Source organism: Abramis brama, assembly GCF_963993115.1.
Source record: "Abramis brama genome assembly, chromosome: 4".
NCBI classification, from domain to species: Eukaryota; Metazoa; Chordata; class Actinopteri; order Cypriniformes; family Leuciscidae; genus Abramis; species Abramis brama.
In genome coordinates this window covers 29,802,866-29,947,044 of record NC_139966.1, presented here as the reverse complement: position 1 = coordinate 29,947,044, position 144,179 = coordinate 29,802,866, and the positions used below count along the sequence as shown (strand labels likewise).

The window sequence follows — 144,179 nt, the reverse complement described above, 5'->3', positions numbered from 1 at the left end:
CGAGATCCTGAACGGTGACGAGCACGTCGGAGCTGTTGTGCTGCACGCGGGAACGAACAACCTCAGGCTGCGGCAGATGGAGGTTCTGAAGAAGGACTACAGGAGCCTGATTGAGACAATGATCACCGTGTCTGGACCGCTTCCCATTTACCGACTAGGACAAGAAAGGTTCGGTAGATTATTTGCTCTAAATTAATGGTTAAGGTCATGGTGTAATGAACAGAGACTGCCCTTTGTAAATAATTGGAATCTTTTCTGGGAGCGACCTAGGCTCTTCCGTGCTGATGGCCTTCACCCCAGCAGAATCGGAGCGGCTCTTCTGTCGGACAACATCTCCAAGACGCTACACACCATATGACTAGTAAGTCAAAGTCCAAATCACACTCTTTGTTGTCCCAACTTAATTGATATAAGTACCAGTGTAGAACATTATAGAAACTGTGTCTATTCCTCGTTTAGTTAGGTCAAACAATAAATCCACAGTGGGATCTATGAAAAATCGAATTGTGATTAAACCATAAAATCTAAATATTATTGCTTCAGAAACACAACTGTAATTACTGTAATGCTTTATTAGCTGGTTGTCCTGCATCCTCAATAAACAAGCTACAGTTAGTCCAAAATGCAGCTGCTAGAGTTCTCACTAGGTCAAGGAAATATGATCATATATCACCGGTTTTATCATCACTACACTGGTTACCTATTAAAGGGTTAGTTCGCCCATTTAAGACATGAAGTTGTATGCAATCCTTACCAGCACTATAGTGCATACACACTGACCCTCTCTGTGGTCACCTCCCTGGTCAGAGTTCTGGCCGCTGGAAGTATTTCAAGAAGGTAGTCCCGTTTAGTTTCCGGGGCCTCAAAACTGTGCATTTCTATGTGAAAAAATTATATGCGTTTCAAAGCTTGATTAAGTTACATCACAAAAAACACGCCAGACAAAATTCATACCTTAGTTTTTAATCTGCACTATTTGCTTTCCATTTCTATCAATCCGCGCTGCTGTCAACGTCAACAGTGCCATTTCATTTGATAAAACTATCGTCATTCATTCGTTTAATATACACATAGAAACTGTAATGTCTTTTTTTTTTTTAAAACACCATTTCTAAAAGTAAATTTGTATTTGTGCCTATAATTTTTCTTTTTTGGGGGGGGGGGAATTGTCAGCTAATAGCTCTTAACTGGCTGAGTTAGATGGTGATTAACACTAAACAGTAGAAAATCAGTCCAGTCTCCCCAGCTGTAAATGTTATTGGCTGTTAAAGTCTTGTGTTGCTTATAATAAATTGACATGTTGATAACACCTAATATTTCATAATGCTCTCAATTACATGTTGATGCATACTGTATGCATTAGTGAGTGTGGTGGTGCTTATTTTTTTTATTATTACAGTATACTTACTACAAAAATCTAGACTACACCACTGCCTACAATCCATTGCGCTCTTTAAGATCACTAAATTTGAGGCTTCTGGTCATCCCTAGAATATCTAAGTCTACTAAAGGAGGGAGGGTGTTTTCACATTTAGCTCCTAAACTCTGGAATGGCCTTCCTGATATTGTTCGAGGCTCAGACTTGCTGTCCCAGTTTAACCCTTGTATGGTGTTCGGGTCTGTTGTACCCGTTTTCATTTTTTATCAAAAGAAAAATGATACAATTAATTATTTTTAACTGAGACTCATTGGCCTTGGCTCATTTTCTGTGAGGAATATATATCAGAACACATTTTCAATGAAAACACACTGTTCAAACCCAAAAATGCAGCAGGTCCACCAGAACCATGAATACTGGCTGAGTAACAAAAATATGAACACCACACAAGGGTTAAAACTAGATTAAAGATGCATCTCTTTAGCCAAGCGTTCACATAATGCATCTCATACCTTTTATACTACAGTTAAATTAGACCAAATGCATTAATATTATGAAAAGCAGCTATGCTAATTATTTCCCATCTGCTTTTTTGTTATAGACTATGTCAGCTCCAGTTTGTATCCAGCCTCTCATGGAAACTTCAAATGCCCCAACACCTGTGAAGAGACGACTCGATGCCGGCGATATGTTATGCACTAAATTTATACATTTCTGAAATGCATTTTATGTAAAACTGCTTTGAAACAATATGTATTGTGAAAAGCGCTATACAAATAAATTTGAAATGAACATCCTTACTGTAAACCGTACCACTAGGATAACTGTATACTACTTTCATGTCATTTACCATTTATAATACACTACGTCTATACCACTTTTTTTTGCACTTCTGGTTAGACACTAACTGCATTGAATTGTCTCTGTACTCGTACTCTACACATTGACAATAAAGATAAATCTAATGTAATCTAAAGGTGTCTTGACATCTCCCTTATCAATATTCACTGTGAAGGCTGACTGAATATGTATCATTACGAAGTTCTAAACCATAAGTAATAAAACCACGTGACATTTCTGTCAAAGTATGTCTACTTGAAGTGTCTACTGTGTGTTTTGATAATAAATATTCAATAATTTCGTTAATAAATATTTATTTATTGAAACAGAAAAACAATTTTAAAGTAATACAATTTTATTTTTTTTAATCCTGATCCCCTCTCTAGCTACATTCGTCGAGGGGAAGAAAAGTGAGAGGCCATGGGGTGGATGGCTAGGGTGATACATGAATGGCACGGATGGGAGAAAGAAGGGTGGGGGGAGAAAGAAGGGGGGGGGGAGAAAGAAGGGTGGGGGGAGAAAGAGCAGTGACTATTGAACAGTGTTATGTCTACCAATGTGAACATGTATTAAACTAAAGACAAAAGGCACATACACAACCCCAAAACTATTTAACAATCTTCAACTGTTTCAAGTTAAAAACATGCTGAGAGGTTTAATCCAGCATCACCCCTACTGGATTAAGACTCTCAAACCTTCAGCTAAATTATTTAAAAAAATATCATTACCCCTAGGTGATAAATGAACTTTGTCCCTTAGAAACAGTTGAGGCTTGTTAAATACAATTTGAGGGTGATGCACTATACCCCCCTGCATTCCCAAGACAAAGGTAGCCATGACACTGTTCACCCATTTACGGGACTTGTCAATTTTCCCCGGAAGGCCCGATCTCCACCGACGTCTCTGGGTGATGTCAGACAGCACAATGGTCATCTGAGGGAAACGCCGATAGAGATGTTGCAGATCCTGCTTCATCGCTGCGACGAGATCGATGCTCTTCCTGCATCCCAAGTCGTTCCCGCCGCAGTGAATCAGCAGGACATCCGGGGCTGCTCTTTCTCTGAGGGACCGGTAGAAGAAAGGAAGGAGTCCGTGCCATCGAAGTCCACCCCAGCCAAACCAGTAAACCTTGGCCGCTAGGCCAAGATTGGCCCCGATGGTCTCTCTGGCCCTCTCTTCCCCACGACGAATGTAGCTACTCCCGATGATCCAAATCACTGGACCTGTTAATAGCATACAGCAATCACAATTAAAACACTGTTTTGTCAGTATGAGTAAACAGATTTTAACACACAAGTAACTTGTTTCTGGCCATTGATTTATTTATATCCGAACAAAATAGAAAAAAAGTATATGCAAATATACAATAAAACACAAATTAATTGCTCTTATCTGTTCATTGAAATAATAATAACAATATAGGTATTACACAAGGTAAATTTATTATTTTATTCTCTCTTACAGTGTTGCTTTCCATATTTTATACTATATATTCTAAATGATACTATATTAATATGGCTTACCTTTGTTGGTAGCGTAGTTAGCCATGGTTTGTTTGTTTTTTCTTTCTTCTTTTTCTGGGGTTAGAAAAATTTGTATTTTTACCTATGAGGAAAGAAAAATGAAAAGGGCAACCATTAGTTATGGTGACATTCGTTATTGTCCATTTATCTATATGTTATTTAACAGGCCAAAGCAGACGCTTTTGTCCAACCGATTTACTGAATAACTTTTTTATATAACTGATTCGTCCATTTCTCTTGCGATGTGCAGATAACAGTAAACGCCATTTTGTGGTTATATTCGGCGCCCATTAACGTTACGTTATACAACATCATGTGCATCAAAAATTAAATTATATTTAAAATATTCGATCCCTGGGCGGTTAAATAACTATTGGGTATGAATTCATATCAGTTCTTGAACATAATTTTACATAACTTCTTAATAGTATGCATTAACTTATACTGGCGTTACATTTTAAAATACTATACAAAATAATTAATCAGAAAACTTACTCCTGCTCGTATGAATTCATATCAGTTCTTGAACATAATTTTGCATAACTTCTTAATAGTATGCATTAACTTATACTGGCGTTACATTTTAAAATACTATACAAAATAATTAATCAGAAAACTTACTCCTGCTCGTATGAATTCATATCAGTTCTTGAACATAATTTTACATAACTTCTTAATAGTATGCATTAACTTATACTGGCGTTACATTATAAAATACTATACAAAATAATTAATCAGAATACTTACTCCTGCTCACTCACGCCAAAGAACTCCCCGCTCAAGTTTGCCGTCTCTGCAAGATTAATGATGGCAGTTTGCATGCACAGCTACTAGAAGATTTACATCTGGCAGACAGGTTGCTGACGTCATCAAGCTTAGTTTGAGTCTGCGCGTCAGAAACGGAAGTGCTAAAAAATCGCTGAAAATGGGCTTCACTTGTCTCTATTGAGTTCCAATGGGGTCGCTGTGTCCATTTCTTTTACTGTCTATGGAGAGCACTGGCACTGCCGCCAGACTTAGGTAAAGTTGGTTTTATATTCGCACATTCGCACTTTCACGTCTCAATAACAAGCGCAATAAAGCACATTTTTGCTAAATAAAAGCAGCTACATGATCTTTAGGACAAAGATGGTGAACTACAACACTCTCCACAATCAATCAAAACGGGCAAATATTGTTTTAATGGCATACAAAGTTGCGACTGTTCACTGAACATTCAATGTGTGTGGTAAAGAAGATTAGGGACCGTCTAAAAAGGTCTATTTTTTTCCATTGTGTGCAAACAGACAACTACATTTTTGCAAAGTACAGATGTACCAGCAAATCTCTCTCACATTATGTGTTCTAATGCTATTGATTGCACTTTAGCAACAATAAAAAATGCATTATAATGAGGAAACCTGCTTCACTTTACATAATGTACATAAATATTTTTAGAATAAAATTACATTAATTCACCAAAGGGATTTTTTACTATCCGAAGGTTGTAGCATGTTCCTAGTGACCACACTGACTTGCTACAGGTGAAATTTTGACAAAAAGTCCCTTACTGTACATACAGTTGACAAATATGTTTTTTTTTTAAATTACTGTAATTCACCCTAAGTATTTGTTCGTGTTCCAAAGGCTGTAGTGTTTTCCTACAGACCACACTGACCTACTACAGGTGAAATTTGGACAAAAAGTCCCTTACTGTACGTACAGTTGACAAATTATGTTTTTTTTTTAAATTACTGTAATTCACCCTAAGTATTTTTTCGTGTTCCAAAGGCTGTAGTGCTTTCCTAGTGACCACACCGACTTACTACAGGTGAAATTTTGACAACAGTGTACAATTATCAAATATGTTTATGTAATGAGCATATTATTACATATGTTTATTACATGTTTATGAAATAAACTGTAAATCACCTATAGAGTTTTTTATATATATCCCAAAGGTTGTAGTACTTTCCTACAGACCAGACTGACTTACTACAGGTGAAATTTTGACTATAACTCCCTTACTGTACGTACAATTATCAAATAAGTTTATGAAAAAATTACTGTAATTCACCTAAAGTATTTTTTCCTGTTCCAAAGGCTGTAGTGCTTTCCTAGTGACCAGACTGAGTTACTACACATTAATTTTTGACAATACCTCCTTTACTGTACGTACAATAATCAAATATGTTTATGAAAAAATGACTGTTATTCCCCTAAAGTATTTTTTCCTGTTCCAAAGGCTGTAGTGCTTCCCTAGTGATCAGACTGACTTACTACAGGTGGAATTTTGACAATATCTCCTTTACGGTACGTACAATAAACAAATAAGTTTAAGAAAAAATTACAGTAATTCCCCTAAAGTATTTTTTTCATGTTCAAAAGGCTGTAGTGCTTTCCTAGTGACCAGACTGACTTACTCCAGGTGGAATTTTGACAATACCTCCTTTACTGTACGTACAATAAACAAATAAGTTTAAGAAAAAATTACTGTAATTCACCTAAAGTATTTTTTCCTGTTCCAAAGGCTGTAGTGCTTTCCTAGTGACCACACTGACTTACTACAGGTGGAATTTTGACAATATCTCCTTAACTGTACGTACAATAAACAAATAAGTTTAAGAAAAACTTACAGTAATTCCCCTAAAGTATTTTTTCATGTTCCAAAGGCTGTAGTGCTTCCCTAGTGATCAGACTGACATACTACAGGTGGAATTTTGACAATACCTCCCTTACTGTACGTACAATAAACAAATACATTTAAGAAAAAATTACAGTAATTCCCCTAAAGTATTTTTTCCTGTTCCAAAGGCTGTAGTGCTTTCCTAGTGACCACACTGACTTACTACAGGTGGAATTTTGACAATATCTCCTTTACTGTATGTACAATAATCAAATATGTTTATAAAAAATTTACTGTAATTCACCTAAAGTATTTTTTCCTGTTCCAAAGGCTGTAGTGCTTTCCTAGTGACCAGACTGAGTTACTACACATGCATTTTTGACAATACCTCCTTTACTGTACGTACAATAATCAAATATGTTTATGAAAAAATGACTGTTATTCCCCTAAAGTATTTTTTCCTGTTCCAAAGGCTGTAGTGCTTCCCTAGTGATCAGACTGACTTACTACAGGTGGAATTTTGACAATACCTCATTTACTGTACGTACAATAAACTCTTATTTTTATTTATATGTGTTATTAATTTGTACATAATTGATTTCAGTAGCCCTATGATTCTATAGCATGTGATCTATCATTGCTGTGATAATCAGAAGAATTTTTAAAACATTGTGTACAAAAACGGTTTGAACAGCTGCATCTTTTAGACACACAAAGACATCAAGAATCAGCGTATGAATTAGAGGTGGGCAGATCGATCCTAAAATATCGATACTTCGATACTGACGTGGTATCGAAAAGGATCGATACTCACATAAAAATATCGATCCATATGTGTGTGTTTTTTTTTACCAGTAATTTTTATTAATTTAGCACGCAATTCTATGCGTAAAATAAGCTTCTAAGTGGAAAAATAAGCGAATGTTAGCGGATAATTGTGTAGGATAGAACTTTTTCTCAGTCATCTGGATACAAGACGAAACCAATCAATCACAGAGAGCGTTCGTTGCTGGTGCTTCACTGAGCTCACAGGCATGTTTGGGAAACGAAGCCTTGCTTGATGACAGAGAAACAATTGGGAGTTATTTTGCAATAAACAAAGCAAAAGTGTATATAACGGTTCAAAATGTTGAGGACAGTAAGATTTTTTTAAATGAAATTAATATTTTTATTCAACAAGGATCGATGCATTAAATTAATCAAAAGTGACAGTCAAGGGTTTTTCACTGTTAAAAAAAATCTACTTCATATAAATGCAAATAAAAATATGAAACTGTTTTCAACATTGATAATAATAAGAAATGTTTTCTGAGCTGTAAATCAGCATATTAAAATTAATTATCATCATAACTGGAGTAATGATGCCGAAAATTACGCTTTGATCAATTGAATAAATTACTGTTTAGTATGACATAGAAAACAGATAGCCTATGTTAAATTGTAATATTACAGTTTTTACTGTATTTTTGATCAAATAAATGCAGAAGTGAATTAAAAATCTTACAGACCCCAAACTTTTGAACAGTAGGCTAGTGTACAATAGTACTTTTACTATAATTAGGGTAGTTTTGTAAAAGTCACTGACTAATAATTACAGGCGAGTTGAGAGCACAAATCACAAAATATTTAGTAGTAATGAAAACGTTTTCAGATTTAGCATATTAATGATGCATTCACCTCATAAATCATGACACACTGCTCTAGCACAGGAAAGTGCATACAAGTTCAAGTGCATGCTTTTAAAATTAAAAAGTATTGGTATCGGTATCGATATCGGCGATACTGGCCCTGTATTTACTTGGTATCGGATCGATACCAAAATTTGGAGTATCGCCCACCTCTAGTATGAATCTCAACAATGGTGATGATAAAAGTGCAGTGCACTTGATGGAGCCTCCAATCAAAACTCATCAGTATCTCCCAGCATGCATTGCAGCAGGAATACATTATGCTGAATTGCCTTAGTATTTTCTTTTATCATTATATCTGCTTTTATTTTTGATGTTGTTTTGTTGCAGCTTTTTAGTAGCTTGTTTTGTGATGATCAGAGTTTTATCTGATTATTGTGTTGATTGTAGGGCTGGGCGATTTAAATCGCGATATTGTTATGCGCATCTCGTCAGTAAAGCCGGTTCCTTGATTAGTAGTAAATCACCATCACCTGCTTTCAGATGGAGCGGCATTTAGGGCTGAGGAGATAATTAAGTGATTAATTTAGTGATGATTGAGCATTATTGAAGACACCTGATGTTAACAAGCAGAATCACTGAAGAAGAAAATCACAAATTGTAAGTTACCATTAAGGTGATGGGTGTTTGCTTTAGTTGGGCTCTAGACCATTATCTGTTTACTTTAATATTTACTGTTTTTTGTCTGCTGTTATTGATTTATAACAGTTAAATGAACAAAGTAAAATGTTATCTTATAGTGTTGGTTATGTTTTGACATAATCATGCTGTGATCTGAAAAAGGAAACTTATTGAGATAGTTTGGTTTAACTTGTTAGCAGCAGTTTAGTGATTTTTCAGCCTATGATTATCAGTACTTATAATTCTAAATATTTAATAAACATTGTTCTGATCAAAAGACATTCAGATAAATTCATTTAAAACACAGACATCAATAATCAGCCTGTGAATCTCAACAATGGTGACAATAATAAAGCATGTTGCAGTGGCTGCCACCAATCACAACTCATTAATGGCTCCCATCATGCATTGCGGTATGAATAAATTATGATCTGAATTGTCTATGTAATTTACTTTTCCTAATTTAATATTCTGCTCCTCACCATTGTTGAGATGCATAGACTGAATCTTGACATCTGTGTGTGCCTAAAAGAATGATTTTTTTTTTTAAACAACTTTTAAGAAATCCTTTATATTATATCAAAAATTCTGGCCATTTATGCAGATTCACTAACCAACGACATAAATCGAAGTCAGAAAGAAGGATTTTAATGAGCTCAGTGATCAAGTTCAAATGATGATTGTCATAACATAACCAACACCATCAGATCACTTTTTTCTTTGTTCAACTGGTGATTTTAATTCAGAAACAACAGACAAACAAAATCTAAAGTTAATAATATGGGTCAAGAGTCCAACTAAAGCAACCATTGATCGTCATAACGGTAACTTACAATTTGTGATTTTCTCCTTCAGTGATTCTGCTTGTTAACATCAGGTGTCTTCAATAATGTTCAATCATCACTAAATTAATCACTTAATTATCTCATTAACTTAAACACTCTTGAGTGTGGACTCATACACTCCCAGGAGTGTTAATTTAACACTGGAGTTTTTGCTGTGTACAAAGAGCCGTAGTTAACTGACAAGCTGAGCCATATCGCATTAATTATCGCTGGCGATACGTCCGCGATATTAATGCGATATGGCTCAGCTTGTCAGTTAACTACGGCTCTTTGTAGTAAATGCCGCTCCATCTGAAAGCAGGTGAAGGCGATTTACTACTAATCAAGGAACCGGCTTTACTGACGAGATGCGCATGACAATATCGCGATTTAAATCGCCCAGCCCTAGTTGATTGTCACCGTTGTTGAGATTCATACGCTGAATCTTGATGTCTGTGCTGGTTTAAATCAAGCAGTAGTTCAAAACCTTTTTTCTACACCATGTATTTTTTAAAGTTCTTCAGATTATCTGTTGCTCACTTACAGATATATTATACTCAATAATATTAAATATTTATTTTTAATATTATAATTAATATTATCACTTGCTCAAAGTGAGAGATAAGACTCTTTATGAGATCAGTGAATCTGGCAACAATATGACGAGTATCTCATCATCACCTGATCACATTTTCTCTCTGATTTTCATGCCATAACGTTTGTGTTATATAACCACACAGTTAAGGCAGTCAGAGTAAATCTAAAGCTAAAAAGTCAGAGAGCCCAACTAAAGCAAACACTCATCTCCATAATGGTAACTTCAAACTTTATTATTTTCAATAAAACATCAACGTCTAAACCTCTGGTAATTCTCAATAATTAGATTACAGGAAACCACAGCTGGCAGGTTTTTATTTTTTATATAAAAGTTCAGTTCAATGTTCAATGCCATAAAACCTAAAATATTACTACCGTATTTTTTACGGTAAAGCACTTGCAAGCTGCTAGTTTTTTACCGTAAACTTTAGTTCAGTGCCGTAAAAGCAAAAAAAATTCTACCGTATTTTTTACGGTAAAGTACTGGCAACCACAGCTGCCAGTTTTTTTCCGTAATATTTAGATCACTGCCGTAAAACCTAAAATATTACTACCGTATTTTTTACGGTAAATCGCTTTCAACCAGCTGCCAGTTTTTTACCGTAAACTTTAGTTCAATGCCGTAAAACATAAATATTTATACCGTATTTTTACGGTAAAGTACTGTCAACCAGCTGGCAGTTTTTCACCGTAATTTTTAGTTCGATGATGTAAAACTTTGTAAAATTAGTAAACATTTGCTACCGTATTTTTTACGGTAAGGTATGGTAAATGCAACGGTAAGTTTTTTTTTTACAGTGTACTTCCAAAATCCGTACATTTAACAGTATATTAATGTAAAATTACATGAAATGTCCCGTGAGAGCTATTACAGTTTTTCGCTGTATATAGTAAGGGTACATACCGTTAAGGAATTAACTTTGTTTTTTCGTTGATTTTTTACAGTTTTTTACTGTTAAGATTACGAACATTTTTAACAGTGCAGACTGACTTACTCCAGGTGGAATTTTGACAATACCTCCTTTACTGTACGTACAATAAACAAATAAGTTTAAGAAAAAATTACAGTAATTCACCTAAAGTATTTTTTCCTGTTCCAAAGGCTGTAGTGCTTTCCTAGTGACCACACTGACTTACTACAGGTGGAATTTTGACAATATCTCCTTTACTGTACGTACAATAAACAAATAAGTTTAAGAAAAACTTACAGTAATTCCCCTAAAGTATTTTTTCATGTTCCAAAGGCTGTAGTGCTTCCCTAGTGATCAGACTGACATACTACAGGTGGAATTTTGACAATACCTCTTTTACTGTACGTACAATAAACAAATAAGTTTAAGAAAAAATTACAGTAATTCCCCTAAAGTATTTTTTCCTGTTCCAAAGGCTGTAGTGCTTTCCTAGTGACCAGACTGACTTACTCCAGGTGGAATTTTGACAATACCTCCTTTACTGTACGTACAATAAACAAATACGTTTAAGAAAAAATTACAGTAATTCACCTAAAGTATTTTTTCCTGTTCCAAAGGCTGTAGTGCTTTCCTAATGACCAGACTGACTTTCTACAGGTGAAATTTTGACAATACCTCCTTTACTGTACGTACAATAATCAAATATGTTTATAAAAAATTTACTGTAATTCACCTAAAGTATTTTTTCCTGTTCCAAAGGCTGTAGTGCTTTCCTAGTGACCAGACTGAGTTACTACACATGAATTTTTGACAATACCTCCTTTACTGTACGTACAATAAACAAATAAGTTCAAGAAAAAATTACAGTAATTCCCCTAAAGTATTTTTTCATGTTCCAAAGGCTGTAGTGCTTTCCTAGTGACCACACTGACTTACTCCAGGTGGAATTTTGACAATACCTCCCTTACTGTACGTTCAGTATACAAATATTAATTAAAAATAAATTACAGTAATTCACCTATAGTGTTTTTTAGATATTCCAAAGGTTGTAGTGCTTTCATAGTGATCAGACTGACTTACTACTTGTTAAATACTGCCAATACCTTACTGTAAGTATAGTACAAACATATTATTATTAAAAAGTTACTGTAATTTCTCCTTTTTTCATGTTCCAAAGGTTATAGTATGTTCCCAGTGATCGCTCTACTCAATTAACTTTGATAAATGTATTAGGTAAAAGTATGTATTCGAACTGCTGTTCCTTGTACAACACAATTCTTTCATTGATTAAAAATAGCAGATATTTTAGGTTAATAATATTTTCAATGTTATAAATAAGCAACGCCCTTATTGTAATTATTCAAGTTACGTTTTTGTTATGAAGTCCTGAAGAAGTGGATTCTGGAACACACTGCTGCTTCAATGTATATCTAATGAGTGATTATAATCAAGGTATTAATCAATAGTTTTCCTTCTATATATCAAATGAGTTGAATGACTTCTCTAGGCTTATGAGATTTTACTTTGTTATATAAATTATCAGTGTGATTATCGAAAATGTTATTTCATGTATCATTTAAATATAAGTCTGTATTTGATATCTGAGGTGTAACGTAAGGGTCTGGCCCATGCCCGGAATGCAGTAACAGTGCTTGCTCATTTAGGCTGGCTTCCAGAGATGAAATATGGACTTCTTTAACAGGTGTCACTACATCCATCTGCTTTTCTAGGCTACCCTGATAGCAATGGTCTCAGGAGTCATTGAAACCTATAGCTGAGAGACCATTTCTTAGTTAAAGTCTTTACTTTACAGTTAGATTTAAAGTATCCTCTCCTTGAGATAAATGACATGTTATATTAATGTTTTGAGAAGACTCTCCTCCTCACCAAATCCAATCTTGAAGAAACTGTGTCTGTGTGTGTTAGTATTCTTGGTTACATGTTAAGGAACAAGTGGAAATATAGCTGCAAGCAGCGATACGGGGCCAAGCCCCTGAAGCAGCAGTAAGAGCAGTAATAGTAAAAACAGCAGAAATTGAAGAAAAAAGAGCTGGTTTAGAAGTATAGGTGAAAATGAACTCATAATGAACAGAAGTTCAGATGAGAATGAACATATAATGAAGAAGATATATATATTAATCCAAAAGGAAGAAAGATTAATACAACGTTGAATAATAAAGGAATCGACATGACACAACATTACACACAATTGTTTTTAAATCATCCCACGCGGGGCTCGAACCCATATCTCTGGGTCAGATACCTGTCACTCATATCATTGCGCCACTGGGAAGTTGCGTCTTTGGCAAGATGAAGAAGGTCCAGTAGTTCAAGTGAGAAGCAATTCAAAATGAATAATTTTTGTATAAATTTACTGCATGCTGTATTTATTGAGTTCGCTCACATATAGACACCATGTCTGGAACAGAAGCAACTTTTACACCACAATACCTCTTGCGGTCTGGGAATGAGCCACACAGGATTCAAACCCACAACCGGAATGGTTCAGGGCTCGTGGCATGTGGTTTAGCAGCTTGCACCACTCAGAAGACGCTGTCTTACCAAGCTGCCAAGGAGAGGCTTAAGTGTAAGAATGAGCACACAAAGGCATGTTAACCAGATTAGTTAAGTTAGCAAGTTAAGTTAGCTTAATGCTAATGTAGTTTATGGTTATCCTGATAGCTGAAGAGCCACATTAGAAAGAATGGCATCAGGTTAGCATGCTAACCAATTAGCATGCTAAGCTAACTTCCATAAGGCAACAAATACAGGTCAAATTTGGAGAAATGTATATCAGGAACGATAGCAAAAATAAAAAATCTGTTCAGTCACTTCAGTGTGGCTTGGTCCAAAGATCATCTGAGCCAATTTTTGTAAAAATTGAACAAAATTTGAATGAGGAGTAGCACAAAAAAATTAACACTGTACTTTTCAAAATGGCCACTACTGTAATCGGCAGAGTCTTAATATAAGATATATGACAAAGCTTAGACCTTGGTGAAGGGTATAATTGCTGTGATTTTTGTAAATGTAAGGGGAAGCGGCCTACTTTTGATCACTGGTTCTGATTCTTGACTTCTGCCTGATGAAACTGCAAACATTCTTCAGTAAAATTTCCTTTAATTTATTATAATTCTGACTCTTGTCTTAAATTGAGTGCACTTCTAACTCCTGGTCCTAATAAATCATATCTGGTCCTTGGGTCTTTAACTGTAAGTCCCAAAATACAGATATACAGTGGTAATCCATATTGAAACAAGGACAATAAAGCAGAAGTTTCAGCAGATATTCTTTTGATGTTCCACTGTTTAAGGTACACAGTGAGCACAACCATTGGGCATCTTTTTTCAGGTAGCTTGTCTGGTGATAGTCCAATGCAGCATACATTGGGTACCATCTTTGGCACTGTTCACGTTGGTAAACATGACAAGGATTAATTATGTAACAAACCACTAACAGTTATAGTTATGTGTGTTAACCAATTACATAATGCAATGAATAAATATTGAATAAAATGTTCAATTGCTTAAATATTTTTGTTTACCCAAAGTAGTCCTGACTGGAAACATTTGAAAAAATTGTATTCAAACACACACATTTGTTTTACTTAAACTTTTATGTCACTTCTCTAAAAGAAAATATAGTAAAGTAAAAAGTACTTGACAAAACAATCAGTTAAAGGGTTTATGATAATATAAGAACAACTTAAACCAAGAGAGGATCAACAACAGCAAAATTTTAAAGAGGTGATATTGAAATTTTACTCTAACCACAAGGAATTAATTAAAACTTTTATGTATAATCTCAGTGGAACAATTAGAAAGATAATAGAAATAAAACAGTGCACTGTACAGTATCTTGAATGCCTCCATGATCTTGCTGTTCGTTATCTGTCAGATTTGCTGCACCAATGCATACAGGTTCAGTCACTACTGTTAATAATAATGTAGCCCCTATTAATGTACTACAACCTTAAACAAACAAAACCCCCTTTAGTGAATTACAGTTATTATATATATTATTATGTAAAACAGTATTATTAGGTATTGTCAAAATTTCACCTGGAGTAAGTCAGTGTGGTCACTAGGAAAGCACTACAATCTTTGGAATATATATATAAAAAACACTATAGGTGAATTACAGTTTATTACATAAGCATATGTAATAAACACATGTAATAATGTTTATTACATAAAAATATTTGATAATTGTACAGTAAAGGAGGTATTGTCAAAATTTCACCTGTAGTAAGTCGGTGTGGTCACTAGGAAAGCACTACACCCTTTGGAACACGAAAAAATACTTAGGGTGAATTACAGTAATTTAAAAAAAAACATATTTGTCAACTGTACATACAGTAAGGGACTTTTTGTCAAAATTTCACCTGTAGTAAGTCAGCCTGGTCTGTAGGAAAGCACTACAGCCTTTGGAACAGGAAAAAATACTTTAGGGGAATTGCTGTAATTTTTTCTTTAACTTATTTGTTTATTGTACGTACAGTAAAGGAGGTATTGTCAAAATTCCACCTGGAGTAAGTCAGTGTGGTCACTAGGAAAGCACTACAGCCTTTGGAACATGAAAAAATACTTTAGGGGAATTACTGTAATTTTTTCTTAAACGTATTTGTTTATTGTACGTACAGTAAAGGAGGTATTGTCAAAATTCCACCTGTAGTAAGTCGGTCTGATCACTAGGAAAGCACTACAGCCTTTGGAACATGAAAAAATACTTTAGGGGAATTACTGTAATTTTTTCTTGAACTTATTTGTTTATTGTACGTACAGTAAAGGAGGTATTGTCAAAATTCTACCTGTAGTAAGTCAGTGTGGTCACTAGGAAAGCACTACAGCCTTTGGAACATGAAAAAATACTTTAGGGGAATTACTGTAATTTTTTCTTAAACTTATTTGTTTATTGTACGTACAGTAAAGGAGGTATTGTCAAAATTCCACCTGTAGTAAGTCAGTGTGGTCACTAGGAAAGCACTACAGCCTTTGGAACATGAAAAAATACTTTAGGGGAATTACTGTAATTTTTTCTTAAATGTATTTGTTTATTGTACGTACAGTAAAGGAGGTATTGTCAAAATTCCACCTGTAGTAAGTCAGTGTGGTCACTAGGAAAGCACTACAGCCTTTGGAACATGAAAAAATACTTTAGGGGAATTACTGTAATTTTTTCTTAAACTTATTTGTTTATTGTATGTACAGTAAAGGAGGTATTGTCAAAATTCCACCTGTAGTAAGTCAGTGTGGTCACTAGGAAAGCACTACAGCCTTTGGAACATGAAAAAATATTTTAGGGGAATTACTGTAATTTTTTCTTAAATGTATTTGTTTATTGTACGTACAGTAAAGGAGGTATTGTCAAAATTCCACCTGTAGTAAGTCAGTGTGGTCACTAGGAAAGCACTACAGCCTTTGGAACATGAAAAAATACTTTAGGGGAATTACTGTAATTTTTTCTTAAATGTATTTGTTTATTGTACGTACAGTAAAGGAGGTATTGTCAAAATTCCACCTGTAGTAAGTCGGTCTGATCACTAGGAAAGCACTACAGCCTTTGGAACATGAAAAAATACTTTAGGGGAATTACTGTAATTTTTTCTTGAACTTATTTGTTTATTGTACGTACAGTAAAGGAGGTATTGTCAAAATTCCACCTGTAGCAAGTCAGTGTGGTCACTAGGAAAGCACTACGGCCTTTGGAACATGAAAAAATACTTTAGGGGAATTACTGTAATTTTTTCTTAAACTTATTTGTTTATTGTACGTACAGTAAGGGAGTTATTGTCCAAATTTCACCTGGAGTAAGTCAGTCAGGTCACTAGGAAAGCACTACAGCCTTTAAAACAGGAAAAAATAGTTTAGGGGAATTACAGTAATTTTTTTGGAAACGTATTTGTTTATTGTACGTACAGCAAGGGAGTTATTGTCCAAATTTCACCTGGAGTAAGTCAGTGTGGTCACTAGGAAAGCACTACAGCCTTTGAAACAGGAAAAAATAGTTTAGGGGAATTACAGTAATTTTTTTGGAAACGTATTTGTTTATTGTACGTACAGTAAGGGAGTTATTGTCCAAATTTCACCTGGAGTAAGTCAGTGTGGTCACAAGGAAAGCACTACAGCCTTTGAAACAGGAAAAAATAGTTTAGGGGAATTACAGTAATTTTTTCTTGGACTTATTTGTTTATTGTACGTACAGTAAGGGAGTTATTGTCCAAATTTCACCTGGAGTAAGTCAGTGTGGTCACTAGGAAAGCACTACAGCCTTTGAAACAGGAAAAAATACTTTAGGGGAATTACTGTAATTTTTTCTTAAACTTATTTGTTTATTGTACGTACAGTAAGGGAGTTATTGTCCAAATTTCACCTGTAGTAAGTCAGTGTGGTCACTAGGAAAGCACTACAGCCTTTGGAACAGGAAAAAATACTTTAGGGGAATTACTGTAATTTTTTCTTAAACTTATTTGTTTATTGAACGTACAGTAAGGGAGGTATTGTCAAAATTCCACCTGTAGTAAGTCGGTCTGATCACTAGGGAAGCACTACAGCCTTTGGAACATGGAAAAATACTTTAGGGGAATTACTGTAATTTTTTCTTGAACTTATTTGTTTATTGTACGTACAGTAAAGGAGGTATTGTCAAAATTCCACCTGTAGTAAGTCAGTGTGGTCACTAGGAAAGCACTACAGCCTTTGGAACATGAAAAAATACTTTAGGGGAATTACTGTAATTTTTTCTTGAACTTATTTGTTTATTGTACGTACAGTAAAGGAGGTATTGTCAAAATTCCACCTGTAGTAAGTCGGTCTGATCACTAGGAAAGCACTACGGCCTTTGGAACATGAAAAAATACTTTAGGGGAATTACTGTAATTTTTTATTAAACTTATTTGTTTATTGTACGTACAGTAAGGGAGTTATTGTCCAAATTTCACCTGGAGTAAGTCAGTGTGGTCACTAGGAAAGCACTACAGCCTTTGAAACAGGAAAAAATAGTTTAGGGGAATTACAGTAATTTTTTCTTGGACTTATTTGTTTATTGTACGTACAGTAAGGGAGTTATTGTCCAAATTTCACCTGGAGTAAGTCAGTCAGGTCACTAGGAAAGCACTACAGCCTTTAAAACAGGAAAAAATAGTTTATGGGAATTACAGTAATTTTTTTGGAAATGTATTTGTTTATTGTACGTACAGCAAGGGAGTTATTGTCCAAATTTCACCTGGAGTAAGTCAGTGTGGTCACTAGGAAAGCACTACAGCCTTTGAAACAGGAAAAAATAGTTTAGGGGAATTACAGTAATTTTTTTGGAAACGTATTTGTTTATTGTACGTACAGTAAGGGAGTTATTGTCCAAATTTCACCTGGAGTAAGTCAGTGTGGTCACTAGGAAAGCACTACAGCCTTTGGAACATGAAAAAATACTTTAGGGGAATTACTGTAATTTTTTCTTGAACTTATTTGTTTATTGTACGTACAGTAAAGGAGGTATTGTCAAAATTCCACCTGTAGTAAGTCGGTCTGATCACTAGGAAAGCACTACGGCCTTTGGAACATGAAAAAATACTTTAGGGGAATTACTGTAATTTTTTATTAAACTTATTTGTTTATTGTACGTACAGTAAGGGAGTTATTGTCCAAATTTCACCTGGAGTAAGTCAGTGTGGTCACTAGGAAAGCACTACAGCCTTTGAAACAGGAAAAAATAGTTTAGGGGAATTACAGTAATTTTTTCTTGGACTTATTTGTTTATTGTACGTACAGTAAGGGAGTTATTGTCCAAATTTCACCTGGAGTAAGTCAGTGTGGTCACTAGGAAAGCACTACAGCCTTTGAAACAGGAAAAAATAGTTTAGGGGAATTACAGTAATTTTTTCTTGGACTTATTTGTTTATTGTACGTACAGTAAGGGAGTTATTGTCCAAATTTCACCTGGAGTAAGTCAGTCAGGTCACTAGGAAAGCACTACAGCCTTTAAAACAGGAAAAAATAGTTTAGGGGAATTACAGTAATTTTTTTGGAAATGTATTTGTTTATTGTACGTACAGCAAGGGAGTTATTGTCCAAATTTCACCTGGAGTAAGTCAGTGTGGTCACTAGGAAAGCACTACAGCCTTTGAAACAGGAAAAAATAGTTTAGGGGAATTACAGTAATTTTTTTGGAAACGTATTTGTTTATTGTACGTACAGTAAGGGAGTTATTGTCCAAATTTCACCTGTAGTAAGTCAGTGTGGTCACTAGGAAAGCACTACAGCCTTTGGAACAGGAAAAAATACTTTAGGGGAATTACTGTAATTTTTTCTTAAACTTATTTGTTTATTGAACGTACAGTAAGGGAGGTATTGTCAAAATTCCACCTGTAGTAAGTCGGTCTGATCACTAGGGAAGCACTACAGCCTTTGGAACATGGAAAAATACTTTAGGGGAATTACTGTAATTTTTTCTTGAACTTATTTGTTTATTGTACGTACAGTAAAGGAGGTATTGTCAAAATTCCACCTGTAGTAAGTCAGTGTGGTCACTAGGAAAGCACTACGGCCTTTGGAACATGAAAAAATACTTTAGAGGAATTACTGTAATTTTTTCTTAAACTTATTTGTTTATTGTACGTACAGTAAGGGAGTTATTGTCCAAATTTCACCTGGAGTAAGTCAGTGTGGTCACTAGGAAAGCACTACAGCCTTTGAAACAGGAAAAAATTGTTTAGGGGAATTACAGTAATTTTTTCTTGGACTTATTTGTTTATTGTACGTACAGTAAGGGAGTTATTGTCCAAATTTCACCTGGAGTAAGTCAGTGTGGTCACTAGGAAAGCACTACAGCCTTTGAAACAGGAAAAAATAGTTTAGGGGAATTACAGTATTTTTTTCTTGGACTTATTTGTTTATTGTACGTACAGTAAGGGAGTTATTGTCCAAATTTCACCTGGAGTAAGTCAGTGTGGTCACTAGGAAAGCACTACAGCCTTTGAAACAGGAAAAAATAGTTTAGGGGAATTACAGTAATTTTTTCTTGGACTTATTTGTTTATTGTACATACAGTAAGGGAGTTATTGTCCAAATTTCACCTGGAGTAAGTCAGTCAGGTCACTAGGAAAGCACTACAGCCTTTAAAACAGGAAAAAATAGTTTAGGGGAATTACAGTAATTTTTTTGGAAACGTATTTGTTTATTGTACGTACAGCAAGGGAGTTATTGTCCAAATTTCACCTGGAGTAAGTCAGTGTGGTCACTAGGAAAGCACTACAGCCTTTGAAACAGGAAAAAATAGTTTAGGGGAATTACAGTAATTTTTTTGGAAACGTATTTGTTTATTGTACGTACAGTAAGGGAGTTATTGTCCAAATTTCACCTGGAGTAAGTCAGTCAGGTCACTAGGAAAGCACTACAGCCTTTAAAACAGGAAAAAATAGTTTATGGGAATTACAGTAATTTTTTTGGAAATGTATTTGTTTATTGTACGTACAGCAAGGGAGTTATTGTCCAAATTTCACCTGGAGTAAGTCAGTGTGGTCACTAGGAAAGCACTACAGCCTTTGAAACAGGAAAAAATAGTTTAGGGGAATTACAGTAATTTTTTTGGAAACGTATTTGTTTATTGTACGTACAGTAAGGGAGTTATTGTCCAAATTTCACCTGGAGTAAGTCAGTGTGGTCACTAGGAAAGCACTACAGCCTTTGGAACATGAAAAAATACTTTAGGGGAATTACTGTAATTTTTTCTTGAACTTATTTGTTTATTGTACGTACAGTAAAGGAGGTATTGTCAAAATTCCACCTGTAGTAAGTCGGTCTGATCACTAGGAAAGCACTACGGCCTTTGGAACATGAAAAAATACTTTAGGGGAATTACTGTAATTTTTTATTAAACTTATTTGTTTATTGTACGTACAGTAAGGGAGTTATTGTCCAAATTTCACCTGGAGTAAGTCAGTGTGGTCACTAGGAAAGCACTACAGCCTTTGAAACAGGAAAAAATAGTTTAGGGGAATTACAGTAATTTTTTCTTGGACTTATTTGTTTATTGTACGTACAGTAAGGGAGTTATTGTCCAAATTTCACCTGGAGTAAGTCAGTGTGGTCACTAGGAAAGCACTACAGCCTTTGAAACAGGAAAAAATAGTTTAGGGGAATTACAGTAATTTTTTCTTGGACTTATTTGTTTATTGTACGTACAGTAAGGGAGTTATTGTCCAAATTTCACCTGGAGTAAGTCAGTCAGGTCACTAGGAAAGCACTACAGCCTTTAAAACAGGAAAAAATAGTTTAGGGGAATTACAGTAATTTTTTTGGAAATGTATTTGTTTATTGTACGTACAGCAAGGGAGTTATTGTCCAAATTTCACCTGGAGTAAGTCAGTGTGGTCACTAGGAAAGCACTACAGCCTGTGAAACAGGAAAAAATAGTTTAGGGGAATTACAGTAATTTTTTTGGAAACGTATTTGTTTATTGTACGTACAGTAAGGGAGTTATTGTCCAAATTTCACCTGGAGTAAGTCAGTGTGGTCACTAGGAAAGCACTACAGCCTTTGGAACATGAAAAAATACTTTAGGGGAATTACTGTAATTTTTTCTTGAACTTATTTGTTTATTGTACGTACAGTAAAGGAGGTATTGTCAAAATTCCACCTGTAGCAAGTCAGTGTGGTCACTAGGAAAGCACTACGGCCTTTGGAACATGAAAAAATACTTTAGGGGAATTACTGTAATTTTTTCTTAAACTTATTTGTTTATTGTACGTACAGTAAGGGAGTTATTGTCCAAATTTCACCTGGAGTAACTCAGTGTGGTCACTAGGAAAGCACTACAGCCTTTGAAACAGGAAAAAATACTTTAGGGGAATTACAGTAATTTTTTCTTGGACTTATTTGTTTATTGTACGTACAGTAAGGGAGTTATTGTCCAAATTTCACCTGTAGTAAGTCAGTGTGGTCACTAGGAAAGCACTACAGCCTTTGGAACAGGAAAAAATACTTTAGGGGAATTACTGTAATTTTTTCTTAAACTTATTTGTTTATTGAACGTACAGTAAGGGAGGTATTGTCAAAATTCCACCTGTAGTAAGTCGGTCTGATCACTAGGGAAGCACTACAGCCTTTGGAACATGGAAAAATACTTTAGGGGAATTACTGTAATTTTTTCTTGAACTTATTTGTTTATTGTACGTACAGTAAAGGAGGTATTGTCAAAATTCCACCTGTAGTAAGTCAGTGTGGTCACTAGGAAAGCACTACGGCCTTTGGAACATGAAAAAATACTTTAGAGGAATTACTGTAATTTTTTCTTAAACTTATTTGTTTATTGTACGTACAGTAAGGGAGTTATTGTCCAAATTTCACCTGGAGTAAGTCAGTGTGGTCACTAGGAAAGCACTACAGCCTTTGAAACAGGAAAAAATTGTTTAGGGGAATTACAGTAATTTTTTCTTGGACTTATTTGTTTATTGTACGTACAGTAAGGGAGTTATTGTCCAAATTTCACCTGGAGTAAGTCAGTGTGGTCACTAGGAAAGCACTACAGCCTTTGAAACAGGAAAAAATAGTTTAGGGGAATTACAGTAATTTTTTTGGAAACGTATTTGTTTATTGTACGTACAGTAAGGGAGTTATTGTCCAAATTTCACCTGGAGTAAGTCAGTCAGGTCACTAGGAAAGCACTACAGCCTTTAAAACAGGAAAAAATAGTTTATGGGAATTACAGTAATTTTTTTGGAAATGTATTTGTTTATTGTACGTACAGCAAGGGAGTTATTGTCCAAATTTCACCTGGAGTAAGTCAGTGTGGTCACTAGGAAAGCACTACAGCCTTTGAAACAGGAAAAAATAGTTTAGGGGAATTACAGTAATTTTTTTGGAAACGTATTTGTTTATTGTACGTACAGTAAGGGAGTTATTGTCCAAATTTCACCTGGAGTAAGTCAGTGTGGTCACTAGGAAAGCACTACAGCCTTTGGAACATGAAAAAATACTTTAGGGGAATTACTGTAATTTTTTCTTGAACTTATTTGTTTATTGTACGTACAGTAAAGGAGGTATTGTCAAAATTCCACCTGTAGTAAGTCGGTCTGATCACTAGGAAAGCACTACGGCCTTTGGAACATGAAAAAATACTTTAGGGGAATTACTGTAATTTTTTATTAAACTTATTTGTTTATTGTACGTACAGTAAGGGAGTTATTGTCCAAATTTCACCTGGAGTAAGTCAGTGTGGTCACTAGGAAAGCACTACAGCCTTTGAAACAGGAAAAAATAGTTTAGGGGAATTACAGTAATTTTTTCTTGGACTTATTTGTTTATTGTACGTACAGTAAGGGAGTTATTGTCCAAATTTCACCTGGAGTAAGTCAGTGTGGTCACTAGGAAAGCACTACAGCCTTTGAAACAGGAAAAAATAGTTTAGGGGAATTACAGTAATTTTTTCTTGGACTTATTTGTTTATTGTACGTACAGTAAGGGAGTTATTGTCCAAATTTCACCTGGAGTAAGTCAGTCAGGTCACTAGGAAAGCACTACAGCCTTTAAAACAGGAAAAAATAGTTTAGGGGAATTACAGTAATTTTTTTGGAAACGTATTTGTTTATTGTACGTACAGCAAGGGAGTTATTGTCCAAATTTCACCTGGAGTAAGTCAGTGTGGTCACTAGGAAAGCACTACAGCCTTTGAAACAGGAAAAAATAGTTTAGGGGAATTACAGTAATTTTTTTGGAAACGTATTTGTTTATTGTACGTACAGTAAGGGAGTTATTGTCCAAATTTCACCTGGAGTAAGTCAGTGTGGTCACAAGGAAAGCACTACAGCCTTTGAAACAGGAAAAAATAGTTTAGGGGAATTACAGTAATTTTTTCTTGGACTTATTTGTTTATTGTACGTACAGTAAGGGAGTTATTGTCCAAATTTCACCTGGAGTAAGTCAGTGTGGTCACTAGGAAAGCACTACAGCCTTTGAAACAGGAAAAAATACTTTAGGGGAATTACTGTAATTTTTTCTTAAACTTATTTGTTTATTGTACGTACAGTAAGGGAGTTATTGTCCAAATTTCACCTGGAGTAAGTCAGTGTGGTCACTAGGAAAGCACTACAGCCTTTGAAACAGGAAAAAATAGTTTAGGGGAATTACAGTAATTTTTTCTTGGACTTATTTGTTTATTGTACGTACAGTAAGGGAGTTATTGTCCAAATTTCACCTGGAGTAAGTCAGTCAGGTCACTAGGAAAGCACTACAGCCTTTAAAACAGGAAAAAATAGTTTATGGGAATTACAGTAATTTTTTTGGAAATGTATTTGTTTATTGTACGTACAGCAAGGGAGTTATTGTCCAAATTTCACCTGGAGTAAGTCAGCCTGGTCTGTAGGAAAGCACTACAGCCTTTGGAACAGGAAAAAATACTTTAGGGGAATTGCTGTAATTTTTTCTTTAACTTATTTGTTTATTGTACGTACAGTAAAGGAGGTATTGTCAAAATTCCACCTGGAGTAAGTCAGTGTGGTCACTAGGAAAGCACTACAGCCTTTGGAACATGAAAAAATACTTTAGGGGAATTACTGTAATTTTTTCTTAAACGTATTTGTTTATTGTACGTACAGTAAAGGAGGTATTGTCAAAATTCCACCTGTAGTAAGTCGGTCTGATCACTAGGAAAGCACTACAGCCTTTGGAACATGAAAAAATACTTTAGGGGAATTACTGTAATTTTTTCTTGAACTTATTTGTTTATTGTACGTACAGTAAAGGAGGTATTGTCAAAATTCTACCTGTAGTAAGTCAGTGTGGTCACTAGGAAAGCACTACAGCCTTTGGAACATGAAAAAATACTTTAGGGGAATTACTGTAATTTTTTCTTAAACTTATTTGTTTATTGTACGTACAGTAAAGGAGGTATTGTCAAAATTCCACCTGTAGTAAGTCAGTGTGGTCACTAGGAAAGCACTACAGCCTTTGGAACAGGAAAAAATACTTTAGGGGAATTACTGTAATTTTTTCTTAAACTTATTTGTTTATTGAACGTACAGTAAGGGAGGTATTGTCAAAATTCCACCTGTAGTAAGTCGGTCTGATCACTAGGGAAGCACTACAGCCTTTGGAACATGGAAAAATACTTTAGGGGAATTACTGTAATTTTTTCTTGAACTTATTTGTTTATTGTACGTACAGTAAAGGAGGTATTGTCAAAATTCCACCTGTAGTAAGTCAGTGTGGTCACTAGGAAAGCACTACGGCCTTTGGAACATGAAAAAATACTTTAGAGGAATTACTGTAATTTTTTCTTAAACTTATTTGTTTATTGTACGTACAGTAAGGGAGTTATTGTCCAAATTTCACCTGGAGTAAGTCAGTGTGGTCACTAGGAAAGCACTACAGCCTTTGAAACAGGAAAAAATTGTTTAGGGGAATTACAGTAATTTTTTCTTGGACTTATTTGTTTATTGTACGTACAGTAAGGGAGTTATTGTCCAAATTTCACCTGGAGTAAGTCAGTGTGGTCACTAGGAAAGCACTACAGCCTTTGAAACAGGAAAAAATAGTTTAGGGGAATTACAGTAATTTTTTCTTGGACTTATTTGTTTATTGTACGTACAGTAAGGGAGTTATTGTCCAAATTTCACCTGGAGTAAGTCAGTGTGGTCACTAGGAAAGCACTACAGCCTTTGAAACAGGAAAAAATAGTTTAGGGGAATTACAGTAATTTTTTCTTGGACTTATTTGTTTATTGTACGTACAGTAAGGGAGTTATTGTCCAAATTTCACCTGGAGTAAGTCAGTCAGGTCACTAGGAAAGCACTACAGCCTTTAAAACAGGAAAAAATAGTTTAGGGGAATTACAGTAATTTTTTTGGAAACGTATTTGTTTATTGTACGTACAGCAAGGGAGTTATTGTCCAAATTTCACCTGGAGTAAGTCAGTGTGGTCACTAGGAAAGCACTACAGCCTTTGAAACAGGAAAAAATAGTTTAGGGGAATTACAGTAATTTTTTCTTGGACTTCTTTGTTTATTGTACGTACAGTAAGGGAGTTATTGTCCAAATTTCACCTGGAGTAAGTCAGTCAGGTCACTAGGAAAGCACTACAGCCTTTAAAACAGGAAAAAATAGTTTATGGGAATTACAGTAATTTTTTTGGAAATGTATTTGTTTATTGTACGTACAGCAAGGGAGTTATTGTCCAAATTTCACCTGGAGTAAGTCAGCCTGGTCTGTAGGAAAGCACTACAGCCTTTGGAACAGGAAAAAATACTTTAGGGGAATTGCTGTAATTTTTTCTTTAACTTATTTGTTTATTGTACGTACAGTAAAGGAGGTATTGTCAAAATTCCACCTGGAGTAAGTCAGTGTGGTCACTAGGAAAGCACTACAGCCTTTGGAACATGAAAAAATACTTTAGGGGAATTACTGTAATTTTTTCTTAAACGTATTTGTTTATTGTACGTACAGTAAAGGAGGTATTGTCAAAATTCCACCTGTAGTAAGTCGGTCTGATCACTAGGAAAGCACTACAGCCTTTGGAACATGAAAAAATACTTTAGGGGAATTACTGTAATTTTTTCTTGAACTTATTTGTTTATTGTACGTACAGTAAAGGAGGTATTGTCAAAATTCTACCTGTAGTAAGTCAGTGTGGTCACTAGGAAAGCACTACAGCCTTTGGAACATGAAAAAATACTTTAGGGGAATTACTGTAATTTTTTCTTAAACTTATTTGTTTATTGTACGTACAGTAAAGGAGGTATTGTCAAAATTCCACCTGTAGTAAGTCAGTGTGGTCACTAGGAAAGCACTACAGCCTTTGGAACAGGAAAAAATACTTTAGGGGAATTACTGTAATTTTTTCTTAAACTTATTTGTTTATTGAACGTACAGTAAGGGAGGTATTGTCAAAATTCCACCTGTAGTAAGTCGGTCTGATCACTAGGGAAGCACTACAGCCTTTGGAACATGGAAAAATACTTTAGGGGAATTACTGTAATTTTTTCTTGAACTTATTTGTTTATTGTACGTACAGTAAAGGAGGTATTGTCAAAATTCCACCTGTAGTAAGTCAGTGTGGTCACTAGGAAAGCACTACGGCCTTTGGAACATGAAAAAATACTTTAGAGGAATTACTGTAATTTTTTCTTAAACTTATTTGTTTATTGTACGTACAGTAAGGGAGTTATTGTCCAAATTTCACCTGGAGTAAGTCAGTGTGGTCACTAGGAAAGCACTACAGCCTTTGAAACAGGAAAAAATTGTTTAGGGGAATTACAGTAATTTTTTCTTGGACTTATTTGTTTATTGTACGTACAGTAAGGGAGTTATTGTCCAAATTTCACCTGGAGTAAGTCAGTGTGGTCACTAGGAAAGCACTACAGCCTTTGAAACAGGAAAAAATAGTTTAGGGGAATTACAGTAATTTTTTCTTGGACTTATTTGTTTATTGTACGTACAGTAAGGGAGTTATTGTCCAAATTTCACCTGGAGTAAGTCAGTGTGGTCACTAGGAAAGCACTACAGCCTTTGAAACAGGAAAAAATAGTTTAGGGGAATTACAGTAATTTTTTCTTGGACTTATTTGTTTATTGTACGTACAGTAAGGGAGTTATTGTCCAAATTTCACCTGGAGTAAGTCAGTCAGGTCACTAGGAAAGCACTACAGCCTTTAAAACAGGAAAAAATAGTTTAGGGGAATTACAGTAATTTTTTTGGAAACGTATTTGTTTATTGTACGTACAGCAAGGGAGTTATTGTCCAAATTTCACCTGGAGTAAGTCAGTGTGGTCACTAGGAAAGCACTACAGCCTTTGAAACAGGAAAAAATAGTTTAGGGGAATTACAGTAATTTTTTTGGAAACGTATTTGTTTATTGTACGTACAGTAAGGGAGTTATTGTCCAAATTTCACCTGGAGTAAGTCAGTCAGGTCACTAGGAAAGCACTACAGCCTTTAAAACAGGAAAAAATAGTTTATGGGAATTACAGTAATTTTTTTGGAAATGTATTTGTTTATTGTACGTACAGCAAGGGAGTTATTGTCCAAATTTCACCTGGAGTAAGTCAGTGTGGTCACTAGGAAAGCACTACAGCCTTTGAAACAGGAAAAAATAGTTTAGGGGAATTACAGTAATTTTTTTGGAAACGTATTTGTTTATTGTACGTACAGTAAGGGAGTTATTGTCCAAATTTCACCTGGAGTAAGTCAGTGTGGTCACTAGGAAAGCACTACAGCCTTTGGAACATGAAAAAATACTTTAGGGGAATTACTGTAATTTTTTCTTGAACTTATTTGTTTATTGTACGTACAGTAAAGGAGGTATTGTCAAAATTCCACCTGTAGTAAGTCGGTCTGATCACTAGGAAAGCACTACGGCCTTTGGAACATGAAAAAATACTTTAGGGGAATTACTGTAATTTTTTATTAAACTTATTTGTTTATTGTACGTACAGTAAGGGAGTTATTGTCCAAATTTCACCTGGAGTAAGTCAGTGTGGTCACTAGGAAAGCACTACAGCCTTTGAAACAGGAAAAAATAGTTTAGGGGAATTACAGTAATTTTTTCTTGGACTTATTTGTTTATTGTACGTACAGTAAGGGAGTTATTGTCCAAATTTCACCTGGAGTAAGTCAGTGTGGTCACTAGGAAAGCACTACAGCCTTTGAAACAGGAAAAAATAGTTTAGGGGAATTACAGTAATTTTTTCTTGGACTTATTTGTTTATTGTACGTACAGTAAGGGAGTTATTGTCCAAATTTCACCTGGAGTAAGTCAGTCAGGTCACTAGGAAAGCACTACAGCCTTTAAAACAGGAAAAAATAGTTTAGGGGAATTACAGTAATTTTTTTGGAAATGTATTTGTTTATTGTACGTACAGCAAGGGAGTTATTGTCCAAATTTCACCTGGAGTAAGTCAGTGTGGTCACTAGGAAAGCACTACAGCCTGTGAAACAGGAAAAAATAGTTTAGGGGAATTACAGTAATTTTTTTGGAAACGTATTTGTTTATTGTACGTACAGTAAGGGAGTTATTGTCCAAATTTCACCTGGAGTAAGTCAGTGTGGTCACTAGGAAAGCACTACAGCCTTTGGAACATGAAAAAATACTTTAGGGGAATTACTGTAATTTTTTCTTGAACTTATTTGTTTATTGTACGTACAGTAAAGGAGGTATTGTCAAAATTCCACCTGTAGCAAGTCAGTGTGGTCACTAGGAAAGCACTACGGCCTTTGGAACATGAAAAAATACTTTAGGGGAATTACTGTAATTTTTTCTTAAACTTATTTGTTTATTGTACGTACAGTAAGGGAGTTATTGTCCAAATTTCACCTGGAGTAAGTCAGTGTGGTCACTAGGAAAGCACTACAGCCTTTGAAACAGGAAAAAATTGTTTAGGGGAATTACAGTAATTTTTTCTTGGACTTATTTGTTTATTGTACGTACAGTAAGGGAGTTATTGTCCAAATTTCACCTGGAGTAAGTCAGTGTGGTCACTAGGAAAGCACTACAGCCTTTGAAACAGGAAAAAATAGTTTAGGGGAATTACAGTATTTTTTTCTTGGACTTATTTGTTTATTGTACGTACAGTAAGGGAGTTATTGTCCAAATTTCACCTGGAGTAAGTCAGTGTGGTCACTAGGAAAGCACTACAGCCTTTGAAACAGGAAAAAATAGTTTAGGGGAATTACAGTAATTTTTTCTTGGACTTATTTGTTTATTGTACATACAGTAAGGGAGTTATTGTCCAAATTTCACCTGGAGTAAGTCAGTCAGGTCACTAGGAAAGCACTACAGCCTTTAAAACAGGAAAAAATAGTTTAGGGGAATTACAGTAATTTTTTTGGAAACGTATTTGTTTATTGTACGTACAGCAAGGGAGTTATTGTCCAAATTTCACCTGGAGTAAGTCAGTGTGGTCACTAGGAAAGCACTACAGCCTTTGAAACAGGAAAAAATAGTTTAGGGGAATTACAGTAATTTTTTTGGAAACGTATTTGTTTATTGTACGTACAGTAAGGGAGTTATTGTCCAAATTTCACCTGGAGTAAGTCAGTCAGGTCACTAGGAAAGCACTACAGCCTTTAAAACAGGAAAAAATAGTTTATGGGAATTACAGTAATTTTTTTGGAAATGTATTTGTTTATTGTACGTACAGCAAGGGAGTTATTGTCCAAATTTCACCTGGAGTAAGTCAGTGTGGTCACTAGGAAAGCACTACAGCCTTTGAAACAGGAAAAAATAGTTTAGGGGAATTACAGTAATTTTTTTGGAAACGTATTTGTTTATTGTACGTACAGTAAGGGAGTTATTGTCCAAATTTCACCTGGAGTAAGTCAGTGTGGTCACTAGGAAAGCACTACAGCCTTTGGAACATGAAAAAATACTTTAGGGGAATTACTGTAATTTTTTCTTGAACTTATTTGTTTATTGTACGTACAGTAAAGGAGGTATTGTCAAAATTCCACCTGTAGTAAGTCGGTCTGATCACTAGGAAAGCACTACGGCCTTTGGAACATGAAAAAATACTTTAGGGGAATTACTGTAATTTTTTATTAAACTTATTTGTTTATTGTACGTACAGTAAGGGAGTTATTGTCCAAATTTCACCTGGAGTAAGTCAGTGTGGTCACTAGGAAAGCACTACAGCCTTTGAAACAGGAAAAAATAGTTTAGGGGAATTACAGTAATTTTTTCTTGGACTTATTTGTTTATTGTACGTACAGTAAGGGAGTTATTGTCCAAATTTCACCTGGAGTAAGTCAGTGTGGTCACTAGGAAAGCACTACAGCCTTTGAAACAGGAAAAAATAGTTTAGGGGAATTACAGTAATTTTTTCTTGGACTTATTTGTTTATTGTACGTACAGTAAGGGAGTTATTGTCCAAATTTCACCTGGAGTAAGTCAGTCAGGTCACTAGGAAAGCACTACAGCCTTTAAAACAGGAAAAAATAGTTTAGGGGAATTACAGTAATTTTTTTGGAAATGTATTTGTTTATTGTACGTACAGCAAGGGAGTTATTGTCCAAATTTCACCTGGAGTAAGTCAGTGTGGTCACTAGGAAAGCACTACAGCCTGTGAAACAGGAAAAAATAGTTTAGGGGAATTACAGTAATTTTTTTGGAAACGTATTTGTTTATTGTACGTACAGTAAGGGAGTTATTGTCCAAATTTCACCTGGAGTAAGTCAGTGTGGTCACTAGGAAAGCACTACAGCCTTTGGAACATGAAAAAATACTTTAGGGGAATTACTGTAATTTTTTCTTGAACTTATTTGTTTATTGTACGTACAGTAAAGGAGGTATTGTCAAAATTCCACCTGTAGCAAGTCAGTGTGGTCACTAGGAAAGCACTACGGCCTTTGGAACATGAAAAAATACTTTAGGGGAATTACTGTAATTTTTTCTTAAACTTATTTGTTTATTGTACGTACAGTAAGGGAGTTATTGTCCAAATTTCACCTGGAGTAACTCAGTGTGGTCACTAGGAAAGCACTACAGCCTTTGAAACAGGAAAAAATACTTTAGGGGAATTACAGTAATTTTTTCTTGGACTTATTTGTTTATTGTACGTACAGTAAGGGAGTTATTGTCCAAATTTCACCTGTAGTAAGTCAGTGTGGTCACTAGGAAAGCACTACAGCCTTTGGAACAGGAAAAAATACTTTAGGGGAATTACTGTAATTTTTTCTTAAACTTATTTGTTTATTGAACGTACAGTAAGGGAGGTATTGTCAAAATTCCACCTGTAGTAAGTCGGTCTGATCACTAGGGAAGCACTACAGCCTTTGGAACATGGAAAAATACTTTAGGGGAATTACTGTAATTTTTTCTTGAACTTATTTGTTTATTGTACGTACAGTAAAGGAGGTATTGTCAAAATTCCACCTGTAGTAAGTCAGTGTGGTCACTAGGAAAGCACTACGGCCTTTGGAACATGAAAAAATACTTTAGAGGAATTACTGTAATTTTTTCTTAAACTTATTTGTTTATTGTACGTACAGTAAGGGAGTTATTGTCCAAATTTCACCTGGAGTAAGTCAGTGTGGTCACTAGGAAAGCACTACAGCCTTTGAAACAGGAAAAAATTGTTTAGGGGAATTACAGTAATTTTTTCTTGGACTTATTTGTTTATTGTACGTACAGTAAGGGAGTTATTGTCCAAATTTCACCTGGAGTAAGTCAGTGTGGTCACTAGGAAAGCACTACAGCCTTTGAAACAGGAAAAAATAGTTTAGGGGAATTACAGTAATTTTTTTGGAAACGTATTTGTTTATTGTACGTACAGTAAGGGAGTTATTGTCCAAATTTCACCTGGAGTAAGTCAGTCAGGTCACTAGGAAAGCACTACAGCCTTTAAAACAGGAAAAAATAGTTTATGGGAATTACAGTAATTTTTTTGGAAATGTATTTGTTTATTGTACGTACAGCAAGGGAGTTATTGTCCAAATTTCACCTGGAGTAAGTCAGTGTGGTCACTAGGAAAGCACTACAGCCTTTGAAACAGGAAAAAATAGTTTAGGGGAATTACAGTAATTTTTTTGGAAACGTATTTGTTTATTGTACGTACAGTAAGGGAGTTATTGTCCAAATTTCACCTGGAGTAAGTCAGTGTGGTCACTAGGAAAGCACTACAGCCTTTGGAACATGAAAAAATACTTTAGGGGAATTACTGTAATTTTTTCTTGAACTTATTTGTTTATTGTACGTACAGTAAAGGAGGTATTGTCAAAATTCCACCTGTAGTAAGTCGGTCTGATCACTAGGAAAGCACTACGGCCTTTGGAACATGAAAAAATACTTTAGGGGAATTACTGTAATTTTTTATTAAACTTATTTGTTTATTGTACGTACAGTAAGGGAGTTATTGTCCAAATTTCACCTGGAGTAAGTCAGTGTGGTCACTAGGAAAGCACTACAGCCTTTGAAACAGGAAAAAATAGTTTAGGGGAATTACAGTAATTTTTTCTTGGACTTATTTGTTTATTGTACGTACAGTAAGGGAGTTATTGTCCAAATTTCACCTGGAGTAAGTCAGTGTGGTCACTAGGAAAGCACTACAGCCTTTGAAACAGGAAAAAATAGTTTAGGGGAATTACAGTAATTTTTTCTTGGACTTATTTGTTTATTGTACGTACAGTAAGGGAGTTATTGTCCAAATTTCACCTGGAGTAAGTCAGTCAGGTCACTAGGAAAGCACTACAGCCTTTAAAACAGGAAAAAATAGTTTAGGGGAATTACAGTAATTTTTTTGGAAACGTATTTGTTTATTGTACGTACAGCAAGGGAGTTATTGTCCAAATTTCACCTGGAGTAAGTCAGTGTGGTCACTAGGAAAGCACTACAGCCTTTGAAACAGGAAAAAATAGTTTAGGGGAATTACAGTAATTTTTTTGGAAACGTATTTGTTTATTGTACGTACAGTAAGGGAGTTATTGTCCAAATTTCACCTGGAGTAAGTCAGTGTGGTCACAAGGAAAGCACTACAGCCTTTGAAACAGGAAAAAATAGTTTAGGGGAATTACAGTAATTTTTTCTTGGACTTATTTGTTTATTGTACGTACAGTAAGGGAGTTATTGTCCAAATTTCACCTGGAGTAAGTCAGTGTGGTCACTAGGAAAGCACTACAGCCTTTGAAACAGGAAAAAATACTTTAGGGGAATTACTGTAATTTTTTCTTAAACTTATTTGTTTATTGTACGTACAGTAAGGGAGTTATTGTCCAAATTTCACCTGGAGTAAGTCAGTGTGGTCACTAGGAAAGCACTACAGCCTTTGAAACAGGAAAAAATAGTTTAGGGGAATTACAGTAATTTTTTCTTGGACTTATTTGTTTATTGTACGTACAGTAAGGGAGTTATTGTCCAAATTTCACCTGGAGTAAGTCAGTCAGGTCACTAGGAAAGCACTACAGCCTTTAAAACAGGAAAAAATAGTTTATGGGAATTACAGTAATTTTTTTGGAAATGTATTTGTTTATTGTACGTACAGCAAGGGAGTTATTGTCCAAATTTCACCTGGAGTAAGTCAGCCTGGTCTGTAGGAAAGCACTACAGCCTTTGGAACAGGAAAAAATACTTTAGGGGAATTGCTGTAATTTTTTCTTTAACTTATTTGTTTATTGTACGTACAGTAAAGGAGGTATTGTCAAAATTCCACCTGGAGTAAGTCAGTGTGGTCACTAGGAAAGCACTACAGCCTTTGGAACATGAAAAAATACTTTAGGGGAATTACTGTAATTTTTTCTTAAACGTATTTGTTTATTGTACGTACAGTAAAGGAGGTATTGTCAAAATTCCACCTGTAGTAAGTCGGTCTGATCACTAGGAAAGCACTACAGCCTTTGGAACATGAAAAAATACTTTAGGGGAATTACTGTAATTTTTTCTTGAACTTATTTGTTTATTGTACGTACAGTAAAGGAGGTATTGTCAAAATTCTACCTGTAGTAAGTCAGTGTGGTCACTAGGAAAGCACTACAGCCTTTGGAACATGAAAAAATACTTTAGGGGAATTACTGTAATTTTTTCTTAAACTTATTTGTTTATTGTACGTACAGTAAAGGAGGTATTGTCAAAATTCCACCTGTAGTAAGTCAGTGTGGTCACTAGGAAAGCACTACAGCCTTTGGAACAGGAAAAAATACTTTAGGGGAATTACTGTAATTTTTTCTTAAACTTATTTGTTTATTGAACGTACAGTAAGGGAGGTATTGTCAAAATTCCACCTGTAGTAAGTCGGTCTGATCACTAGGGAAGCACTACAGCCTTTGGAACATGGAAAAATACTTTAGGGGAATTACTGTAATTTTTTCTTGAACTTATTTGTTTATTGTACGTACAGTAAAGGAGGTATTGTCAAAATTCCACCTGTAGTAAGTCAGTGTGGTCACTAGGAAAGCACTACGGCCTTTGGAACATGAAAAAATACTTTAGAGGAATTACTGTAATTTTTTCTTAAACTTATTTGTTTATTGTACGTACAGTAAGGGAGTTATTGTCCAAATTTCACCTGGAGTAAGTCAGTGTGGTCACTAGGAAAGCACTACAGCCTTTGAAACAGGAAAAAATTGTTTAGGGGAATTACAGTAATTTTTTCTTGGACTTATTTGTTTATTGTACGTACAGTAAGGGAGTTATTGTCCAAATTTCACCTGGAGTAAGTCAGTGTGGTCACTAGGAAAGCACTACAGCCTTTGAAACAGGAAAAAATAGTTTAGGGGAATTACAGTAATTTTTTCTTGGACTTATTTGTTTATTGTACGTACAGTAAGGGAGTTATTGTCCAAATTTCACCTGGAGTAAGTCAGTGTGGTCACTAGGAAAGCACTACAGCCTTTGAAACAGGAAAAAATAGTTTAGGGGAATTACAGTAATTTTTTCTTGGACTTATTTGTTTATTGTACGTACAGTAAGGGAGTTATTGTCCAAATTTCACCTGGAGTAAGTCAGTCAGGTCACTAGGAAAGCACTACAGCCTTTAAAACAGGAAAAAATAGTTTAGGGGAATTACAGTAATTTTTTTGGAAACGTATTTGTTTATTGTACGTACAGCAAGGGAGTTATTGTCCAAATTTCACCTGGAGTAAGTCAGTGTGGTCACTAGGAAAGCACTACAGCCTTTGAAACAGGAAAAAATAGTTTAGGGGAATTACAGTAATTTTTTCTTGGACTTCTTTGTTTATTGTACGTACAGTAAGGGAGTTATTGTCCAAATTTCACCTGGAGTAAGTCAGTCAGGTCACTAGGAAAGCACTACAGCCTTTAAAACAGGAAAAAATAGTTTATGGGAATTACAGTAATTTTTTTGGAAATGTATTTGTTTATTGTACGTACAGCAAGGGAGTTATTGTCCAAATTTCACCTGGAGTAAGTCAGCCTGGTCTGTAGGAAAGCACTACAGCCTTTGGAACAGGAAAAAATACTTTAGGGGAATTGCTGTAATTTTTTCTTTAACTTATTTGTTTATTGTACGTACAGTAAAGGAGGTATTGTCAAAATTCCACCTGGAGTAAGTCAGTGTGGTCACTAGGAAAGCACTACAGCCTTTGGAACATGAAAAAATACTTTAGGGGAATTACTGTAATTTTTTCTTAAACGTATTTGTTTATTGTACGTACAGTAAAGGAGGTATTGTCAAAATTCCACCTGTAGTAAGTCGGTCTGATCACTAGGAAAGCACTACAGCCTTTGGAACATGAAAAAATACTTTAGGGGAATTACTGTAATTTTTTCTTGAACTTATTTGTTTATTGTACGTACAGTAAAGGAGGTATTGTCAAAATTCTACCTGTAGTAAGTCAGTGTGGTCACTAGGAAAGCACTACAGCCTTTGGAACATGAAAAAATACTTTAGGGGAATTACTGTAATTTTTTCTTAAACTTATTTGTTTATTGTACGTACAGTAAAGGAGGTATTGTCAAAATTCCACCTGTAGTAAGTCAGTGTGGTCACTAGGAAAGCACTACAGCCTTTGGAACAGGAAAAAATACTTTAGGGGAATTACTGTAATTTTTTCTTAAACTTATTTGTTTATTGAACGTACAGTAAGGGAGGTATTGTCAAAATTCCACCTGTAGTAAGTCGGTCTGATCACTAGGGAAGCACTACAGCCTTTGGAACATGGAAAAATACTTTAGGGGAATTACTGTAATTTTTTCTTGAACTTATTTGTTTATTGTACGTACAGTAAAGGAGGTATTGTCAAAATTCCACCTGTAGTAAGTCAGTGTGGTCACTAGGAAAGCACTACGGCCTTTGGAACATGAAAAAATACTTTAGAGGAATTACTGTAATTTTTTCTTAAACTTATTTGTTTATTGTACGTACAGTAAGGGAGTTATTGTCCAAATTTCACCTGGAGTAAGTCAGTGTGGTCACTAGGAAAGCACTACAGCCTTTGAAACAGGAAAAAATTGTTTAGGGGAATTACAGTAATTTTTTCTTGGACTTATTTGTTTATTGTACGTACAGTAAGGGAGTTATTGTCCAAATTTCACCTGGAGTAAGTCAGTGTGGTCACTAGGAAAGCACTACAGCCTTTGAAACAGGAAAAAATAGTTTAGGGGAATTACAGTAATTTTTTCTTGGACTTATTTGTTTATTGTACGTACAGTAAGGGAGTTATTGTCCAAATTTCACCTGGAGTAAGTCAGTGTGGTCACTAGGAAAGCACTACAGCCTTTGAAACAGGAAAAAATAGTTTAGGGGAATTACAGTAATTTTTTCTTGGACTTATTTGTTTATTGTACGTACAGTAAGGGAGTTATTGTCCAAATTTCACCTGGAGTAAGTCAGTCAGGTCACTAGGAAAGCACTACAGCCTTTAAAACAGGAAAAAATAGTTTAGGGGAATTACAGTAATTTTTTTGGAAACGTATTTGTTTATTGTACGTACAGCAAGGGAGTTATTGTCCAAATTTCACCTGGAGTAAGTCAGTGTGGTCACTAGGAAAGCACTACAGCCTTTGAAACAGGAAAAAATAGTTTAGGGGAATTACAGTAATTTTTTTGGAAACGTATTTGTTTATTGTACGTACAGTAAGGGAGTTATTGTCCAAATTTCACCTGGAGTAAGTCAGTCAGGTCACTAGGAAAGCACTACAGCCTTTAAAACAGGAAAAAATAGTTTATGGGAATTACAGTAATTTTTTTGGAAATGTATTTGTTTATTGTACGTACAGCAAGGGAGTTATTGTCCAAATTTCACCTGGAGTAAGTCAGTGTGGTCACTAGGAAAGCACTACAGCCTTTGAAACAGGAAAAAATAGTTTAGGGGAATTACAGTAATTTTTTTGGAAACGTATTTGTTTATTGTACGTACAGTAAGGGAGTTATTGTCCAAATTTCACCTGGAGTAAGTCAGTGTGGTCACTAGGAAAGCACTACAGCCTTTGGAACATGAAAAAATACTTTAGGGGAATTACTGTAATTTTTTCTTGAACTTATTTGTTTATTGTACGTACAGTAAAGGAGGTATTGTCAAAATTCCACCTGTAGTAAGTCGGTCTGATCACTAGGAAAGCACTACGGCCTTTGGAACATGAAAAAATACTTTAGGGGAATTACTGTAATTTTTTATTAAACTTATTTGTTTATTGTACGTACAGTAAGGGAGTTATTGTCCAAATTTCACCTGGAGTAAGTCAGTGTGGTCACTAGGAAAGCACTACAGCCTTTGAAACAGGAAAAAATAGTTTAGGGGAATTACAGTAATTTTTTCTTGGACTTATTTGTTTATTGTACGTACAGTAAGGGAGTTATTGTCCAAATTTCACCTGGAGTAAGTCAGTGTGGTCACTAGGAAAGCACTACAGCCTTTGAAACAGGAAAAAATAGTTTAGGGGAATTACAGTAATTTTTTCTTGGACTTATTTGTTTATTGTACGTACAGTAAGGGAGTTATTGTCCAAATTTCACCTGGAGTAAGTCAGTCAGGTCACTAGGAAAGCACTACAGCCTTTAAAACAGGAAAAAATAGTTTAGGGGAATTACAGTAATTTTTTTGGAAATGTATTTGTTTATTGTACGTACAGCAAGGGAGTTATTGTCCAAATTTCACCTGGAGTAAGTCAGTGTGGTCACTAGGAAAGCACTACAGCCTGTGAAACAGGAAAAAATAGTTTAGGGGAATTACAGTAATTTTTTTGGAAACGTATTTGTTTATTGTACGTACAGTAAGGGAGTTATTGTCCAAATTTCACCTGGAGTAAGTCAGTGTGGTCACTAGGAAAGCACTACAGCCTTTGGAACATGAAAAAATACTTTAGGGGAATTACTGTAATTTTTTCTTGAACTTATTTGTTTATTGTACGTACAGTAAAGGAGGTATTGTCAAAATTCCACCTGTAGCAAGTCAGTGTGGTCACTAGGAAAGCACTACGGCCTTTGGAACATGAAAAAATACTTTAGGGGAATTACTGTAATTTTTTCTTAAACTTATTTGTTTATTGTACGTACAGTAAGGGAGTTATTGTCCAAATTTCACCTGGAGTAACTCAGTGTGGTCACTAGGAAAGCACTACAGCCTTTGAAACAGGAAAAAATACTTTAGGGGAATTACAGTAATTTTTTCTTGGACTTATTTGTTTATTGTACGTACAGTAAGGGAGTTATTGTCCAAATTTCACCTGTAGTAAGTCAGTGTGGTCACTAGGAAAGCACTACAGCCTTTGGAACAGGAAAAAATACTTTAGGGGAATTACTGTAATTTTTTCTTAAACTTATTTGTTTATTGAACGTACAGTAAGGGAGGTATTGTCAAAATTCCACCTGTAGTAAGTCGGTCTGATCACTAGGGAAGCACTACAGCCTTTGGAACATGGAAAAATACTTTAGGGGAATTACTGTAATTTTTTCTTGAACTTATTTGTTTATTGTACGTACAGTAAAGGAGGTATTGTCAAAATTCCACCTGTAGTAAGTCAGTGTGGTCACTAGGAAAGCACTACGGCCTTTGGAACATGAAAAAATACTTTAGAGGAATTACTGTAATTTTTTCTTAAACTTATTTGTTTATTGTACGTACAGTAAGGGAGTTATTGTCCAAATTTCACCTGGAGTAAGTCAGTGTGGTCACTAGGAAAGCACTACAGCCTTTGAAACAGGAAAAAATTGTTTAGGGGAATTACAGTAATTTTTTCTTGGACTTATTTGTTTATTGTACGTACAGTAAGGGAGTTATTGTCCAAATTTCACCTGGAGTAAGTCAGTGTGGTCACTAGGAAAGCACTACAGCCTTTGAAACAGGAAAAAATAGTTTAGGGGAATTACAGTAATTTTTTCTTGGACTTATTTGTTTATTGTACGTACAGTAAGGGAGTTATTGTCCAAATTTCACCTGGAGTAAGTCAGTGTGGTCACTAGGAAAGCACTACAGCCTTTGAAACAGGAAAAAATAGTTTAGGGGAATTACAGTAATTTTTTCTTGGACTTATTTGTTTATTGTACGTACAGTAAGGGAGTTATTGTCCAAATTTCACCTGGAGTAAGTCAGTCAGGTCACTAGGAAAGCACTACAGCCTTTAAAACAGGAAAAAATAGTTTAGGGGAATTACAGTAATTTTTTTGGAAACGTATTTGTTTATTGTACGTACAGCAAGGGAGTTATTGTCCAAATTTCACCTGGAGTAAGTCAGTGTGGTCACTAGGAAAGCACTACAGCCTTTGAAACAGGAAAAAATAGTTTAGGGGAATTACAGTAATTTTTTTGGAAACGTATTTGTTTATTGTACGTACAGTAAGGGAGTTATTGTCCAAATTTCACCTGGAGTAAGTCAGTGTGGTCACAAGGAAAGCACTACAGCCTTTGAAACAGGAAAAAATAGTTTAGGGGAATTACAGTAATTTTTTCTTGGACTTATTTGTTTATTGTACGTACAGTAAGGGAGTTATTGTCCAAATTTCACCTGGAGTAAGTCAGTGTGGTCACTAGGAAAGCACTACAGCCTTTGAAACAGGAAAAAATACTTTAGGGGAATTACTGTAATTTTTTCTTAAACTTATTTGTTTATTGTACGTACAGTAAGGGAGTTATTGTCCAAATTTCACCTGGAGTAAGTCAGTGTGGTCACTAGGAAAGCACTACAGCCTTTGAAACAGGAAAAAATAGTTTAGGGGAATTACAGTAATTTTTTCTTGGACTTATTTGTTTATTGTACGTACAGTAAGGGAGTTATTGTCCAAATTTCACCTGTAGTAAGTCAGTGTGGTCACTAGGAAAGCACTACAGCCTTTGGAACAGGAAAAAATACATTAGGGGAATTACTGTAATTTTTTCTTAAACTTATTTGTTTATTGAACGTACAGTAAGGGAGGTATTGTCAAAATTCCACCTGTAGTAAGTCGGTCTGATCACTAGGAAAGCACTACAGCCTTTGAAACAGGAAAAAATAGTTTAGGGGAATTACAGTAATTTTTTTGGAAACGTATTTGTTTATTGTACGTACAGTAAGGGAGTTATTGTCCAAATTTCACCTGGAGTAAGTCAGTCAGGTCACTAGGAAAGCACTACAGCCTTTAAAACAGGAAAAAATAGTTTATGGGAATTACAGTAATTTTTTTGGAAATGTATTTGTTTATTGTACGTACAGCAAGGGAGTTATTGTCCAAATTTCACCTGGAGTAAGTCAGTGTGGTCACTAGGAAAGCACTACAGCCTTTGAAACAGGAAAAAATAGTTTAGGGGAATTACAGTAATTTTTTTGGAAACGTATTTGTTTATTGTACGTACAGTAAGGGAGTTATTGTCCAAATTTCACCTGGAGTAAGTCAGTGTGGTCACTAGGAAAGCACTACAGCCTTTGGAACATGAAAAAATACTTTAGGGGAATTACTGTAATTTTTTCTTGAACTTATTTGTTTATTGTACGTACAGTAAAGGAGGTATTGTCAAAATTCCACCTGTAGTAAGTCGGTCTGATCACTAGGAAAGCACTACGGCCTTTGGAACATGAAAAAATACTTTAGGGGAATTACTGTAATTTTTTATTAAACTTATTTGTTTATTGTACGTACAGTAAGGGAGTTATTGTCCAAATTTCACCTGGAGTAAGTCAGTGTGGTCACTAGGAAAGCACTACAGCCTTTGAAACAGGAAAAAATAGTTTAGGGGAATTACAGTAATTTTTTCTTGGACTTATTTGTTTATTGTACGTACAGTAAGGGAGTTATTGTCCAAATTTCACCTGGAGTAAGTCAGTGTGGTCACTAGGAAAGCACTACAGCCTTTGAAACAGGAAAAAATAGTTTAGGGGAATTACAGTAATTTTTTCTTGGACTTATTTGTTTATTGTACGTACAGTAAGGGAGTTATTGTCCAAATTTCACCTGGAGTAAGTCAGTCAGGTCACTAGGAAAGCACTACAGCCTTTAAAACAGGAAAAAATAGTTTAGGGGAATTACAGTAATTTTTTTGGAAACGTATTTGTTTATTGTACGTACAGCAAGGGAGTTATTGTCCAAATTTCACCTGGAGTAAGTCAGTGTGGTCACTAGGAAAGCACTACAGCCTTTGAAACAGGAAAAAATAGTTTAGGGGAATTACAGTAATTTTTTTGGAAACGTATTTGTTTATTGTACGTACAGTAAGGGAGTTATTGTCCAAATTTCACCTGGAGTAAGTCAGTGTGGTCACAAGGAAAGCACTACAGCCTTTGAAACAGGAAAAAATAGTTTAGGGGAATTACAGTAATTTTTTCTTGGACTTATTTGTTTATTGTACGTACAGTAAGGGAGTTATTGTCCAAATTTCACCTGGAGTAAGTCAGTGTGGTCACTAGGAAAGCACTACAGCCTTTGAAACAGGAAAAAATACTTTAGGGGAATTACTGTAATTTTTTCTTAAACTTATTTGTTTATTGTACGTACAGTAAGGGAGTTATTGTCCAAATTTCACCTGGAGTAAGTCAGTGTGGTCACTAGGAAAGCACTACAGCCTTTGAAACAGGAAAAAATAGTTTAGGGGAATTACAGTAATTTTTTCTTGGACTTATTTGTTTATTGTACGTACAGTAAGGGAGTTATTGTCCAAATTTCACCTGTAGTAAGTCAGTGTGGTCACTAGGAAAGCACTACAGCCTTTGGAACAGGAAAAAATACTTTAGGGGAATTACTGTAATTTTTTCTTAAACTTATTTGTTTATTGAACGTACAGTAAGGGAGGTATTGTCAAAATTCCACCTGTAGTAAGTCGGTCTGATCACTAGGGAAGCACTACAGCCTTTGGAACATGGAAAAATACTTTAGGGGAATTACTGTAATTTTTTCTTGAACTTATTTGTTTATTGTACGTACAGTAAAGGAGGTATTGTCAAAATTCCACCTGTAGTAAGTCAGTGTGGTCACTAGGAAAGCACTACAGCCTTTGGAACATGAAAAAATACTTTAGGGGAATTACTGTAATTTTTTCTTGAACTTATTTGTTTATTGTACGTACAGTAAAGGAGGTATTGTCAAAATTCCACCTGTAGTAAGTCGGTCTGATCACTAGGAAAGCACTACGGCCTTTGGAACATGAAAAAATACTTTAGGGGAATTACTGTAATTTTTTATTAAACTTATTTGTTTATTGTACGTACAGTAAGGGAGTTATTGTCCAAATTTCACCTGGAGTAAGTCAGTGTGGTCACTAGGAAAGCACTACAGCCTTTGAAACAGGAAAAAATAGTTTAGGGGAATTACAGTAATTTTTTCTTGGACTTATTTGTTTATTGTACGTACAGTAAGGGAGTTATTGTCCAAATTTCACCTGGAGTAAGTCAGTGTGGTCACTAGGAAAGCACTACAGCCTTTGAAACAGGAAAAAATAGTTTAGGGGAATTACAGTAATTTTTTCTTGGACTTCTTTGTTTATTGTACGTACAGTAAGGGAGTTATTGTCCAAATTTCACCTGGAGTAAGTCAGTCAGGTCACTAGGAAAGCACTACAGCCTTTAAAACAGGAAAAAATAGTTTATGGGAATTACAGTAATTTTTTTGGAAATGTATTTGTTTATTGTACGTACAGCAAGGGAGTTATTGTCCAAATTTCACCTGGAGTAAGTCAGCCTGGTCTGTAGGAAAGCACTACAGCCTTTGGAACAGGAAAAAATACTTTAGGGGAATTGCTGTAATTTTTTCTTTAACTTATTTGTTTATTGTACGTACAGTAAAGGAGGTATTGTCAAAATTCCACCTGGAGTAAGTCAGTGTGGTCACTAGGAAAGCACTACAGCCTTTGGAACATGAAAAAATACTTTAGGGGAATTACTGTAATTTTTTCTTAAACGTATTTGTTTATTGTACGTACAGTAAAGGAGGTATTGTCAAAATTCCACCTGTAGTAAGTCGGTCTGATCACTAGGAAAGCACTACAGCCTTTGGAACATGAAAAAATACTTTAGGGGAATTACTGTAATTTTTTCTTGAACTTATTTGTTTATTGTACGTACAGTAAAGGAGGTATTGTCAAAATTCTACCTGTAGTAAGTCAGTGTGGTCACTAGGAAAGCACTACAGCCTTTGGAACATGAAAAAATACTTTAGGGGAATTACTGTAATTTTTTCTTAAACTTATTTGTTTATTGTACGTACAGTAAAGGAGGTATTGTCAAAATTCCACCTGTAGTAAGTCAGTGTGGTCACTAGGAAAGCACTACAGCCTTTGGAACATGAAAAAATACTTTAGGGGAATTACTGTAATTTTTTCTTAAATGTATTTGTTTATTGTACGTACAGTAAAGGAGGTATTGTCAAAATTCCACCTGTAGTAAGTCAGTGTGGTCACTAGGAAAGCACTACAGCCTTTGGAACATGAAAAAATACTTTAGGGGAATTACTGTAATTTTTTCTTAAACTTATTTGTTTATTGTATGTACAGTAAAGGAGGTATTGTCAAAATTCCACCTGTAGTAAGTCAGTGTGGTCACTAGGAAAGCACTACAGCCTTTGGAACATGAAAAAATACTTTAGGGGAATTACTGTAATTTTTTCTTAAATGTATTTGTTTATTGTACGTACAGTAAAGGAGGTATTGTCAAAATTCCACCTGTAGTAAGTCAGTGTGGTCACTAGGAAAGCACTACAGCCTTTGGAACATGAAAAAATACTTTAGGGGAATTACTGTAATTTTTTCTTAAATGTATTTGTTTATTGTACGTACAGTAAAGGAGGTATTGTCAAAATTCCACCTGTAGTAAGTCGGTCTGATCACTAGGAAAGCACTACAGCCTTTGGAACATGAAAAAATACTTTAGGGGAATTACTGTAATTTTTTCTTGAACTTATTTGTTTATTGTACGTACAGTAAAGGAGGTATTGTCAAAATTCCACCTGTAGCAAGTCAGTGTGGTCACTAGGAAAGCACTACGGCCTTTGGAACATGAAAAAATACTTTAGGGGAATTACTGTAATTTTTTCTTAAACTTATTTGTTTATTGTACGTACAGTAAGGGAGTTATTGTCCAAATTTCACCTGGAGTAAGTCAGTGTGGTCACTAGGAAAGCACTACAGCCTTTGAAACAGGAAAAAATACTTTAGGGGAATTACAGTAATTTTTTCTTGGACTTATTTGTTTATTGTACGTACAGTAAGGGAGTTATTGTCCAAATTTCACCTGTAGTAAGTCAGTGTGGTCACTAGGAAAGCACTACAGCCTTTGGAACAGGAAAAAATACTTTAGGGGAATTACTGTAATTTTTTCTTAAACTTATTTGTTTATTGAACGTACAGTAAGGGAGGTATTGTCAAAATTCCACCTGTAGTAAGTCGGTCTGATCACTAGGGAAGCACTACAGCCTTTGGAACATGGAAAAATACTTTAGGGGAATTACTGTAATTTTTTCTTGAACTTATTTGTTTATTGTACGTACAGTAAAGGAGGTATTGTCAAAATTCCACCTGTAGTAAGTCAGTGTGGTCACTAGGAAAGCACTACGGCCTTTGGAACATGAAAAAATACTTTAGAGGAATTACTGTAATTTTTTCTTAAACTTATTTGTTTATTGTACGTACAGTAAGGGAGTTATTGTCCAAATTTCACCTGGAGTAAGTCAGTGTGGTCACTAGGAAAGCACTACAGCCTTTGAAACAGGAAAAAATTGTTTAGGGGAATTACAGTAATTTTTTCTTGGACTTATTTGTTTATTGTACGTACAGTAAGGGAGTTATTGTCCAAATTTCACCTGGAGTAAGTCAGTGTGGTCACTAGGAAAGCACTACAGCCTTTGAAACAGGAAAAAATAGTTTAGGGGAATTACAGTAATTTTTTCTTGGACTTATTTGTTTATTGTACGTACAGTAAGGGAGTTATTGTCCAAATTTCACCTGGAGTAAGTCAGTGTGGTCACTAGGAAAGCACTACAGCCTTTGAAACAGGAAAAAATAGTTTAGGGGAATTACAGTAATTTTTTCTTGGACTTATTTGTTTATTGTACGTACAGTAAGGGAGTTATTGTCCAAATTTCACCTGGAGTAAGTCAGTCAGGTCACTAGGAAAGCACTACAGCCTTTAAAACAGGAAAAAATAGTTTAGGGGAATTACAGTAATTTTTTTGGAAACGTATTTGTTTATTGTACGTACAGCAAGGGAGTTATTGTCCAAATTTCACCTGGAGTAAGTCAGTGTGGTCACTAGGAAAGCACTACAGCTTTTGAAACAGGAAAAAATAGTTTAGGGGAATTACAGTAATTTTTTTGGAAACGTATTTGTTTATTGTACGTACAGTAAGGGAGTTATTGTCCAAATTTCACCTGGAGTAAGTCAGTGTGGTCACAAGGAAAGCACTACAGCCTTTGAAACAGGAAAAAATAGTTTAGGGGAATTACAGTAATTTTTTCTTGGACTTATTTGTTTATTGTACGTACAGTAAGGGAGTTATTGTCCAAATTTCACCTGGAGTAAGTCAGTGTGGTCACTAGGAAAGCACTACAGCCTTTGAAACAGGAAAAAATACTTTAGGGGAATTACTGTAATTTTTTCTTAAACTTATTTGTTTATTGTACGTACAGTAAGGGAGTTATTGTCCAAATTTCACCTGGAGTAAGTCAGTGTGGTCACTAGGAAAGCACTACAGCCTTTGAAACAGGAAAAAATAGTTTAGGGGAATTACAGTAATTTTTTCTTGGACTTATTTGTTTATTGTACGTACAGTAAGGGAGTTATTGTCCAAATTTCACCTGTAGTAAGTCAGTGTGGTCACTAGGAAAGCACTACAGCCTTTGGAACAGGAAAAAATACTTTAGGGGAATTACTGTAATTTTTTCTTAAACTTATTTGTTTATTGAACGTACAGTAAGGGAGGTATTGTCAAAATTCCACCTGTAGTAAGTCGGTCTGATCACTAGGGAAGCACTACAGCCTTTGGAACATGGAAAAATACTTTAGGGGAATTACTGTAATTTTTTCTTGAACTTATTTGTTTATTGTACGTACAGTAAAGGAGGTATTGTCAAAATTCCACCTGTAGTAAGTCAGTGTGGTCACTAGGAAAGCACTACAGCCTTTGGAACATGAAAAAATACTTTAGGGGAATTACTGTAATTTTTTCTTGAACTTATTTGTTTATTGTACGTACAGTAAAGGAGGTATTGTCAAAATTCCACCTGTAGTAAGTCGGTCTGATCACTAGGAAAGCACTACGGCCTTTGGAACATGAAAAAATACTTTAGGGGAATTACTGTAATTTTTTATTAAACTTATTTGTTTATTGTACGTACAGTAAGGGAGTTATTGTCCAAATTTCACCTGGAGTAAGTCAGTGTGGTCACTAGGAAAGCACTACAGCCTTTGAAACAGGAAAAAATAGTTTAGGGGAATTACAGTAATTTTTTCTTGGACTTATTTGTTTATTGTACGTACAGTAAGGGAGTTATTGTCCAAATTTCACCTGGAGTAAGTCAGTCAGGTCACTAGGAAAGCACTACAGCCTTTAAAACAGGAAAAAATAGTTTATGGGAATTACAGTAATTTTTTTGGAAATGTATTTGTTTATTGTACGTACAGCAAGGGAGTTATTGTCCAAATTTCACCTGGAGTAAGTCAGTGTGGTCACTAGGAAAGCACTACAGCCTTTGAAACAGGAAAAAATAGTTTAGGGGAATTACAGTAATTTTTTTGGAAACGTATTTGTTTATTGTACGTACAGTAAGGGAGTTATTGTCCAAATTTCACCTGGAGTAAGTCAGTGTGGTCACTAGGAAAGCACTACAGCCTTTGGAACATGAAAAAATACTTTAGGGGAATTACTGTAATTTTTTCTTGAACTTATTTGTTTATTGTACGTACAGTAAAGGAGGTATTGTCAAAATTCCACCTGTAGTAAGTCGGTCTGATCACTAGGAAAGCACTACGGCCTTTGGAACATGAAAAAATACTTTAGGGGAATTACTGTAATTTTTTATTAAACTTATTTGTTTATTGTACGTACAGTAAGGGAGTTATTGTCCAAATTTCACCTGGAGTAAGTCAGTGTGGTCACTAGGAAAGCACTACAGCCTTTGAAACAGGAAAAAATAGTTTAGGGGAATTACAGTAATTTTTTCTTGGACTTATTTGTTTATTGTACGTACAGTAAGGGAGTTATTGTCCAAATTTCACCTGGAGTAAGTCAGTGTGGTCACTAGGAAAGCACTACAGCCTTTGAAACAGGAAAAAATAGTTTAGGGGAATTACAGTAATTTTTTCTTGGACTTATTTGTTTATTGTACGTACAGTAAGGGAGTTATTGTCCAAATTTCACCTGGAGTAAGTCAGTCAGGTCACTAGGAAAGCACTACAGCCTTTAAAACAGGAAAAAATAGTTTAGGGGAATTACAGTAATTTTTTTGGAAATGTATTTGTTTATTGTACGTACAGCAAGGGAGTTATTGTCCAAATTTCACCTGGAGTAAGTCAGTGTGGTCACTAGGAAAGCACTACAGCCTTTGAAACAGGAAAAAATAGTTTAGGGGAATTACAGTAATTTTTTTGGAAACGTATTTGTTTATTGTACGTACAGTAAGGGAGTTATTGTCCAAATTTCACCTGGAGTAAGTCAGTGTGGTCACTAGGAAAGCACTACAGCCTTTGAAACAGGAAAAAATAGTTTAGGGGAATTACAGTAATTTTTTCTTGGACTTATTTGTTTATTGTACGTACAGTAAGGGAGTTATTGTCCAAATTTCACCTGGAGTAAGTCAGTGTGGTCACTAGGAAAGCACTACAGCCTTTGAAACAGGAAAAAATAGTTTAGGGGAATTACAGTAATTTTTTCTTGGACTTATTTGTTTATTGTACGTACAGTAAGGGAGTTATTGTCCAAATTTCACCTGGAGTAAGTCAGTCAGGTCACTAGGAAAGCACTACAGCCTTTAAAACAGGAAAAAATAGTTTAGGGGAATTACAGTAATTTTTTTGGAAATGTATTTGTTTATTGTACGTACAGCAAGGGAGTTATTGTCCAAATTTCACCTGGAGTAAGTCAGTGTGGTCACTAGGAAAGCACTACAGCCTTTGAAACAGGAAAAAATAGTTTAGGGGAATTACAGTAATTTTTTTGGAAACGTATTTGTTTATTGTACGTACAGTAAGGGAGTTATTGTCCAAATTTCACCTGGAGTAAGTCAGTGTGGTCACTAGGAAAGCACTACAGCCTTTGGAACATGAAAAAATACTTTAGGGGAATTACTGTAATTTTTTCTTGAACTTATTTGTTTATTGTACGTACAGTAAAGGAGGTATTGTCAAAATTCCACCTGTAGTAAGTCGGTCTGATCACTAGGAAAGCACTACGGCCTTTGGAACATGAAAAAATACTTTAGGGGAATTACTGTAATTTTTTATTAAACTTATTTGTTTATTGTACGTACAGTAAGGGAGTTATTGTCCAAATTTCACCTGGAGTAAGTCAGTGTGGTCACTAGGAAAGCACTACAGCCTTTGAAACAGGAAAAAATAGTTTAGGGGAATTACAGTAATTTTTTCTTGGACTTATTTGTTTATTGTACGTACAGTAAGGGAGTTATTGTCCAAATTTCACCTGGAGTAAGTCAGTGTGGTCACTAGGAAAGCACTACAGCCTTTGAAACAGGAAAAAATAGTTTAGGGGAATTACAGTAATTTTTTCTTGGACTTATTTGTTTATTGTACGTACAGTAAGGGAGTTATTGTCCAAATTTCACCTGGAGTAAGTCAGTCAGGTCACTAGGAAAGCACTACAGCCTTTAAAACAGGAAAAAATAGTTTAGGGGAATTACAGTAATTTTTTTGGAAATGTATTTGTTTATTGTACGTACAGCAAGGGAGTTATTGTCCAAATTTCACCTGGAGTAAGTCAGTGTGGTCACTAGGAAAGCACTACAGCCTTTGAAACAGGAAAAAATAGTTTAGGGGAATTACAGTAATTTTTTTGGAAACGTATTTGTTTATTGTACGTACAGTAAGGGAGTTATTGTCCAAATTTCACCTGGAGTAAGTCAGTGTGGTCACAAGGAAAGCACTACAGCCTTTGAAACAGGAAAAAATAGTTTAGGGGAATTACAGTAATTTTTTTGGAAATGTATTTGTTTGTTGTACGTACAGTAAGGGAGTTATTGTCCAAATTTCACCTGGAGTAAGTCAGTGTGGTCACTAGGAAAGCACTACAGCCTTTGAAACAGGAAAAAATAGTTTAGGGGAATTACAGTAATTTTTTCTTGGACTTATTTGTTTATTGTACGTACAGTAAGGGAGTTATTGTCCAAATTTCACCTGGAGTAAGTCAGTCAGGTCACTAGGAAAGCACTACAGCCTTTGAAACAGGAAAAAATAGTTTAGGGGAATTACAGTAATTTTTTTGGAAACGTATTCGTTTATTGTACGTACAGTAAGGGAGTTATTGTCAACATTCCACCTGTAGTAAGTCAGTCTGATCACTAGGAAAGTACTACAACCATTGAATATAAATATAAAAACACACTATAGGTGAATTACAGTTTATTACAAAAACACATGTAATAATGTTTATTACATAGATATATTTGATAATTGTACAGTTATTGTCCAAATTCCACCTGGAGTAAGTCAGTGTGGTCACTAGGAAAGCACTACAGCCTTTGGAACAGGAAAAAATGATTTGATTATTGTACTGTTTGGGGGGGGGGGAAGACCCAAGACCAGATATGATGACAGAAGACCAGGAGTCGTGAAATTCAATCAAATAAGTAAAATTTTACTGAAGAATAGTTTGCAGTTAAATTGGTAGAGCCAGCGTCAAAGTCACGAGAAGGTCGCAAGCCAACTCTACCTTACAAACAAATCTCACACAATTATACCTTTTTCAAGGACATGCATTACATAATCGTTTACTTCTGATTGGCTAAGAGAACATAAAGTCTAAACAATAATACATTTTTGATAGCTAAGTGGGTATATCGCCGTTAATCAGAATATTTGTCGTCCATTTCCGAGATTTAAGTCCGTGGTGTAATGTATAAGAATAAAGTAATCATTCAAAAGGATATATATATAATTTAATTGAAGAAACAGGGGATTCTGACCCCAACCTTTCAGTACGTACAGTAAGGGAGGTATTGTCAAAATTTCACCTGTAGTAAGTCAGTGTGGGATAGTGTAAGTCAATAAGAAAGCACTACAGGCTTTGGAACAGGAAAAATACTTTAGGGGAATTACTGTAATTTTTTTTAAAATTAATATTTGTATACTGAACGTACAGTAAGGGAGATACTGTGAAAATTCCACCTGTAGTAAGTCAGTCTGGTCAGTAGGAACATGCTACAACCTTTGGAACATGAAAAAATCTCTTTGGTGAATAATTGTAACTTTTACATAAAACATTTTTGCGTACTGTATGTACAATAGCCTACACAAAAGTACACTAAAGCAGTGAATACACAGCAAATATCAAACCTGAAACTATTTTTTTTTTTTTTTAAACTTGACTATGTTCATAGTGAAGGTCTTACATGATCAAGTCTGCAACTTGGGTATTGCTTTTTATATTTGCTTCGTATATTTGTGGTGTTCTGCGTTCAATATCTTGTGAGCTGAATATTGTTACTTCACAAATAACATTGTTTTAATATTTAAATCTTCTTCTTAAAATGAGCTTTCCTTCGGGTTTGCACTTTGCAGATGGTCCCTTCTTAGCAGCCTGCGCATAGAGATCAATGTATTTTGTCCAGTGAGAAGGAAAGATCGTTTTGAGGAAAATTATGTTGTAGCTTCTGATGTTTAATCTGTAGTTATATGTGATAGGTGTTTTGTGTAGCAACGACGTTTAGTTCACGAGTTACTGAACGCAGAAGTCCGCGAATGTGCGAATATGCGAATATAAAACCAACTTTACCTAAGTTGCCGCCAGGGAGAGAGCGGTGGCCGCCACAAGAAGGCTAACTTATGGCGTGTTCACACCAAACGCGAATTTAATTATTTGCGCGAGTAGATTACATACAAAGTCAATGCGCTGATGGCGGCCACCGCTCTTCCCCTTGCGGCAGTGCCAGTGCTCTCTCCCGGTCAGCCTGACGCGGGTTTACCCGCCGATCTAACTGCAATTGAACATCGCCACAATAATGGCGTGTCTTTTTCCTCAACTCTTTTTTTATTTATTTTTTTAAATAAAACATTAAAGAAACTTGTTTAGCCATTATTGTGGTGATGTTAATTGCTATTTTTTACAGTCTATGGCTAAATGCCGCCAGAGCCCGCCGCTCAGAGAGTCTTCTGTCACACCTAGCAACCATAGGCTTTCTACAACTTGCTTCAACAATTCCATTTTATTCGGAAAACAAATTAAACACACACACCAGTCAACAATAATTCAGGTTTATATTAACATATTTTCTTAAATACATTTGAATAATAAAAATAAACAAAAAATGTACTTTGATCAAACTTGCCTGGGCGGGCCAGTGAGTAATGTGGGCGGGCCAGTGAGTAATGTGGGCGGGCCAGTGCCGCCCTGGCCCATTACTGGCTACGCGCCTGCTTTAAAGTTATTGCTGACCCTCAGGGTCGTTTTATCATGGTGTCTGGAAAACTATTTCATACCCAGGTCTTGCTGGTGAATGTTTACGGCCCTAATTGGGATGATAAGAATTTCGTAAATAAGCTGATTGCTGCTTTACCTAGCTTTAATTCACATTATCTGATTTTAGGTGGTGATCTAAACTGTGTAATGGACCCAAATTTGGACCGCTCCAACCCAAAACCGCAGGCCCCTTCTAAAATGGCAAATGAACTCTCAACCTTTTTGAGCCAGACTGGCTGCGTAGACCCCTGGCGCTTTTACAACCCCCATAATAAGGTTTATTATTTTTTTTCACATGTACACCATTGCTACTCAAGAATTGATTACTTTTTTATAGACAAAAACCTCCTTTCTTCAGTAAAGGGAGTTGAATATTCTGCTATTTTAGAGTCTGATCATGCTCCTTTATTACTAGATCTCTCCTTTCCATCTAATTTTACGAACCACATATGGCGATTAAATTCTTCATTATTGTCAGATGACTCATTTTGCAAACATGTATCTTCTTCAATTGACAATTTTTTTAAATTTAACTCAACGGAGCAAGTCTCCCCCTCTCTCCTCTGGGAGACGCTGAAAGTAGTGCTCAGGGGAGACATTATATCATATACTGCTTTTATTAACAAAGAAAGGGAAAGGAAAAGGCAACAGCTAATTGAGATGATATCCAAAATTGACAGTCAATACTCTACTTCTCCTACACCAGAATTTTATAAAAAAAGGATCGATCTTCAAACCCAATATAATTTAATTTCATCAAGTCAAGCAGAATGGCTTATTCTCCGGTCGCGAGGTTTTTTCTATGAACACGGTGATAAGGCTGGTCGACTGTTAGCCCATCAACTTAAATCCAGATCATCAGCTCAACATATTTCTCAAATTACAAATGATGCTGGGGATTTAACTATTGATCCTCTTACAATTAATAACACGTTTATGAACTTTTATTCTAGCCTTTATAAATCAGAAACCCCTAAGGATCAGTCTAGATTGGTAGAGTTTTTTGACAGCATAAATGTCCCCACTATTTCATTGGAACATAAAAAAGACTTAGATCACCCCCTTCAGCTGCAAGAAATATCTGCGACCATATCAGCGTTGCAAAGCGGCAAGTCTCCGGGGCCCGATGGCTTTCCGATCGAATTTTATAAGAAGTTTTCTACTAAATTATCTCCACTCTTTCTCAATATGTTTGAATATTCTTTATCTCAGGGAACTTTACCAAAGTCCCTTACTGAAGCACTGATTACACTCCTATTGAAGCCTGAGAAGGACCCAACACAATGTAGCTCATATCGACCAATTTCTTTGTTAAATGCAGACGTCAAAATTTTAGCCAAATTATTAGCTATCCGATTAGAGTCTCCCTTGGTCAGTATCATTTCAGCTAATCAGACTGGTTTTATAAAAGGTCGCCACATCTTTTCTAACGTTCGTCGTCTTTTGAATGTTCTTTACACCCCCCAATCCCAGGACACCCCTGAAATTGTAGTTTCACTAGATGCCGAAAAGGCATTTGATCGGGTGGAATGGGGTTACCTTTTTTTCGCTATGAATAAATTCGGTTTTGGCCCCAGATTTATAGAATGGATCCGTCTTCTGTATACTTCCCCAGTTGCTTCAGTGGTTACTAACAAATGGCGATCCAAAAAATGTTCTCTATCAAGGGGCACTCGGCAGGGATGCCCATTAAGCCCCCTTTTGTTTACAATTTAACCACTCTCTTTGGTATTAAAATCCACACCTACTTTCCATGGTATAAATAGGTGGGGTGTTGAACATAAGCTCTCATTATACGCTGACGACTTGATTCTTTACATCTCAGACCCTTTATCATGCATCAATGATATTATCAAAATCTTGCACAATTTTGGGACCTTCTCAGGCTATAAATTGAATATCTCTAAAACGGAATGCATGCCTGTTAACACACTTGCCAGGCATATGCCTGACTCTGCTTTCCCCTTTCGCTTGGCAAGATCTGGGTTTAAATATCTGGGCATTAATATTGCACATAACTTTAAAGGACTATTTGAAAATAATTTTACTCCTCTTTTGATTAAACTTAAATCTGATCTTCAAAAATGGAGGATTCTTCATCTAACCTTGGCCGGTAGGGTGAACTGTGTTAAAATGACAGTTCTCCCGAGATTCTTATATTTATTTCAATGCCTACCAATCTTCCTTTCCAAAGATTAGACAAACTTATTTCCAGTTTTTTATGGGATGGGAAAACTCCTAGGATTCGGAAAGAGTTTCTCCAGAAACATAGGAGTGATGGGGGTTTAGCTCTTCCTAATTTCTTATATTATTATTGGGCTGCTCAAGTTCAAAAGATAATCTATTGGATGCAACCATCAGGTACCACTGATTGGTGTGAAACAGAATCTATCTTTACAAGCCCTATTAACATCTAGCCTACCTATTAAAATAGCACAATATACATCAAATCCGGTTGTTCATTCAACTCTTAAAAAATGGATTCAAATACACCAACATTTACACTTAAGACAAGCACTTTTGCTTCAGAGCCCAATATGCACTAATCATGCATTCCTTCCTGCCAAACTAGACTCAGCATTTAAACAATGGCAAGATAAGGGCATTGCTCAATTTGGTGATCTTTATATTGATGGTCTTTTTGCTAGTTTTAATGATTTACGTTCCAAATTCAATCTTAATCAAGCTGACCTTTTTCGTTATTTTCAGATACAACATTTTGTGAGTGCCCAAAGCCCATAATTTCCTCATATTCCATCTAAGTCTCCTGCAGACTCTCTGTTTGAAGCCCCCCTCCATCTACAAGGTTTTATTTCAAGAATATATACAATTTTCATGTCTTTAAAAAGTATAGGAACAGACAAAGTTAAAAGTGGATGGGAGAAAGAGCTTGGAACATTATTATCAGAGGAGTTCTGGAGCAATGCCCTTCATAGTGTGAATGGTAGTACCTCTTGTGCCCGATTGAGTCAAACATCAAAACTTGTAGGAGAACTTGCTGTGATGGAGCCCAGATGAGCAGCTTACAGGCCCTCAGCCCTGTACAGAACATGCCAAGCTGCACTTGCACATAGAAGCCCTGTGGACCATTTGGCTGTAGCTGAGGTGTCCCCTCCACCATCTTCACATCATACCTCTGACATCTGAACAGGTCCTCTAGAGACTCATCACTTTTAAGGAGAGGGCATTTGATCTCCAGCAGTTCCTCTGAGTTTAAAACTCCATCTGGGCTTGATGACAGCCAGGGCTCGCTTGCACACACGACTGTGCCTCTGCGGCTGACTGTAAACCCACAACCCTCTAGCCACTGTATGGCAGATGCCTCGCTTTCTAAGCCATGGTGAGTGGCCACATTGCCATGGAACCTGGGATAGAGGTGCTCTCTGAGAAAGGTCTGAGAGTTGACTCTGATGGGGACCTTCTTTGCAGTGCTTGCAGTGATTCTAACTTTACGAGAGTCATGCAACAAGTGAGAGGAACTTAAATTAAATCGGGTTAAATTATCCAATGCTGTACATTTGTTCAGATCAATGGCCACGAAACTGTCATAAAACCTCTGGCAGATGTTGGTGCCATCATGGTCAGATTGTGGTGAGGATGCAGGCTGTTCTGGCTCCTGTGTCTGAGCAGCACTCAGACATTTGTGTAGACGGCTTGACACAGGCAGTCGAAGATGCTTCAGACCCTCTCGAGTCTCAGCTCACCCTGGAAGCAAAATTAAGGAGTGGGAGGCAGAGGGACATTGTTGTGCATTACCTCTGACGTCAGTACATCAGTGGCTCGGTGGTGGGGAAAAGGTGATGTCCATTAACCGCTTCGGGCAGAGGTTCCTCTGGGTCCCCACATTCCAGAGCCGCTGCTCATCTGTGCAGGCAATGCCAGTGAGCCCACTGGACACAGCATTTTCTACCTGAGACCAATCATATGCACTGATGAGCTTGTATACTTAAAAGATATTTCAAAACTTTCACTGTTGTCTTATTTAAAAATCATTCATTATTATTAAACTTAATGTTTACCTACCTTATTCCTTATATCAGGTGATAGCGTAATTAGACTTAATGTTACACTTGTACATGTAGGCCAACCAAATTTACCTTTACCTTAACATTTACATAATCAGTGCATGCATATTTCTTTCCTAGCATATTTGACCAATTCCAAACCTCATCAATCTTAATAATTAGCATTAATTTTGTATTTAATTATTTTTAAGTGACATATAATTGTTCATGAAGACTGGAAGTAAAAAAACGCCTTTTATTCAGATGTGCATAAAGAAAACCTGCTTAATAATTATGCACATCTAAAATACACAATTAATAGTAGTTAAGATTGATGTGGTTTGGAATTGTTCAAATGTGCCATCAGAAAATCAAATTGCATAATAATTATTCATGCACTGTACTTACCTGGACTCCATTCACTTACCTTACTATGTACAATTAAGAGATTTGACAAGATACTTAGCCTGCCGATGGTCATCAGCTGTCAGATGTCACAAACACATGTTAATATACTTAAATATATACATTTATAACATTCTTATGTTAACAACACAAACGTTGCAAGATATAATCATGAATAATAAATACTAATGAGTGTGATATAGTCTTACCTTCCATAATATAGAGGCTGCGTGCCTACAGGACCTTCCCAAACCAGCGATGCACGAACATCCAGTAGTCTCCACTGATCCCTGGTTACTAACTAGCACCCATGCAGAATTGTTTGGACTGCTCGACTGACTGGGGTGCACATTTGCTTTTAAAAAGACGAAATCACCCTCACTGTGTAAGAGTACACAACCCACTTTCCTACTATGTAAATATTGATAGGCCTCAGTACTTTTATAATTTTTCATTGCTGCTCCATCAACTCCTTCTGACAGGACAAAGTAGTTAAATATGTCCCCATAGGTTACCTCTGGCCACTTCTTCATATCGTCTACCCACGTTAACAATGACATCGCTACAGACTACCAAAGATTAAAAATAATCGATACAAATACTCTTTTGTTCCGAGTGCAATCAGACTACTAAATAAGTCTTAAAGGTATTTATTAAGGTCTTTTATATTTTTTATATTTTAGGTACTCTTTGTATTCTTTGTAATTTGTAATATGTGTTGCTATTTATTATCATGATGTACTGTATGTGTCAGTTTGTTGTTTGTTTGCCTGTGCTGCAACCAAATTGCCCAAAAGGGATTTTAATAAAGCTTGACCTTGACCTTGACCTTGCTTACGCATTTAGACTAAGTTGCTCCACTTTTTTGCCTACCGTTTCAACGATCATCTTAAGGTCAGGTATAAGATTACAATTAAATTATAGGATGTACTGAAGTTACAGTAATGAGTGATTGACATTTCAGCACTTCAGCGCGTACTTGCCAAGTGCTCATGTCAAGTGCATTTTTGAGCAACGCGTGTAGAAAAGGAACAAATGTTTGTAACCTTGCACACAGAAATCCATCTTAGCTATGAGATCCATCAGGAAAAGGCACTCACTTCATTACACTGTGTGTTCATGCAGGGCTTCAAGTAAATAAATGAATAAAGGAGCAGTGGCCAAATCATTCATCAAGACACCGGGATTCTTCTTGACAGACTTGGCTGTGCACACATCAATGCCATTTATGTTTGGGTCCAGTTGGGTTAGAAAAGTAATGCTGTCGGGTTGGGTCGGACTCGGGTCTGTCTTGGGTTGGGTTTTTCTTAAAAAAAAAAATATTTATGCACGTCAGGTTCGGGTAAGAAGTGATTTGGGTCGGGTACAGATTTTAGGATCCAAGAAGACCTCTACACCATAACTCACAACTAAATTTCAGTGTTTGACATCAATATGACGTTGTCTTGAGACGTTGGCTTGACGTTGTATTTTGGTTAGTAAATACCCCAACCTAAAATCAATAAAATATCAACATCTAATGATGTTAGAATTTGACATTGTGTGGACGTTACCATAATGACATCAAGATGACGTTTGATTTTGGTCACCATACCTCACCACTAAATGTCAGTATTTGACGTCAATATGACATTGGTTTGAGACGTTGGCTCAACGTTGAATTTTAGTTACTTTACAACGCAACCTAAAAATAACAAAAGATCAACATCTAATGATGTTAGAATTTGACGTTATGTGGACGTTACCATTATGACGTTAAAGAGGACGCTGGTTTTTGGTCACCATACCTCACGACTAAATGTCATTGTTTGACGTAAATATGATGTTGTCTGGAGACGTTGGCTTTTGGTTAGTTAATACCACAACCTAAAACCAACAAAATATCAACGTCTAATGATGTTAGAATTTGACGTTGTGTGGACGTTAACATTATGATGTCAAGAGGACGTTGGATTTTGGTCACCATACCTCATGACTAAATGTCAGTGTGAAGAGCAGGGCGGACGAGAGCCGTGAGAGAATGGCGCGAGGCCGGTGGCGCGATTGATGAGCTTCAGCTGCGAGGCGCACCGGTCTCGTATCTCTCACAGAGGAAATACGGAAGCATAAAAGGAGGAGCGACGGCAGTGAAGGACGAGAGAGGACCAGGCCTGGATTTATGTTTTGTTTGTGTCCGGCAGTCGTCCGTGAGGGACTGCCGGTTTGGCTTTCGTTTTGGTGTTGGTTTATTTTATGATTATTAAAGTGTTTAAATGTTCGCCAGTTCCCACCTCCTTCCCGTATCTACTAACTGTGTTACAGTCAGTGGTTGACGTAAGTATGACGTTGTCTTGAGACGTTGGCTTGACGTTGTATTTTGGTTAGTAAATACCACAACCTAAAACTAACAAAATATCAACGTCTAATGATGTTAGAATTTGATGTTGTGTGGACGTTACCATTATGACGTCATAGAGACGTTGGATTTTGGTAACTTTACAACACAACCTAAAAACAACAAAATATCAACGTCAGCTGACATCGGTATTGGACGTCAACTTAACGTTGGCATTAGACGTTGAGGTGATGTTGTACTTGGTCACCCGATGTCGCAACCAAAATTAAACCAATTATCAACATCTTATGACGTTGTGTGCCTAATGGGACACTACACCTACGTCCCATCCTAACCACTGTACTAAATACAGATAAAGTTAAAGGGACAATGTGTAGGTTTTTAGGTATTTTATTATCTAAAATCAATATTTTTATTCTTAAATATGTCCTCAATGGTGTACAAATATCTCTGCCAATGATCTGACTTATCCTCGTAAACAAAGAATTTATTATCTTTATATACATGGGACGGGTAGGTCCACGGAGGCTTCCATGTAGTTCCGTGATCTTGAAAAACTATAACAGCAGAGAGGGACAAAAAGTACTAGGCCAACACGTTTCCACAACGCGTTTTCGTTCAGAGCCAGCCAGTCACATGACGTGACTGAAATCAGCAGAAACGGAGGAGCAGAGCAGTGAGAGGCGCTTGTCACTGCCCCGGCAAGTTTAAAAGGCTGCACTGTACGGTTATTTATAATGGAGGACCATACATATGCTGAGTCACAGGATAAGGAGAACTTGTCGTTGAAAAAGTCCAAAATAGATCATAAAAGGAAACGTGATTACAAAAAAACAAGGGTTAATGTCGGGATAGCTTTTTCCAGGTGGAAAGAGCTAATGCAGGAGAAAGCTTTCAAAAGAGACGCTGAAGTTGCCTGCTTTCTTCTCGACAGGTAAGTCAATGTTACAGTCTTAATTACAAGCTTTTTTTCATTGCTTGGTTGTGTACTTTATTATATAGACAGACAGTAGGAACTCGATGAAGTGCTATTAGAAGACATTCTGTCATAGCTTTTTGGTACATAACGGCTACCGTAGATGCAACACGCATTCGAAAAAGCGAGGCGCTGGAGAGCGCTACTCGTTTGAATGCAAAATACAATTTCACCACTAGATGGGAGAAATTCCTACACAATGTCCCTTTAATGCTAAAAATCTATGCTAACTTGAAGCTATCCTAACTGATGCAATACTAACTAACTATGCTTCTAACAATACTACACTAACAACTATGCTAATTAACTACCTAGGCTACACAAAATAATTTCAAATAAATATATAAATACCGCCTAAAAAAAAAAAGTAAGCTGGGAACTATGGTTACGCAATACTCGTTCCCTCTTCTAGAGAGAACCGAGGTTACATTAGGTAACGTTCTCTTACGAGAGGTTCTCTCGTATTGCGTAAGTTGCTTACGCTACGTGAACCCCTTGTCAACGCTGTGTGCGCCGAGCATCCAGCACATGAATCCCAGGGAGACCGGGGAAAAACATTCTGCTGGAACAGGTGGCCGGTCGGAGAGATGGGCCAACACAGTACAAAGCACTTCACTCAGTGTATAAAATAGAGCGGCGCAACCGGTCTATAAGTATATATCAGTGCAAAACAGTGGGGCCGGCAGCGCGAGCCCACACAGTACATAAGCACACATTAGGGTAAGAAAAGAGCGACATCATCGGTCTTTTACGAAGAGAATAACCCCCCGCGCAACAGAGTGGAAGACGGGCGGCCAGCAGCACGGGCCAGCACCGGTAAACAGCGCGTAACGGGGAATGAGAAACAGAGCGGCCCAGCCGGTCTGAGTATAAAACACTTCACCCTAAGTACCATACCAGAAATATCGCCAGCATGTGAACGTAGTCTGCACATAAACGACTGGGCAGAGCATACATGTCACTTATACTGACAGCAATTTAGCCTGTAAGGCGGGAACTTCCAGGTTATAAAACCTCACGAATGTCGATGGGGAGGCCCAGCCCGCTGCCATACAAATATCGTGGATAGAAATTCCACTGGAGCAGGCCCACGAAGAGGCCATGCCTCTAGTAGAGTGGGCTCTGATACCCAGAGGGCACTGCAGGTGTTTGGAGGCATAAGCTGCTGCAATCGCATCCACTATCCACCTGGACAGGCTCTGTTTCGAGGCGGCGAGACCCTTGGTGCGTCCGCCGAAGGAAACAAAGAGCTGCTCGGAACGCCTGAAAGTGGCGGAGCGCGTGATGTAAACTCTCAGCACCCTGACAGGGCATAGGAGGTTATCACTGTCCCCATTATCGGATGCTGGCAGAGCCGAAAGGGAAATGATTTGTGCCCTAAAAGGGGTTCCAATCGCTTTGGGGATGTAACCGTGTCTCGGTCTGAGAATGACTCTCGAGTCGTTCGGTCCGAACTCAAGACATGCAGGGCTAACAGATAGCGCGTGCAAATCCCCCACGCGTTTTACTGAAGACAGAGTTATCAGAAAAACGGTTTTGAGCGACAGGTACTTTAAATCCACGGATTCAAGCGGTTCAAAGGGAAAAGCCTTCAGGGCCTCCAGGACCAAGGACAGATCCCAAATAGGAACCGAGGGGGACCGCGGGGGATTCATCCGTCTAGCTCCTCTGAGGAAGCGGATAATAAGCTCGTTCCTTCCTATTGCCTGGCCGCGCGTCGTTTCAGCGAACGCTGCAATAGCCGCCACATACACTTTGAGCGTGGAAGGGGACCTGCCCTTGTCCAACAGCTCTTGTAGGAAGGAGAGCACCCGTGGGACCCCACATGCACGTGGATCCAAGCTCTTAGTAGCGCACCATTTAGAAAACACAGACCATTTAGATGCGTAGAGCCGTCTCGTGGAGGAAGCTCTAGACTGCGTGATCGTGTTCACAACCCCTTCTGGCAGGTCAACGGGTATCCGTTGATTACCCATGCATGCAGAGACCATCGTTCTGGATGGGGATGCCAGATCGATCCACCGGCTTGAGAGAGGAGATCCTTTCTCACCGGGATCAGCCATGGGGATGAGTGCGACAGCCTCACTAGCTCTGGGTACCAGGTTTGGTTCTCCCAACGCGGGGCTATAAGAAGCACTGGGTGGTGCGTTTCCCTGATCCTCGTAATGACCTGTGGTAACAGGGAGATCGGGGGAAAAGCGTACAGCGGGAGGCTGGGCCATGTCTGGGACAGCGCGTCCTCGCTTTTCGAGAAAAATTTTGGGCAGTGAGCGTTGTCTCGACGCAAAGAGGTCGACCTCCGCTCTGCCGAATAGGCGCCAGAGAAACTGGACTGTCTGGGGGTGCAGGGACCATTCTCCCGGGGGAATGATGTCTCTGGACAGTCTGTCTGGACCGAGATTCAGGTGGCCCGGCACGTGCGTGGCTCTCAGCGAGCGCAACGAGCGGTGAGCCCACACGAGAAGGCGTTCTGTCAGCTTGCACAGGTTCCTGGATCTGACACCGCCCTGTCGGTTCACATAGGATACCACGGACATGTTGTCCGAGCGGACTAGCACATGGTGATCCTGTATGAATGGGAGGAAGCGCTTGAGCGCGTTCTCGACCGCTATCATCTCCAAACAGTTTATGTGGAGGCATTTCTCCTGGTCTGACCACAGGCCAAAGACCGGTTTGCCCTCGAAAAGAGCGCCCCGACCTGAGGTGGAAGCGTCCGTCGAGATAACTTTGCGGTGTGAGATGGCTCCCATTGTCACTCCCCGCTGGTACCAGTCGGCCACTAACCAGGGCTTCAGTGCTGAAACACAGCTCTGAGTCACTCTGATTCAAATGCCGCCGGAAGCCCAGGCTCTGTGAGGCACTCGGGCATTCAGCCAGCGTTGTAGCGGGCGCATACGTAACAGACCCAGCTGAAGCACTGCTGCAGCTGAAGCCATACAACCCAGCATCCTCTGAAATGTCTTGAGAGGTGTGGTGCTGCCCGGCTGGAAGGACGCGGCCAGGTGTCGAATGCAGCGCGCGCGCTGTGTCGACAGGCGGGCCGTCATTGCCACAGTGTCCAGATCCAAACCCAGAAAAGAGGTTGATTGACTGGGCACTAATGAGCTCTTGGTCCAGTTGACCGTGAGCCCCAGGCTGTCCAGGTGGCTTAGAAGCACTGTTCTGTGGGCGATGAGTTCTGTGCTAGAATTAGCCAATCGTCCAAGTAGTTCAGAATTCGCATTCCCCGACCCCTCAGGGGAGCGAGAGCCGTGTCCATGCACTTCGTAAATGTACGGGGTGCCAACGACAGGCCGAAAGGCAGGACGGTGTACTGATATACCTGACCGTCGAAGGCGAATCTCAAGAATGGCCTGTGACGGGGTATTATCTGGATCTGAAAGTACGCGTCTTTTAGATCGAGAGATATAAACCAGTCCCTCGGGCGAATTTGCGTGAGAATTTGCCTGGTTGTGAGCATTTTGAACGGTCTTCTCATAAGAGTCTTGTTCAAACGTCTAGATCCAAAATTGGTCTGAGAACTCCGTCCTTCTTGGGAACGAGGAAATAACGGCTGTAAAAGCCCGACTCGCTCATAGAAGGGGAAACCGGTTCTATAGCCCCTTTGCACAGAAGTGTAGCTATTTCTGCTCGAAGTAGATGTGCTACTTCTCCATTCACTCTCGTCTCGGTACGCGCCTGAAAGCTACACTTCTGTTATATACACACTGGCCACACCCATCTTGACGGTTAGAAGGGTGTGGAGGGCGCAAAGCGCCCTCATTGGAGGCCACGTTTCACGAGGCTCACTGACAGGCTTAAGCAGTTGCCGCCGAGCAGCCAATGAGCACGCTTATACAGCCTGCCTTGGTCTGCCGGCTGCCGCACTGCGTTGACAATGAATACAAAATTAAGGATCATTTTTGGCTTCAGATCTCGAAGAAAGAAGACTTTCCCGTAGCGTAAGCAACTTACGCAATACGAGAGAACCTCTCGTAAGAGAACTGAAATGTTAAAGTGGGTTATTTTTTATGTCCATATATCATATATATGTTTAAACGAGAAACAAGCCACAAAAAAAAAATTGGGCCGTTTTTTGTGCATTCTCACGGTTTTTGACGAGGTTTTGGGCTGGGTTAGCTGGCAACCCTGAGTGTTTCACTGCTTTAGTCTGACTTCATGACTGCAGCGCGACAGTTCGATCTCTTGATGCTGCTGCAGATTCAGTCTCCTGAACTTCTCCGAAGAGGTTCCTACAGGTGTAACTGGATATTGAATGTTTTTTGTTCTCAAAACTGTAACTTTACCAATATAAAAAGTATATATATAGATTTTTTTTTCTGTACTCCTGTGATGGATTTACCTGTAGAGTTCCAGTGTTTCTAGTAAAGTGGTCATTGCATCTAGAAACTGAACACCATTCACTGTTAATAAGGGTAGAGGAGTAACAACTGAATATGCTATCATATATTTGCCAATTACAGAAAATGAAAATGTATGACATTTTAATTATAAACAAAATTGCTCATATAAAAGAGCATTAAATCAATAAGATCAAAGACAGACCATACATTCCTAAAAGAAGACAGATTTGTTATTTTTCACTATGTATCTGTATTCCATAGTGTTATTATTTTGGGTAATAAAAATCATGTTTGTAAATCAGTTTCCAGTAAATGAGTATCTGTTCCTTAATCTGAAAGCTAGTCACATTTCAGCACAAATTCCATACCACCAATTTTATTAAAGGTAATGAAATTAAAACCAGATGTCATTACCATTAAAATAAATAATTTTAACCAATTTAATTTATGTTTTCACAGTCAAAATCAATTGTTTTAAACCCACCATCAGTGTAATCCTTTACAGTCATGGACCTTTGATGATATGCACTTTAATCTAGACAGATTTAGATTTTATTTATTGGCATATATTCTGTGGAGAAACTGAGATGGAATAGAATAAAATAAAAATAATAAGGATTCAGTTTTAGTTCTTAAATTAAATAGTAGATCTCTCTGCAACCACAAATTTAATTAACTACAAATTCTTAATGGGTTTGAAATATTCAAGTTCTTTCCAATCATTTGTAATATGAATACTTAATTTTATTCATGATTGAGAATATCACACATGCTTTGTAGTTGATATTATAATTGCAATCACTTCACACTTTCTTACTTAGATATAAACCAGAAGCTTTTGAAAAAATCTCAGTGGTATTAATAGCTTTGGGAATCTGTGATTTATCCTTTGAATCAATCCTTTATCTTTTCATTTGAATGTGTTTTCTGTATGGGGATTTCTATTATTTGTATCTTGTGAACGGGACTTTTATTTTGGTCATGACGACATGATGTCATAAGACTGCGCCGCGCTCCTGCATCTGTGATTCGGCTGAAGAAAGGTTTGTGTTTTTAATCATTTAAAGTGTATAAAACGGTACAATCCAATGAAATAATTATTTTTAATGTAACATTATAATGTATCTAATATGAATGAACATAGTTTTTATGCATCCACACATTAATTCAAAAGGTGCGTCTAATTTCGCTCCGTATATTGTGAAGCACTTCATCGTAAACACGCTGTTTGATCACTACAACTTGCTTTTCGAAACAAATTCAGATTCAATTGAAACAAAAAGGACACCTGCAGTACAACAGTGAAAATGCAACAGGAACAAAAACACAAATAACAAAAACTGCCAATGTTTTCATGAAAGTGTAGTCTATTAAATATAATCTACAAATCAATACATATTGATTGTAAACCTTAAATGTCTAAATATTAATTGTCTGTATTCTGTGTTCCTTTATTCATTTGTAATGTTAGTTTTGAGGTTTTTGTCTAATCAGGTCATCAACTCTCACTCTGACTCTTACCTGTGCCGTGCGCTGCACTACTGAACTAGAGCTCAGAGATTTAGTTTACATTTATTTTTCTTTCTGTTAATTATTCTCATCTTAAACAGGACGATATGTCTAAACACTCAAACTCCTGAAGCAGCTGAGATCTATGGAACACATTATTATAAAGATGGAGAGTGAAGAATTCAGGATTGAAGAAGTATTCAGTGTGAAACAAGAAGATACTGAGGAACAAACAAAGATGGCGATTATTAAAGAGGAGAGTGAAGAATTCAGGATTGAAGAAGTATTTAGTGTGAAACAAGAAGATACTGAGGAACAAACAAAGATGGCGATTATTAAAGAGGAGAGTGGTGAAATGAAGATGGAAGAAACATTCAGAGTGAAACAAGAAGATACAGGTTGGTTTCATTCTCAAAGTCTTTCTTCAGTCATTCTGTGTCATGCTTCTCTTTATATTTACTTCATGAAACTCATGACAAAATTAATGACTTATCACAGATTAACTTTTTGAGTCGGAGACAAATGCGCTTTTCATATATCACAACTATACAGTTTTCAGCCACATAATCACCGTTTTAGGTTTCAGACATTTAAATACACAAACACTAGCAAAACAATACATTTCAGGGCTCGACATTAAGCCTTTTCATGTGCTTGTAAATATGAGTAAATCTGCTTCGGAGTAAATCTGTCATTCACTTGTCAGAGTAAAAAAGTTGCTTGTCTGGATTTTTTTTTGTGTGTGTGTGTTGTAAATATAATTTATTCTGACACAATATTCTCATCTCATCAGTGTTCAATCAGCTTTGATATTTAAATCTGCATATTGTAAAATCTGCACCTTTATCTGCGAACCTCAACAGCACAACATTGTTACCATCAGTAATACATTTATTATCCACTATTGATCCTAATTTACAATAAATGTCATAAAATCATAATTATTGTCTCATTTAGTGATTCCCTAATTATTTTTTTGTTATTGACGTTCTAATACGGCTACTTGTCCGGTCAGGAAATTCAAATTCTCTTTTACTTGAAGCGGCAATAATAATCCATTCAAATGTAATTTGCTGATGTGTTTTATTTATATCAGACACACATTGTGTAGGTAACTACATATTAAGGTCACTCCATTCTTCTCTCATGTCACCAACCACTTAGTTTCATTTATTTTGGGAGAAACTGATGAATTTATGTGTTGTAAATCCGACAGATAGGATTCTCTGACCTGCGGCGTAAACTAAAATGGCGCCGCGATCAAAACGCATTCACTTATACGTATTAGTTGATGACATGGTTAGCCGGTTTCTGGCTGAAACCGTCGGGCTGCATGATTTAGGGGATATCATAAATCTATTTGTAATCTTTCTGGTTAATATTGCAATTTAACATTCCCCAAAAATGACAAAGAACACGGCATGTTCAGAGCCAGATAAGACCCTGAAGTAGGTACTCAGACTTGGTCAATCTGCCTTTGTCTCTATGGCATATGGTTGTTACTGTCTAGCTGGACGAAAACTCTGAACGTAGAAGTGTTCGGGAATGTCTCTTTCCTCACAAACTGGCGGCTCAGAACGTGCTCGTATCTGTTGATGACTCACAAGCTGTTGACCCAGATCATAGAATCTGTTGTTGTCTCTCAAATTTTTTATTTATTGATATAGACTTCACTACAGTCTGACAATAATGTACTGTATATATATATAAAAACATACTCATTGTTTTATGTAATGTTTTCAGTCTACATGGTAAGAACGAAGAGAATAACACCTGAGCAGGATGCAAAAGAACACATATTGTCAGGCAAAGACAAAGCCTTCATTGAGGGACGACAAATCAACACATTTAAAGGTACGTTTATGTTCAGACTGCAGGCAAATCAGAATCAGGCACCATTGACTTCCATAGTATTTTTTCCTACTATGGAAGTCCTTCTATTTTCACTTACTGCACTTCATATTACATTACACATTTTTAGAGGATTTAACTGTTTAAAATAAGTTGGTTAGTTTTGTAACAAATAGGTGCACTTGGGTTCATGTTTTATTTTTTGCCCTTTTAGGGAGAGGTGTGTTTGCACTTGAGCACATTGAACCATCCACCTTTGTTGTTGAATACCGTGGGATTCTCTCTCAAAGTAAACATGTTGAAGATGCTCAAGGCAACTACTTGTTTGACTTCACATGGAATGGAACACGTTATTGGTAAGCTGGCTGTTTTTTGGTTTATTTATTTTTGGTTCATATTCAGAGCAAAGTGTGTTGTATGTCATTCTAAAAAAAACTAAAATAATTAAGATTATTATTACGATAGCAGCTTTGCTAGGGTTCTTATAACATTAGGAACTTATAAGTTAGTGATAATCAATAACATGGTTATTGTTCAGCTGGGTGATTCAGGGGTATTATTATTATTATTTTACCTTAAGTGGATCATCTCACCTATTAAATTATTAGAAAGGGAAGTTAACTGTCACCATGTATTTTTTGAATATAGGTTTAAACCTCAGACATATATAATGTTCAGTCAGAACTTTGTTTCAGTTAGGAATGTTTTAAGTTTCTTACTGCATTATTTTTCTCACAGCATAGATGCAACAAAAGAGGACGGTTCAATTGGACGACTGGTGAATGATCACAGAAATTCAAATTGCAAAGTCAAGACAATAATTGTTGATGGAAGGCCACACCTGTGCCTATTTAGTATAAGAGATATCTTTCCAGATGAGGAGGTCACATGCAACTATGGGGATTCCTCTCGGCCCTGGCATTTAAGCGTGAGTCTCTTAAAGGGGTCATATTATGCCCTTTTACAAAGTCTTGATTTTGTTTTTGGGGTGTTCTAGAATGTTTTCATGCTTGCTTGTTCAAAAAAACACTTTATTTTTCACATATTTTGCATTACAGCTCCTCTCTCCCCAGTAGAGATGCGCGGATGGGCTATTATTTCAACCGCATCACAAAACTCACATCATCCGTCCGCCATCCATCTGCACCAATGTTTTTTGACCAATTTTCAAAGACGCACCCGCCCTCCATCCGCTGATTGTTTTAAAGTCTATGGGCGATGCAAGGCGCTGCTGACGCGAGCCGTGAGGCTAGAAAGCTCTTGCCTGTTCTAGAAAGGATACTGATCTAATGCAGCAAAGATATTTAAAGGCTATAGTCCCTACTAGTATAGCCTATTGGCCATGTTGTATTCCCAGAATATCAGCAGTGAACTCCGTCTCTGATCGGCGCACAGGGACAAAATATAAATAAATAGCCTAAATAAAACGCAGGTAATGTAGGTAGCAATATTTAACAATGTATACATTTTTTTTTCATTTGATTGGTTCAACCACCACCTGCCCGAATTTAATTAAAATATTATTTTTCGTCACGTCATCCGCCCAACCACGGAGTCCGCGGCTGTAACCGCCAACTGCGCATCTCTACTCCTCAGTCTGGCTTAAAACTTGCTGTGATTGGTTAGCTGGCCTAGTGTGTTGTAATTGGCAGCGTTTAGCGCGTGTTTGGAAAATGTTTCGCCCCTCCTTAACTGTGAGTTCTTCTCTAGTGTAAATATTGAGAATGCAGTCAATTTTAAAACCAATTTGAGCCCCATTCAGACCCTAACAATGTTAACGAACAAGAGGATTGTCTAGAACAGATTTCACGCACAGACTTTGCAAGCACAGATATCACAGGACATTTCAGAGTGGTATGTTTTTTGTAATTTTCGTATACATACGATATACTATGTATATATACATAGATACGATGTTATCCACCATTTAAACGTAACATTTGTTGGAAAACTAAGGTAATACAAACAGTAATCGATCACAAAACCAAGGTTAATTTTCCTAAGGAGCTTTTTATCACTGAAAATTCAACCATGATATGATACAGATTATTGAAACATTTCTGCATGTCTGCTTTGTGCATGACATAGCCATAAAAGTGACAGTAGATATTTAAACTTTGGTTGATACTAGAATTAGTTGTGGTGGCCATCTGGCAAACATATGTTCTTTCTCACAATTACAGGAATTGTGTGACAAGACATCAGTGGCTGTGACTGAACACAGTGTGAATCCTTCCTCATCAGTTAAAGATAAAGTAAGTGAGCGTATGCTCCTTAATTGTTTACTTCTCTTTGACACTGGCAGTGTTAAGTGTAGGATGGTTGGGCATCATACTAGGCTTTTCTTTACATGGACTGTTGTCTTAAAGACGTTGTGACGTCTCAACCTTGAGTAAAATATACCTCGCTCTGTTCATTCATTTTCATTACTTGTGACGCTGGTATTCTTTTACATCACCATGTACATATTTTAGGGCTGTCAAAATGGCTGAAAAGCTAAATTCAAATTTCTTTCTTAAATATTTGCAAAATTCAAATTATATTAGAATTCTAAAGGCAATACTTAATGTTAAGAGGAAATAAGTACTGTATTGTCTCTCATGCCCACAAGAGAGCGCAAGCGAGTGCAATAAGTAAATATAAACCAAATCAAGCATCGCATCTTTTATTGAAATGAAATGACATTCACTTTTTAAAGTGCATTAACTTTTGAAACAATTGTTCTTAAATAAAAATGTATTTCTTTAATTAGGGATGCACCGATACCATTTTTTCAGAATCGATCCGATATCAAAAATTCTGAGTATCGACCGATACGGATCTGATACCAGCGCAGTGGGGTTTTTTTTATCAAGTAGAATTTCTATAACTCTGTGTTGAACTGATAATCACTATTTTGTGTGTTAAACACAATCTACTTAATACAGACAACTTCATTATAAAGAAAAACAACAACAACAAAAAATATATGATCATAATCTGACATAAATGCTATTATAAACTAGATTAGTGGATAATTCAGCAGTAAAATTTAGTCTAGAAAAATCACGAGTGCACAATAATTAGGGATGTCCCGATCAGGGTTTTTTGCCCTCGAGTCCGAGTCCGAGTCATTTGATTTTGAGTATCTACCGATACCGAGTCCCGATCCGATACTTAATACATAAAAAAAGAATAAAGAAGAGCAAAAAACAGATCCAGGATGTTCCTTATTTTTTATTTAATTCACCTTATTTTAACATTCAACAACTCTGTTAACAAACAGAGCACTTCTGTGAGGTAGCTTGAACAATCAAGTAATAAATAAATTCTTCACTTTTGGACTTTAGTGCAACAGTAAATATAAAAAAAGTCTAATATATAAACAAATAGCACCTCAACTTAAAATACCCAGCAGGCATGTAAATAAATAAAAAAATAAAGTGCCACAGTGTTTGCAAAGCCAGTAATGTGCTTTTAGGAACTGCACTCGCCGGTTTCACACTGCACGCGTTAGCAGAGCGCTCAGCGCGTATTTTTTTCGGCGCCCATGTTAACAGATTAGAGCATTCACACCGCACGCAGAGGCGGCAGCGCGTAGCAGGAGCAGAGCAGAAGCAGCAGTGCCGCAATCGTTTCGGCGCAGAGTCTATTTTTGCTGCGCCGCTTACGCTGAATTAAAGTGATATGCATTGATCATGGCCAAAATACACCGCAGTTTTATCCAAAAAGTGCATTGATGATATCTATTGTGTTTTAAACAGTCGATCAAATGACCAACATCAATTTAAAAAGAAAACAAATGTCCAAAAACAAACTTGTTGCCAGAACAATAAAAACAAAGATGAACCAAAAGTTATATTTATGAAATTATTAATAAAATAAGCTTCTTGACAAGTATTTTCTCTTAAATGTATTTGAAAATGAAATAAAGCAATGCCAACTTATCCATTATAGAGTAGGCTACTCTGTCTGTACACAACCCGCGGTTCAGCCGTGTGTGACAAACGCTGCCAGTGTGAAAGCAAAACGCGCGTGTCCTGCTCCTGCTCACCATATGCACTGCTCCTGCGCTGCTTACGCTCTGCTAACACGTGCAGTGTGAAACCGGCGTAACTCTGTGCCACCGCATAACTATAGATGTGTTAAATAATAATGAGAATATATATATACATATATATCCGAGTCCTGATCAGGAGGTAACGTCCGATTCCGATCGAGTCTGAAACCAGGTGATCGGGCCCGATTTCCGATCACGTGATCGGATCGGGACATTCCTAACAATAATTGTATAAAATTTTAACATTTTGTGAAAAAAACGTTTAGTGGGGAACAAATAAGAGACAATAAAGGTGGGCGTACACGGTGCGAGTTCGGACCAGGTTCGGACACTCGGGAGGTCGTGAGATATTGCACACGTTGCAAGTCCGTTTAACTGATAATCGCGTCAAAGCAGCTGGTACACGGCACGACTGTCCTGCACAAATTTTATCCCAAGCCGGCAGCAATCACGTGAGCTTTCGCGCTAAACACAGAGACCGTCAATGTTGCATGCAGGCAAAGCTTCAGATAGAAAAAATGACAGAAATGTGTGTGCAAATGATTTGTTGTAAAGCAGAGAACAGTAGCCATTCCTTTCAACATAAAAACTTGAGAGAGAGAGAGAGAGAGAGAGAGAGAGAGAGAGGTGTGTGTGTGTGTGTGTGAGTGTGAGAGAGAGACAGTGTATGCGCACGCTGTATGGTTGCTGCCACTGAGGTATAGCCCCATCGACGTGGTTGTGTATGATTTAGCAATAGCTCGTAATAGAGTGCCGAAGTTATGACGTCACTTTGTAGGCCAAAACGCGGAAGTGAGTTAGCATTTTAGCACTACCGGTTCCCTCGCCCTAAAGTCTATGGGTTTTTTGAATGGGTTTTTGCTAAATCGCCTGAAATAAGGTCTGTGGTTAACAAAGCCTCTAAATATTTTCACGTTTTGATCTATGACATAAAACACACCAGTTATAACCTGCTTGTGATTTTTTTTAAACTTTATTGTGTCTTAAAAACGGTGGTTGCTAACAAGTTGCTAAAAGGGACTACATCCTTTGGCGGGGACTTTAGACGTCATCATGACAAACATGAAATCTCTCACGACCCCGCGTTCCAGCTTCACGGTCTTAGAAGTTTACCTTTCAGTTAATATACATAACGTTATTTTTGTTTTGTCCCGAGATGCAACCACAAGTCATCGAATGAAATCTCGTTTGACCATTTTCCGTCCGATGTTACCAAGCGGAGACTCTGGGTTCGTGCCAGATGGAGTAAAAAAGGCTAGCAGTAGCAAGAATAAGCGTTTTTCATAACCAAATCAACAGCTAAAATACCTTTTGTCTTTCTCTTAAAATATCTAAAAGCTTGTTTACTTTGCCACTGTTTAATAGATTAGATCCGCTGCAGTTTTATTAAAGGCTAACGTTACGTTGAGAAATGTGTTTAATTAAAATATTCAAAGTAATACCTGGTTTATTGACTTTTATTGTAACTTGTTTGGATATAATTATAGAAAGGGTGGGTCCTGCACCCTGATATTTGTGAACTTGGCTTTTACCCACTTATAATAATATGATTGTATTTGTAAACAGCATTACCAGTAGTTAAGGCATTAGGTAACAATGATATTAATCTTTGTTATTTTAGTAGTAAATGTTAACTATATTTAATGTGCTATATAAACGTGGACAATTCCCAGAGAACACGCTGATATGTATAGCCTTAATGCACTGCAAGCTATCAGGGACCAGTGGATTAAGGCCCTGTCCCATTTCTCCCCCCTTAAAACTTCCACTTGGTTTTGAGTGCCCTCAAAAGTAAAGTCCCCTCAACGAGGGGAAGTGGAGTTGAAGATCTTTCCCTATGAAATGGGACACCACTATATGCAAATTATATACATGCACATAACTATCCCAGTTATGATCAGGATATAAGTATCCATAATAATATGCTAGAAATCTAATAAAGTAATCAAATGTAAAATAACACAGCATAGTTTATTATAGATAGATTAATGCTCATTAAAGCTAAAGTTATTCATTCAAGAGCTGGGAGAAATTTTCTTTTTGCCTTTAGTTGTTTTATTCACATTAAAGGTGTAATCATTCGCAGGTTTATTAGACACTGCCACTTTAAGACCGAATGCAGATCTAATAATACACATTTTCTCCCAACTATTCCACAACCAACTCCCATTTAAGACATAAACTGTGTTAAAGTGAATCTCCAAACCGGTCATTTAGCCATATTTTTGTCTGTATTTGGTTGTTTAGACGCGCACATGAAACCCAAAGTATAGTTTGCTTGTCTAGTTGCAGTCCGTTTCCGAACGTGCGCCGCCATGGGAACAGGGTCAACGTCTCTTGCGCAGATCATTGTGCTTATAATTTTAATAGCTCTTTTTACAATCAAACACCTCCCGCAATTTATAATCAGCAGACACTGCATTTTACAACCATCACAGATTGTGCTCAGTGCTGTTTGGGTTTAACGTTAGGGAGAAGTGACAGAAGAAAGTGAAGAAAAAGATGAAGCACTAGACGAACGCAGCTATTTTTTAATAGTTTTACCTCACGTCTTCTTTTTATAATAATTGGAAGCCAACATCAAAAATAAAATTAGATTAACTACCCAGATAAGATGTATATTTGATGGGCAGACTCTCTTGAAGCACTCGGCAGATATCAACATCGTATAGATAGCTTCGTGAAATATTTTCTAACATTAGTGTTCAAAACTTTACAGTCCATTGGATGTGCATCAAACTATATCATATTCCAACATATTTAGAAATTTTAACATGCTTATTTGCGAAAATATAATTACAATTCAATTGTTCCTTTCCAGCGGTGTCCGCCATCTTGTTTAAAAAAATTTACCGGCTTGCTGAGCCCGCAAGGTATCCTGGGTAATTTCATCTTCCACTTCGTTTTAAGCCTGCATCGGACCGCACTATGTTTTGAGGGTTGATTTTAAGGGGAGAATAGCACTCCCCCTTGCTCTTTAGAGTATTGGGACACCCTACCCCTACACGAGAACGCGCAAAAACAAGGGTTAGGGCAGAAATCTAGGGTAAGGGGAGGTATTGGGACAGGCCCATAATGCACTGTAAGTTGCCTGTCTGACACACAAATTAAATGTTAAACTATTGTATACTACTTGTATACTATTGTAACTACACTCCAGTCAGCTCACAGTAATGTGAATGTGAGAGAAAATTTACTACACTGGCTCTCACATTGGGGCTTGTGGATTACCAGGTAAAAATATATAGAAAATGTTAACAAAATTAGTATATGTGGTTTATTTAGGGAACATATATGGTTTAATTATAATATATTATAATAATGTTTGGAATTTAACTGTGTTATGCTTGTTCAGAGATTATTTGTATAGTTATCTTAAATACATAGAACACTATTATAACTCCTCTATCTCTCCCTAGTTTTACTTACCGAGACTCGATTAACCTTGTCCCTCATGCTGGCCCTTACAATACCGGCAAGTAAACCAGAATCTAAGCTGCACTGTTCATGTCCAGATTTATAGTGGTTCTCTCCTCGATCTATGGTTTTTCTATCGTCTAAGAAAAAGGACTGGAAATTGATACGGCCATAACGTTAGTGCTTCTGAGAAAGCGCGTTTTTTCCTGGCGAATTAGCAAATGGTATGCAAACATACAATCAAACATAATACAGTGAAAGATAATCTTTAAAGTTTATTTGGGGCACAATGATCAGGCATAATAATCTTAATCACAAAGAAAATAATATTAAGGTTTATATAAACTAACAAAATAATAAACGAATAAATAAAACATTAACAAAAGATAAAAAAAATCTCAGAGAGGCACGCATAAACAAAATTAGTTTCTAACATTTTTGGAAAAAACGAATGGGCAATATTTCTCATGAAAAAGTGGATAAGTGTTCATACCATAGACTGTAAAAATAGGTTCATACCATAGACTGTAAAAATAGGTTCATACACAGCGCAGATCATAATGAGCGAGCGTGTTTTTTAAATAAAGTTTGAAGAAGCTTGATGATGACGTTGATCCGCGACCATGGTGTGCTGTAGTCCGTTTATAGCCTACTGTTAGCATTTTATATCTGACGGCTTTATTTAGGCTTCAAAATGTATAAATTTTGGATTAGCTTGTAAAGATTATCTTGATAGACAAAACGTGTTAGGGTCACAACTCTTTGTTGAACACAGATCTTATTTTTTGCGATTTTCCAAAAGTCTATGGGGAAAATGCATTGCTTTTCGATCGAGGGAACCCATGCGCCGCTAACTTCCGGGTTGTCCTACAAAATGACGTCATAACTTCGGCACTCTATTCCTCTCACACGCTGCGAGCCGCGACCATGCGAGCATCACCGATTCCACTCGATTTCTCCCGAGTGAAAAAAATCATCTGCGAGCTCGTAAAAACAGCAAAAATCGCACCGTGTACGCCCGCCTTAAGTGTAACACTAAATCTGGTAATACGTTACACATTGCTCTTTGTATTGTTGTAAAATACATTCATGAAAAACAAGATAACAAAAATCAAAAATATCAATTATTTTATATATAACCTACTATAAAATTGAGACATGTTTTAAATGTATAGCACAGCTGTTTAATGAGGTAGCAACATATGATAGATAGGACAGAACAAGAATGGCTATTAATAATCTTTCATTGCATCACTGTATTATATGAAAGGCTCCAATACAGTGCGGCACAAAGCGTTTATGCGCAGAATGATGCGCTTGAAGCAACATGAGTCGCAGCGCGCAGCGCGTCGAGTCTGCATTGAAAAGTTTAAAGCACAAAGAAAATACTGATGCGTACTGTATTATACAGTATCTATCTATGCAATAGTCTATTCAGCATTTTCTTTTAACAGTTTTAAATTTCAGTTACTGTGTGCATGAAGAACAAATAGTGCTCTGACTTTCTACCGGGTGTCTGTTAGATCACAACACTGGAGTAAAGTAACATGATGAAGGTACAGCAATAAAGTCCAGCAAGATAAAGTTGTTTTATGCGAAACCATAGACCTTTATCTACAGATCAAGTATAATAATGGTAACATTGAATCATCTTGGAGAGTTTCATGGTGTTAACTGTCGTAACCGAACGCGACGCGCTGTTTGAATGCTGAATGAAGAATGATTGATTGCCGCAGCTGAGGGAAACGTTTACGTGATCTTGAATTTAATGACTTAAATATGAATTTCTATCTCACATTATACTATATAATGGCTTCAGAACACTTATAATATTGTGCACGAAAACTTATGGTGCTTTATAATGTTTGTGTGCCTTTTGTGGGGCTTAACAATAACACAGAATAGTATACGCACAATATCGGATTTGGATCGGCCTCGTCTGACCGATACCCGATCCGCCAAAAACGGCAGTATCGGAGCCGATACCGATACTGAGTATCGGATCGGTGCATCCCTATCTTTAATGTGCATGCTAGGAAAATTAGGTTACAATAGTGCATAAAACTGTGTTTGTGCATCAGTAACCTGAGAAAACACGCTACAACAGAGCGTAATGTACTATATGAACACAAACTGCCATTCAGAAACAATCCACATCTACTCACTACACATCTACATATTGTTCGTCAAAAACACCATATGGTTAACTTGATCTGCAGCGAGTGCGGAACGCTTTTTGTTTTCAGCTGAAGAAAACACACACTCAGCTCTGACCGATGTCCCAAGAATAGACAAGTATGACATTGCACGATTTTTGCCACAACTGAGAGGGTTTTTGTCAGTAGTTAGCCCTTTCTGGCATTTTTCAAATTAACAGTCAGTTACGTCATCATTATGTCTCGTGCACCTCTTGACACCAAAAATTTGAATGCACTGTTTTTTTGTTGTTGTTGTTGTTTTTTTGTTTTTTTTTTACGAATATTCAAAAAAAAAAAAAAAAAAAACATTTATTTGACAGCCCTAACACATTTTCAAGTTTGTTGACTTGAACTTCATCAAAAGTGTACTGGACTATAAGTAAGGGATAATGTAGAGCGAGGCGGTTATTATAGCGAATACAACCCCGACAGGCTGATCAGGACCCCGACGCAAAGCGGAGCCATGTAATAACCCACTTATTACATGGCTACCTACCAAATAAATCAATAATTTGACACAAAATATTGATTTAAAAAGGAGTTTATTGATTTTTAAAACGATTATATTGCTTCCGCTAAAGAAAATAGTCCATTCTCTCTCTACGGTTAGAATCCTGCGTCCATAGCAACGCTCTGTTTTTCATGGCAACGGTGTGTTATCCTTAGCCAGCGGTCTGTTATCAAGAAATAACAGACCACATTCTACATTAGAATTCAACCAAGCCATGTAATAGACAGGGTATATTATTTTGTGTTTTTGTTATTATTTTGATATTAGTTTTGTCTTTTTTTTTTTTTTTTTAGCCAGACGTTGAATTTTCCAGTTTTGAAGAATCTAGCTCTGATGAAGAGGATTCTTCTTATGCTGATAAAAACACTGAAGAATCCTCCTCTGATGACTTCATCCCGGACTCTAAACAAAATAACAATATTGCTGATAGTCTATCTGTCAATACATGGAATCCACCATGTTATAAGTCCACACCAGCTGTTTCAGAGTCTTCTATGAGGGCAAAGAGTGTGCCACCACAACCCATTCACTGTTCTTCCACCGAGCAAGAAATGGCTAGTGACCGATCCAGTTCTGCTCAAGACCTCATATGTGATGATCATGATACTACCACAAACAATATTGACATTCAGAGTTTTAAGAGAACACCGGCAGTGTCTTCTTATGAACAGTCAGAGACTGGCAATATGCCAGAAAACACTTTTTCCACCCACAAAAACTACTGTTATGTCTGCAAGAAACCTCAGTCTAAAATTGCCCGTCACTTTCAAAAGCATCAAGACAGTGAGACAGAAATTGCTGCCGCATTCTTGCTCCCTAAACACTCCCAGGACAGAAAAAGGTTACTTGAGAAATTACGAAACCGAGGCAACTATTTACATAATCAAGAGGTTATGGGAAGTAAAAGTGGACCACTGAAAGTTAGAAGGCGGCCAGGAAGATCAGAAATTGAACTGAGTGCCAAAACATATGTTCACTGTGTATACTGTAAAGGCCTGTTTGTTCGCAAGGAGCTGTGGCGCCATGCACACAGATGCCCTTCAAACACGTTTTCAGAGTCTGAAGCAACTAATAAGGCCAAAGTCTTAGTTTTGGCTGATATCGCAGAGTCAACATTCTCCCACGCAATATCTCCAGAGGTGTGGAAGATTTTGGGAAATATGAAGAATGATGACATTTCATCTGTAGTTCGAAATGATTTCCTCATACTGCAGTTCAGTCAGTGTCTTTACAACAAGCTTGGAAGTGATCCAACAAAATCCGAATACATCAGACAGAAGGTTCGGGAAACGGGCAAACTCTTGCTAAGCTTGAGAACAAAATGCTCCATATTTAATTTCGAAGATGCTGTGAAACCGAACAATTTTTGTAAAGTCGTTGAGGCTGTGAAAGATGTCGCTGGTTACGATGAAAAGAGCCAGTCGTATAAGACACCAAGCCTTGCGCTGAAGTTAGGACGTTCACTCAAGAAGATCGGTGACATCATTCTCTGCAGGGCCATTGCAGCAGAGGATGATGGTATGACAAAAGCAGCGGCGCGATTCAAACGACTGTGCTCAAGTGAGTGGGCAGAACATGTCTCCCATGCTGCTTTTGATACTTCGAGCAAATCAAAGTTCAACAAACCATCAACTATACCGTTCACACATGATGTGCAGCTTCTCTACCAGCACATGGAGAAAAAATCAGCTGATGCTTTTGAAAGCCTAAAAAATCATGAGTCTTCACAAACATATGCAGAACTTGCCAAAGTGACACTTGCACAAGTAATAATCTTTAATAGACGCCGTGCAGGAGAGGTTTCAAAAATGTCACTTGAGTGTTTCAGGAAAAGAGACCAGACTGAGCTCCATGATGATAAAGCAGTTGGTCTCTCTCCTTTTGAGCAAAAAATGTCCAAGAATTTCAGCAGAGTGGAAATAATGGGCAAGAACGGGAGAAAAGTTGCAATTTTGTTAAACTCTGAACTTGTCAAAGCAATAAAACTTCTTGTGGTCAAGAGAGATGCATGTGAAATAGACGGGGACAACCCCTTCCTATTTGGAAGACCAAAGTGCTCACCCACCAGCTTCTTCAGAGGACAAGACTGCATCAGGCTTTTTGCAAGTCAGTGTGGTGCACAGCACCCAGAATACCTCAGGTCTACACAGCTCCGTGAGCAGGTGGCAACAGTGTCCCAGATTCTTAATCTGAAGGATAATGAGCTTGATCAATTAGCCAACTTTTTGGGCCTTGACATTCGGGTCCATAGAGACTATTATCGGTTGCCAGATGCAACAGTAGATATTGCAAAAATTTCAAAGCTGCTCTTGGCAATGGAGAAAGGAACTCTTGCAAATTTCCAAGGAAAGTCTCTTGATGAAATTGAGATAGAAGGTATGTGCATGATTTTATATAATAATAATAATAATAATGTTACAGTAAAGCACTGGTTCCCAAACCTGTCCTGGAGTACCCCGAACACTGCACGTTTTCTTTGTCTCCCTAATCAAACACACCTGATTCAACTCATCAGCTCATTAACCCATGTGATAATGAGCTGATGATTTGAATCAGGTGTGTTTGATTAGGGAGACAAAGAAAACGTGCAGTGTTGGGGGTACTTCAGGACAGGTTTGGGAACCACTGCAGTAAAGTAACATGAAAATTCTAAATTACTTGTAGAGAAAAACTTTAGAGCTAATTTGTAGTTTTTAAAATGTTACTCAGAAAAATATGTTTTTGAGGTGAATTAAATTATTTATTTATTTATTTTTTAGAGTACCTCTTATTTCTATAGATAATGGAAGTTTAGGAATTATATATGTGTACTAATGCATGTGTCGGGGTGTTTTTCTTTAGATGAAATTGATCTGGAATTAGATGAGGAAGAAATAAGCGATGAAGATGACGAAGAGTCCGAGACTATCCCTGGAGTAAGAGGTATGTAATGCAGGGTTTTTCCTGGCTCAAAACGAGGAGGAGGTGGTAAAATCCTGATAATGTATTTTAATGTATTTTAATAATAAGCTAATTAAATTAGTATTTTTCGTAGACCATCATATAGCCTACTGTGTTTCCCACAATATTTTTGTGAGTGCAGGCATATTTTCGCTGCTAAAACAGAACAAAAACAGTCATTGCGACTAAAATGTAAGTGACTTAATTTTAACTATTTGTTTATTGAACTGTTATGGAATCAATGTCTCAGTTTCAGTCATTATGTTATTCAGGAAAACAGCTCTCTGGTTGTGTGATGATTCTTAACTGTATAATATGTTATAAATAACTGCGCGAGCCTCAACAGCGCAACTTTGTTATCAGTAGTCCTACATTAGGTAGGCCTATATTATCAACTATAGGCTATCAAATACCACTTACATTAAATTAAATAAAATCAGAATCATCCTTGTGTTTTCAGTGATTCCCTAGTGTTACAAACCTTCTTTGGCTCAGAAGGTATTTTAGAAGGGGAACATTAAACCAATTCAGACACACCAGTCACTCTTTATCACTGAATGAAATGAGAACCAAGAGAGACACAACAAAATCAAGTAAACTTATTTAATAAAAGATAAAGTAATTCATATTTTACATATGTTATTTACATTGTTTACATTTACATTATTATTATTATTATTATTATTATTATTATGAACAAAACAAAACGGAAGGAGCAAAAGGGAAAACAGGATTGTGCCAAACAAAAATAACAATAAAAAAGGAACTAACTAAACCATTTATATCTAATCCTAAACTAAAAAAAAGAAAGATCAAAGAAAAAGTATTCAACGTCCGTGACGTCGTAACTAAACTACTCTAACGAATAAAACAAAAATACAGAGGGTGGCACAAATCCCTAACCTAGTGTATATAGACAAAACTCCACCTAACTGTGTAAATGTATGTCACGTGACGGCCTTACCTATCCCCTCTCCTCCTTCCCGCTTACCCAGCTTTGAAGAGCTGTTTAAATCTTTCAGGGCTCACATATAAGAAGTTTTTGGGGCAATCAAAAGCAAGGCACAAATAACATGACACACTACATACTTAACAAAACTAAATCAATCAAAAAGAAACAAACACATCATAAGACAGAACCAAACAAAAAGTCTCTCTCTCGCTGGCAGTAGCATGTTCCTTAAGTAGGGGAGGTGTCAAGCATCAGGATGATGAGGATCCCACCTCACATGGCAAACCCACTCAACTCATTACGAATGACTGACAGGCAAAACAGCCAATCAGCGACGGCCTGTGAAAGTAAAAGTAAGAGTAAGAGAGACAAGAGACCAAAAAGAGAAACACAAAACACACCAAAAACACTATAAACCTCCCTAAGGACGTAACACCTAGTTATTTTTTTATTTTATATTAAAACTTGTTTTAATCAGGGCATTTGTCCGGTTGGGCAAGTTCCTTGAACTAGTAGGGTGTACTCACTTTTGTTGCCAGGTATTTTGACAATAATGGCTGTATGTTGAGTTATTTTCAGAGAACAGTAAATCTGTACTGCTATACAAGCAGCACATTGACTACCCTAAAATATATCCAAGTTTCATTAATATAGTATTGTCCCTTGAGAAGATATACTAAAATGGTTGCTGAAATGTGAGGGTTGTATTCACTTTTGTGAGATACTGTGTGTGTGTGTGTGTATGTATGTATATATATATATATATATATATATATATATATATATATATATATATTAGTGCTGTCAAAGTTAGCGCGTTAATAACACGTTAACGCCAAATCTTATTAACGGCACTATTTTTTTTTACGCACGATTAACAGCAGCGCGTATTTTCTGTTTGACCCGTGGCCCAACCCCTATTTGGAGAAATGGAGATACACAGTGTTGCCAACTTAGCGACATTGCAGACCCCTTTAGCGATTTTATTTTATTTTATTTGTATTTTTTTTCTTCAAAAAAGCGCCCAAACTTTTAGTTTCTGAGAATCTACCGGTACTTACTCCGGTACTGCTCTCCCAGCACACGCGCGCATCTCTCTCTCTCTCTCTCTCTCTCTCTCTCTCTCTCTCTCTCTCTCTCTCTCTCTCTCTCTCTCTCTCTCTCTCTCTCTCTCTCTCTCTCTCTCTCTCTCTCTCTCTCTCTCTCTCTCTCTCTCTCTCTCTCTCTCTCTCTCTCTCTGCAGCGCTTTAATTCAGTTAAACACAGATATTATGTTGCTTCTCTAATTTTACATGCAAGTATAGCCGAGATCACAGCACATATGTCTTTATCTTATGTGTATTTGATTTCATCAGACGACGGCTCGATTATCAGGATTTTTGTGCAGATTAAGATCTTGGAAGGGAGAGCTGGTTATGTCTTAATGAGTCGCATTTCAGTCACTATTTCATATTCATTCCGTTGTTTGACTACAGAAACAGTAAAATATACCAATGAAAACAGTTTTATTGAGAATTTAGCTTTATCAAAATGGGCACAGAGAGAGACAAACTAATGTAATAATAAATAATAAATGTACATTTAGCATTTTCAGAAGAGCTGCCCTATCATGCAAAAATCTAAACATATTTGTGTTAGTAAATTGCTCAGTGCAAAGAAAGAGAAGTAATGGGAACCTGGTATTTCTTTGTTCTTTCTACATGTGTCTAAAAGACATGAACAAGTTGACAAGACATAAACAAAACATCTATGACCTTTGAAACATGTCTCGTCTTCATGCTCTATGTTGACTATGGTTTCAATAATAAACATACATTTGCATAAAGCATCCATATTTATCCATGCCCATGTTGATTAGAGTATTACAAACTTGAAAAGTATTAATTTAAGGTACATTTAGAACAAATAAAAAATGTGCGATTAATCGCGAGTTAACTCATGACAATCATGCGATTAATCGTGATTACATTTTTTAATCGATTGACAGCCCTAAAATATATATATATATATATATATATAATACACACACACACACACACACACACACACACATATGCTTCCACAGTAATTCAGTGTAAATGTGGTCCTTGTCATTTTACTCTGGACCAGAAACTAGTTTTCTGTGTGCCATCAGCTGATATTTGAGGTGTTCTGAAACCATTTGCATTGTAGGGCTGGAATACATTTTAATTGTTGCTTTGTTCCCCCTCAGGAAAAATTAAAAAAAATCAGGATGAAACTGATAACCGCAGAGGTATTTAAACATTTGGGTATTTAAAAGTTATTCAAAGTACATAAAGGTATGTATATATTTATGTTTGTTTGTTTTGCAGAGACCAAATTGAGGAAAATTGTGAGAAGGCAATGGAGCCCAAATGAAGTGAATGCTGTCATGAAACATTTCAAAGTCCATATTTCAAAGGGACACCTCGCAACAACGGCAGAGTGTGCGCGGTGCAAGACTGCAGAGGGCACTGTTCTGAGAGAAAGAACGGTCCAGAATATAAGGGATTTCGTGAGGAACCGAGGTTTGAGGTTGAAAAATAAATGTTCTTAGAGATATCAGTGATGCCTTTTAATGTCTGTGGCTTTTGTTCTGTAAAGTTCTCTAAAGTGTTGCTCTAAAGTCTTATTAAGCAGAAGAGGCTGACTCAGGACTATACTTGGTGTCGAAGACATCTTTTTATTTGCTTTTGTTGAAACATTGTTTTTATAGAAATTTACAAATAAATGCATTTTTATTGGAAGGCAACATAATTTGATTTTATTTCCACTGGTGCTGTGATGCTGAGGTAATTTTGAGGCCCATTCCCTGATGCACTTTAGTCCCATAAAGGTCTGATGTTTATATCAGTTTTTTTTATTATTTTATTATTGCCCTTTCAGTTTAATTTTGGTTTTATTGGTTGTCTAGTTTTATTACTTCATCTTATTGACCTTTATCCTGGTTGGAGAAAATTCAATCATCAAAGATCAGCATGTTGTACACTTCAGACAAGACTAGTTAATTTAACTTGTATTTTGCACCCAATGGCTGATATAGCAACACACACACCTAAGGAAATAGTGCAACAATGTACTATTACTTTTGCAGGTTTAGTAACCGTGTGTGTGTGTGTGTGTGTGTGTGTGTGTGTGTGTGTGTGTGTGTGTGTGTGTGTTTTTTCTTCTGTACTGTGTCTGTAAATGCAGTTCCACTTATCAATGATTACATTGTGAATGACCTAATGATGGACACACAACAGTGTCATGAATATTTCTGATTTAAAAAAAGGATAATGAAAAGTAAAAGTAGCAATTTAAAAGATGTAGGTATTACTTGATGTTTGAATGGAGGCTCTGCATCAGATGATGGGGACTAAGTTGGAGAGTAATTTTTATTTTCTTTGCCACTCTTTTTTTCATCATTTGGCAAACATGGCTGTTTTTTCTTCTTCTTCCCCCCTCTAACCTGAACATCCTCCTCCTGAGGTTTTCTTTGCTCTCTAAAGGGACAAAAATACTTATGTAGGCAATACATATATTTTATATCATGACTGAGTCTTGTTTGCTGTACTTTTTTATCATCAGTGTCTATAATTGTGGCTGGTGAACTTCCATCTTCATAGGCCACATCCACAACATGTATGTCTATACATAGTTCCCACATGACGTCACAACATACGGGCATTTGCCGACCCGGCGCCATTTCTGTGGGCATGCTGTGGGCAGAACATTAGACGAAGAAGCTGAAACGAGTTAATTTCGTGATAAAAAGTGAAAATGGTCATCTCCTGCTGGGTCAATGGATGTTCAAATCGTGCCGGAGGTTCAGTTAAATTTGGATTTTACAGTATACCCGCCATTAGACTTCATGAATGTGACAAGACGAAGCTTTTGTCAGAACAACGATGGAGGTTATGGCTGGCGAGGATAAACAGGAAAGAAACTCCCTCAAAACACACAAGAATGTGTTGTTTTTTATTGCGAGTGTACACAAATATAAGTTAACACTTTGCAGTTTGAATGATGTCCTGTATGTACAAAATGACGAGATATTAAAAACATACAAAAACAACATTGCTTCCACTGTTCGATCGCGCCCGCGACTCTCTCTCTCACTCACACACACAGACACATTCCAGCCTTGCAATCTCAGATTATGTCCCTAAAGAACCCGCGTATAAAGTAGTTCCGCATTAACTGTTACATTAATTTGCACGCGAGTTTTATTTATTTTCATACCGTGTATATTCATATTTATGCACATATTTCCAGGCTCGGAATTGCTTACACGTGTTAAAACTCCTAGCCAATACCAGATAATGGTACACATGGATAATACTGTATCTAAGGCAAAGCTGCAAAAACAGTGCTCAGTTTAGCGCATACGGATCAACACCATTTATGCCTGAAATTTTTGCATTGTACCTCTCTCTGTCTTGTGTTAATAGAGTGTCTTTATAATATCTGTCACTTTGTCTCTTCATGATTTTCGTAACATTATAAATAGGAAGAAATCTTCAAAATTTGCTTGTAAAACCTTGTAAACACAGCAGCTTATGCCCTCAAAGATGGCGTCTCCGGGGAGGTCACGTGACATTAATTGGCCTGTGGGAACTATGTACATGTCCATTTTAGGGATGATGTCATAGGTTGGGAGGGTCCTCCCTCCATTCCCCAGAACCCATGTTTTGTTAATTTTTTAAGATAAAAATAAATAAATAATAGAATGTACAATTGTATGTCAACAAATACATTTATACACTAATTAAATATATATATATATTAAACCAAAGGTCTACAAAACTCCATGGTCTCATCTTTCACATTCATCTGTTACAAAACAATGTTTTTTGATAACGCATAAAGCTTTCTCAAAATAAGTTTTGACATAGGTAATGTATGGTATTTGCACTAGTTACATTACATTATAATGTATCATCTACAGCGAAAAGAAAAAAGATTTTCATGTTTAAGTGTTACAAATATACAGCAATTTAGTAATTTAGAACACTATAACAAGTAAGACTATACCATCTCAAGATATATATCCATTAGTTCTATTCCAATAGTTATTCCAATATATATATATACAATATTTCCTTCACATATTGTTAATGTGTCCTGCAGGATTTCATCATTCCTACAGGATACCTGCAAATATCCTGTAGGTTATTTTTGTAAGGGCACACCCCCTAAACAGTTGGGAAAGTGCCACACTCTCCAAAATTCCTGCCTGATATCAAGCCACTCATTGCCTTTTGGTTGGGAGACAAAAATCGCCTTCCAAAGCAGTCCAGATGGCTTGGCAGACCTCCCTCACAATCACTGATACTGCGCTCAATCCCAATTCATAACTGGAGGCAATACATTTTTGGCTACTAACAGACGCAAGTATGCAGAGTGTGACAGCCAGTCTCTCTCGCAAACTTACTGGGCTCCTGTGGGTTCTTTTACATTGAAAATAGGGTTTGATATGAAGCAACAAGTCGTCGAACCGCTGAGCAGACATTCTGAAGTGCATTTCCTCGTCCAATGCATGCCTTAGTCTGACTAGAGTAGTGTATTCGCCGCCATCTGGTGAAATTTAATGGATAGACATTCCATCTTCTTCCCCTTCGTCTTTTAGACCGCAATAACAAACACAACTCTTCTTCAAGCATTCAGCAACTCCACACGAAACGCCATGTTCTCGGTGTTGTTCCGGCAAACTACTTCTTCACCGCTGCTTCCGAGGGTTTTAAGAACAGTAATCATTATCACAAGGGGAGATTGACTTTACTGTTTCCTTTTACTCACTCAAATGTAATACAAAAAACTACAACATACACAACATGTTCTGTTGTGAAAAACATGCTGTTAGATAAAGTTCCCAGGCAGGAGAGGAGAAGGCAGAGCCAACTGCGGAGAAACGGCAAGAAAAACAAAACAAAACAAAAGACAAATGTGGGAGCTGCACATGGAAGGTAGACATTACCTGTGTTGACTGTGAGTAATCGATCCACAAGCTTCAGTGAATGATGTGTAGTGTTTGCCCCCACAACAACCAGATGCCTTGTTCACGTGAGCCTACTTAGAGGAGAATGCTTTCATTATAATTTTACAGCATGATATTTTTGCTCACTATAAAACATAGTGCTTTCTAAATCAGTTCGTTTTCCCGCAGTTTAGCGAATTTTCTTTATTTATTCTATATTTTAACTGTTTTGGCCATTTTGTTTTAGGCCTAGCCTATGTGTTTCATACATGTACATAAACGCTTTTACTATGCATTAAAATTTGCATTAGAAATGTTTTTATTAGTTTTTAAGATTTTTATTTTACAAAGAAATTAACAGAATATTTATGTAATTTGAATTTGTATCTGTAATTAGCTGTTATGTGGTTGTTGATGAACTAATATATTTTCACATTCATTAGAATTTCAATTTCATGTCCTTATGTTTATTATTACCTATTTCAACATAACAGATCCATTTATTCATGGATTTTGATTTTAGTGGTGGCTGCATAGGATTGTTTCTGATTCATGTGATCCAAACATTTCCAGTAACTCCAGAGTGTTGTAAAGTCCAAAAGTCAAAATGTCTTGAAAAAAGATAGATGTAATCATTTCCAAAATTCACATGTTTTTCTCAAATGAAAGATTCTGCTTCAATCCACATTTGTTGCCATTTTGACTTTCAAAAACAACCATTTCACTGCGGTTAAAAACTTTGCTCTCCCACTTGACAGACACAAAGTGAAGGTGCGCATCTCTGTGAGCGGTCTAGTAGCTTTTACTCCGTTTTATCGTGTGAATTCAGGGTGATTAGGGCACTTTTTTCCATTGATATGACTTGGAAAAAGTGTCCCAATCAACCTAAATTCACCATTACAAAAAAGATCATATTATGTAGGCCTATCTGTGTCCGCTTGGCGCTCGGTGCTCCATTGAATCCATATTTTTCAGTTTTATTCAAATTGAGGATTTTTTTTTGTTGAGGATTTAAAAAAAGTTTAGGGTGATGACGTCATAAAATATGATGACAGACATCCGAAAGCTTCAAATGCAAATATGACATGATAAGAATGACATTCGGTACAGTCTAGTATGAACGGTCAGAACGACTGCTATGACCATAGAATTCCAGTAGTTCTAGTGTTAATGGTATATTGCTGGTGTGTTTGGAAGAATTTGTAATGTACTAATAACACAAATAAGGTATACTTTAATTTAACTAATCAAGCATATAATTAGTTCCTAAACAGGCACATACTTAACGTGCACTAAGTATCCGTCTTGAAATTATGCTTCACTACAATTAAATCACAACTAAAATAGCTTAGTATAAAACTGATTGTTTCAAAATAGCCAACTTTATGTAAACTAATCATCAACACACTTGAAGTATGCTGATCATTAGTCTGAAAAGTATGCCAACATTAAAATACTTAGCTTGGTTATTTTTTTTACCAAGGCAAACTTGGTATACAGCTTCATCACTGAAGAATTCAGGAACTAAAGAAATGTTTTATACAGTGTTTAGAAACATCTGCAAACATTAACTGTTTTGCCTTTTAGAAAAAAATCTATTTTATTATTTGTATGCATTTTAAAAAAAAAACTTTGCTCTCTTGTGATTTTTAGACAGCAGCGTGTGAACGGGACTTTTATTTTGGTCTGGAGATATGACGTCATAAGGTCGCGCCGCGCTCCTGTGTTGTGATTCGGCTGCAGAAAGGTTTGTGTTTTTAAACATTTAAAGTGTTTAAATCAGTGTAAAACAGTTCAGGATTTTTTTTTAGATAATTTTACAAGAACTGTGAACTGAATTAATTAGTATTGAAAGTACCATTGTAATGCTTTATCTGACATTATGAACGTTATTTTTGTGAGTAAAGTGCATCCAGACTTGAATAACAGAAAAGGTGCGTCTCATTTCGCTCCCTATATCGTGAATAAAAATATATATATATAAAAAAACTGAATTCGGTCACTGGCAAATAGTGTTGAGAGAAACGGGGGTTTGAAACTCCACCTCATTTGGATCAATTGCTTCCTAAAATGATTCAGTGATTCGTATAGCTCCAACACTGGTCAAATTGGTGTAAATAAAACAGGAGCACTACATAAATGTGAATAATGACAATGACGTTTTAAACAAGATCTACAAATCATTAAATACAAAATATAATTCACAAGTAACTAAGTATGACGTGTTTGTATAATGGGTGTCCTTTTATTTATTTGTAGCGCTAGTTTGGCTAATCAAGCCATTAACTAGTTATCACTCTCTTACCAGTTCACTGAACTAGAGCTGATTGAGATGCACCCAGAGATTTAGTTTGGATTTACTTTTCTTTCTGTTAATTATTCTCATCTTAATCATGACAATTTGTCCAAACAGAAAAACTCCTGGTGAAGCGACTGAGATCTATGTGACACTATTATAAAGATGGCGTTTATTAAAGAGGAGAGTGAAGAAATAAGGATTGAAGAAACATTTAGCATAAAACAAGAAGAAACTGAGGAACAAAAAGGTTGGTTACATTCTCAAAGCTGAACTCAGTCATTTGATGCTTATTAAAATGTTCAGCTCTACAGAAATGAATGACGTGTCACATTGAATTATTAAATTAAAAATAATTAAGTAAGGCTGAACTAGACAATTACTTGTGTAACATTGAACCCAATTTCTAATTCTGAATTTAAAACAATGAAAACCATTCATTTTTATCACTTATTATGCAACAGTATCTAACAAATACACTTTTACATGAAGCAAACAATTACATGTAACTGATCAACTTTATATTTGTTGTTTATCAGTTACTTTTTTTCCTCTCATCATCCAAAGCTCTCGCTGTATCAAACCGGCATCTTGTAAACTCAGCGTTGTTTCCAGATGGACTAATTAAAAACACCTTTACCCCTGGAAATACTAATACTAAGGAAATGAGATGGATGAGATAAATTTGGGTGACAATATATTTTCAAATTTTTTGTGCAATCCACATAAAAGCAACAATATTTAGAGCCTTAATACATTTCCGATAGTCAACAACACTTAGTTTCCAAGCAAAATATGATCATATTAACATACCTGAACATAAAAAGCAGTAAATACACAGACAATAAATAAGTCAGAAACACTAGCCTACTAAAAACTGCGTTAAACATTAACACAGTTATGCCTTCTGAAAACAGCACTAAATTATGGGTTCATCAGTCCCTGCTCTTTTGGCAAACAGTCATTACTGTTTTTCATACCTGCAAACTCCAGACAGGTAGAAAAGATGAGGGTTTAAAATTTGCAACACTGTGCATATGCTGCATAAGATTATGATATGATTTTTGCATCGGCATGAACAAAAACGGCAGGCAGGCTGAATGAATGAATGAATATGTCTAGATTTTGTTTAATATTGTATTCTCTTATAACAGCCATGGGTTAAATAAGGGTTTAATAAAACATAAACCCGACAGGGTGATGAGGACACCAAATATTAATTGGAAAAATGTTATTTGCTCATTAGCACAAACTCAAACCTTCCACAAAGAAAACTATTCCCTATATAAAGCTACTATTTAGCAATGCTGTGAACAAGTCCGCACAAAAATTAGGTTCAATAATTTGTAAGAGATATCATTTGATATAGGACCGTAATTTGGCACATTTATATTTAATATTTTTGTAAGAATTGAGACATTGTGATCATGATGCCAGTGGGGATGTTGATGTTTTGTGTTGGGTCAGCTGAAGCATCTCTTTCTCTGGACTTTTTAGTGGTTGCAGCTAAAACACTAATGCCCGGTTTCACAGACAAGGCTTAAGCCTGGACTAACCCAGACTTAACTTAACACAGACTTAACCCAGATAAAGTGCATGTTTGAGCTGTTTTACCTGAAAGCAACTTGCACTGGCATATCTATGAAATAGTTTTGTCTCAAGATGCACACCAGTAATGTGTTTTTTCTAAGGCATATTTATAAAAGCCACTCAAACGTTCTAATTTAACTCAAGCCGGGCTCAGACTACTGGACTTTCAGGTCGATTTATGCCCAATTTACCCCTTCCGACATTAGGAGAGAAAAAATGCTTTGAACGCAGCATGCATTTTGTTTACACCCGCTTCCCCGTAAGATCACGTGAGGTGCTAAATCTGGCATGATAATCTAAAGAATATCTTAAATCTTTCAAATCTTGTAGTTTGTGGACGGTTAAGATTTGAAAAGAAAACTGTAAAGATTCTCCTTATGTGCGTGATGCAACCAGATTTCACAATCGGTTAAGATCGGCATAAAGCCGAATCCTGGCTTAATCTAAGCCCTGTCTGAGAAACCAGGCCATTATCATTATAATGATTTTTAAAAATATATCTTTGCGGTTGAGTGTCCTGCTCCTTTTCTCTCTGTTGGTCCAGTAGCTCTTTTGACTACACTCACATATATGTACAGCCACGGTCTTAATCTTTCGAGTTTTCAATCTGGCAAGCAAAAGGAGTTCCACAGATGTGCATCTCAAACTGTGGTTTGTGTATCCGTGTGAGAGTCCAGCTGCATCGCTAATTATTATCATCATGCCGTGGTAGTTTAGTCCCATTGGTTTTCTAGAGTACCGCTGTTTCTTTTGTCAAATAAATCCTGGTTTTATTGTAGTGGATGGAGATCAAAAACATCTGCGAATAAAGGGCCAGGCACTTTTTTTTAACTATCAATGGGCGCACTTGCATTGTTGGGTTCAGCAAAGATACAACCCTTGTAATTTTCTTCACGTGGGGCTTTTATGGTAAACAATTCTCTTGTTAGATGTATGTTTCCTTCTCTCCATCGTCTTGCCAGATACAGTTGTACATTGAACCATACTTACCGAACGAGGCCAATTACTGTTTTTGGCGATAGCACGTCCACTTTTCTTATTAGGTCCATGTCTGGAGGTGAGATCTAGGAATGATGCTGGCTAATGTGTCTCCAGTTTTGATGACAGATTTGACAATATTGCTGGAGTTAAAGGTAGCGCTCCTCAGGATGTCAGACTTACTTTAAAATATCTGGTGAAACTAGCACTCATGGCCATATAATTGGCAATCAGATAAGTCTGGCCGTTTGCATTCTGAAATACAAAGTTCTGTAATGAAACGCTAGATGGCGGATTGTCATGACAGAACTGATGTATTAAATGTCCGTTGCATCTATTGAGATCTTCTGCTTCAAACGTGTCGTAATCCGTCTGCATCTTTTTTTTGAAGATCTTTTTGATGAAATCTGAGAGATTTCTGTTCCTCCATTGACAGCTACGCAACCACTTCTTTGATGCTTCAAAAAGCGTCTTCTTCAGGGTCTTCTTTTCTTCAGGTCTTATGAGCGGTTTAGTCCAAATTTTCTGAAGAGACTCGATCCCTTTTTTTTTTTGGATGGAGCAGAATGAATTTAGTCTTTTTATTAATATATTATTATATTTTATTATAGATTAGTGCAGTGGTTCTCAATTCCAGTCCTCAGGACCTGCTGCTCTGCACATTTTGTATGTCTCTCTTATCTGACACACTCAGTTCAGTTCATGGAGTCTCTCCTAATGAGCTGATGATCTGGTTCAGGTGTGTTAAATAAGGGAGACATACAAAATGTGCAGAGCAGTGGGTCCTGAGGACTGGAATTGAGAACCACTGGATTAGTGTATATTATTACCTGCTCCCGCAAGGTTTTTGTTTGGTCCTACAGGATCCTGGGTGTTTAATAAGGGGTTTGATTAGTGCCTGCTTGAAAGTATTTGGGGCATGTCCTAAAGAAATATAGGATCCAGCATATCATCATGTCTGTTGCTTTGTGCCAATTAAACTGGGGTTAACTGGTATTTGTCTGTTTCTGTCTTAGACCTGATGCTGCTGAAAGAGGAGTGTCAAGAACTGAATGATTTGGAAGAAAAATTTAACCCGGGAGAGAGCCTTTTCACCTGCCAACAGTGTGGAAAAAGTTTCACTCAAAAGGCAAACCTTAACAGGCACATAAGAATTCACACCAGAAAGAAGACTTACAGTTGCCCTCAGTGTGCAAAGAGTTTTACACAGAACAAATACCTTAATGCCCACATGAGAACTCACACTGGAGAGAAGCCTTTCACGTGTCTTCAGTGTGAGAAGAGTTTCTCACTAAAAGGAAATCTCAAGACTCACATGAGAATTCACAATGGAGAGAAACCATTCAAATGCCCTCATTGTGTAAAGAGTTTTACACACAAAAAAAACCTTAATACCCACATGAGACATCACACTGGAGTGAGTCCCTACTTATGCGATCTCTGTGGCAAGAGCTTCTCACGAAAAGAAAGTTTTAAGACTCACATGACTATTCACACCGGAGAGAAGCCGTTCATATGTCAGTGTGGGAAGAGTTTCCGATGTAAAGAAAACCTTAATCAGCACGCGAGTATTCACTCAAGAGACAAATGTTGTGTATGCCATCAGTGTGGAAAGGGTTTCACAGACAGGAAACGCCTTAAGAGGCATGTAAAAACTCACATCAGAGGGAAGCCTTTCATGTGCCATCACTGTGGAAAGTGTTTCGCAAAGAAAGCAAACCGTGAGGATCATGTGAGAATTCACACTGGAGAGAAGCCTTTCACCTGCTCTCACTGTGGAAAGTGTTTCACAGTTAAAGGAAACCTTAACATTCACATGAGAGTTCACACTCGAGAGAAGCCTTACAAGTGTCTTCAGTGTGAGAAGAGTTTCACATATCACACAATCCTGAAACGTCATTTGCAAACTCATTCTGGAAAGAAAATGCAGTGTTCCGTGGTGTGACGAGGTTTAGAAAGACTAGCAATTTCAAAAATCATTCACTCTGGAGGAAGACAATTCAATTGTGATCAATGTAATAATAACTTTTTGCCTTTCACACTTACATCTTTATATGCACTGTGAGATCCTGTTTGTATTATTTGTTAAAGAGTAGGGCAACAGAAAATGCATATCTGTGTCAAATTAACCGCAGCTGAATGTAGGCCATTTCTGGTTGTCTACCTTCATGACCACTTGTATTATTTGCATCCTTCACCTCTTTATACTTTGACTTATGGCTTTTTATTTTTTTTATGTGCATGTGTAATCCTCTGGCCCCACCTGACCGTCATCTTTGCTATAGTTCCAAATATTGAGCGTTTGAGGTAGACGTTAGAGATGCGCGGTTGGTGGTTACAGCCGCGGACTCCGCGGATAAACCGCGGATCGGGCGGATGACGTGACGAAAAATAATATTTTAATTCAATTCGGGTGGGGGACGGGTGGCGGGCGGTTGAACCAATCAAATGAAAAATATTATGTATACAGCAATCAGCGGATGGCGGGCGGGTGCGGTTTTGAAAATTGGTCAAAAACGTTGGTGCGGATGGATGGCGGACGGATGATGAGTTTTGTGATGCGGTTGCGGATTAAATAATAGCCCATCCGCGCATCTCTAGTAGACGTCCTATAATTTTGACTATGTAGAGGCATCACTCAATTCTAGGGGTATAACAATATATCGTGTCACATTATATCGCAATTCAAAAATGCAAGATAGCTCACCCAATCTGAGAAAAAAATCAAGTTTTCAGAGTTTTAGTGTCAGTACTATATTAAAACTACTATATATAGTAGTAGTATATACTACTACTATATACTATATGTGGCATATAATGTATAATAATGCTATGGGGAAATTTTTGTGGGTCCTGATAATGCCAAATATCTGATGTTGCCAGTAAAAAGTGGCCTACATTATTTTAAATTTATCTAGTCAGTGACAGAGTGCAAGCATATTCGTCTAAAATAATTATGTATTTTCAGCTTCAGAATCATGAATATTTTTATTCTGGTGTCACCATTGTCCTGTGCATTGGGTTTCCAGCACCAAGTCCAAGCCTATTCATTTACAACCACAATGTAATTTAGCACTTTAATCAAAAGTAAATTTTTTTGTTAACCTTTTATCATATGTCTTGGAGTATCGCAATAATATTGTATCGTTAGTCCAGTATTGTGATATGTATCGAATCGTGACATGAAGGTATCGTTACACCCCTGCTCAATTCCATATATTGATGCCTCTGAATCAAAATATAGTTGAACTTCTGTCTTGCTGTGAAATGCCACAATGTAACAGAGATTATATATAAAGGACATAAACTGAAAGAAACAATGCTTGACCCTGCTCCTGGAGGACCCCCAACACTGCATGTTTTGGGTTTCTCCCTAAAACAAACCTGATTCAGTTCATAAGAAACTACAGGACCTGTCAGACAGAGGAGACTTTCAAAATGTGCAGTTGGGATTCCTTTAGGACCAGGGTTAAGAAATGAACATTGCATTAATTGTTTCTGCTGATTATAGCTTATTTTGTCAAGTAATTTTTTTTATTTATTATTTATTGTTGTAATATCTGAATTTCCTGACTTTAATTTTGTAATTTTAAAATAATGGTCAAGATTAAGATTTTTTTTTTTTTTCAGCACAGTTGATTCTTTGTTGATACTTACGGTTTCCTTTCAAATCAATTTGGTGCAATAAACAATCCAAAGCAGTTTGTCTTTTGGCCTTTCCTTGCTAAATATACAATAGAGTAGTGGTTCTCAACTGGTTTGGCCATGTGACCAACATTTTTACATGGTCATTAAGACATTGCAAATTTATTGCTCAAAAATGGTTCACACACACACACACACTTTACCGTAGTACGGAAGCCCTGAACCGCAACGTAAAAAATGCTATCATTTCGAGATTAAAGTCGAAACGTTTCGAGATTAAAATCGAACCGCAACGTAAAAAAAAAAAAATTCTGTAAATTTTTTTTTAAAAAATCTGAAAAAAAGCTATCGTTTCGAGATTAAAGTCGAAACGTTTCGAGATTAAAATCGAACCGCAACGTAAAAAAAAAAAAAATTCTGTAAAAAAAAAAAAAAAAAAAAAATCTGAAAAAAAAGCTATCGTTTCGAGATTAAAGTCGAAACGTTTCGAGATTAAAGTCGAAACCTGCAGTCTTCTGTAGAAGTTGCGTATGTGCTTGCTGTTACCGATATGGCATTAGGCTATAGGACATTATAAAATATACTGCGCCAAAATAGACTTTAGCCTACAGGCGAAAACACTTTTCAGACTGGATCAAGAAATCCAGCTTAATGAATGAATGCATGAATGAGGCATTTATATAGCGCTTTCATATGTCTACTGTAGGCCTACACTTAAAAGCGCTTTACAATCATTTCAGGGAATCTCACTCTCCTCAACCACCACCAGTGGTTATTATATCTGAGGAAATCACGGGATCCGGCCAAATGATTGGATACAGAATGATGCACTTAAAATGTATCCAGAACGGTGAAGAGGGAATCGGTTACTGTTAAGTGTTCTCGACCCAGATAGTGTTGCCTATTATAGACGAGCACGAAAAAACGTAAAAAACACTGCCACATCAGCTTCAACCAGATTGTGAACCTACTCCGGCGGAGTCTGTGCTCGTCTATAGGCAACGCCATGATAATGCATGTTGGTAGATTGGCACCTCGAATTTTCTTTTTGTTGAAAGTCCAGAAAAAAGTAAAAAGCTACTATTTTGTGTAGATCCATGTCCGAGGCAGTTCGACTTCACAAGTGCATTTCTTTACACAGACACACACACACACACACACACACACACACACACACACACACACACACACACACACACACACACACACACACACACACACACACACACACACACACACACACACACACACACACACACACACACACACACACACACACACACACACACACACACACACACACACACACACACACACACACACACACACACAAATTCAGAATTGGAAACACGCCTATGCACCAGTGGACGCGCGCCGTTATGAATGCACACACACGCAACTTCTACAGAACAGAAGACTATATTCTGGTAATGTTTCGACTTTATTCTCGAAACGTTTCGACTTTAATCTAGAAATACTAGAATGTTTTTTTGTTTTTTTGACGGATTTTTTTTTTTTTTTACGTTGCGTTTCAGGGCTTCCGTACCTTAGATACACATAAATTGTAAAAATAGCCTATCACTAACACTGATAAATAAACAGTATAAGTCAAGGCTATTGAATAGCAGTCCCAAACAATTTTTTGCTAATAGAATACAATTAGTGAGCTGGTATGAGCCAACACAGTCATATTTTTTTTTTATAATGACGCAATGTATAAAAGTGATATTTTGGGTTAAGGTTACAGAAACAACAGTTAAAATGGTAAAAAAAAAACTAACATAAACTCTTCATAAAACATGAACACTGTTCCTGATGAATAGAATAAAGGCGTGTCCTCACACTGTAAAAAGTTCAACAGGTGAGGGTGGCAGGGTTTCTGCAGGTATCTTCAAATTAAATTTAATGCTTTTTAATGCCATTTTTTACATTTTTAATTCCATACATGACCCATGACTAACCACGGATATTATAAATATATATATATATATATTAGTGCTGTCAATCGATTAAAAAAATAACTCGATTAATCACCCATTTTTTCTGTGATTAATCGAAATTAAAACACTTAAATTTTTATAGGTTTATATTAGTTTATTTATAAAATGAATCTAGAGACAACATAAAGACAGTATATTTTAAATACTTTTTTATGAATGAAGGCCAGTATCACTGATACTAATACAGCTTTTGATATCTGGATTAAAAAAAAGTCTGGATCGTTTCGCTAGATAAGACCCTTATTTCTCGACTGGGATCGTGCAGAGCCCTTTGAAGGGCTGATTTGGACTTCAACAATTTGGTGACCATTGAAGTCCATTGTGTGGAGAAAAATCCTGAAATGTTTTCCTCAAAAAAAATAATTTCTTTTCCACTGAAGAAAGAAAGACATGAACATCTTGGATGGCACTGGGGTGAGTAAATTATCAGGAAATTTTAATTTTGAGGTGAACTAATCCTTTAATAGGCGCACACCCATTTTTTTGGCGACTGGTTTGACCGTGCATTTTCAAACCGCGGCTGGCTTGACCACAGTCCGGTGACCCCGATCGCACCAGACCTGCCTTCAGTTTCCATTATACACCTTCCGTTTCCACTATACTTTCTCTCACACATACCGGTACATACATTATTCTCTTACATACACATTTTTTTTCAGACATACATACATTTTCTTCTTACATACATTTATTATTTATAATAATAAATGCATACTTTGAATACATTTGCATAAGAGTAAAATGTATATGTGAAAGGAGAATGTGTGTGTGTGTGTGAGAGTAGAAGAATGGATTTTGGCTTGTACAAAATTTTGGCTTGGCCCCTCATACATATATATACATATTATGTGCATATATGCGCACGCGCACACACATATACACACACACATAGATAGATAGATAGATAGATAGATAGATAGATAGATAGATAGATAGATAGATAGATGACAAAGACACGTGACAAAGACACATGGCAAACATGAGGGCTTAAATACACAAGACTAAGGACTAGACAAGGGACACCTGTGAACAATGAAACAATGACAACACAGACCACATGGCAGGATCACGTGACTAGAACAGGGGATCACATGACAGACATGAAACAAGAACATGAAACAAAACCACAACTCTCAGGCCAATTTTGTCACAACTTTCCTGCTAAAAAAACAACTCCATATCATCTCTGAACACAAAATCAAACGTAAAAGGTTTTCTGAAAGCTTCCAATCGTTGAGAGCCTTTTCTTCCTCCTCTTCATTCTGTCATGGGTTGCGCTATGTAAATGCACACGAAGATGAAGAAAGTAGGCAGTATTTAATAAATCCATACAAGGAAAACTGCAAACTGACACAATCATACAATAGATGAGACCGAACAGCTGGACTGAAACAGAACTGAACTTATATACAGGTGATAATGATTGATGAGTGCACTGCAGAACATAATTAGTGTCTGTGACAACAAATGAATGATTAAGGCAGACAAAAACGAAACACAAAGGCTGTGTCCGAAATCGCCCCCTATACCCTTAAATAGGCCACTATTTGAGGGAGCAGACATCTGTAGTGATGTCCATAACCATAGTAGAGGTTGTCGAGTGCACTCAATCAATCCCACAATGCATCGCAATTACGAGTGTACAACCGATGTACGCTCAATGGCTTGAGAATACCCATAATGCACTGTGAGAGTCAAGCATCGAAAGAATTCCCGCGTCTGACCAGAAGATGGCGCCCGCAGCTCAATCATCCATCCATCTATTTTCCACACCACTGGTCTAATGTGGCTACAGCGTAATATCATACAGGTATAAATTCCTTTACTTGATTATTAAATTGTTTAATTAAGGTTAATGCTAGTTTCCATGACAGAGTTCAAGATCTTCTCATCTTACTGGAGCTGCCAGTTTACTAAGTTTCAAATGATTATTAAACAGCAAGCACAAACTATGCAAGTGTCCAAATTCACTCACTCGTTTTCATTCGTTTCATTTCATTTGAGCTTTTTGTCCTTGCAGACTCTCACAATGCATATACTTGGGATTTTTTCATTTATGAAGGAAAATAAAAATGAGCTGTCCAGTAATGCACCTCGGGGTGCACCAGATGGATTTGGGACTTCTCTTTGAGGAATGGAAAGACATGAGAGAAGTGTTGCTGTGCAATGGAGATGAGACTGTCAAGAATAGGGTGAAAATGGCAGAGGGTCAATGGACCAAAATGACCGTCGGACTACAAGTGAGGAAAATGTATTTAATGGTGTTGGGGAAAAAATTGTGCAAAGGTGTTCATAGTTTATGTATTGACTTTTATGTTTGCTCTCCATATAGGAACATGGGAGGAGTGTCTGATGCCCTCATTGGATACTATTCTGTACTCCGCAAACCAGGTTCTGCTGAAAGTGGTACCGCTCGCTTTTTTATGACTTTGTGGATATTGCGGTGGTAAATGCCAAAACAAAAAGGGGGTGAAAAACCGAAGGAATTCTGGGAAGCTCTAGTCCCGGAGCTTGCCGATTGAGTTCGTCCTCCCGCTGCTGCTGCTTCTGCTTCTCACCAGTCAGCAGGACATGTAGGACACACACCAAAGTACATCACATCTTCCAGTACTTTTGGAAGAAGAAGCAGTATGTGCCATCAGAAAACACCCATGATCTGTGGTGTGTGTGACGCGCCTTTCTGCTAAAGCGAGACTGCTTCAGTCGCTGGCACGATGGTGAACATTTATAGTGCTTGGCACTAAAAAGTGGTAAATAGATGAAAATAGCTGAATACTTTTGTCTGAAGAGTTTGTCATTCCTATTCTTATAACAGTTGGAATTATGTCTTATGTTATACCTAGTATATAATGTTTTAAATTATTTTCTGAGTACAATGTTTTGAATAAAAATAAAAAAAAATCTCAAAGAGTGTTGTGATGTGAGGTCAAGTGGGGAATAAATGTGTGCTTAACCACTTAAAGGAACACGCCGACTTTTTGGGACTTTGTCTTATTCACCGTATCCCCCAGAGTTAGATAAGTCCATACATACCATTTTCATCTCCGTGCGTGCTGTAACTCTGTCTGACGCACCCACCGCTAGCCTAGCTTAGCACAAAGACTGGAAGTAAACGGCTCCAGCTAGCATACTGCCTAGAGCCCTGCACGGGGGGCAAAACATCCAGCCCTAACCGAGACCTGGCCCGTGGTGTTCAAGCCCTAATCCGGCCCCAGCCCGAAAACGTCTGCAATTTTTCAGCCCAAACCCGACCCGATACCAACATAAATATCACTTTGAGCTCTCTCTGACGCACGCTCTCTGATGCGCGCTGTCTCTGCTAGACGCACACACATACACACACACGCTACTAGGTACAATTTTATTATAGGCCTCAAACATAACTACCACCACCGACAATTGTGCCCACAAATATTAATACAGACTGTCCATTACAGAGAAGCATAAGCATGCAGTAGAGAATATTATATAGCCAAATGTGATCCAGCATTAAATAAAGATTTACGGCCTACCTTTTTTTGATGTCAAGTAACTTTACTGAAGAACAACGTTTCAAAGAACTCTTCGCCAACTGGCTAATGCTAAATAATAATAAAAATATAATAAAGAAAAAAAAAAATCCGTTGAACTCAGTGTAGGCTCATTCACTGTTTATTCGCGATTGTTGTGAAGAAAAAGAATAGCATCCACTGTTGAAGGCTTCAGGCTCGGTAATCAAATCAAAACTCAGCTTGCAGCTTTTCCTGAAGTATTGGGAACTTTTAGTAACTCCTTACGCTCCAACTTCTCCCTGATGCTCTGTATGGTCAACTGTCACCTAATGCATTGCACGCGTGTCGTGTTACTCGCGTGATCGCATAGGCTATATCAATATAACAATATTTCATACAGTAGCCTGCACTCTGCACGTATATTATGGGCACGATGAAAGGAGAAAAGCTAAATGAGCCCGAGTCCGACCAAAGCCCAATCTGAAAAAATAAAAATAAAAAATTGACCCGACTGCTCCCAATAAGTGACAAAATAACGCCAACATTTTCCTATTTACATGCTGAGATTTGTATAGTCGCAGCGTCAGTGTTGGGAAGGATACTTTCAAAATGTATTCCGTTACAGAATACAGAATACATGCCCAAAAATGTAATTTGTAACGTATTCCGTTACGTTACTCAATCTGAGTAACGTATTCTGAATACTTGGATTACTTCCACATTGAATTGCATTTTATAAGTGTCGGACATCAAATCCTGCTTAATAAACAGGCCTATTCTTGTGGGGTGCGGTGAATGCGGTGGTGACGCGTATGCCAATAAAGCACCTAAAAGCTGTCACAAAGAACCGGCAAAAGTAATAATTATGAATATGTCAAATATAGAAAGGAGATATTTTAATTGTTTATTAATAAACAAGTGTTTTCTTTGTCAGTGTCGGCTACAAAGATGAGGTTGACGATGCTGACTCGCGATCTTCGCAGTAGCCTAGTGAACGCGCCTGAGAGAAATGCACATTTCATACGGATGCGCTGCGTGTTGCGGTGTGTATGTGGTACAGGAGAGCAGCACGCGCTATAGTGCTTTCACATATGATGCGTTTGGAGTGCGTAACTGATCCACTGATACCACAAACACATACACAATATTTGTATTTCAAATCCAGAAGTTTTCAGCAACTTTTATTAAAAAAAGTTATATATTTGTGCAAGCAAGTGGTAACAAATTTAACATGTAGGCTATTAAAATCGCAAACATTTTAAATTAAAACTTAAAATTGACAAAAACAGCCGACTCTCATGCCTTTTCTTTTGCATTTAAATTTTAATACAATAGGCTAAATCTTGCATGCCACAAATAACTTGTTTTTCAACCTCCATGAATCAGACGAGTGTTGTTCATTATTTCGCCTTGTTGAAGTAAACTGTTTTCATTGCTTTACCCCGGTCTTAAAATAAAAAGATGACTGTGAAAAAAAGCAGTATTAAATTAAATACATTTATGATGGTATTACTACATTTTATTTAATTAAATGCATTTATGGTGAAATTACTACATTTTCAGCTCAATCTGTGTTCATTTTGACCACGAACCATGCGCTGTCACTTTAATTCAGCGTTTGCGGCACAGCAGAAATACACTAGGTGCGGAAACGATTTATACACACCGCTCCTGGAACGGATAAACGGGCCGCAGTGTGAAAGCTCTAACCTGTTAACATGGGTAAAAAAAAAAAAAAAAAAACGCACTGCAAACAGAGTATGTGTGAAACGGGCGTTCATTTATGAGACCAGCTCCAGTTCACGCGCTGGCGCCTCCGTGTCCTGATTATTGTCTGCTATATTTACTTAAATCCAGGCAATTGGTTGATGAAACACTGATTAAAATTAAGATACAATTAATACAAAACGAAATTCACTTTAAAGAAAGGCTTTGTGCTTTCTGTTTGAGGTCTCTGTGAAAGTTTTAAAGCAGTCTTTTTTTTCAGTCTTTTAGATGTTTCACTATTGGTATTAATGCATTTTCTGAGAATTTATATTTCAAGTTTTGACTGCACATATTTAAAAAAAAAAAAAAAAACGTAGGCCTACTTTAAGATGCTTCTTCAGGTTGAAGGTGGAGTTGGACGCTGAAAGGAGGTTGGTTGCTGGCAAGCAGAGGTTGCACTGCACAGTTATATTTCGTGCTCCCTTCTCTTTCTTTAATGTGAAATGCTGTTTGAATTTCCAAGATAGAAACGCATTCTTGCCCTGGCTCTGTTGTTCCGGCTCCATCTCTACCTCTAGCTCCCGCTGCTCCTCTTTCGACTCCATTGTGACTGATCACGCAAACCGCACATTTTTTCGTTTTCATATTGGGGCTTCTGGGAAATGCATGGAGTTGCCTTAATTTATTTAGAGAGTGAATAAACTCGTGAAACAGAAGTATCGTTATGTAATCCATTGATTTCAACAATGTAACTGTATTCTAAATACCAACTATTTAAATGGTAACTGTAACGGAATACAGTTACTCATAATTTGTATTCTGAATACGTAACGCCGGTACATGTATTCCGTTACTCCCCAACACTGCGCAGCGTGTACAAATAACATGGTCACATATTCTCAGAAGGCGAAGCACTGCTACTTGGGCGGAGTGATTTGCTCGCAGCGCCTGAGAATCCCCGTGGTGAGGAGCAGAGTTCGCTCAGAATTGGAGTAGGCTAAATCTCTCCGCAGAAGTAGCAGTGCTTCGTCTTCTGAGAATATAGTTCCCAGTATGTATACGGTTAGAAGATGGTTGTGTCTCATGTGAACTTGTTATTCGTACACGCTGTGACTATACAAATCACAACATGTAAATAGGAAAATGGTGGCGTTATTTTGTCACTTATTGGGAGCAGTATGCTAGCTGGAGCCTATTACCTCCAGTGTGTGTGCTAAGCTAGGCTAGCGGTGGGTGCGTCAGACAGAGTTACGACATGCACGGAGATGAAAAAGGTATGTATGGACTTATTTAACTCTGGGGGATAAGGTGAATAAGCTAAAGTCCCAAAAAGTTGGCGTGTTCCTTTAAGATTTAATATAATAGTTTGATATAATGCAACTTTTATTCTCGGCCCACGGACCTCAATCAAGTTGTAAAAAGTTTGTGCACTTCTGCTCTAAGGGCTTAATTTCGGGAAAAACGAACACAAAATGACGAACACAAAATGCTATTGAGGTACATATTGTCACTGTATATATCCAATGTTAGATATTTATAATCCGCATATTAGTTTTAATTTTCTCGAAAGTGTTTTTTCTTCATATCACATTATTCATCAAATTTGTTTATTCACATTTAAAACAACTAATGCATGAATGCAGATAGATCTTTTTTCACTACAGAGATAAATTTTAATTTGATTTGATGTATGATTTATATTGAGTATGAATATATAGTGATGGGCATAGATTAATTTTTTTAATCTAGATTAATCTCACTGTAATCTTGGAATTAATCTAGATTAATCTAGATTAAAATGGCTCATTTGAATTCTGCCGAAGGCATTCAGAATATGTGTGCTACCCAAATAATGACTAAAAGTAAGTCTTTGAGAACGGGTTTCTCAAGCCAGGTGGCGCATTAGACCAGGGGCTCATCTCCTGTTTCCAAAATGCATCACAAACTGCTTGAGAAAGCTGTTCTACTATGATAATTGGGGATGAAAATAAATCATGTTCAATAAGATGTACTTGGGTTTACTAACTGTTTATTCAGTTAAACATGAATTTTGAACTGTAGGCCTACATAAGAGGTCGTGATGAACTGTTTTACAGTCAGTATCTTTGTGTCAATCAGTCCAAGCTCTATTTCGCCTTCCACCAGTCACTCAGGCAGACCAGCTTGTTCATATTTTCTGGTGACAAACTAGATCTCCTCTTCTGCACAATATGGCCTGCTAAAGAAAAAAAGATCAGAATAAGTTCACTACTATTAGTAAACAACTAGCAATCATCAAGAAGCAAACATAATGTGGTGGTAATTCGTGGTGTTGTGGTAATTAATAGGCTAAGTAATTAAATTAAATGATGTAATTTAAAATTACATAACGTAGCCTACCTAAAGCGAAGGAGTGAAGTTCCCAGCTGGCATCGATGAGGTGTACAGTAACGCTGAGGTAGTTATTGTTGTTGACAGATGTCCAATGGTCCCCAGTCAGTGCTACACACCTCGCCTCTACCATCTTCTCATCTTTTGCCGCTTTCTCTGCGGCGTGCTGGTCATGTATTCTCCTCATGATAGTTCGCCTCGCAGGTAGTTTGTAAGATGGGTCACCTGTGGCCGCCTGGAGAACAAGCTCGAGCCCATCATCTTCAACCACGCTGATGGGCCAGCAGCTGGTGGCAATCCACTGAGCGAGGAGATTAGTTAGCTTGGCTGATAGAGCTGTGCTGACGGGCTTGCCTCGGTTGCACTCAAACATAGTAGTTTGACGACGACTCTTCCCCTGCGCTACATCAGTGCTTGGCCCAGCATCTTCCGCATTAGCTAAGGAATGCTTTGCGTTTAGGTGGTACTTGAGACTGGAAGAACTCCTACAGTAAACTAATTCCGCATTGCACAAGGTGCAAACAACCTTAGTCTTGTCGAGGTTTCCATTGGGAAGCTTCTTAAAAATAAATTTTCCCTGAAGCAAACCCGGCGGCTTCATAGCTGCATCCATGTTAGCACGTCACGTTTGATGTGGTAATTTCACAGTAGGCATACACACAGGTTCAAAGACTAGTTCTCGCCCCCTACAGTGCAATTCGGCTAGGTATACATCTGCGCTAAAATATCAAGGTGAAAGTCATCATAGCTTGCGTAGTATAGACCCAGCTCCCAATCCAACTTTGAGAATAGATTAACGGCGATATTTTTTTTAGCGCCTGATAAGAGTCTCACGTTAACGCCGATAACGGCCCACCACTAATATATATATATATATATATATATATATATATATATATATATATATAAATATATATATATATATATTGCTCTTAGGGAACAGAAGAGGCACATTATGGAAGGTACACACACTGCAACGTGAATAAAAATTAGCATAGACAAATTAACCATCACTAAATCTATCTGTATTAAAGCTGCAGTCTGCAGTTTTTCCTCTTTGTCACCATCTCTGTTCGAAATCTGCAATTGCAGTTATTTGCGGAATTATCAACTTTAGGTGGGTTGTACATCGGCATGAAACAGCGCGGATGAATCCAATGTTTTGAGGCGAGTGTGCGGCTGTCAATCACCGCGCCGGTGTGAATACGGGCATTCAGAATCACAGATTATACTTTTTGGAAGTATGACCAATATTAGAATTTTCAATGGAAAATGACAACTGAACAAGTAGGTAACATCCACTTTTGTTCTGATCACTAAGGGAAAAAAAAGCATTGCAGTAAATCGCACTGATTAGCCTAAATCTAACGATCGCTTATCATATCATGTCAAACCGTGCAAATCATAGAAGAGCAGTTATTTTGTACAAACAAATAACAATCAAAGTGCTATGAAATAAACGGTGTATGAACGGAATCCCTGTTATGCATAAACGTGTTATAATATAACATAATATAAACATCTTACTTAAAAATTTTTACTTTAACCGATCTGATTCAGATCCAATACTTGACAACGGAGGAGGCGGGTTTGATTTTCTTGGAGTAGAGGTGAATTGCTCCCTCTCATAGCTAGCACAAAATAATTCATATTTACCATAATAGCAAAACGAGAAAGGCACAACAAAGGAAACTCCGTAACTGTGAAAATTAAGCGAACAAGTGCGCTACTGTTATGTAATTGAACTATTGAAATGTCTTACCTGTCTAGCAAAAAAAAAGAAAAAAAAGCTGTCTCTGTGTCCGTTTTGAACCCCTTTAAAACACAGAGTTCACGCCATCTTTCAAAAGCCCTGCCGATGTTCATCCTTTTTTTCGCATGGGCCCAGTTACAGTTTTTTCTCTCTCTAGCCACTACGAAGTCCGAAGTCTTTTGGGTTTTACAACTGGTGAATCTCCAGTTGTCACTAGTGATTGTCGTTTGAAACATTCTGGATCCGCCATAAGTTTAACTATTTCAAGTGCTGTGAGAAAAGGCTATAAATCTCCACCTCCAACATCCTCACACACAATATAGCCTACTAGCCGCCGGGACTCCTTCTTTATGTGGACAGATGTGACGTAATGACGTAAAGACATGCTCGAATTTCCCGCGGAAATCCACCAGTACCACTGGAATTAAAATCATTATTAAAAGCTAACCGATTTGAATCGAGCTAAGGCAAGCAGATAGTTTTGAACACTGGCTGGTTATGTTTTTTTTATTATTATTATTTTGGATAATTTTTAACACAAAAAAGTTACGGACTGCAGCTTTAAATAATACAAAGTTTGTGAAGTAGTGTTTGTGGAGTACTGTCAGCAGTGTTTTTCTTGGTCATTTGGCTCTGTTTTCAACAGAAAGTGTTTGTGAAAAGTTCTGTCCTGAGTGTTTGCTCTTTATTATACATCAATAAATAAATAATATATACAATTTCAGATATGGTCATTTATTTTGGGATAGTTTTCAGCACCTTGCCTAGAAGTTCTACAGAAGACTCTCCCTTAAGATTCCTGTGATTCCTGTAAGGAGGTCAATTAAAATAAAAATAAAAATTTAAGGTTGAAGGTTTATGTGGTTCAGCAGGTGAAAATTTTGTTTGTGTGTCATTAGTGAACGATTTGAATCACCCTACATAGGCAGCAACTTACACAACTGACCCTTGATCAAAAATATATGAAATACTCAATATTAATTTTTAAACCTTTTTATCAATACTTTTTGGTATCGACTGAATTACATTTATTCATGGTATTTTGATAGCCTCTTTAATTTATCTTCTACTGATTTTTTGAAGATCTTAATTTTTTGACATTTTATACCTATTTTCAGATGTTTTTAGACTCGAATGAACTTTACATGTCAACATTTTTAATATTAGAAAAAACACGGGTGAAATCTCCGCTTTATAAACTCATACACTCTTTTTTAAAATCACTATTTGCATTTTAATACTGTTATATCTGGTATAAATGTTTTCTGTAACCAAACATACAGTTTTGCCTTTTAGACAGAATCTCACTTTCATTAGTTAATATTTTCAGCACATCATTGCACACCTTTTGTTTATATATTTTTACTTTACAATTTTTTTTTTTACTAAACTTACAATTCCATTTAAATCTATTTTTATTATATATATAATTTGTATGTACATTTCTGTGCTCTTTTGTTATTTTATTCACAGTAGCATGTGAACAGGACTTTTATTTTGGTCTGATGGTGTGACGTCATAAGGCGGCGCCGCACGCCTGCATCTGTTGTTATTTGGCTGAAGACTGGTTTGTGGTTTTAAGCATTTAAGTTGTTTAAATCAATGCAAACTGGTTAATCAAGTTTATAGTTTTTACATGTGATTGTTTGGCATGTGAATTTTTACAAACCAACTGCAAACATTTTAATTAAAGTGTAAGTCTATCATTAAATACCAAATGTAAAGCATAAATGCCTAAATACGAACCTACTATAAAAAATTGTTTTCTTTCATTAATTTTCATAACTAATTTTGAGGTTGTTGTTGTTTTTTTGATAATCAGGTAATTTAAGATCATTAGCTATCAATCTGACTCCCTTACTAGTGCACTGACTAACTAGAGCTGATTGAGACGCACACAGAGATTTAGTTTGGAATTAATTTTTCTTTCTGTTTTATTCTCATCTTTATCATGACAGAGTGTCCAAACACACAGATAGAAACTCCTGGTGAAGCGACTGAGATCTATGTGACACACTATTATAAAGATGTCGTTTATTAAAGAGGAGAGTGAAGAAATGAAGATTGAAGAAACATTCAGAGTGAAACAAGAAGAAACTGAGGAACAAACAGGTTGGTTTCATTCTCAAAGCTGAACTCTGTCATTTGATCCTTATTAAAATGTCAACCTCTACAGAAATGAATATTTTTATTATAATTATGCTAACACAAATTGTGACACTATATACTTGTGATAAATACAATATAAACAGGAAATAAAAAAAGGAACAAAAAAACAGCCAACATAAATCAATTCTGATAGCCCTCCTGTATGTGTATTTGTGAGTGAGTGTGTGAATGTATCTAGGTGTGGGAGTGGAAGAATATAAATCAGAGAGTAGCTATAACATATACCAATAGTAAAAGCATAACAACATGAAAATGACAATAATACAAAAAATAAGATATCTCTAGACAAGTATCAGTTACAGATAAAACGATAGCCTAGTAAAAATCCTTAAATAACAACAATAAACTAATTTCATCAAGATGTAGGGGCTGGGTATTGTTCAAAATTTTTCGATACCGATACCTTGACTTCGATACCGGTTCCTGAACGATACTTTTTTCGGTACAAATTTTATGAAACCCATTTTGACAAGATTACATTACATATTACCTAAAAAAAACCCTGGTTTTGTTTCAGTTTGTTGACTTTTTTTTTACAGACTCAAAGACTAATATAGGCCACTGGGGGGCCGAATATATATGCCTCGTGCTCAAGCGCACGCATAAAGTCTGCCGCAAAGAAGCACTGGCAAAAGTAACCTTATGATTATGAATGTGTCGGGGAAAAAATAGCAAGGATACATTTTAATTGTTTCTTAATAAACTACTGTTTTCTGAGTCAGTGTTGACTAAGATGAAGTTGACGTTGCTGACTCGTCATCTCCGCAGTATAGCAATGCACCTTTTATTTGGATTACATAATCAGAGCGTATTTGTTTTAGACTCAAATTGTTTTGTTTAAAAGTAGACATTTCAAGCTTTCTATATGCCTATTTCTCATGTCTGTGAGGCAAGTATCCAATAATCAAGAAACTTTGCTGCCGTACCATGAGTCCAGCAGGTGTAATGATATGACGCAGCGCCTGAAAATAGGTCTAATAGGTTAGACAAACTTAGTCCCGGTCACCTTGGAAGTTACCGAGCTGGGGACTTTTTTCAGGCGCTGCATCATATCATTACGTCTGCTGGACTCATGGTACGGCAGCAAAGTTTCTTGATTATTACGCAGGAATGAGAGTATAGTTCCTAGCCATATCAGCCTAGAAAATCGCAACTTTTCATTTTCCGTTGGTCTTAGTACACGATGTAACTACAGAAGAGTCAAGTTTTAAATAGGAAAAATATCGGAACTCTTTGGTCATTTTTTTGAGAGAGATGCTAATGGTCTTGTCCGATTCAATGATCTATGCTAAGCTATGCTAAAAGTGGTACCGCCAGACCCGGAGTTCGGCTGAATGGATTCGAAAACGGTAAAACTCAACTGTTTAACTCTGGGGGAGTTGTAAAATGAGCCTATTTTCAAAAAAAAGTGGAGTATCCCTTTAAGGGTGTTGCAAAAAAATAACCCTAACCTTAGAAAACCAGTTAAAACGGATTGTTTTTCAACTGAAATTTTTATTTTAAAACTTAAATATTGGTAACTCAGTTTTCAGCCAATTCCATGCCTGTTTGCCTTACATTTCTCAAGGAAGTTGTCCTCAAATTTTTAAGTTGTTAAAAATTTCCACTTTCTGAGGTTTTTTAACATTAATATGAGTTCCCCTAGCCTGTATATGGTCCCAAAGTTTCTAGAAATTCTAATCGGTGTAAATCAAGCTTTTGCTATGTTTCTCTGCCTAAGAGAAAATGGAAGCTCAACCGGGCTGATCTGAGAATCTCCTCCTTATGACGTTATAAGGAGAAATGTTACCTCCCCTTTCTCTGCTTTGCCCGCCCAGAGAATATTTCTCGCCCATGAGAAAATGAGCTAGGAAGTAGAACGCGCGCGCGCGATTTTAGTTTGTCCACGAGAGATATCATGGCTTTTGAGCGAGCGAAGCATAATAATTGCTCAATAATTGGATGGACAAATGAACACCGAAGGGTACACACAGAGCTGGGCTTGCTGAACGTCGGACAAGTAAGTCAACAAATTATATATAAGTGTGTTGCTTTACTGTTTATGGTTACCTAGCTTGTTACACGTAGAATGTGGCTGTCACATTAGCTATGCAGCTATGCAGTTACTTGCGCTAATGTAAAGGTAGACAGCATCAAGTATGTGTGTGTGAATACACACACTGTAACGTGAGTGACGCTTTGTTATTTGGATAACCGTTTTCCTGTTGGTTATATGGCGCGTGCGATATCCGCATTTCAAGATTGCAGAGCTTGATGTAATTGTAATAAGATAAATTACAGACGTTACAGATCTCTCATGAAAAGGCAACAGTAGGTTGGCGTTAGCTACATGATAATAACTGTAAACCATCCGAATAAAGTACCGTATCCAGACATAATATTTTAAACTAACCATTCGGAAACGTCCTGCTGGAGCCGCTGAGTTGCAACTTCTTCATCCGTTGCTTCTCCATCTGGATCAGATTCTGGGTCAAACTGAAATGCTTGAACGACTGCGTGTCTTCGTGCCATTGCAATATATCCAACATAAACAAACATGCATGGTAGCGTTGCGCAAGATGGTCAAGGCCACACCCACCCTCCACCTTGCGCTGCCTTTCTCCTCCTCATTAGTATTTAAAGCTATAGACACCGAAACGGCCCGTCTGAAGGAAGCTCATTCTGGGACTGGCTTGTAGTGGCTATAATTCTGCACCGAGGCTGAATTTTTGGAAAGTGATTTCAGATACAGTACTAAGGACCACTAAGGACTATATTAAAGCCTACAAAAAGTAGCATGTCATGGGACCTTTAATACTAAGACAGACAACAGATTGTTAGCACAACACTATGACATTTATTTGTTCCATATTCAAGTCATTACTTACAGCACGACATAAAATCAGCAACTAAGAAAAACTGCACATACTGCACTCAAAAAAAAAAAACCTTTTTCACAAAGTGGTGAAATGCAGAACTGAAGAACACAATCAACCACCTAACATTAAGCCAGATTTCCAACCGGAAACAAAACACATCCTTCAGGTTTTGTTGTTGTTGTTGTTGTTGTTGTTGTTGTTGTACTGAACAAGTTTCCTATTTCTCTTGAAAATTTACCAAACAATCACTTAACATTAAGCAAACTGCCAGTTTTCCAACAGGAAGCAAAATATATTCTTCAGTAGTGATTTACCATTTTCATAACTCAGTAATGGTTACTGCATCAGATGATTTTTCAGGGATTGTATTTTCATTTGAGAGACGTAAGTGACAAAATTACCCTATGAATGAAATCAAAGGTGTTCTTCAGTACTGGAGGATACTCTAAATTCAGAGCACAAATGAGTCCAAAGAGCAGGCACATGGCTTGGGGAAGATTCTCCAGGTCATCCACTACAATTGTACCTTCAAAAATGATTGCATTTCTCTTTGTTCATCTGGCTGTTATAACTCAGTTACAGCAGCCAAACTAAAGCAAACACTATATGGTGTAAACACTATACGCAACATAATGGCGACTTAATTTTTTTATTTTTGATCTCCTTTGGTGATTCTACTTGTTAACATCAGGTGTCTTCAATAATGGTCAATTATCACTCAGTTAATCACTTATTTATCTCGTTATCTTTAACACTGCTTCAGTGTTCATTTAACACTCATATTTTAACACTTTAACACTCTTGAGAGTGGAGCCAAATAAACTCCCTGGAGAGTTTAACACTGGAGTTTTTGCTGTGCATGGTTTTCTTTTTCTGGTTTACCTCTGCTTTTTATCTGCTTATCAGTGAGATCTCCCTCTTCTATATTTAAATGTCATCTCAGTAGTGATCGCTTCATCAGCTCCCACAGAAGTGCTGTTTCTCCTTTTCTCTACCTTTACCTTTACTTTCTCCATTGCCACAACAGCATATTTTGTCAGAGCCCCCATTCTCCCCTCTGGCCAATGTTTATACACTGTCACACTCACAGCCAAATTTGTTTGCCATAATTTATCAAGACAGGATGGGCAGGTGAACTCGTGACACTGGTGGTAACTTGTATTTGTCTTTTCACCTTAGACTTCATGCCGCTGAAAGAGGAGAGTCAAGAACTCGATGAAGTAGAAGAGAAAAATAAATATGAGAAACATCATGATTTCATGACTGGAGAAAAATCCACACTGGCTAAAAAGATGACCTCACGAAAAAGAGCTCTGAAGATCAAATCTAATCCATCACAAAAACAAAACCTTGAAGTCCTCAAGAGAGTACACAACGGAGAGAAGCCTTTCACCTGCAAACTGTGTGGGAAGAGCTTTACACGAAAAGAAAGTCTTAAGAATCACATGCGAATTCATACTGGAGAAAAGCCGTTTGTATGTGATCAGTGTGGAAAGAGTTTCAGATGTAAAGAAAAGCTTAATTACCACATGAGGATTCACTCAAAAGAGAACTGTTTTATTTGTCATCAATGTGGAAAGAGTTTCACAGACAGGAAACACCTTAAGAATCATTTAAAGACTCACACCGGAGAAAAGCCTTTCATGTGCCACCAGTGTGGAAACAGTTTTCGATTCAGTAAAAACCTTAAGACTCACATGAGAATTCACACTGGAGAGAGGCCTTTCACATGCCATCACTGCGGAAAGAGTTTCTGTCATAAAGTTAGCCTCAAAAATCACATGAACATTCACACTGGAGAGAAACCATTCACATGTGACCAGTGTGGAAAATGTTTTGCGTACAGAGCAACCCTTAATGCCCACTTGAGAGGTCACACTGGAGAGAATCCTTTCACCTGCAAACTGTGTGGGAAGAGCTTCTCACTAAATGGAAATTTGAAGACTCACATGAGAATTCACACTGGAGAGAAGCCATTCATATGTGTTCAGTGTGGAATTAGTTTTAGACGTAAAGAAACCCTTTATACCCACATGAGAATTCACACTGGAGAGAGCTCTTATATCTGCAAACTGTGTGGGAAGAGCTTCTCACGAAAAGGAAATCTGAAGACTCACATGAGAAGTCACACTGGAGAAAAGCCTTTCAAATGCGAACAGTGTGGAAAGAGTTTCGGACGTAAAGAAACACTTATTTACCACATGAAGATTCACTCAAAAGAGAACAGTTTTATATGTCATCAGTGTGGAAGGAGTTTCACAGACAGCAGTCACCTTAAGAGACATGTAATAACTCACACTGGTGAAAAGCCTTTCATGTGCCAACACTGTGGAAAGACTTGCATAAACAAATCAAACCTTGATGTACACATAAGAATTCACTCTGGAGAGAAACCTTTTACCTGCCCTCAGTGTGGAAAAAGTTTCACACTGAAAGGAAACCTTCAGACTCACTTGAGAGTTCACTCTGGAGAGAGGCCTTACAAGTGTCTTCAGTGTGAAAAGAGTTTCAGATTTAAAGGAAACCTTAACAATCACATGAGGCTCCACATGTCTTCAGTGTGAGAAGAGTTCCACATATCCACAGAGACCTGAAACGTCATTTAAAAAGTCATCATGGAAAGAAACTGCAGAGTTCAGTATGTGGCAAGCAGTTTAAGAAATAAAGCAATTAAAAAAAAAAATTCACCTGCACATTCAATCTGGGAAAAAAAAAATTATTATATTGTCTTCACACTTAGAGATGAAGTCACGCAGATGTTAAGAGAGACCCTATTTGTGTTTTGAAAAGTGTTTTAAATGGCATGGCCATTTAAAATGGCACCAGAAAATATGTATCTGTGCAAAATTTATTTCATTTGTATAAAGAAAAAAGTGAAAAGGTTTTTCCATGGGAATTGGAATTGCTAGCAGATATGCACTTTAAGGCACTCTTGTTGGCAGTGTGCTTCTCCTACCACTATTCAACCTGTTGCTTTTAGCAAAAAAAACAACAAACAAAAAAAACAGAGGGTAAAACTAAATATTCTGTCAGAGTGACAGAGGGTATAACTAAATACATTATATATATATATATATATATATATATATATATATATATATATATATATATATATATACTATCAATGGATTTTACATTTACAGTAGAAATAAATAATGGTCATATTTGTGTTCCTGGAATATAATTTAAGCCTGAAAGGATTAATACCACAATCACTTAAACAAAATGAAAAATCACACCATTTATTTTATTAATTCATCAAAATTATTTATTCATTGAAGATTTAGTGAGGACCTCCATTAAAGTGAGCAGCCTCTCTTCCCTAGCTGCTGCCTCTCTTCTCATCTCCTCATTCCTCATCTCCATTCTCGCTCTAAATTCTTCTTCTGTCCTCCTGGCTTCTTCCTCTCTCTCTTCTCTTCCTATTTTCTTCTCTCCCTCTCTTCAAACTCTCTTTCTCTTCTTTCCTCTCCCTCTGGCTTGGCCTCCCTTTCCTCCAGCTCTCTCAAATAGGATAGAAATTTGCTCTCTCCTGACCCTCTCCTTCTTTTCGTGCCTCCACAGGTTGCCAGACTGTATTAACACTGGTGGGGTGATGGATGGCTTTGCCAAATGCAGCATCCATTACCCCATACTTTCAGGATACGGCTGTCTGTTCCCCTCCCTCTGTGCTGACTCCTGAATGTGGACACTCAAGATCCTATAACATTTAAAAAGACTCACAATTACTTACATTTTATTTAACTAATTATTCATATTTATGGAAAAAATAGAAGACAACATGCAACATCACATTTACTTACTTTTTCCCACTTTTTTGTAACCCAAGCTGCTGTAACTTGGCCAGTGAGCTGGTTTTAATGGATGAAGGCTCTTTTGGACCCAAAAGTTATTTACAACAATATCAATGAAATTCTTCTAATTTATTAAAGCAAACACAAAACATGTGTTACCAAGTTAAAACCTATCAGTATCACTTGTGGACTTTCTGTCCAATGTTCATAAAACAGATATTACATGAGAGTGTGTAGAGCTCCATAATGCTCACACTGCCCCATTTTGGGTTGAAATAAAATAAGTAAACAAATAATCCATAAAATTTCTCCAACTGAGCACACTTTTTGACTAAAAACCAAGAGGAACATTGTACAGGAGTTGTACAGTGGATGCATATTAAATTGCAACAAAATTACTGTCACTATAAGATTTTTATAAGAAAGCAGAGGGATTTTGGGACAGACTTTTCCTACACCCTCCGATCACTTTTTACACACTTTTTACTGTAAAAAATACAGTAGTAGTCTAAACAAAACAATTATTTGAGTAACATTAAACCCAAAACCTTATTGGTTCTTACTGAAGCTCAAACGTACTGCGTTACACAAGAATTAACCTCATTGGTTCTTGTAACACTAGAATGAACCTCTTAGGTTCTTGCACGTCAAGCGAACATGCTTGAGCTTCTGTTTACCACAACTGTGAATAAAAGCCTAAATCAATCTGTTCGTTATAAAGTGTTTGAGTGTCTTCAGAAAATTTTGAACCACTCAATTCATATGGATTCATTTTACGATTCTTTATGAACTTTTTGCAGCATCAAAGTGGTAGTTCTGTCAATTGAGGGACAGAAAGTTCTCAGAATTAATCAAAAAGATCTTCATTTGTGTTCTAAAGTCTTAGGCCGGCTACACACATGGCGTGCGTGGCGTGAGCGTTTTTATTTCGGCTCCCATGTTAACAGGTTAGAGCTTGCACACTGCCTGCGGAAAACGCGTGCATGCTAGAAATAGAACCGACGCCTATTTTTCACGCGACACGCAAGTGTGTTGGAAGCGTTTCCAGGAAAAAAAGAATAAGAAAAGATGTTTATGTCATTTTGACACGAATACATATTAATAAATGACATTTTGATGTTTGAAAGTCTCTAGGTTTTGACATAAATGCAGATATAAATGTAATTAAAAAAAAAAATAATAGTAATAATTATCAATTTTCAAATACTGCACCTATCAATACAGAACGAAATATTCTGTAGCCTATTTTGCCGTCAATACTGCAGACGTTGTCTTTGCTGCTATATTTATGTTTAACATGAAGTATAGGCCTTTCACAACTCTCTCCCCATATGTCGAATATATCACCAATGAGGCTTATCATATGTCACTTAGCAGCAGCAGCGCCACGTCAGACACATTTCTGGTGTGCAAAGACAGAAAACGCCACGCAACTGACACGCAACAGAAACGCCACACTCACGCCACGCAGCCAGTGTGTCGCCGGCCTTAGGGGTGTGGGACAACATGTGGGTGAGGAATTAAGTCGTCACCTTTATTTATATAGTGCTTTTAACAATACAGATGGTTTCAAAGCAGCTTTACAGAGATAACAGGAAAATAATGCAACAACGTTTTTTTCCAGAAGAAAATAGCATCATAGTCCAGCTTAAGTAAGTTCGGTGATGTTTCATTTTTGTTGTAAAAAAGTTATTAATTTAGTTCATTTATAATATAAAGCTACCCTGGAAATCCAGAGTTCTTGCGAGAGCACAAGTTTAATTTGCTCAGCGAGTAACTCTGGCTTTGAGTAATGATGCTCATTTAATATGCCCTTGTATCCGAGCTGCACCAATCACATCGGGTTATCTGATATAGGCGGGCCAGAGGCGAGCTAAACAGATGACGACAGCGCTGTGACGTCGAAGTCATAAGTAAACATTGCAAGATGGCTATGGAAGAACACCAGTTGTTTGAAGCGGCTTTGGGCGCTACAATGAACAAGTTAGACTTGGCTTTTTCTCTAAAAGAGGAACAGAAGACGGCGCTCGAATCGTTCCTTTGCAAGAAGGGCGTTTTTGCTGTTTTGCCGACTGGATACGGCAAGAGTCTAATCTTTTTTCTTTCTTTTTTTCTACCAGTTAGCTCCGCTGGTGGCTAAGCGTATGGGGTTTGTTGTGATTGGTCGTAGTGTTATCTAATTGCGTGCAGTGAGATTTTTAAATGCATGCTTGGTGCCGCTCCTCCAAAACTCCATCAGGCGACGGAATGGAGAAAAAACCTGAAACCAGGCTCAGCCAGGGGGCCAGTTCTCCTCTGGCCTTTGAACGAACAGTGTATGATTATGATTCAGGCAGCATTATAGGGCAGATGTCAGATTGGATCAGATCATTCAGAATATTATCCAGTTCCATCTGGTTGAATGAGTCACGCGGTTATGGAGACGAGTTTGTTGAGGATCAGTGCTGATGGCTGTCGTGTCGATAAGGCCTTCACAGGGGAGAATCTAGTTGACACTTCAGGGATGCGTTGTGGTCGTGTCTAGGCGCAGGTCCTCCATCTGATTCAGATCCGGCTGACTACATCATGCATTGTGGTCGTGTCTAGGCGCGGGTCCACCATCTGATCTGAATATGGCCCGGATCCGGCTGATTGTAAACCTCAGAATAAACAAAGATAACATTAGTGTAGATGCCATTCTTATGATATAACGAGTACATCGAGTGTTATAGGAAGTGTTCCTGGTTCTGGCTGACCTAATGTATGCAGCCTAATAATCATTTAACTGATTTGAATCTGTATGCCAGCTTAAAGAGATGTGTTTTTAGTCTAGATTTAAACTGACAGTGGTCATACCCCCTGGTTCTAGTAAGAGCTCTAGCTGCTGCGTTTTTGACCAGCTGTAGTTTATTTATTAAGCGTGCAGGGCAACCACCCATAAGAGCATTACAATAGTCTAGACTTAAGGTCATGAACACATGAACTAACTGTTCCACATTTTTCATTGAAAGCATATGTCGTAATTTAGATATTTTTTTTAAGATGGAAGAATGCGGTTTTACAGACGCTAGAAATGTGGCTTTCAAATGAAAGATTGATATCAAAAAGCACACCTAGGTTCCTAACCGACAACGAAGACTTGACAGAGCAGCCATCAAGTGTTTTTTCTATTAATTATTCTAGGTTAGTACGTGTGGAGGTTTTTGGTCCAATCATTAGAAACTCTGTTTTTTCAGAATTAAGTAGTAGGAAATTTACCCTTCGCAAAGACCCGCCCCCCTTAGTTACTGTCGCTATGTCCGACAAGCTACGCTGCTCTCACGCCACACCATGTTCTCACGCAGTGAAAAATACATCGCGGAGCAGAGAGGAGACTGACAACACGCTGACAGACAGGACAGACCAGGTTACTTTTCGGTAACTTTTGATATTAAACATATTAAACAAATTCTCACCTTTCAAATTTGGTAATTTTTTTAAAGAAATTTAAATGATACATACCGTTTTGTGGCTCTTAAATGTGTCTGACAGATCGCTGTAGAGCATCAGTTAAAGCTGCTCGTGAACCGATCATCTCTTCCTTCTAGTTCATTTATAGCATCAAATAAACATGAATGAACATAAGAAGGAATGTTGTTTTAAACCGCGGAAAGGCGTCAGTACACTCCATTTTTTAAATTCAAATCCTCCCATGTAAATCTGCTATCTCTCCTGACTGCTTTGTCGGACAAAATGGCGGATGGCGGATTATGATTGGTTAGATTGCCTGTCAATCAAGCTCCCTGCGAAGGGTGAATTACTAGTCATCCAAATTTTCATATCAGCTCTGCATTCCGTTAATTTTGTGAATTGGTAAGTTTTGTCGGGGCGCGAAGAGATATAGAGCTGAGTATCATCGGCATAACAGTGAAAACTAATCCCATGCTTCCTAATGATATCTCCCAAAGGTAGCATGTACAGGGTGAACAGCAACGGTCCTAGTACTGAGCCCTGTGGTACTCCATACTGAACTTGTGATCGATATATACATCTCTTCATTTACTGCTACAAACTGATAACAGTCAGATCATGCTAATGCAATTCCACTAATGCCGACATAATTTTCGAGTCCATTCAAAATAATGTTGTGGTCAATAGTGTCAAATGCAGCGCTAAGGTCGAGTAGCACTAATAGAGAGATACAACCATGATCGTTTGATAAGAGCAAATCATTTGTGACTAATGAGAGCTCTCTCGGTACTATGGTACGGTCTAAATCCTGACGGGAAATCCTTGTAGAGGATCCCATTTCTTTCTAAAAAGGAACATAGTTGTGAGGATACTGCCTTTTCTAGTATCTTTGACAGAAAAGGTAGATTCAAGATTGGCCTGTAATTGACTAATTTTGTAAGATCAAGTTGTGTTTTTTTAACAAGAGGTTTAATAATAGCCAGCTTAAAAGTTTTCGGTACGTATCCTAAAGACTAAGATGAATTAATGATATTTAGAAGAGGATCTATGACCTCTGGAAGCATTTCTTTCAATAGCTTTGTCGGTATAGGATCGAACATGTTGTTGATTTAGATGATTTAACGAGTTTAGACAATTCTTCCTCTCCTATAGAAACTAATTAATGGAATTTTTCCTCAGGGACAATGCAATGTCTGATGCGATACTGTAGTAGCCGATGCATAGTTATAATTTTCTCTCTAATATTATCAATCTTGTAAGTAAAGAAGTTCATAGTCATTGCTGCTATGATCTTTGGAACCTTCAGAAGTAGAAGCTTTATTTGTTAATTTAGCCACTGTATCAAATAAATACCTAGGGTTGTGTTTTCTTCTAAGAAGGTTGAAAAATAAGCTGATCTAGCAGTCTTTAAGGCCTCTCTGTATGCAATTGTGCTCTCTCCGAAATTCAAAAAACGTCTAGTTTTGTTTTCTTCCAGCTACGCTCCATTTTTCTGGCTGCTCTCTTAAGGGGCTGAGTGTGCTTGTTGTACCACGGTGTTGGACTATTTTCTTTAAAGGTGCCGTAGAATGGATTATTTTATTATTTTATAATGTTTCCTGGGGTGCCCTTATAGTGTTAGTATGTTTTTTAGATCAAAATTTGTTATAATTTAGAAATAAAAGGCATATTTCCTAGCCTGATTTCATACCCTGATTTGAACACTCTGTTTGAAGGGGCGTGTCTGCTGTGAGACTTCAGTGTTGTTGCCCACTGCTGTGATTGGCTGACATGCTTGCATATGAAATATCTGGCATTACATGTAGAGCTATCTGGAAAACTTTTACTATTACAGCTTTTATAAGTTTTTACTATTACAGCTATCGGGAATAACGAATCATGAGAAGTTTTTTAAGTATGTAGATCTATTCCAGCATTGAGCAGATGACAGCCTGTTGATCGCGTGAATGAAGATCTTATCACTGCAACGCGATTTACTGATGCATAAACAGTGTTGAACGACTTTGAGAGAAAGATTATCTGTCTGAACTTGAACAATTACACATCAGAAATTCACATAACCCACTGGTTCTCCAGAGGCTCGGATGAAGGAGCTAAAAAAATACTTTTGTGTTCATTTGTACATCCAAACACTGAGCAACTGCCATGCTTCGTTCGCTCGTTTGCAAGCCACGATGTCTCTCGAGGAAAAAACAATATCGCGCTGGATCTAGATAACACAGTGTAAATTATCGTTAATAAAATCACTACTTACCGCTTGCGGGAATATAACGTTAGTTGAAATTGCCCCCTTCGTCCGTTTGAGACGCTGAGAGAAGCCTGGCTGCTTGATATTGTTCCAGGTTAGAAAAACAGTCCGTGGTGAAATGGGCAGAGCAAACTAACAACTTCGAATTAAACTGTAGCGGTATCCGATTATAGATAGATTATAGATAGATCTGCCATTTTCCCTATGATCCTCGCTTGTTTCTTCACCTGCAGAACTTCTGATGATTCGGCTGCGCAGTTCCGCTTGGCACTGCATGGGCTGGCATATGCACATTTTTAGAGGCGTACATATTAATGATCCCGACTGTTGCGTCACAGTCGGTGTTATGTGGAGATTCGCCTGTTTTTCAGGGGTGTTTTTCAAAAACGAGATTTAAATAAGAAAGAGAAAACTATGGTGTTTGAGACTCACTGTATGTCATGTCCATGTACTGAACTCGTTATTTAACTATGCCAAGATAAATTCAATTTCACATTCTAGGGCACCTTTAATCTTCTTTAAGCTAATTTAATGAAAAGAATTTTAATTTTTGGGTGAACTAACCCTTTAACTCTTGTCTTATGCTCCTGTGAGTGACCACATCGAGTTGTAGCTCTTCTCTGCTGCTAAAGTCCACCATATCTCCATCCTTTGATTAAAATGTCACATCTTTTTTAGAAACATCACAAATTCACAGTTTAGTTAATATTAGGTCGACCAATAGTGGATTTTACATATAACAATAACTAGGTTGGACTGCTGTGGCAAATAACTGATTAACCAAGTGAAAATGAATACTGAATGAAAACAAACAAAATACTCCATTGGCTGGTTTCACAGATAAGGCTTAAAGCTGAACTACCTGATTTCTCCTTCTCCAAAACCATGACAGAGGGTGAAGTTTGAAAATCTGAAAGTTACAGGCACACTATGCAAGATTTGTACCTTAATATAACAGCTTTGAACTCATTTCGATGGTAAACGAACTCGTAGTAGGGCGAATCATCCAGATAGCAAAGCGGTATAGCGGTGAGTGGTATTTACGACAGTAACGTTAAATACAAGTACTCTACAGCGACTCTAGGGGTCGCTGTTTGACCTAAACGGAAACGTATAAATGGACAGTTTTTATGATGTAGGCCGAAAATGACCTTCCCCTCTTTGAAAGACCAGCAGCCGCCGCTGCAGCACACCCACACAATTATAGCTGCATAATTTATCCAATTGGCTCTATAATATGCAGAAGCGGAAAACAGGAATAAAGTGAGTATATTTGCTTTATAGGCCAAACCTGAGAAAATGGTTAACAATCTATCTGGTAAAAAAAAAAAATGTTTTTGAAGCCTTGCCTACAGAATGAAAGCCTATTAAACACAGTGTAACTATATCTTAAACACAGTGTAACTATATCTTAATGAAGATTGCATCATTTTATAGTTAAATGGCACTGGGATTAAAAATTGCAGTTTTAATGAGTTTCAATGATGAAATTGGGTACAATATACGGTTATCCGGACCACACCTATTTCCTAATCCTACCCTAGGTAGGTCACGTGTGGTCCGGATAACGTGGTTAACCTAGGGTAGGATTAGGAAATAGGTGTGGTCCGGATAACCGTATAGTACCGGAAATTGTTGTCCTTAAGGTCCTGAGTGGAACTATTTTGTTCACCTAGTGCAAAATAGATTTATTAAAGGAAATGGGGGTGAAATAGTAAAATTCCAATAAAAATACAGACTTGTGCCAACTTTATGCAGTTGGCATTAAAGGTGGGGTAAGCGTTATTTGAAAAGCGTTTGTTTAGAAGTTAGTCGGACTAGAGACCTGTGCTGGACGGATTTTCTGTCCCGCTCCCGCAAAAATATGTTATTTTCTCCCGCTGCCGCCCGCAATATTCAAGTTTTGTCCCGCTCCCGCCCGCAAAAGTCTGCAGGTAAACGTATATATACGGTGGCCGAGAGCTCAACATGCTGCAACTGAAGAAAACGCATGCAAATAGAAAAAAACACATGTAAATAGAAAAAAAACATGCAAATAGAAAAAAACCCATGCAAATAGAAAAAAACACCCACAAATTAAGAAAACATCTTCATCAGTTTCACAACACACGTGTGCTCCAAATACTCACAACACAACCAAATACAGAAACGCGCTGCAAAAGTTCACAACCAAATACAGAAACGCGCTGCAAAAGTTCACAACACAACCAAGTACAGAAACGCGCTGCAAATAGAACAGAACACAACGGAAATGTTTCCAGGGGAACCAAATAAGTGACATGCTTACAGCTGAAAAGTCTACTTTATTTTATTTTATTTATTTTAACTTTTTGTTGTTGTTGTTGTAAAACATACAGAGATTAAATTTTTATGACATACAACTTGTATACAATATACAAAATGTATTAACAATATGTTCAATGTCATCAGAATACAAATGAGAAAAGAACAATGAGCTGAAAACTAAAATAAATAAATAAATAAGATAGAGAAAAAGAACATGAGGGAAAGATATTAATCTATACATCAGTTTAGGGTTGTGCCGACGATGGACGATATCCATGGAGAGCCACCATCGTGATGCCACGCCCCCACCCTGTCAGACCAGCCCAGTCTCACGGTAGTTCCTGAAATGGTCACGTAATTTAATTTATTGATTTGTGTACACCAGTGGTTGGGAACTTATGGCTCGTGAGCCACACCTGAATCTCGCAAGGTCTCTCACCCTTTACCAACAAACGATCGATAAAAAAATTACGACACATCAACAGAGATCGGCTCTCTGCAGAAAAAGCATCCAATTACAATTCTCTTGTTGTACAGCCTATCGAAGTTAATGAAAAGTTTATGATAATAATAATATTCAAGTTGTACCGGCAAAACGAGTTCAGGTACCAGCATTATTCAATGTGTTGACGTAATTTCCACTGAAACAGGAAGACAGGGCAGGACATATCGAACAGCTCCCTTTTTTTAAAATGACTGATTTCAGCCGCAGCTTCAGTGTCTATTTATAATGTAGGGGGCGGGACACTTCAGATTTTAGAGAGCATTTGATTGGACATAAAATCTGATGAGAAGCTGAAGTGCCGAGTGACGTCATCAAAATCATTGATCCATATTGGCGGAAGTGAGAGATGTGTCAATGCACTTCAGTGGGTCTTTAAATTTCATCTGACCAAATTCAGGAGTGTTTGATTATGAAGAAATGTGCAGTGTTGGGGGCTCCAGAAACAGGCTTGGGAACCACTGATCTAAATGATCATAACATAACTTCAGCAGTTATCTAGACATGGTTATTTGTCATCAACATGATAATGACAGAATTAACCTTTAACACATAAAATATAAATGGTTGCTTGATGCCAAGTAAAGTTATATATATTTGTGCAGCAATTTTCCCAATACACATTGTTTTTATCCAGCTTTATAGGAAGTTATATTGTAGATAGTCAATGTATAAAGTGAACCATGTTGCATCAATAACTAACCAGTTGCATCAATAACTTGGTGAAAAGTCAGTGTATTTTTCACATAGCTCAGTTGTTCTCAACCATTTTTGGGAAGTGTCCTACAGAAAGTGAAAAGTTAACAATATTGAGAAGAAATTCTGGGATTACAGGAAATATAGGATGATATGGATACAGGGGGTATAGGATCTATGTTGTTTGTTGCTTTAAATGTCTAAATGTTTTGGTGTCTGTTGCTTTGTGCTATTACATTGGGGTTAACTTGTATTTGTCTCTGTTCACCTTAGACCTGATGCTGCTGAAAGTAGAGGGTCAAGAACTGAATGAAATGGAAGAAAAAAATCACTATTTCATAACTGGAGAAAAATCTTTTAGTTGTTCACAGACTGAAAAGAGTTCAGCAAAAAAAAGAGCTCAAAAGACAGAAAACCTTAATCACCATATAATGATTCACTCAAAAGTGGACTGTTTTTTATGTCATCAGTGTGGAATGAGTTTTACAGACATAAAGCACCTTAAAAGTCATGTAATAATTCACTCCGGAGAGAAGACTTTCAAATGCCAGCTGTGTGAAAGGAGTTTTCGATTCAATAAATACCTTAAGACTCACATGAGAATTCACTCTGCAGAGAAGCCTTTCAAATGCCAGCAGTGTGAAAGGAGTTTCCGATTCAATAAATACCTCAAGACTCACATGCTGCTTCACACTGGAGAGAAGCCTTTCACCTGCAAACTGTTTGGGAAGAGCTTCTCACAAAAAGGAAATCTTACATATCACATGATAAGTCACACTGAAGAGAAGCGTTTCATGTGCTCTCACTGTAGAAAGAGTTTCAGTCAAAATGTAAGCCTCAAGATTCACATGAGAATTCACACTGGAGAGAAGCCTTACACCTGCACCCAGTGCGGAATGAATTTTACATATAAAGAATCCCTTGATATCCACTTGAGAATTCACACTGGAGAGAGCCCTTACACCTGCAAACTGTGTGGGAAGAGCTTCACACAAAAAGGAAAACTTACATATCACATGAGAAGTCACAGAGAAACCGTTCGCCTGCCCTCACTGTGGAAAGAGTTTCACACTTAAAGGAAACCTTGAGGTTCATATGAGAACTCACACTGGAGAGAAGCCTTTCACATGCTCTCATTGTGGAAAGAGTTTCAATCAGAAAGCAACACTTGAGGTTCACATGAGACTTCACAATGGAGAGAAGCCTTACAAGTGTCTTAAGTGTGAAAAGAGTTTCACATATCATAGAGACCTGAAACGTCATTTCCTAACTCATTCTGGAAAGACACAGCAGTGTTCATCGGTGTGACAAGATTTAGAAAAAGTAGCAATTTCAAAAATCATCTGCACATTCACTGGATGAAAAGTCCATCACATTTACAGACACAAAAGCCAGGAGAGAGGGCTGGCAAAAAGTAGCAGACAATTTAAATCCGTTAGAAGTGGCCCATGTTAGATGTTTTTATCACTTATTAGCCTATATTTTTGTATTTTAATAATTGCATAATTACTTTGTTCATTGTAATGTCAGATTCACCACACTAGAACATGGGAACAAATAAAAGTGAAGTACAAAAATATTCTACATAATGGTCATTTTTAGTTATATTATAGTCTCTTTTATAAAAGACACTGTTAAATAAATGGTTGTCTGTTTATAAAAGCAACCAAGAAAAAGGCTGAGAAAAAAAGAAGGAAAAGATCTTAGTAGCCTACACTGTAAAATATTTTTTGCTGCATTAAATTAAGGCCGTATAGTCTTTTCAACTGTTAAATCTTGAGTAATGATGAATTGCTTTGACTTGTGAAAGTGAAAACTGATAAACTTATGTTAATGTAAAAATATTTTGCCATGAGTTATTTATCACATTTTTCCCGAGTGTAGTTCATTGTAATGACATTGTGTTTTCCTCTTTTGTGCACTTTTACATAATACACCAACACTTGTATCTGTTCCCAAGAAAGTGGTGGCTGAAATATATGCAGTAAGTGGACATTTTCTAACTTTCCAAAGGAAAGAAAGTATAAGACTTTGTAATGTCCATTTGTTTCCATTGCACTGGACAGTGAATAAACCCTCTCAGATAACTGTCATATGGAGGAACTAGCCTACCTGCAAATGCATAAATAACTTTACTTAATTTATACTTGTATGCTTTAAATCTTCCCTTTAGTTAGCCAAAGTTCATTTTATTGTGTGCCCTTGTCCTGGCTAGAGCTGCATTGTAACTGGTTTGGGTCAGGGAATGGGGTCATAAAACACCTGTCTGCAGGCAGGAACATGTCATAATCACCTATAAAAAATGCAGTTCTGGATCAGCATAAGTGTATGTAATACAGTGAGCTTGATATTTAATTGTGGAACTTTCCTTACCACTTTCAAATAATGTGCATAAATGTGAATCTCTGAAAATTCTTAAATCATGCACAGATCCTGGCCATTTTGCTTTCACATTTGTGATATGGAAGATTTTAGTCAACTGCCTTTTTTTAATTTGATATAATATTACTAATCTGGAATATTAAGAATCACAATAGTAACTGGGTTGCACATTTACATTGTGAACCCCCTTTCTGTTCACATAATCCCCTTCATTGAGGCCTTGATGGCAGTCTATGGTCTAGCCTATAGTCTATGGTACCAATCACGTTAGTGAAGCCTGAGTGACATATACTGTAATCGGCATGGTCATGATTGCATGATCTTCATAAAAAATTATGATAGCCAAAAAAAAAAAAAAAAAAAACTGCTTTAAAAAAAACTGCTTTACAACATTGGGTCTTAAGTGGCTTGGAAATGCCACAAAAAAAACTAAAACTGTTTTTTAAACCTAAAAGCGCGAGGTAAACTCCGAATGGCACGACAGACAGCACTTTCCATCAAGTTCTCCGCATTTCCAATAGTGTAAAGGAAAGAGCCACTCGCAAATAATCTTAGGGCAATGCAAACAGTTTGTGCTGTAGTTAAAGCCAGACTCTCAATAAATGTGCGTTTCCAACAAATTAATAATGTAAACGACAATCTCACGAGTCACGAGAAAAAATATCAGAAAGTGCACTATCGCGCTGCGCTGGACTTCCCGTATCAGCTCCGCTTATGAAGCCGCGATCTAATCCTGTTAACATGAAATAAGCCTGCTCCCGAGCAGGTTTAAGCTTGCGCACCTGTTGCTATGACAGCAAGTCCAGGATGAGCGTTGAAGAACCAAACAATCCAAGATCAAGCCAAATCGCCAACAATCAAATCCAGCTAACTGAGTTAGCGACGTACGAAGAACGGGCCCCTGGTTGGTAAATAAATCCACAATGTATACTTCACGTCCCAGGCAAGAAACAAACAGCGACCTGCTTCCTGGTTTAGGTGTCAGGCCTCCTTGTTAGGCCACACTACTCCTTATAAACTTGAGAGGCTGCTTCCTACACTTGTCACGTGATCGCTCATGTGACAGGAAGAGTCCATGCATCCTTTAAGTAATGAATATAGTGCGTTACTATGTACTACTCTACACCCAAAGTGCTTTACAATCATATCCGGGGGCTCTCCTCAACCACCACCTGTGTGCAGCATCCATTGTGAAATTTGGTGGAGGATTGGTGGATGAACTAGGGGTTCTTCAGTAAAGACTGAAATCGGCCAGATCCAACTTTGTGAAGGGCACATGAATTAAGCCATTTACAAGGTTATCCTGGAAGAAATCTTAAATCCTTCTGCACTGACAATGTTCCCCAACTCGAAGGATTGTCTTTTTTTTTTTTTCACTGGACAATGCTCCATGCCACACAGCCACACACACACGATAAAGGTGTGGATAGAGGGCCACCAGATAAAGACCCTGTCATGGCCAACCCAATCTCTAGACCCAAACTTCACTGCCCAATTTTAAAGAATTTATCCTCAACTAGTTTTGTGGTGTAGGTCTATGTATTTTATAATGTTAACTTCAAATACCTATAGTAATTTAAAGATGTGGTAGCATTGGATCTGGATGGGAAGGGTGACTCTGGGAGTTGGAAGGGGTGCGTCCGGGTTTTCCATACAAGGTCATAAATTACATTTAGCCACGTCTTAAATTGATATGCTTGTTCATTCAGTGGTTCTACCATCGCCTTAACCCCAAAAAAATGCACTGGCGGTGGCATTCATTCATTTCGCCAGTTGTAATTCTGTCTGAGAAATCTGGGTGGTATCACAGCGTTCCAGAACTACAAGGTCCATGTGGCAGTACAGCAAACAGACTTGTCGGAAGGACTTTTACAGAAACTTGCGCGAACTCCCAACTCCTAAGCTTAACTGCCAATGTTCTAATGTAGCCTAAGCCTACAGTCTATGCTCGCAAGAGGTATTGTCTCCTCAGCTCATCTCTCAGCTTATTACTGTATGTCGTTGAGTCACTGCTTAGTTTAACTGAAATCTCCCGGTCTATCACAATGGGAAAGTGTACATTTAACGAGCTATGGCTCGAAGACGGTGCATTTAGTAGTTGGCTCAAGCCCCTCGCAAACAATCGGTATCAAGCCTATTGCACACTGTGTAAGAAGGTGTTGGAGCTGTCTAGTTTAGGCATAAAAGCCTTACAGTTGCTTGCAAAGTCAGAAAAGCATAAAGTTGCTGTAAAAGGTCTGCAGCGGGTGCAGGCGATCAGTCAGTTTTGTTCGCTCCGTCACTACCCGGTCCAAGTACAGCGCAGGATTCCGTTTGTCTCACATCCAGTGCCACACACAGTGGTTTCGGATCAAACTCCACACTGAAAGCAGAGGTCCTGTGGGTGTTGAAAACTGTGACCAAACACCAGTCGTACATCGGGAACGAAGATATTGCCGAACTTTTCCGAACAATGTTCCTAGACTCTGACATAGCCAAGACCTTTACGTGCGGGAAAGATAAGACCTCATACATCACCCGGTTTGGCTTGGCAGAATATATTAAAAAAGACCTTGTCTCCAAGGTCTCGGGGCCTTACGTTCTCATGTTTGATGAAAGCTTAAATCACACAAGTTATCCATCAGTTATGCATGTGCTGGCATAGTACTTTGTTCAACCTTTATTAATATTAATATTATTATTTTTATAGGAATGTGGTAGCATCACTCTCAGCCTCACCTGCAACTCGCACTGGGAGGGCACGCGACAGGTGTCGTTCAGTTTTGAGAACAGCTGAAAAGTAAGTACACTTATTCCCTTTCTTTCAGATATTAGTATAATTCTGTTTACATATTCCGGTTTTACATAGTCCATACAAACATTATGTGTCTGTATGGCTTTGCATCTGGCCAATGTTACTTTTAATGATTGAAATGCAGTTGTTGTATTTTGTGTAATAAACATGCTCACAGTTGTTTGTTTGTTTTACAGCTATAAAGGTGATGGTGATCATCAGACACCTGTTGCAAAGAGGGCCAAGACAAACATTCAGACAAGCAACAAGCAGTCTACTCTGTCATGGAAAACAGAGACTGACATTGATATGGTTCCACAGACTCTGAGATTCCTGCCTGCACGGAAACCTGGCCCACAGCTGAGTCCTGCTGACGCACACACTCCTCTGAGTCTCTTCAAAATGTTTTTTTCTGAGAATGCAGTAAAAGGCAGGACACACCTTGGAAATGCCAGGCATGTAATGTTCACTTGTGTCTTCAGTTGAACAGGAACTGTTTTCAAAAATGGCACCAAGGCATGTAACTATATTCTATCTGCCTTTATTTTAGTTTATTTTGCTCATTTTGCATTATTTTGCTTTATTTTGCTTAGAGCCCGCATCAACGGGGCATAAGCATTTACTGTGAGATACCTGCAAATTTAGAACATTTAGTTCCTCCACATAGAGGAATTACAATAAAACAGATTGAAAAACAAAACCTTTGAATCTCCTCTTCTTTGTTAAGGCTGCTTCACTTGATGGCCCATTAGCCATTGGGGGAGTGTCTATGTCACACCCCTGGTCTGAATCTCATTAATATTGATGGGCCATTACCCCTCCCATGCATAAACCTCTTCTGACAAAAAAACTGTTTTACAAAGTTTAAATCAATGTATTGTTTTATGAGAACGATTAGGCAGGATGATTTTCACATCATTTTGAAGCCAGATCTCGAAGCGACAACATACATTAGTCAAAAGTCTTGTGGACACATATTTAGTATGTGTTTTGTGGTCTTATTTCAGCAACTTTCATTTTTATTTTTTCAAATAACCACGCATAAACATTATTCTCTTAAAAATACAAATATTTACAAGCATGTTGATCAGATATTATGGTAGCCCTGTTTGTGCTATATAGAGTGAATTTACACCTTTGCCATTAACATGTTTATAAATAACTAAAAAAACAAACAAATGTCAGAGCATGTCAGAACACCTCCAGGGCCCATAAAACCCCTCAGACCCCAGAGGGTTAATGGATGAAATTCTTCAACCTTTGTTTATTTTTTTCTTTGTTAAAACTGTGACATTACTGCATGAAAAATACACTTACATTTTTCATCTGGAATTTTCTTCTGACAGAGTGTACTGAGGCGGTTTGTGAAGCGAGAAGTCCTGCAGGACATTACAAAACTACAGCTCACCAAGCTGGACTTGTGTGAGAAGAAGAACTTGCTCCTCCCACAGAAAATTTACATCGGCCTAGGTGCAGAGAAAGCCCTGAAGGTATTGTGGTTAATTTTTAAGTTGTAGTTAAAGTAATTTTAGAAATTGTGGTCAGGATACAAGAAACAGGAATCATTGTGTTATACATTCTACTTACTTGTGTTTTTATTGTACATCCCTCTTCAGGACACTAAAATATCAGATCTCAGGGTCCTTGAGTTTAGAAGGGACTGCATGCAGGGGCTGACTAATATAGTCAGAAAAGTGCAAGGAACAAATGAAATGTCTGGTGCAGACCTTTCTACAGGCCAAGCAGCTGGCAGGAGGTGTATCTGCTGATAGGAGTAGTTCTGGAAGGGGATTTGACCAAAGTTAGAGTACCACGCTGAATTATACTCTAAGTGTGTTTAGACTGTGTTTACAGCATTATACTTAACTGTGCCATCTTGCAGACATTTGCTTCATTTATATACCTTTTCTCTTTTCCCATCAGGGTATTTTTTTAGCGTGACTCTCTAGCTTTTGCCATTTCCTCTTGTAATGGTCCTGCACCTGTTCTGTGTGCAGTGACTCATGATTTAGGATTATTTTACATAGGGTTTTCCTTGCTTACAATATAAAGTTTAGGTGCATGACCTAAGGGTTTTAAGAAGCACATAAACCTAATAAGTGTAACACATTTGAGAAAATAAATGTAAAAATCAGAAGGTAGCTTAGTCTCAAATGGAAAGGTATCCTGACAACAGCAATCAACAAAACAAACTGGATGAGCGATCATGTAGGTGTTGCAGATTAACTCATTTGCTGGTCATGAGTTTAAAATTGTATTTGTCTGAGTTTAGTGGAGTTTCTATGCCCTCTGAAATCTTAGGGAAAACCCTGCATTTAAACCATCACAACCAAATGTTATTGTAGTCTTTATAGAGGATAAAGTGGATCAATACATCAATATAATTCTAACTTAATCCCTTTGTAACATGTTTTGTTTTTTAGGGGATGTCATTCTACAACAGTTTGAGGCTCTCCTGACTCTTGAGTGTAGGAATGAAGAGTTTCTCTCCTTCCAGCCAGTGGTAAATCGGCTGGACACCTTCTTGTGCGGCTGGTTAAGCCGTGCCTATCCAGTGGCTTGGGCATTTTGCCAGAAGCTGCTCCTCCTTTCTCATGGGCAAGCTTCAGTTGAAAAGGGGGTTCTCTGTGAACAAGGAGGTTGAGCCTGACAATATGCAGGAAGAGACAATGGTTGCACATTGACTTGTGTGTGATTATGTAGATTTGCACGGTGGGGTGACCAAAGTTCCTCTCACAAAAGAACTGCTGGTATCGGGGGGTGTAGCCAGGTCAAGGTACCGCATTTTCCTTGATCAGCAGCGTGCAAGGAAGGAGAGTGAAGCACGGACACAGAAAAGAAAGCTGGCAGAGGAGTATTTGACCGACCTGAAGAGAAAGAAAACCACTGTTCAAGAGGTTTCCACCTGTCTCACCAGAAAGGCTGACATGCTGGCAGAGGAAGTGGAGGGCAAGTCGGGGTCAAAGATGGCCATCTCAGCTCCTTTCAAAATCAAACGCCCTCAGGCGGGTAAGCAAGGAAAAATTGGCTGAGCTGAAAAAGTTTGAGGAGGAGATCACCATTAAAGGGGACGAACTGAGAAGAATGTAGACAGACACAGATTGACAGACTGACTTAGACTGTTGTTACTTTGGAAAGTAATGCCATAAAATAATTGTTAATTTACAATATTACTTTACAATGTTACAATTTATAATTGTTAAGTGTTGTTCCTGTGTTCCTGATACTTAAGAAAAGGGAGCCTTCAGTTTGTTACTCTTAAGAAAATGGAACCTTTAAATAATAAAACTTGTTACTTTCTATGTAAGTCATTAAAAAAAAAGACTTTTGAAAGGAATTTTAATGACTGAAGTTATTTTTCATAATTCGTGTAGGTCATAAATTTAAATCATAATGGTCATAAAAAGGTCTTAAAAAGTCTTAAATTTGACTGACTAAACCCTGCAGAAACCCTGGTTTCACCAGCAAGGCTTTAAAGCATATGCAAATAATGAACTTTTGTGAATTGCAGTGTCCCGTGAGTGTAACTATACCTCTGCCTTAACATATGATGTGAATGTACGTTGCATTGTACAGTTTGTTGAGACAGAGGCGCCAGAACTGCAACTGATAGAATGAACTAGCACGATACTATGATATTTCTTCAAAAGCAGATCGTGGAGACATTTTAATCGTTCACAAAATCACAAAAAACATGATATTGCAAACCCCAGTCCAGTCCACAAGTGGCTCTCCAATAGCACCAACTGGCCATGGCCCTGCCGAGCCAAGTCCATTGCGCTGCGCAGCTCTCTAAAAGCAGGGAAGTTTGGCCTGAAAAACCTGAAGGACAGCCATGGTGTGGAGAGCGGAGTCTGCATGACTAGCCGATGCTTAGGCATGTCCACCAGCTTCCATGCTGGTGGAACGCTCTCCCCACCCTCATCCGGAATGCAGAATCCCTGACAACATTCAAAAGACAACTGAAAACCCATCTCTTCCGTGAGCACTTAACCTCATAAAAAAAATAAAATAATAATAAATAAAAAACCTTCCCTTTCCCTTTAAAACCTCACTTATCGGGCTTATGCTACTCTGAATAATGCCTGAACTTCGTATTTTGAGCACTTCTTGCGTTGTTTTTGCCTCTTCATGATGACTCGCTTAATTTAGTCCTAATTTGTAAGTCGCTTTGGATAAAAGCGTCTGCTAAATGACTAAATGTAAAATGTAAATGTCCCGCAGGGCTTGGAGGGGTGGGCGATTTTAGCTTTCCATCCCAGGGCCGTGGGCAGGCAGAGGTGCACAGACACAACTCCACGATCAGGTGAGTTTGTCGTTAAACTGAGAAGAACGTGTTGCTGTCTGACGAGGGACTCGTTGGCGGCGTCCCGGCAGGAACCATTCGTCCAGGTGGCTGCGTGTGGGCTCCTCTGGGGCAGACCACTCTAATCGGAGCTCCACGACAGCCTTTGAGAGGATGCGGATAAGTTCGGTATCTAGCCCAGTTTTGGCGTTGCTCAGATCTTTATACGGCAGGGGAGCGGATTCATCCACTGAGCTTAACCAATCCTCTGCGTCGGAAGCCGCCAGTGACATGCTGTCATTTTGGAGATCCTCCTCGGATCCCCAAACGAGACCAGGCCGCTTGACAATCCATGAGCGGAGGGAGGCAAGGCTCATGTTCTCCCAGTGAGAACAGCTCGTCTCGGTGAGCACGGCTTCTGCATGGGCTTTCCCCAGACAGGTAACGCACTCACTGTGCTCATCAGAAGCATGCAGGAGTGCCCTGCACGAGCCACACTTGGCGTGACATTTGCAACAACATTGCAGAAATTTGCTCTTTTCAATTTGCTCTTTTAGCTCGTCGGATGGCCACAGGGGAGAAGTGCTGGGGTATCCAATCTGATGCTGAGGCCTCGTCCACAGCGAAAAGGCTTCTTCTTCTGTCTTGTCTCGGAGTCCAGCGAGGAGAAAATATGCAGTATATAAATCTGAAGGAGAAAGATTCTGAAGACTACATTGAGATAAGCCCGTTTATATTGACGGGTAGCCCAACCCATTTCGGCGGGCTGTAGCGCCATAATCAGGGCAAATTAAGTATAGGAGGGTTAGGCTTAGGCTTTGAATGTTTAAATAGTTTAAGTGAAGCAAACTGTAACACTCCTAATGCACAAGTTTTATATTTTATTATGCTATTTGTTATTTAGTACTTTTATAAAACGAGATGCTTTTCAGTTTTGTAGATGATTGTGATCAAATACCTTTTGTTTTTTTATCAGCCTTGCAAATAAATATGACCTATGCAATAGTGTATTGTTTACTGTGCTTACTGCACTATAGGAGGCTGTACTGTACCAACTACCTCTGGGGGACTAAATGCCGCTAGGTGGAACAAACTGTAATTTGCACTACTATCTGTTCAAAAAAATAATAATAATAATTGGATTTGTTGTTTTTCCTGGTAACACTTTAGTTTAGGGTGCAGTTCTCACTAATAACTAGTTGCTTATTAGCATGCATATTACTAGGATATTGGCTGTTTATTAGTATTTAAGTACATATTGATGCCTTATTCTGCATGACTTTATTCTACATCCCTTAAATCAAATCAAATCAAATCAAGTATATTTGTATAGCGCTTTTCACAATACAGATTGTATCAAAGCAGCTTCACAGTATTAAAATAAAATAATACAACAAAGTTTGTTTCTAGTGGAATTTATTGATTGATAGAATAAAATTAAATATCCCCAAAATATCCCCAACTGAGCAAGCCAAAGGCAACAGTGGCAAGGAACCGAAAAACTCCATCAAGTGACCTAATGGTGTCCTAAAACTCCATCAGGTGACCTAATGGAGAAAAAAAAACCTTGGGAGAACCCAGGCTCAGTCGGGGGCCAGTTCTCCTCTGGCATTTATGAACTAGAGGCCGGATTGTAGTTTTAAACTGTGAGATTAACAATATTATATGAATGCCTGGCTGAAAAGATGCGTCTTTAATCTAGTTTTAAACTGGGAGAGCGAGTCCGAGCAACGAACAGTATCAGGAAGGCTATTCCAGAGTTTTGGAGCCAAATGTGAAAATGCTCTCCCTCCTTTGGTTGATCTGGATATCCTAGGTATGACCAAAAGCCTTGAATTTATTGATCTTAAAGAGCGCGATGGATTATAGGGTGATAGAAGATCCGTTAAATAGACTGGAGCTAAGCCGTTTAGGGCTTTATAAGTCAGTAGCAATACCTTATATTTAATACGGAACTTTATAGGTAGCCAATGTAGTGATGATAAAATCGGTGTTATATGATCATATTTTCTTGATCTAGTAAGAACTCTAGCAGCGGCATTTTGGACTAACTGTAGCTTGTTTATTGAGGATGCAGGACAACCGGCTAATAAAGCATTACAGTAATCTAGTCTCGAGGTCATGAATGCATGAACTAACTTTTCTGCATCAGAAACTGATAGCATATTACGTAGCTTAGCAATGTTTCTAAGGTGGAAAAAGGCTGTTTTTGTAACATACGAAATATGATTTTCAAAAGACAGGTTACAATCGAGTATAACACCCAGGTCTTTTACTGTAGAGGATAAAGTAACAGGACATCCTACGATGTCAAAGTTGTATTGTGAGAGGTTCTGTGGGCGGTTTTTTGAACCGATAAGTATTACCTCTGTCTTGTCTGGATTTAATAAAAGAAAATTACGCGTCATCCAATCTTTTATATCTTTAACACACTCTGTCAATTTGGATAATTTAGCGTTTTCATCCGGCCGTGATGAAATATATATTTGAGTGTCATCAGCATAACAATGGAAACTAATTCCATGTTTCCTTATAATATTTCCAAGTGGCATCATATATATTGAGAATAACAGAGGGCCCAACACAGATCCCTGCGGCACTCCATAGTTTACTGGAATTATGATCGATTTTTCTCCATTTAAATAGACAAAATGGTAGCGGTCTGATAAGTATGATCTAAACCAGCTTAATGCTTGTCCTTGAACACCAGTATAATTTTGTAGTCGATCTAAGAGTATTGTATGATCTATAGTATCGAACGCAGCACTTAGATCAAGTAAAACTAGTATTGAGATGCAGCCTTGGTCAGAAGCTAAGAGTAAATCATTTGTGATTTTAATGAGCGCAGTTTCAGTGCTATGATGCGGTCTGAATCCTGACTGAAACTTTTCATAGATATCATTTTCTTGCAAGAAAGAGCCCAGTTGAGTGGACACAACTTTTTCTAGTATTTTAGACATAAAAGGTAGATTTGAAATGGGTCTATAATTTGCTAGATTATTATGATCTAATTGTGGTTTCTTAATGAGAGGTTTTATAACTGCCAGTTTAAATGTTCTTGGAACATGACCTAAAGATAAAGACGAGTTAATAATATTGAGGAGAGGCTCTTCCACTACAGGTAACACTTCCTTCAGTAGTTTAGTTGGTATAGGATCTAATAAACTAATAAAGCTTATAAATCTAATAAATATAAATAATAAATAATATATCTAATAAATCTAATAAAGGACCTTAGTCATACCCTATACCTAAAGTTAACATCCTTAATAACTAATAAACAGTAACACTCCTCCAGGGCACTTTATCCTCGCAGACAGAGGCTACCCGTGCCTCAAACACCAACTATCCCTTAGTAGCGGGTGGGTAAGTAGTGCTACTAAGAGGCCAGTACAAGGCGTGGGACCCCAGCACTTTAAAGTCCATCATTCATTATAGAATACGCTTTTGGGATGATGAAGACCAGGGGCCCGTCATTTGTTCTGAGCAGGATCATCCACTCCTAAATCCAGCCTGTTCTTCCCGTAGCTGCTCATTTACCGCATGTTGCAGCTGTCCTTTAATTTGGAGTAGAAACTGGGGGAGTGGCTTTATTGCATTAGACATGTGTCACTTTGCTCACAGCTAATTTCGGTTTGAGATCTTTTACTCAGAAGAACATAACCTGCCATGGAGGGCAAGTGACTAAAAGCCAAGGCACTTTCATGGTGCTTAAAACTCAGGGTTGGCGCTAACTAAAATGAAACATACCTGACTAGCCGTCTAAACCAGCTTCATGGTATAGGCCCCAGGTTCATCTCAACTTTATTATAGTTTAGCTGAATTAAATTATAGTTTAAATTTCTTAGTTTTTATTAGTTTCATTATTCATTTTGTTAGTTTCACTTTAGTTTTTATTTTGCAAACACGTCTATTTAGTTTAATATATATTAGTTTCATTTTTAATTTTACTAATTAAAGTTGGGAGTGGGAGTAACTAAACTGCACTTCCAGGGTGCAGAGCAAAGCAAGACATTTTAATTTAAGCTTGCAGCGACATAAACTTAAAACATGCTGAGATTGATCAGATATGTAATAGTAAAAGTATGCAAATAAATGCTAAAATGAAGCAGTCAAGAATTTTTACTCCATAAACCTACACAAGCTGCGCTCCGATTGAGGGTCTCTATTCTGTGTTCACTTCACTGGACAAAATGTATTCATTCGGATGCAATGTCATCAAACACTGATGACACTTAAATTATATAAATATACATATGTATGTAACACATCAATGAGTATTTATATATATTATATTTATATACTGTAAATGTATTATTATTTAGTATAAGTTGTCATATTTGAAAATGCTAGACTGAATAATAAATGTATGTTGTGATATTCAATATGAAAATAAATGTAATTTTGTTATAATAGGTGTCTTATTTAACCATAATCATGATATTGTAACTGTCGTGTCTTGCTCACGTAATACCCATGAACAACAGTGCATAAATTATGGAGGATTCCAGGATCTGTGGCGGCCCATCCACATCTGTTTTTTTTTTTCCGTTACTGTCAATTTTAATTTTGTGTTGTTTTTCCATGTTCTCAACTCATGTTGTTTTATGTTGTAAATGATTTTTTTTTTTTTTTTTTAAAAAAACACTGTAAATAAAACTATGCATTTTAACAAAGACTTAATTTTGTTTCATTTAATATATTTTTTCAAAAAAATCTTTGTTTTTTAATCCAGCTCTCTAGTAGAGAGAAGAGTCTGTCTATCCTCTCCCTGCTCTCCTCTTCTTCCCTGTCTCTCTCTCTGAAACCTCATGTCTTCTTCTCTGATTAACTCCATCAGTTCATCTTCTCCGTCTCTCTTTCTCTCTGCTCATCATCCTGGTCATCAGCTGCTTTTATAAGACTAATTTACAAAGCCAAGAAAATTAATCAAAGAGGATAAACACAGAGTCACAATTGATTTTACACATTTTATAAAACATATTGGAACATGTTACCTACTGTATATTGTTTCTGTGTTTGTCTGAGGCCCTAATAAAGGTTTGAATTTATTAAAAAACATAGTATATTGTATAATAATTACAGTTTTTGCTATGGCACTTTCGAAAAATGCATCCAAACATCAATTTAAATATGTCTTGTTACTGAAAAAGAAGATACCAACCCCTGGTATAAATGGTTCCTGTACCGAAACATGACTTGTTTTGCGTCTTACATATAAAATGTGCTATAAACTCTTTCAGCGCATCATTAGACAACCTATATTTCTTCAAGGATTGAAAAAGAATTGTCTTTGCACTTTGTTATTTTAGACAGCAGCGTGTGAACGGGACTTTTATTTTGGTCTAAATGTGTGACGTCATAAGAATGCGCCGCGAGCCCCTTTGGATTCGGTTGAAGAAAGGTTTGTGTTTTTACCATTTAACGTGTTTGAATCGATCAAAATCGTTCAGTCGATTTTTATAATTATTAGAGGTGATCTTAAAAGAATTATTCTGCATAACATGTACAATTGTATTGATTTATCTATAATTAATGAACGTTAATTTTGTGAGTTAAGTGCATCCACACATGAGTACTAAAAAGGTGCGTCTCATTTCGCGTCGTATATCGTGAATCAGTTTATCCTAAAAACAAATTCGGTCAATGGAGAAAGTTATGATGGGATAACGGAGCTTTTTGATACTCCGAATCAATTGAATCAAATTCTTCACGTAATGATTCATTGATTCGAATAGCTCGAATCACCGCATGCTGCCGAGACATGCTGGTCAAAACAGGGTAAATGCAACTAGAAAACAAACACACGTGTCAGGGCTCCAGACTAACTTTTTTTACTTGGAGCGCTGTAGCCCCTGACTGAAAATTTTAGGAGGGGGCACACCTTAAATCAGCTTGCAATGCAATTATTCAAATTTCCCACAAAATACTGACAAATTATTTAATAATAAATAAACTCAAAGCTGGACTTAACGTACAGATATTACAATATGCAGTTTTATTTTAAGCTCACAGGGCTCCAGACTAACATTTGAGGGCAGCGGCACCGGAGCCACTGAGTTCTACAAAAAAAAAAAAAAATCTGGTAGCACTGGGGCTGACAATAAAGCACTAAGCTTAATTTAGGGTGTAGATGAAATTAACTTTAATTATTATTATCATTCATAATGTCTTAATATTAAGCACAACGAGTGGAAAAAAATTATATTAGGGAGTGAAAATAGCCAATAAGCAACCTACTGTTTACAATGGTAATTTATTTATTTTATTATTTTTAAATAAGTGTTTAAATAAGAGTTTCCCTAGCCTACATCTTAATTTTTTTAGTTTTAGGACAATCTTTGAAGGATTAACAAAAAATGTGTTGGTCATCACATTAAAAATAAAATTTATATATGATAGTTTTGAAGTGCTGGAAAAAGATGTGTAGTACTTGTAAGCGTTTGACATTTTCTGTCACATTATGGTTACAGTTACTACATTAAATCCATTGTGAATGTTGCTGATTTGTGGACTGAAAGCCTTCTATAAGTGTTTCTCCTGGTTTCCACATCAGCACTGTTTGAGCTGATATCTATGGTTTATAACAGAGAACTCTGCGCCGTATCGCAATGTTTCTCACTGGATCTCGCAGCGATGAGGCCGATATTATTAATTCTGAGGCGAATTCAATGGATTTCTTCACTGGATCTCCAGAGTCTGGATCTTCTAGTTACAGTGTCGCTTGATTCGAGATCGGCCCGCGACTGGCAAGTTCGGGGTGCTGCGCTGTCTATTTGGTCCGAACTAATAAACGGTCCGTGAAGCATAAATGAGTAGCGTATTTTCATTCCGCTTTCATTTTGTTTGGATTCACTGCTCGGCAACGTTGTGTAAATAAATATTTGGTCGCACCGGCAGGAAAAATGGTTGCAAAATAAGACCAATTGGTCGCAGTCTGGAGCCCTGCGTGTAAATAATTGCTACTTTTACAAACCAACTGCAAATGTTTTCTTGAAAATTTAGGCTAATCTATTAAATATAATACAAATCATACCAAGTTTAAACTTGTATGTAGAGTATGTATAAATTGTGTTCTATTATTAAAGGGATATTTCACCGCTGGAAAGATGAATTTGTATTTAAATTGGGTCATTTGTGTTGTAGAAATGTGGAATTATTTTAGAAGTTGGTGCCTTCTAGACTGAGAAAAGCCAGAAAATGTATTTTTGACTCATGTGGATAAAAGACAACTCCCAGAATGCACTTGCTTCGCTGCCCTACAAGGCCACTCCCAAGCCACGCCTACCAGTTACAGAGGGCAGTATCAAAGAAATGATTCAACTTGGCTACTAGTTGACTCGAAACTGAAAAGACGCCATTTTAGCGTGAGTCTCCGTGACAAGTTAGTTGATCATTTAAATACTAGCGTTTTTTCCATAGAAATGGTGCTAAATTGCTTTGTACCAGGATGTACAGCCAAAACCAGGAAAGGACAAGCAGTAAGTTTCCATCATTTGCCGGTTAAACATTTGGAGCGGGGCAAACAATGGCTGCGGGCTATCAAACACCCGAAGTTTGGAGAGGACACCGATTTGGAAAATCTGAAAAACCAGAGGGTTTGCAGTCGCCATTTCAAGCAGGAAGACTATGAACCGAATGTCCTTGGAATGAAGAGAACCACTCTGAAGGACACCGCAATTCCATCGATATTCACCTTCCCAGATGACGAACAGCCTGGGCCATCTGGTACTAAACCCATTCGCCTAGAGGTAAGACTCTCGCTAATACTCGACTCTATTTCTGATCACACAGTAGCCTATACATAGTGATATAGTTGTTAGCAGTAACTTCACAAAAAAAAAAGATGGCTGACACTGTTTGTACATTCTGTGAGTGAGATCCCACCCCCTATGGGCGGGTTGAAAACATGCGGAACTAGCTCCTACTACTGGCTGTAATCTCTAGTCTCTGGCCAAAAAAGCCTCCGATGACGCTAAATACCGATTTTTGCGTCATCGGAATTGTTTTTTCCAGACACACAATACAGAAATCTCTCGTCTCAGGGGGACATGAGGGAGGGAAGCAGGTCATTCGAAAATACTACCAGGTTTCTACTGAGACAAAGCTTAATGCTAATCGGTGAAGTATCCCTTTAATTTGTACTGTTGGGGGTAATAACTCTGTTTGAGACCCACCCAGAGATTTAGTTTGGATTAATTTTTCTTACTGTTAATTATTCTTATCTTAAAAAGGACAAATTGAAGCGACTGAGGTCCACGAGACACACTATTATAAAGAAGGCATTTATTAAAGAGGAGAGTGAAGAAATCAAGATTGAAGAAGTGAGCAGTGTGAAACAAGAAGAAACTGAGGAACAAACCAAGATGGCATTTATTAAAGTGGAGAGTGAAGAAATGAAGATTGAAGAAGCATTCATTGTGAAACAAGAAGATACTGAAGAACAAACAAAGATGCCGTTTATTAAAGAGGAGAGTGAAAACATGACGATTGAAGAAGCATTCGTTGTGAAACAAGAAGATACTGAAGAACAAACAAAGATGCCGTTTATTAAAGAGGAGAGTGAAAACATGACAATTGAAGAAGCATTCGTTGTGAAACAAGAAGATACTGAAGAACAAACAAAGATGCCGTTTATTAAAGAGGAGAGTGAAAACATGACGATTGAAGGAGCATTCACTGAGGAACAAACAGGTTGGTGGTTTCATTCTCAAAGCTGAACTCAGTCATTTGATCCTTATTAAAATGTCCTTCTCTACAGAAATAAATTATATTTTTGAAGAATGTCATATGAGTGTCCTAATTAAAGTGGTTTTATTTGGCATGGATTGAGTCCCTCATGTGGACAGACATTGAGATCTCATGATCAGACAAATACTAACGCTGCCTTCAAGTGAACATGAGAAGATCCTACTTCCACATTGAACATTCGTATTATGACATGAAGTCACACATTCAATTAGGAAAAATAATACAGAAGAAGCTTAAATAAAACAATAGGGGTGTAACGGTTCACAAAATTCACGGTTCGGTTCGATATGATACA

At 37.3% G+C, this 144,179-nt stretch overlaps 4 protein-coding genes and 1 long non-coding RNA gene across 9 annotated transcripts in view; 4 read left to right on the top strand and 1 right to left on the bottom strand.

Moving 5' to 3' along the window:
- Positions 1-2,593: 2,593 nt before the first annotated feature.
- On the bottom strand, positions 2,594-4,711 carry LOC311081062. Its single transcript, XR_014605791.1, has 3 exons — positions 4,489-4,711; positions 3,742-3,823; positions 2,594-3,441 (listed from the first exon to the last, which is right to left on the bottom strand). It is a non-coding gene; the product is annotated as an uncharacterized lncRNA (long non-coding RNA).
- A 60,784-nt stretch (positions 4,712-65,495) lies between these two features.
- On the top strand, positions 65,496-84,669 carry LOC311081282 (uncharacterized protein). Of its 2 annotated transcripts, XM_084111750.1 has the most exons (10): positions 65,496-65,548; positions 66,116-66,412; positions 67,758-67,868; positions 68,080-68,221; positions 68,604-68,793; positions 70,049-70,120; positions 78,324-80,406; positions 80,872-80,952; positions 84,135-84,176; positions 84,256-84,669. In XM_084111750.1, the coding sequence occupies exons 2-10, from the start codon at positions 66,160-66,162 to the stop codon at positions 84,477-84,479; spliced, it is 3,198 nt and encodes a 1,065-aa protein (XP_083967876.1). In that variant the 5' UTR covers positions 65,496-65,548; positions 66,116-66,159; the 3' UTR covers positions 84,480-84,669. The 2 variants fall into 2 exon arrangements, with proteins under 2 accessions (XP_083967876.1, XP_083967877.1); XM_084111751.1 differs by lacking the exon at positions 84,135-84,176.
- Positions 84,670-89,504: 4,835 nt separating this feature from the next.
- Positions 89,505-96,446, top strand: LOC311081269 (uncharacterized protein). Its single transcript, XM_084111727.1, has 3 exons — positions 89,505-89,628; positions 90,295-90,427; positions 93,762-96,446. Exons 2-3 carry the CDS (start codon positions 90,343-90,345, stop codon positions 94,688-94,690), a joined length of 1,014 nt encoding a protein of 337 aa, XP_083967853.1. The 5' UTR covers positions 89,505-89,628; positions 90,295-90,342; the 3' UTR covers positions 94,691-96,446.
- A 12,769-nt stretch (positions 96,447-109,215) lies between these two features.
- LOC311081999 (uncharacterized protein) lies at positions 109,216-115,719 on the top strand. 2 transcript variants are annotated; one of them, XM_084112751.1, is made up of 3 exons: positions 109,216-109,278; positions 109,670-109,823; positions 113,918-115,719. In XM_084112751.1, the coding sequence occupies exons 2-3, from the start codon at positions 109,739-109,741 to the stop codon at positions 115,300-115,302; spliced, it is 1,470 nt and encodes a 489-aa protein (XP_083968877.1). In that variant the 5' UTR covers positions 109,216-109,278; positions 109,670-109,738; the 3' UTR covers positions 115,303-115,719. The 2 variants fall into 2 exon arrangements, with proteins under 2 accessions (XP_083968877.1, XP_083968876.1); XM_084112750.1 differs by having other exon boundaries at positions 109,224-109,405; positions 113,918-115,713.
- Positions 115,720-140,497: 24,778 nt separating this feature from the next.
- Positions 140,498-144,179, top strand: part of LOC311081260 (uncharacterized protein) — an 8,011-nt gene continuing 4,329 nt past the window's right edge. Inside the window, exons 1-3 of one of the 3 annotated variants that reach the window (XM_084111711.1) lie at positions 140,498-140,537; positions 142,556-142,884; positions 143,368-143,827. In XM_084111711.1, the coding sequence (XP_083967837.1) occupies positions 140,501-140,537; positions 142,556-142,884; positions 143,368-143,827 (826 nt within the window). In that variant the 5' untranslated portion in view covers positions 140,498-140,500. Of the gene's footprint in view, positions 140,538-140,582; positions 142,885-143,367; positions 143,828-144,179 lie in introns of those variants that run through there. The other 2 variants (XM_084111712.1, XM_084111713.1) reach the window with 2 other exon arrangements.

Coding starts and splice junctions, on each gene's coding strand:
- LOC311081282 (XM_084111750.1), top strand. CDS start 66,160: ATGGAACACATTATTATAAAGATGGAGAGTGAAGAATTCAGGATTGAA. Junction 66,413..67,757: donor AGTGAAACAAGAAGATACAG/GTTGGTTTCATT, acceptor TAATGTTTTCAG/TCTACATGGTAAGAACGAAG. Junction 84,177..84,255: donor TGAAACTGATAACCGCAGAG/GTATTTAAACAT, acceptor TTTGTTTTGCAG/AGACCAAATTGAGGAAAATT.
- LOC311081269 (XM_084111727.1), top strand. CDS start 90,343: ATGGCGTTTATTAAAGAGGAGAGTGAAGAAATAAGGATTGAAGAAACA. Junction 90,428..93,761: donor AGAAACTGAGGAACAAAAAG/GTTGGTTACATT, acceptor TTTCTGTCTTAG/ACCTGATGCTGCTGAAAGAG.
- LOC311081999 (XM_084112751.1), top strand. CDS start 109,739: ATGTCGTTTATTAAAGAGGAGAGTGAAGAAATGAAGATTGAAGAAACA. Junction 109,824..113,917: donor AGAAACTGAGGAACAAACAG/GTTGGTTTCATT, acceptor TTTTCACCTTAG/ACTTCATGCCGCTGAAAGAG.